We start from the raw sequence: 144,179 nt of genomic DNA, 5'->3' as shown, positions 1-144,179 counted from the left end.
TTTTAACTTGGATATTATAAAGGCTAATCAGCTGACCTACCTCTGTAAACTGCAGGAATAGCGAAAGAATGTCCAGAACTCAATAAAGATTTTGATTAGTTGAGAAGAGAGGTAAAAAGTGTAGGTTTATAAATATACTCATATGGGTAAAAACACAAACTATTAATAACAAAATAGGAAGAAAATATTTTTTAAACTATGCCATAAAACTATTCATTATACATTGGAATTTAGTATAAAATGGAGCAACTAGAAACTTCTATCTGAAGGGATTCATTTACTGAAGTACTAATGCAAACTAAGAAGAAGCCATCTCATCTCTAAGAGTACCTCTCAGCATGAGTCCTCAGGGGAAGCGTTAGATCAAGATTCCAATTTGTTATCTACAATTCATTTCCATGCCCATCTCATTGTACCCCAGGATCATCTGTATAGCACATGTAAAAGGCATTTTATCCTTCATCTGCTAGCACCACATAAAACGGGGCATTTCTAAACCAACAAGATGCCCTGTGATCTTATACATGTATGCTAAAAGTGGATGTTTTCTTGCTGTGATGTTTTTAATTTGGTTTACAGACAATTTATAAAGCTTTTTGTTAGTGGACATGGCCACAAAAGCAGATTTTTTCAGGCCTCTGGAGTCAATTGGTTTTAAAAAAATGCAGACACATATTTTGTATTATTTGGAGCTATAGTTCGGCAGGATGCAAGGTATATAAGTTTGTATCCCCCTAGACTTGAGAAAAAGTTCTTAGAGAAACCACTCTCAGCTGGTATATGGAGAGATACAGGGAAGATCAGGTACCTTTTTAATGTTTTTTTTTTTTCCCACTAAAGGCCTGATGTTAGAGGACGTTGACTAGTGACAAACAGTGCAATTTTCTTTGTATGTGAACTAGAGCATTTCAGCTAAAAGTTTAAAGGAGCTTACAGGTAAGATGTCTTGGCAAGGGTTTCTCCCCTGAAAGAATACAACTTAATAAATGTGCAGTGGCTCTGCTTGGACCCCCTACCTGTCTACAAATACAAAATCATTGTCTGCTGCCTTAAACTCATGCCTCTTGCACGCATGAACTGTCCCCCTCTGAGGTTTACTGGAGTGTATTTCATTAGAACCTCTCATGGCATTGTGAACCTGATTGTAATGAATGGGTTGAACTCTGAAAGCACTGGGCACTGACCTGCCATCTGCTGATATCCTAAATCAGGCCATTAGAGGATTCCACAAGAAAGAGCATGCTGTTTATAGGTTAATTTATCTCTCATTTGGTTGAACTAGATGTGTGTTTATAAAGGTCCTCTAATTGAATCTTATAGGTGCCACAGAGATCTTTGCATTTTAAGGAAGTCTTTGGGAATAAATGCAGTCAGTTCTCAATTATCTATGGTAATGGGGACCTGGCCAGCATGGATGAGCATAAGACAGAGGCAGTTCTCTATCCTCATTTATGTGATTTTTTTTTTTTTTAAACATCTTTATTGGAGCATAATTGCTTTACAATGGTATGTTAGTTTCAGCTTCACAACAAAATGAATCAGTTATATATATACATATGTTCCCATATCTCTTCCCGCTTGCGTCACCCTCCCTCCCACCCTCCCTATCCCACCCCTCCAGGCGGTCACACAGCACCGAGCTGATCTCCCTGTGCTATGCGGCTGCTTCCCACTAGCTATCTACCTTACGTTTGGTAGTGTATACATGTCCATGCCTCTTTATTGCTTTGTCACCGTTTACCCTTCCCCCTCCCCATAGCCTCAAGTCCATTCTCTAGTAAGTCTGTGTCTTTATTCCTGTTTCACCCCTAGGTTTTTCATGACATTTTTTTTTTCTTAAATTCCATATATATGTGTTAGCATACGGGTCTCTTGTAGACAGCAAATATATGGGTCTTGTTTTTGTATCCATTCAGCCAATCTGTGTCTTTTGGTGGGAGCATTTAGTCCATTTACATTTAAGGTAATTATCGATATGTGTGTTCCCATTCCCATTTTCTTAATTGTTTTGGGTTTGTTATTGTAGGTCTTTTCCTTCTTTTGTGTTTCTTGCCTAGAGAAGTTCCTTTAGCATTTGTTGTAAAGGTGGTTTGGTGGTGCTGAACTCTCTCAGCTTTTGCTTGTCTCTAAAGGTTTTAATTTCTCCATCAAATCTGAATGAGATCCTTGCTGGGTAGAGTAATCTTGGTTGCAGGTTTTTCTCCTTCAACACTTTCAATATGTCCTGCCACTCCCTTCTGGCTTGCAGAGTTTCTGCTGAAAGATCAGCTGTTAACCTTATGGGGATTCCCTTGTGTGTTATTTGTTGTTTTTCCCTTGCTGCTTTTAATATGTTTTCTTTGTATTTAATTTTTGACAGTTTGATTAATATGTGTCTTGGCGTATTTCTCCTTGGATTTATCCTGTATGGGACTCTCTGTGCTTCCTGGACTTGATTAACTATTTCCTTTCCCATATTAGGGAAGTTTTCAACTATAATCTCTTCAAATATTTTCTCAGTCCCTTTCTTTTTCTCTTCTTCTTCTGGAACCCCTATAATTCGAATGTTGGTACGTTTAATGTTGTCCCAGAGGTCTCTGAGACTGTCCTCAGTTCTTTTCATTCTTTTTTCTTTATTCTGCTCTGCAGTAGTTATTTCCACTATTTTATCTTCCAGGTCACTTATCCGTTCTTCTGCCTCAGTTATTCTGCTATTGATCCCATCTAGAGTACTTTTAATTTCATTTATTGTGTTGTTCATCGTTGCTTGTTTCATCTTTAGTTCTTCTAGGTCCTTGTTAACTGATTCTTGCATTTTGTCCATTCTATTGTCCATTCTATCTCCAAGATTTCGGATCAACCTTACTATCATTATTTTGAATTCTTTTTCAGGTAGACTGCCTATTTCCTCTTCATTTGTTAGGTCTGATGGGTTTTTATCTTGCTCCTTCATCTGCGGTGTGTTTTTCTGTCTTTTCATTTTGCTTATCTTACTGTGTTTGGGGTCTCCTTTTTTGCAGGCTGAAGGTTCGTAGTTCCTGTTGTTTTTTGTGTCTGTCCCCAGTGGCTAAGGTTGGTTCAGTGGGTTGTGTAGGCTTCCTGGTGGAGGGTACTAGTGCCTGTGTTCTGGTGGATGAGGCTAGATCTTGTCTTTCTGGTGGGCAGGTCCACGTCTGGTGGTGTGTTTTGGGGTGTCTGTAGACTTATTATGATTTTGGGCCACCTCTCTGCTAATGGGTGGGGTTGTGTTCCTGTCTTGCTAGTTGTTTGGCATAGGATGTCCAGCACTGTAGCTTGCTGGTCGTTGAGTGAAGCTGGGTGCTGGCATTGAGATGGAGATCTCTCGGAAATTTTTGCTGTTTGATATTATGTGCAGCTGGGAGGTCTCTTGTGGATCAGTGTCCTGAAGTTGGCTCTCCCACCTCAGAGGCACAGCACTGACTCCTGGCTGCAGCACCAAGAGCCTTTCATCCACAGGGCTCCTTAATTTGGGATGATTGGTTGTCTATTCAGGTATTCCACAGATGCAGGGTACATCAAGTTGATTGTGGAGCTTTAATCCGCTGCTTCTGATGCTGCTGGGAGAGATTTCCCTTTCTCTTCTTTGTTCTCACAGCTCCCAGGGGCTGAGCTTTGGATTTAGCCCCGCCTGTGCGTGTAGGTCGCCGGAGGGCGTCTGTTCTTTGCTCAGACAGGACGGGGTTAAAGGAGCCGCTGATTCGGAGGCTCTGGGTCACTCAGGCCCGGGGGTAGGGAGGGGCACGGAGTGTGGGGCGGGCCTGCGGCGGCAGAGTCCGGCGAGAAGTTGCAGCCTGAGGCGCGCCTGTGCGTTCTCCCGGGGGAGTTGTCCCTGGATCCCGGGACCCTGGCAGTGGCGGGCTGCACAGGCTCCCCGGAAGGGCGTGTGGCTAGTGACCTGTGTTCGCACACAGGCCTCCCGGTGGCGGCAGCAGCGGCCCTAGCGTCTCATGTCTGTCTCTGGGCTCCGCACTTTTAGCCGCGGCTCGCGCCCGTCCCTGGAGCTCTCTCAAGCAGCGTTCTTAATCCCCTCTCCTCGTGCACCAGGAAACAAAGAGGGACGTAAAAGTCTCTTGCCTCTTCGGCAGTTCCAGACTTCTCCCCGGACTCTCTCCCGGCCAGCCGCGGTGCACTAACGCCCTGCAGGCTGTGTTCACGCCGCCAACCTCAGTCCTCTCCCAGCGCTCCGACAAAAGCCGGAGCCTCAGCTCCCAGTCCCGCCCGCCCCGGCGGGCGAGCAGACAAGCCTCTCGGCTGGCGAGTTCCGGTCGGCCCGATCCTCTGCGCTGGAATCTGTCCGCTTTGTCCTCCGCACCCCTGTTGCTGTGCTCTCCTCCGCGGCTCCCAAGCTCCCCCACTCCGCCTCCCGAAGCCTCCACCCGCGAAGGGGCTTCCTAGTGTGTGGACACTTTTCCTCCTTCACAGCTCTCTCCCGCTGGTGCAGGACCCGTCCCTATCCTTTTGTCTCTGTTTAGTTTTTTCTTTTGCCCTACCCAGGTACGTGGGGGGTTTCTTGCCTTTTGGGAGGTCTGAGGTCTTCTGCCAGCGTTCAGTAGATGCTCTGTAGGAGTTGTTCCATGCGTAGATGTATTTCTGGTGTATCTGTGGGGAGGAACGTGATCTCCGCGTCTTACTCTTCCGCCATCTTCCCGGAAGTCTCCTATGTGATTATTTTTAATACTTCATCCCTATCAAATATTGAGTATAACTGCTGCAATGGCTGATCTTGGTCACTTTCCTATTTATTTTGGCTGATAACCCTCCCATCAAAATGCTATAAACAACAACAGAAAAAGAACAGCCCACCGATGACCATGTGTATCCCTTTGAAACACGAAGGAGTGTAGAGATACTGATGGAGACAGATGTAGGAACTCACTTGATAAATGACACAGTGCCATGAGAAGAGTAAGGCTTTCCTAGTCATCTACAACATACATATGTCCTGGTGGCCTGAGACAGAACAATAATAACGATAGTGATGGTGACAGTGTCTATTCATTGAGCTCTTAACTCCATGCCAAGGCCTGGACTAAACATTCACATTTATTTGCTTAATCTTCACAACAAATCAATGAAGTTATTGTTACCCCTATGTTTTATTTATTTATTTTTGGTTGCGTTGGGTCTTCGTTGCTGCGTGTGGGCTTTCTCTAGTTGCGGCGAGCAGGGGCTACTCTTTGTTGCGGTGCGCGGGCTTCTCATTGCGGTGGCTTCTCTTGTTGAGGAGCTCGGGCTCTAGGCACGTGAGCTCAGTAGTTGTGGCTCGTGGGCTCTAGAGTGGAGGCTCAGTAGTTGTGGCGCACAGGCCCAGTTGCTCCACGACATGTGGGATCTTCCTGGACCAGGGCTCGAACCCGTGTCCGCTGCATTAGCAGGCGGACTCTTAACCACTGCACCACCAGGGAAGCCCATCCCTCTGTTTTAAATGAGGAAACTGAAGCTTAACAGGAATTAAATACTCACCTTGCATGCAGTGCTAGTGAGGACCATGTGGGGACGGCAAGTAAGGTATGTCTGACCCCTGAGCTCTCCTCTGCTTCCAGAATTGGCACTCCCACCATGCCTCGCCTCATGTGAGGCTCCCAAGAATCCACCACGATGCCCGGGGCACCTGCTTGTTTACCATCCTCTTGGCAAGCACCCATCCTTGATTCAACAACTTTTAGAGGTTGGTTACCTCTCGTGTACAGGTTTCTGGTACTGAAATATCATGAAATGCTTTTGGTGCGTGAGATGACCCCTTTTTACAAACAGTGATCACCTATACTCTACAGTCTGGGAAACCTTCTCTGCTTTAATTGGATGCTTTTTAAATTCTCTACTTGATTTTGCCCCCTTTTGCCAGAGCAAACATATAAATGCTTCAGTTTTTCCTTTTTACGTTTCAACTACATGGAACACCCATGTCAATATATTACTAAATTATTGTTATGAATAAAGAGCATACTAATCGCCTGGAATGCCTACTCCTTGATATGTTGTTGTCCTTGTACACTTTGCAGCAGTCAATTTCTAAATATTTGAAGGTTTGTGCTTCCAGTACTTAGTTAATTCATTTATCACCTACCTTTGAGGGGTAATTGTGGATGCATAATTTTAGCAACATCATCATGCCTGTTGATATAATCCAGAGCCACTACAGTGGTGCAGCCTCTGATTATATGTTCAGTTAACTGCCACATGTTGTCAGTACCTCTCATCCACCAGGTTTTCTTCTGTTGGATACTTATAATAATTTATAACAAAAATAGTCCTGCCAGGAATTGTCACGGCAACCCCACGGCCTCATAAAATCACACATACAAGTGACACGTAGCTTTATTTTCTAGTCTGCATTTTTGTCAATGAAAGCTTGGGGTCAGGCTGCCTGATTTCTGGTCTGAGCTCCACGTGACTCTGGGCAAGTCACTAATGTTTCCCAGGAACTACTTCATTTAGGTATGAAATGAATATGAAAGTGTTTGGCTTGCCTAACTTCACAAGATTATCGTGAGGTTCAGTGGGAATCATATTTGAATGCACTCGGAAACAGGTAAAGCAGGGGCAAAATGGGACACGCGATTACTCTTAGTCTTGATACTTATTTTCCTGATGTTATATTCATACACACTAAGAAATAGTTTTATTTTCTATGTTATATTTGTGCTATTGAACCATTTTTATCTGTATGTTCATAGTAGAAAAAACAGTTATTTTCACATTTTTTACTATGTGTAAACTATCTAAAGGCACAAAATTTCATTCTTCTTTCTTTCCTCTTTGAAACCTGCACCTGGGAAGTGTTGTAGCTTCAAGTGCCTCCGTTCGGTGGCTTGGTGGTTGTTTGGTTTGAGGAATGTACATTGTTGGCATTAACTCTGCACTTTCTATGGTCTTTATGTATTAGGCTTGGGAAATTAGAGCTTTCCAGTGCTGTGTGGTACTTTGTCATTGGAGGCAATGGTGTTACAATAATGCCTTTGAGTCTACACAGGGACATTGGAGAAGAACAAATTATAACCATGCACCTAGGACTACAAAGGCCTCCATTTTGATAATATCACCCGCATCCCCAGAATAGCCCTGCTCCACTTTTCCATTTTGCTGATGTAGTCATTTGGTTTCGATCAGTTTTTTTGTTTTTTTATTTTTAGTGAAGACATTAGTGCCAAATATGAAACTAATATCCATGTATCCAACCATCCAAGAGGAAGAGGAATACAAAGGAACAGGGATGCAGCTGGATTATAAGATGACTTGTGGGAGTTTAAAAACAGCATCATCTGCAGGTGAACAAATTAGGGAAAGGTGCTATCTCTGTGAGGGAACAGACGATACCAGGGCCTTCAACTTGGAAAGAGTCTGGGCTTGTTTCAGCTGCCACTCGCTGCCTTTGTGCAGGGTGCAAACTGCATAGTGACACATTCATTGTAAACCTGTACCTAAGGGGCTAGGAGCTCATTTGCCATTGAATGGAGCATACACAGACCTCATCCCACCACGTGGACCAGTAGAGTGATGACTCTGGGTCCTGGCTTTTGGAGAAGGGGAGAAGCAAAACAGGTGACGTCCTTTATTGCTGAAAAATCAGACATCACTGAGAGAGGAAGGTGGCATTTCTCTTAGTGGGAAGACAAAACCCCCAAGCTCCGATAAACATATACAGTAAGTCCCCTACATACGAATGAGTTCCATCCTGAGAGCACGTTCATAAGTCCAATTTGCTCGTAAGTCCAACAAAGTTAGCCTAGGTACCCAACTAACACAACTAGCTATTTAGTACTATACTGTAATAGGTTTATGATACTTTTCACACAAATAATACATACAAACAAACACCAAAAATAAAGACAACATTTTTAATCTTATAGTACAGTACCTTGAAAAGTACAGTAGTACAGTACAATAGCTGGCATATAGGGGCTGGCATCGAGTGAACAGTCAAGAAGAGTTACTGACTGGAGGAGGGAGAGGAGGTGGGAGACGGTAGAGCTGAAGGATCGTCAGCAATAGGGGACGGAGGGCGAGCTGCAATTTCACTCGCCTGACGTTGTGCCTGACGCTGATGGCACAGGTTCTGGTTCCTTGCTGGATTCAATTCTATCTACCCTATTGAAAAAATGATCCAGTGATGTTTGGGTAGTAGCTCTTTTTATCTCATCATAGATAACACAGTAGCACTGGATTGCATTCTGAACGCTGCTGCAACCTTCACGTACCAGCTACATCATCGCTGCTTTTGCACTTGCTTCTGGACATCCTGGGCTTGAAATAAAGATATGTACTACTGTACTCTATACAGGACTGTACAGTAAAGTACACAAAAGCACAACCACTTGTAGAGGATGCACGCATGTGACAGTGTACACCAGACATGTGAACTAACTTACGTGATTGGACGTTCGAACGCAAGTTAGCATCTTTGAAAGTTCGCGATTTGAGGGTTTGTGTGTAGGGGACTTGCTGTACCAGGCTGCCAAACGCCAGTGTCAAGTGGGCCTATAGAGTGGCTACTCTCAACACCAAGTTCTTTCCTCTCCACCTGTCTCCTACCTCACACGGATTCTCTGTTGCTCTTTTATGACATCTCTCTTTTTCTTTACCCTCGATCTGGCATTTTCATCTTAGTCAGGTTTTATCTGTGCAGGATTATGGGCAGGGAAAGGAGGTAGCTGAGTGGGTTTTGTCCTGGGGGGCCCATCAATCTCTAGGGCATGGCTCTGAGTATATGAAGCCAAGTATCTCTGGAAATTTAATGGTTGACATTAATCTATTCCATAAATATTAATCAGGTATCTACAATGTGCCAGGTCCCAGAAACACAGCAGTGATCAATTCAAGCTATTTTCTCTGCCTGAATATTTCCCCATGACCTGTCCAGCTCCTCTTCCTTTTCTGTCAGGTCTCAATTGAAATGCCCTTTCTTCACCCTCCCAACCCAAACTCCTGTAAGTTTTAGGGGTCTTTAATACTGTCTTTCATATCATTCTCCACTTTTGCAATTACTATTGCAATGGCGTTCTTGCTTGCTAGACTCTAAGTTGCATGAGGTTAGGGCCATGGATGCTACAGCTCTGGGGCCCAGCTGAGGGTCTGGTATGTAGTAGTCCCTCAAGCTGGTTGATGAATGAATGAATAAATGAATGAATGAAGGAATGGCTACCAGGCATAAGGCCCAGTTAATGCATCTTTTGATAGACCTTTATGAAAACACTGTTATGCGTTTGAATGGGAGGTATCTATCTACTCTTAAAACCTAATGAGCTTTTAAAAAATTCCTGAAGTTCCCTGCTTAGGTTTTCTCCATAATCTCTGCCCAAGAGATCGTTTAAACAAGAGTATTTTAAATCAATATCAGAAAAAAATGTCTTTTTGTCAGCTTTAACAATACTAGCCATCTTATATGACAAAAGGGAATCTCATAACTTAGCTCATCAGGGTGATTTATAGGGGTGTCTCCGGGCCTTGGACTGGGACTGGTCTGTGGCCTGTTAGGAACCAGGCCGCACAGCCAGAGGGGAGCCGTGAGTGAACAAGCGAGCTTCGTCTGCGCTTCCCATCGCTCCCATTACTGCCTGAACCATCCCTCTCACTGCTGCCCCCACCCCCCATGGAAAAATTGTCTTCCACGAAACCAGTCCTTGGTGCCAAAAAGGTTGGGGACCGCTGATTTAATATGACTAATTGTGGCCTGCTGCTGCAATAAGGCAATAGCGATAAATAACAATGCGTTGGGATATTTTAATTGTAAAACGGCCATTTCTATGGCCTTTGATTGATCATGGTGACTGTAATCATGACTGAAACCTTCCACTAACCTTTTTATATTTAATTTCTTGTTTTGAGTTAACATCAATATAAATCCTATTTCCATGAACAATACAACAGGCGCCCTTTCGAGGAGCACCTAAACTTCCTGGCACGGTGGCTGCTGGACAAGAAGTAGAAACTAACCTTTTCCCCAAGCAAATCAGAAAAAGAAAGGGCTTCAAAAGCCTCCTCTGTCTGTCTTCCCTCCTAGCGAGTTCTCATCATGATTTGGGGACCCCCAGTGAGTAAAAATATTCTAAAGACCCATAAAACATTATTTGACATGAAAATTTTGCCTCGCCTATGAGCTGCTGCTAATGAATGACATATGATGCAAGAAGCAGCATGGCTGAAATATTTTTATTAATACTAATAATATTTTTGCTTGTACAGCAACTTTTATTAGAGAAAACTGAGTTGGAAAGGAAGCTTTAAAGCCATAGTTGAGGTAAAATTACTGGCTCACAACTTTTTAGTCTTGCTACTGCTTCTCTCCCATGCTGGGGGCCGGGGGCTGAGTCAAAGCTAATGTCACTCACCTTAGAGAATTTCAGTCCAAAGATTCCTGGACCTACATAGAAGAAAAGTAAAGTTTTTGTTCCCTTGTCTGTTTTTTAAAGAGCAAGAAATAAGTCTTCCTTTCCTTACAGTGTGAAGTTAAGTCCCACTTGAGAGAAAGTAGTAACGAGAGTTGCTGTTGTTGGCTGCCAATGGCAGAGCACTTACTGTGTGCCTAGCTCTGTCTTAAGTGCTTACATGCACACATATAATTTCGACAACATCCTTGTGAAACTGGTGTGATTATACTTATTCTTTAGATGGGTGACTGAGACACAGAGAGGTTAAGCAACTATCCCTGCTTGCCCAGATGCCTGCTAGGAAATGTTCCCACCTGTGACCCCTCTGGGTTCCAGCCTGAAGAGAATAGAATAAGCTGGGCAACTGTTGGCACATGCTCATAAGAGAATCCTCTACATGTGGCAGTTAATGCAAATTCCCTTGCCTTCTATTCCTTTGGTACATGTACTTTCCTCAGTTCCCCACTAGACTGTAATCTCCGTGAGGATGAGGATTTGAGCTTGGGTTTATAAAACTTAGGTTTTTATAACTAAAAACCAGGACATATATTTTAATCAGGGCATAAGGTGTTTTCTCATGGGAACAATGATAAATGATTTTGAAATCAGGACCATTCTGGTAAACTGGGAACATATGTCACCGTAATTACCGTTGTCTCCCTTACCCATGAATTCACTTCTTGCTGTTTCAGTTACCTGTGGTCAACTGTGGTCTGAAAATATTAAATGGAAAGCTCCAGAAATACACAATTCATACATTATAAATTGTGTGGCTGTTCTGAATAGCGTAATGAAATGTCCTGCAGCCAGCTCTGTTCCACTTGGGATGTGAATCATCCCTTTGTCCAGGGTATCCTTCCCATTAGTCTCTTAGTAGCCCTTGGTTATTAGATTGACTGGATATCAGAGTGCTTGTGTTCAAGTAACCCTTATTTCACTTAATAATGACCCCAAAGTGCAAGAGTAGTGATGCTGGCAATTTGGATATTCTCATACTGTGCCTAATTTATAAATTAGAATTTATCGTCAGCATGTATGTACAGGAAAAAACACAGTGTATATAGTGTTTAGTACTACTTACAATTTCAGGTATCCACTGTGGGTCATGGAATACATCCTTCATGGATAAGGGGGGACTACAGTATTGCACTTTCTTTTATTGGAAGGGCCAAGAGGAGAGTAATCTGCTCTGTCATTTTTAGGCTAAATTTATAGGGTGTGTGCATTTTGGGTAGAGAATTGGGGCCTAGTACTCTGTGTTACATATTCAAAATGTCAGTATCATCACTCTTTATGGGATATTCATGCTCCAGGGAATTAGTTTCAATTAATACACAATACAGAATGTAGAATTACTTATTTTCATTCAAAAATATGCCTTTTAAGTTATACCTCTATGAAATGTTATTTATATCTGAGTCATGGCATCTAGGAAACCAAATAAACAATCTGAGAAGCTTGGAGACCATAGAATGAGGTCTCCAAGGCTATTGTTGACCCACAGAATTATTCCTGGTCCTTTAATCTATAGAAAATATCTGCCTGGTGGCTTGAATTCTTGGGCCCGATATACAGACTCTAATTCTCCACTGGACAGCCCTGAAGAGGTATTAAACTCTTTATTATTTAACCTTCCACTTTTTTATATTGTTATCAGAAACTTCCAAAGAAACCTTGGTCATTTCACCAACAAACCATCTCTTAATTTCTGTTTCTTATGTTATAGAATAGTGTTTCTCTGACCGTATTTTAAGTAGTCGCCAGTCGCTTCATATGGCCTAATAACATTTGGAATGCATATTAACATCAGAGACACATTGCAAATCACCTTTTAGGTGGAGTAATTCCTGGACAGGGAGCCACAGATGGCAAGTCACTTCCATTTACATTGATTCTGTTACCTTCAACTTCAAAAGGTAACATTCTAGGTGGATCAGTGCAGTGTGGTACCAAAGGGGAAAGAATTGGGGTCTGAAATTCAGACAAAACCTAAGTTTAGCAACTCAGCTCTGTCAGTTTCTTAGCTTGACCTTGGTCAGCTCACTTAACGTCTTTGAACCCCAGCTTCCTTATAATAATAATAACTACCTGATAAAATAAGAGATAATGAACGTGAAAGTGCCTGAGAACTCTACTATGGTTTATACAATGTAGTTCGATATTTTGATTTACACTTAGTTTGGGAACAGTAATATGTAGGACACTTTAAAGTGCAAGTCACAAATAATCCAACACAACTGACTAAGGTATGATAACTTACTGGATTAAGTACAGTCAGTTCTGCTATAACATGACATATGCCTTTCTAAAACCCATACAGTAAAAGTTATGGATACAATAGCTGTCTAATCCAGCACTTCCAAACAGAAATATAATGCTAACCACAAATGTGAACTGCATATGTAATTTAAATTTTTCTATAGAGATGTTAAAAAAACAGGTGAACTTAATTTGATAGTACATTTTATTCAATCATATATCCTAAATATTATTATTTTAACATATAGTCAATATAAAATTTATTAATATCTATTTTACATTCTTTTTTTCTTTTTACCAAAAAGAGAATGTAAAAGATTGTATTTTATACTTATAGAACAGCTCAATTTAAATCAGCCATGTTTCAAGTAACCACATGTGGCTAGTGGCAACTGTATTGAAATGACAGCCTAAGACCTGGGTCATATGCTGTCCCTTCGAACAGGAGCTGGGGTTCAGTGCCCAGAATACATGGATGGAGAGCAGCAGGGACCAATGAATGGAAACTGGGGTTTATTTCTTAGAAAAGAGAGAATGGACCCTGAAGAAGCACAATCATCTTTACCGTCATGATCATCATCGTCACCCTCACAAAATCTAACTTTCAAGGAATTAAAATTCCAAATCTCCAGGCCATTTTAAGCTATATTCCATTTAAATTAATTCTTTTGTTCAGTGAAAAGGTAGCAGTTGCACAGAGAGGGTGCTTGGCTGGGATTTAGGAGGTGGGATTTTTGGTTGACTTCTACTAGCTCTATCAGCTGTCTGACTCAGCTGGACAAAGTTCCTTGGTCTTCACTCTTCACCTATTATATTAAAAGGTTACAACAGGTGTTTTCTAAAGAGTTTTTCAATTCCAATTTAAAATCAACTTTATTGAGGTATAATTTATATATAATAAAATTACCGATTTAAATGTATATTTCAATAGTTTTTGACAAATTTAACACACCCAAGATACAGAAAATTTCCATCTTTGAGAACATTACTCTGTGCTCCTTCCCAGGCAATATTCTGTTGATAGATACTTAGATTTTTTTCTAGTTTCTGGGTCAAATAACTTAAGCATGGCTGAAGTCAGGGGTGAAATGGATTTGGGTAGATTTACTGGGTCATATGGTAAGTGTGTTTTTAATGTAAGAAGCTGTCAAGGACTTCCCTGGTGGCACAGTGGTTAAGAATCCGCCTTCCAATGCAGGGGACACAAGTTCAAGCCCTGGTCCGGGAAGATCCCACAGGCCACGGAGCAACTAAACCCATGCACCACAACTACTGAGCCTGCGCTCTAGAGCCCGTGAGTCACAACTACTAAAGCCCATATGCCTAGAGCCCATGCTCCGCAACAAGCCACTGCAATGAGAAGCCGGCACACCACAATGAAGAGTAGCCCCTGCTCGCTGCAGCTAGAGAAAGCCTGCGCACAGCAACGGAGACCCAACGCAGCCAAAATAAATAAATAAATAACTTTATATTAAAAAAAAAAAGCTGTCAAACTGTTCTATTTGTATCTCTTTATAGCAGCAATATATGAAAATGCCAGCTACTTCACACCCTTGCCAAGACTTGGTTTTGTCAGTCTCTTTAATTTTAACCATTCTAGTGTGTGTATAGTGGTATTTCATTGTGGTTTTAATTTGCATATTTCCCTGATGACTTAATGATGATAAACTTCTTTCCATGTGCTTATTAGCCATTTGTACAATCAACTTTTGTGACGTGCTTATTCAAATCTTTTGCCCATTTTTATAACTAAGTTGTTTTTCTTATTTGTCAGCTATAGATAAAGCAAAAAATTTTTTGTCTGTACCTTATATTTTATTTTCTTAATATGTTTAGAAGAGCAAAGACTTTTATTTTGAAGACCAGTTTATCAATATTTTCTTCTATGACTCAAAGGTTTGGTGTCTTGATCTAAGAAATCTTTACCTACCCCAGGGAAGATTTTTTGTCCTACACTAATCTGAAAATTTTATTTAATAAAATTTTAGTTTTATTTTTTACATTTAGGTCTATTATCCATTTTGAGTTACTTTTGTGTATGGTGTAAGGTAAGGATGGAGACTGATTTTATTTCAAATGAATGTTCAACTATTCTATTGTTTTTTTATCTTTTCCCCATTAAATTATATGTAGCATATATATATATAATTACTGTATGTAACAAGTAATTATATATATATATAATATAATAAAATAAGAAGAGTGTATATATATATATAATCTATATATCTTCTGTGAAATGTTTACACCATAGATTATTATTTTTAACTTTGTGTCTCTTGTTTGAAGCACTTTGGGAATGAGAGAGCTGAGCATGAGTCTCTTTTCTGGATGCAGTAGTGAGGAATTAGGAGGAGAGCTATACGTCTGGAGCCTGGACTACTGATACCATCTCACATCTATGCTCGGGATAGAATGCTCTGAGGGTCTTATGTAGAAGCAACTACTAGTCAGACTCCACAGGTTTAGATTTCTGGTTATTCTTTCTCTCCTCCCCTCTGCATCCTCCCATCTACCCTGTTCACATGGCCACTGTGCCTGTTTCAAAACACTTTACCCCTCTGCTTCCATGGATCTGTCCCCAAATGTATAGTGCTTTATACACAAGTAAACTAGATCTGTAAGACTAGGATACTCTAAAACTATTCATACTAGACTTGTAAGGAAGACAGTGTTTCTATCTTTAGTAGCCTTGAAAATAGTTTATATGTAACTCTGGGTAATGCATACTCCATGAGCTAGGATGTCACTTGTTTTGAAATGTCCTTGGCAGAAAGAATGTTAAACCGACCCCCTCTGTAACAACTTCATCAGTTTGTGTTTATTTTGCACTGGTTTGACCTGGTGCATTGCTCAGTTTGATTTCTTGTGGTGCTTGCTTCATTTTTGTTATCCTTCCATTACTTTTTAGCACCCCGTCCTTGACTTCATAATACTGGGAGAACCTGCCTGCAAATCTGCTTTTGGCCAAATACGGTATCTTCATCTCTGAGGTCACATTTCAGGCTTTTGTTCAGTCACAAGTTCTATTTGGATTTATCCTCGGTGTGTCTACTTGAATATTCAAAAAGTCATCAGCTAGTCTAATTTGTTTTTTTTTAGCCATGTAAAAGACTGATTTGCTTTGACAGGTGGATCAAAAACAGAATTGGAGCTATTTTATCTGGACCTAATTAAACAACCTTCATTACCGGCAGATATATGTTTGTGACTTAAAATTAGCATGATTGGAATTAAAACTCAAAATATAAGGCATTGAATTCAGATATGGCTCATTTAAAAATAAATTCCATACATTTTAAATGCAGCAAGTCTGGCTTTTAAATATCCTATAGTGACAAATTCCATTTAGGGTTGTATGTGTGACTGTGTGTGTGTGTGTGTGTATCTGTGTGTACACATGCACGCATGGCTGTGGCTGTAGATAATAGTAAAGATATGGCCCATATTTTTTGAACGGTTCCAGAGCAACATTCTGAATTATGAATCTTTAGTAAAATATTTTAAAAATCTCATTTCTTTTCCTCCCCTCCAACCCACAGGTGTTGAGTTCAGCTTTGAGGATTTTATGTAACTTTCTTTAGCCTCAAATGTTACCTTCTCTAATCAAATTATTTCCCTTCATCATTGTCGAGTTTCTGAGATTTTGTGATTGCTTTTTATTATACGTATCCTAATTGTGTACAGACGTATATATATCTATACACAGTGGAACCAGCTTAAAATGTTCTTCTACATATAACATTTAAAATAATATTAGATTTTTCTTATAGTATTTTATTTCCTTAACCTTTTGAGAAATGTTTTAAAAGATTTGTGTGTTTATACACACACACTATATACACACACACGTACAGACACACATATGTACATAAAATATTTTTGTAGTTGTAGTCGTGCATTCTGAATAATGATAGGAGCTTAGTAATTATCAAAGTATAAATTTTTGTCTTTCTTTAGACTTTTTGAGGGTTATTATACACTGAGATATAGGGGCCAGATTTTACCTTATGAAGAAAAATAAAAGGTTGAATAAAACATATTGACATTTCTGTTCAACATTAAGGCTGCAGGAATTATGGTGGATTCCTTTTCCTAACAAACATTAATATGAGATTCCTGGTGTGATGAAAACTGGATATCAAGAATCTAATCCCTCCCCTTGCCTTCGTGCATCAGAAGCCCTCTCCAAATTATTAAAATTCCAGGTCTTTTGTGATGCATTGTTGCAATTTTAACTGCTTTAAAATGCAAGCAAGAACACATCCTTAGTATGTATAGCCTCCTTTTGTACCTAAATTTTTTTTATAAAATATAAAATAAAGCATTTGTGCTTATCCATGTCCTTTTAGAGATTAGAATTTCCTGATGGTCCCTTCTTTTTTATGCTTTTCCGAATCAAAACAACTGTTCCTGTGTGTTTGTCACCTTTGGATTTGCTCAGCCCGTCGTTGCTTCTGATGAGCAGAGTCTAGTTCAACCATTGCTCCTGCTTCTGATATTTGTTCAGTCATTTCCCTTCAAGTAAAAGAGGTCCTGACTCAACATGTGCTCAGTGGTAGGAACTGCTTTCATTTGTGTTCCAAGTGGAGTTATTCATTTTTCCCTGCACATTGTCACCATCTTTGAGTCCTTCTTGAGTCCCAGCTAGTGTATATCTGAACTTAGGTGGTTGGAATTTAATTTGGGAGCATCAGAATGAGCTACTTGGCCAAATTTGAAATGTTAAGTCCTTAGACTTATTTTCTCCTTTCTTATAGACAGCTGTATCACCTTGTACAAAGATGGTACCATTGTGTCCTTCTTTTTCCTTAATGGAGTGAAGATGATAACAATATCTTTACCCAGGCTTATTGGGGGTTGTCTGACAACTCCCTGAATTCTGGAGGAACCTCCAGAGAACTGGCCACATTCAGTGAGATGTTAGAAAAGTGATTTCTAGATGTTTGCCTTACCCATCACTGTGTGAACGGTTGCATGATTGTAAAATTTTATCAGTCTTCCTTTGTCAAAGCCCATCACATCTCATAGCATTCAAAAATATGATTAATATTTTCAATTTTTGAGATAAGCTAACAGTTTTGAATCTGAGCCTCCTAATATCCAGGCTTTGTGACCTTGAGCAAGTTACTTAATGTCTATAAGCTTCACTTTCCTTACCTGTAAAACCAGATAATTATAGTCCCTCATTCAGGAGAACAGAGGATAAATAAGGGGAGGAGAACATGGTGGTTGTGGGCACAGACACTGGGGCTAAATGGCCTACATTCAAGTGCATTCCTCCACTACTTGTCATGTGATTTGGGGCAAATCATTTAATCTTTCAATAGTTCAGTTTCATTTGAGAATGTTGATTGTAATAGCAGCCACTCACAAGGTTGTGAGGGTTAAAGCACTTTTATACCTTTAAAGCACTAATAACCACCCCTGGAATATGGGAAGGGGTCTCATAGAGTCATTCATTCAACAAGTATTTGTGAGGTACCTACCACGTGGCACAAATTATTTTAGGTGCTGGAGACACAGAAGTGAACAGAAGTCCCTACCCCCTTTAGCTTTCATTCTAGTGGGTAGAAACAGACACACCATACAAAAAACAAATAAATAGATAACAAGAGGTATAGAGAAAAAAGAAGTAGAGAAAAAGGATAAGGAGGGTGACAGGTAGGGGTGCATTTTGAAATAGAATAGTCAAGGTAGGCTTACTTGGAAGATGTTATTTGAGCAAACACGTGAAGATGGGAGGCTCACGTCGTGTGGTCTAGGAAAGGCCACATGTGGCTCAAAACCCTTGGGCAGGAGACTCAGAGTAAGCAGAGGGTGACGATAGTGTGAGATGAGGCCAGAGAGAAGATAAGAGCCAGCTTGACAGTCTCACAGGCTACCATCAGGAGTTTGGCTTTTACTGTGAGTGAAAAGGAGAGTTGTGGAAGGGTTTCAAGCTGAAGAACGACATCATCTGACACATTCTATAAGGAACACCCTGACTGCTAAGTTTCGAGGGACCATAGGAAGCAAAGGTAAAAACACGGAGGACAGTTAAGGGCTACACCTATGAAACCAGATCAGGGATGAAGGTGTCTGGGATCACAGTGGTACTGGAGGAGCTGAGGAGATGTGAGCAGAATGTAGATACATTCTGAAAGTGTTGATGTTGGAATTTGCCGTTAACATTATTAAGTAAGATAATCCATAATGCCTTTGAAACATTGACTGCTGCAGAGTAAACATTTATTAACAGGTAAACTGGTATCAGTCTGAAATTTCCTTTGCAAATTTGTGAGGAAACTGAGGCTTCTTAAATGTCTCAGGAGGATTTAAATATGATGTCAGGAAGGACTTCACTCACATGTACAGAAAGCCTTGTGAAGCCCTGGGTTAATTAACTAAAGAAATTTGAATTCTACTTTTCTAAATCCTTTCATTTAGGAAACTACTTATGCAAAGGTTTCTTAGTTGAATGATCGATCCATTAGATCAGGAGTAGGCAAACTACAGCCTGGGGGCCAAGTCTAGCCGACCTCCAGTATTTGTAAGTAAAGTTTTATTGGAACACACCAGGCTCATTTGTTAAGTATTGTCTATAGCTGTTTTTTTGTTTGATTTTTGTTTTTTTGTGGTACGCGGACCTCTCACTGCTGTGGCCTCTCCCGTTGCGGAGCACAGGCTCCGGACGCGCAGGCTCAGCGGCCATGGCTCACGGGCCTAGCCACTCCTCGGCATGTGGGATCTTCCCGGACTGGGGCACGAACCCGTGTCCCCTGCATCGGCAGGCGGTTTCTCAACCACTGCACCACCAGGGAAGCCCTATAGCTGTTTTTACACAACAACAGACTTACGTAGTTGCAAAGCCTAAAATACTTATTCTCTAGCCCTTTACAGAAAGTGCCTTAGATGAACACTTATGTGTGACTCAGCATCATAAACACAGAATTATTATCGTTCAGGGCATAATTACAAAAGTATATAGTACTTAGCAGTGAATGAAGATACCCAAAGGTACTCATGAATATGTTTGTTTTGGAGGAGAAGTCCAAGTGTTAGAACAGTTTCTTAGGAAAGTTCTGTCAACATAATAGTACCATTTATCTATGCTTTCCTATGCTTCAGGTGACTGTCATAACCACTTCATATTCACTAGCTCATTTAAGCCTCACAACAATCATTAGGAAAGATAATAGTGTTAATCTTATTTTACAGATGAGAAAATTGAGGTACAGAGGTATAAATGACTCGCTTAGAGTTGCACTCTTGTGAAGTAGCAGAGCCAGGGATGCAAACATAGGCAGTTTGGCTTCAGAGACCATACTTTTCACCTCTGTGTTTTACATCTATTCAGGCAACTTTTTAATGGTTTCTTTGCTAGATGCTGTGTGTGTGTGTGTGTGTGTGTGTGTGTGTGTGTGTGTGTTGCTTCTCCCAGCAACAGATTCCTAAACTTGGCTATTGAACCTGATCTTGTGAGATTGCCCAATGCATGGATCATCTCTGTTTGTTATTTAAGTTGCTGCTGCACAATGATGCCATTCAGCTGCTGAGGGACAGAAAAAGGAGTGGAAAAGTTGCCACATCCCTAATTGTCCTCTTTCCTTTTCAGTCGATGGAATAACTGAACGACTGCCAATTTTGCTGCTTGTCTTGCTAAGTGTAAAGCTTCAAGGGATAATACAAAATTAATTTTCATATGTTTATGAGTTTGTTCAAGCTGAGGGGGTTCTTAACTCTTGAAATTTCAATGTTGGGCTGCTAAAAATGGATATAACTTTCTTTTAAATAACAAGCCATTTTAGAATAAGGTTATACCTGTCAGAAATGAAAATACCGTATTTATGCTTCATTGTAATCCATTCATTGCTTTAAGGGCTCTGGGTTCCCCAGGGAGCATTAAAAAGCCAAATGATGTCCCTGAGTGCTGGGTTTTGCATTTGGACCTCTGATTTAGCTTACATATAAAAGCACAAGCTGTCTGACAATCACCTATTGACAACACGTTTGAAACGAAGCAGCTCAACTTCTGGCTACAGTCTACAGTAATTTTGGATCACACTGTTCCTTCCTTCCCACCATCCCGTGGCCTATTTTAGATTATAACATGAAAATAACTGTGTTTTCCTGCTAATTTCACCCATTTTTGGTTTACTGCCACTCTGAAGATGCAGCTGCCACAGATCAGAAGTTGCAAGCAAAGAGGGTGTTGTGGCTGTTCAAAAAGCCTTCTTATTCCTGGACCAGATGCCAGACCTCCCAGAGCTCATCCAATGGCAGAGTCTGATCCAGAGCCCATAGATGTGGCTTCTTGTCGTTTTTCTTTTGTTGAAACTTGTCGTTCTTTTTTAAACAGATTGAAATAAAAGAACTCACTAGTTTCTAGTGTTCTTGTAGATTAAGGGAAAATGAAATGGAAATAATGCCCCCCCACCCAGTTTTTTTTTTTTTTTTACAGAAGGGTAGCCATTGTGCAGAATGGTGATAGGTGACAGAAGTGCTAATCTTTCTTTCTTTCTTCTTCCCTTTATTTCCTTCTTTCCTTCCTCCCTCCCTCCCTTCCTTCCTTCCTTCTTCTTTATGTCTTTGTTCTAACAAATAGTTATTGAATGCCTGCTATAACAGACTCTGTGGTAGACCCTGAAGACACAATTATAAACAAGACAAATGGAATTCATAGTCTTTATAAAATTTACTGGAAGAGACAGAAATACAACACATAATTAACAATAAATTATGCACATAATTATGTGATTACACTAGGTAAATTCTGTATAGAAAAAGCATAGAACATGATGGGGGAATGATGGGAGCTTTAGGCTGATGAGCAAGGGAGACTCACAGGGAGAGTGCCATGTAAACTGGCACTGGAGAGATGAATAGGAGAAGGCAAGAGAGGAGGTGCGGGCAAAGACATCCCTGGAAGATGAAGAAAGGCCTCTGCAAGGAAGGACTGAATGAAGGCAGAGTGGACTCAGAGCTCCTCGTGGGGAGCAGAGGGATATGAGATGAACCTGGAGAGGTAGTCCAGGGCCATAACATGCGGTGCCTAGTAGACATTATTTACAATTCTGGACTCCATCCTAAGAGCAAGGGGAAGCAACAGAAGGACATAAGAAGGTAGTATCTGTGTACGTGTATTTGTGTAAATGGTTAGAGTGCAGTATTTGATGGCACTGTCCTATGTGTTTAAGAAGGTCGCAGAAAATTCCATTGTAATGCACAGTCATTCTCATGAGAAGCTTTATCCTTAAATACCTAATCCCATTTCAGTATGGCAAAACTAAACATTTTCTGTGTCTTTCAAATCTTCAAAAGTCTCATGAATCATCATGAGTAATTTTAGAGATTGAGTTAGTGGGAACTGGATTCAGAAGACCCAATGAGTGGACAGGGTTTGGCTTACTGATTTTTGGTACACCTGAACTGGGGGAAACTTTGGGGAATTAGAAAAGAGTAGAGCAGAGTTCAAGAGTTCTTGGAAACTAGTCCTCTTTCTTTATTTGTTGTTTTGTTTTTCCAGTATGTCTGAGAACTGCAAATATTACAATGGATGACATTTAAATAATATTTGCCCTAGATCTGGACTTTCCTTACACAATGCACCAGACTGTCTGCTGGCAGCTCAATACCATTTCCCATCTTCTATGCACCATCAGTGTTGCAGGGGCTTTGAAGCATAAGAACTAAATTTCTTAGAATCTCTGCCAGCAGAAATCTGCTTTCGTTCCAACAGTGAAAGACACTTGCACAGGAGATGGAAGGCAAAAGAGAATCAGAAACCATCGCTGCTTCTGGGTAGCACTGGGTAGGTGTCAGAGTAGGGCAGATGGCAAAGCTAAAGTTTTGCCAGAGGTTTCTGGGTATTCTCTTGCAATTCCTCAGCACCGCTTAGGTGCTGGAGACAGCTGAGATCATCGGTGCCAGTTTCCTTAAATCTGTGCGTTTCCTGATATCCTAAATTTTTCTGGGTCTGTGCTCATACGATTGTCTCTGCTTAGATATATACTTCATCTTGTTCTCCTATTAAACCCATACATATCTTCCAAGATCCAGCTCAAAGATATCTTCTCCTTCTCCACTTTTTTTTTCCCTCATGACTTTCTCCCCAACACCCCAGCTGAAATAAACCTCAATAGCAACTTATATGTACACCTAATACAAAATTACTCTACTGTTTCCTGTTTGTTTTGTTTTCTATCTTCACTAGATAGTAAGCTTTTTGAGGAATAAAACTCATTCTTTTTCTTTTAACCTCAAGAACTTAGAACTCAATAAATAATCATGGACTTGAAATGTTGACTTGAAAGCGACTATCACCTATGTGCCATGGGTGCAAAAGAATAGTTAGCAGAACCTCTAGAATATTTTTCATTAAAGACAAAAACTTTTTGAATTGATCTAATGCTTTATAAAGTAGCCTAGGGAAAACTTTGACTTTAGTCTTGTCCTGCAAAAAGAAGAAAACTACTAAAGGAATTTTCTTGCTTTTCAAACACTGATGTTTTGAACATGTATTTTTTTCAAGATATAAAAATGTAACTCCTGCTAAAGCCTTTGGGCATATGTACAGTTACAAATATAACATTAAAATACAAGTGTACATCATAAATTAATTGTATCATACAACACAAGGAAGGGAAGAGTGAGGACTGGCGTACAGCTTGCAGTAGAAGCTTCTCATGGGTAGCCAGGGATATGGGGTTAGAGATGATAAAACAGAGCATGAGCAAGCAGTGAGGAACTTTATAGCAAACTAGGAATACACTGAGGAATAGCAATGTGAGGGCTTTGGCATGTCATCTGGCAAAACAATCATACACAAACCTCCCAATCACAGCCATTGATAAATCCAAGTAGCAGTTTTAGATCTTGAGTCCTGATGAGGTCGGCATAAACACAAAGGGTGGGCTAAATGACAAAATCTTTGTGCTAATACTCAACACCAAGGGACTAAATTCTTAATTTTCGTGAGTCTCTGGCTCGGTGTGGAATTTTGAGCAAGTTATTCAATACCTTTTGACCTCAGGTACCTCATCCATTTATGGGGATAACAATGTATTACTTTTACTTACTTCACAAGATTGTTTTGTTCTTTTCTTCTGGACATCTACATGTTCAGTTCCAGAGCTGACTCCAGGAAAGATTCTGAAGTAGAGAAGGTTTTTTCTTGGTAGCTTCCCATGGCCAAAGTCAGAACTTCATCCTCCCCTCTGATTCCTCATTCTACCATGGTTCCTCTTCCTAATGGATCCTGCTAGATAGCACAGTAATCGTTCTTTGAGTTATACGTAACACTTGCATAACAATTTATAATATATGTGAGGATTTATTTTACCCTTAAGACAGCTTTGGGAGATAGTAATTATTATAATCCACATTTTTATATACTAGAAAACAGAGATACAGGTAGATGTTAAAAATCTTGCTCAGAAACATAGACTGAATAAGTGGTATATCTGTATTTGGAACCCAAGAATTTTACTTAAAAAAAAAAACCCTAATACTTTTGAGGGATACATGAAATCCTTGAAGATTTTAAGGTTTTGGAACACAAATGAATGACCTTATATAAGAGCTCCCTGGGGGTCCCTATTCATCTTGTCCATAGTTGAATTCCCAGCTCATAGCAAAGTGCCTCACATGTGGCAGTTACTATTTCAAAATAGCAATGAGTGAATAATAGTGAGTGAATGAATAGTACGATAAATGAATGAATGATAGTAGAATGGCATGATGGTATTGATCTATGTATCTATGTATTTATCACCTATCTATATATGTGTGTGTCTATATCTTATATATATATATTTATGTATGTATATATATTTGTTTTGTTTTGTTCTGTTTTGTACAAAGGGATTGTCATCCTTTCATGGTATTCTTTACATTTTTATTGCTTTTCTATTCTATTTCTTTTCTTTACACAATGGAGAAAATTCTAGCTGGTCATCATTAGAGGATATTTTTAGATTTTTTTAAATAAACTTTTTACTTTGGAATAATTTTAGACATACAGAAAAGTTGCAAAGAGAATGAAGAGAGTTCCCATATACCCCTCACCCAGCTTCCCCTAATGTTCACATTCTACATACCAGGGTTCATTTGTTAAAGTTAAGAAAGTAACATTGATATATTACCATCAATTAAACTTCAGACTTTATTTAGATTTCACTAGTTTTTCTACAAATGTCCTTTTTCCATTCCAAGATCAAATTCAGGATACTACATTTCATTTACATGTCACATCTTAGTCTCCTCTGGTCTGTGACAGTTTCTCAGTCTTTCTTTGTTTTCACGACCTTGATACTTTTGGAGATTACTGGTCAGTTATCTTGTAGAATGTCCCTTAATTTGGGTTTGTCTGATGTTTTTCTTCTGAGTAGACTGGGGTTATAACTTTTAGGGAAGAATACCACAAAGGTGAAGTGCTCTTCTTGTCACATCCTATCTGGGACACATGTTATCAACATAACTGATCACTGGTGACATTGATCTTGATCATCTGGCCCAGGTAATGTTTGGCAAATTTGTCCACTGTAAACTTACTCCCCACTCCTCCCCTGTACACTCTATTCTTGTGAAGAAAGTCACTAAATCCAGTCCAATTCAAGGGCAGGGAAGGTGGGGGATAGTGGGGAGAGGGCATTAAGAACCACCTTCTGGAGGGAAGAGTATCTATGTAAATTATAAAAATTCTTCTGTGAGGAAGGTTTCTCTCTTCTCATTTATTTATTCCTTCATTTATTTATAGCAATACTGGCTCATATATATTTATTTTATACTTCGAGTTATAATCTAATATGGCTACTTATTTTGTTGCTCAAATTGTTCCAACTTTGATGGCCTTTTTTAAGATTTGCATTTTTAGGGTCTCTTACTAATGAAAAAGGCTCCTCCATACCAGTCCAATACCAAAAAATTGCTCGGCCCAGGTCTTAATCTCATGACCTTGAAGGCTCCTATTATATCCTTGTGTTGCAATTGGTTATAGATTTCTTCTCTGTGTGGTCAACAATTCACTGAAGTCAGTCACATCTCCCTTCTTCAAGACCACTGCTAATGGTCTCAAACCATGATGTGGGGTTCCTAAGGCTACTTTTGGAAAGCAAAAGTTGTAAAGGGCCAAGATCCTGACATTTCAGCACTTCAAAATGATCTTTGGGAATTTGGAGAGGAATGGGGGAGATAAAGTCACATGAGATTCCATTAACTATTCCCTTGGTGTCTTTGATTTCAGTAGCAATTGGAAGCTTAAGAGAGGTGATGAATTTGGTCCAGAGTGAGCTTAGTTGAGAAGGAAATGAAAACAGAGGTTTAACAGGAAGATTAGTGGACTTTCTACCTCTGGGCAATAAACGTCTGCTTTGGTCCTCGCTAATCAGTTTTCCACATGCCTCATGCCATTTGCTTTACTTAGGATGAGTTCTTAGAGCTCCATTAGGAGGTGTTCAAATCACTGTTTTGAACAGGCTTTTTTTTTTTTTTTTTTCCTTTCCCAATGCCCTCCTTTTAACCCACTTCCTTTTTTCTAAATGTGCACACAGAAAGGTCTGGTCAAGGGGGAAATTATGCTGATTAGGAAGCATGGTCCAATTAAAGCAGACATGATGGGGAAATTGCCTTAAAGTCCAAATATGTAACTCTAGGATAGAGAGGCCCCTTTAATACCTGCAATAAGCGTGTACAAATTTCATAGCTCATAGTTCAGGGCAAAGAGAATTGGCGTCTGATAAATTTGCATGTAAAAAACAATCAGAGCCAGCTAAATAATAATACATCTCTGGACAGGAAAGGAAAACTATGTGGTTTCCTTTAGCCCTGTGACATTTAGAAAACGTTTACTATTTTTTAAAAGGCAGAAATAGGAAGATCAGACAAATGTAGGGGACAAATTGTCCTTAATTGTTTCCCTTCACACCTGTAACCTCTTTCTTCCTTTCTTTCCCCTCTGCTCCCACTCAAACCTTAGCAGTTTTCTCATCCTCTTTTCCCTCACTTTTTTTTTTTTTTTTTTTTGTGGTACGCGGGCCTCTCACTGTTGTGGCTTCTCCCGTTGTGGAGCACAGGCTCCGGACGCGCAGGCTCAGCGGCCATGGCTCACCAGCCCAGCTGCTCCGCTGCATGTGGGATCGTCCCAGACCGGGGCACGAACCCGTGTCCTCTGCATCGGCAGGCGGACTCTCAACCACTGCGCTACCAGGGAATCCCTCCCTCACTTTTTAATGAGCTTTTACACCATAAGGTCAGGACTCAAGCAATGTTGTGAATCTAAAATTATTTCAGCTTTAGGAGATAGGAAAACAGCAGCTTAGGGGACATAAAGGAGATTGCTCATTGTGAAATGGCCTTTGAAATGTTCCTCATACCCTCCGTTTAGTTTTGAGAAAGTTTCAGTTGTTGACAGATTATGTAATCTGTTCGCTCACCGATAATATTTTGGCACGGGGAGATTGTACAGGTACTTCAATTTTAGCCAGTCTCTAGTTAATAATCAATAGTCCTGTTGTCTAATGAAGTGATGGCCTTGACACCCTGGTATTTGTGCAGTGTTAAAACAACATTGATCGCTATCATTATCATACGCCCTTGATATACTGAATAAGGACGTAGATATCAATCTTGGAGCAAAGTAACATTTCATAAATCTTGTAGAAATAACCAGTATTGTCCAAACAGGCATATGCTTCTTGAGAGAAATGTGACAGAGGAGTGTAAGACACAGATAATTGATAATTTATCTCTAAACTCAGATTGAAGAAAGACTCAAAAGTAGCAGTTAGTATAACAATTGTTTCTATAGGTGCCAAAGGAGACAAGGGAGGCTTTTGATTTTCTTTTTTATAGAAGATGGCAGTGGGAGGAGGACTCCTGTGGCATTCTGGGTGTGGACGGTTGGAGGAAGAACTGAATAATTTCTCTTTGTTATCCTTTCTGAACTTTAGTTTAAATTTGGTGTTATTATTATTATTTTTTTTTTTGCGGTACGCGGGCCTCTCACTGCTGTCTCCTCTCCCGTTGCGGAGCACAGGCTCCGGACGCGCAGGCTCAGCGGCCATGGCTCACGGGCCCAGCCGCTCCGCGGCATGTGGGATCTTCCCGGACAGGGGCACGAACCCGTGTGCCCTGAATCGGCAGGCAGACTCTTAACCACTGCGCCACCAGGGAAGCCCCCTGGTGTTAATTTTAAATCATGGAATTATACGGCAACAATTTTACAATGGAACTGGCTCTCTTCCAGTCAGGTTGAGGAACTGCATGAAAATGGATTTGTTTTTCCAACAGACTCTCTTTGTCAGAATCACAGATTTCAAAACTTTTCACTCAAATTTAATATTTAGTCTCTTTATAACTAGTCTCTTAATGGGGAAAAAACAATATTATTGTGATCATTCTGATTATCCTAGTATTAAGGGATTGAAATATTCCTTATTGCTAGATAACAAATGATACAAAATCAGAAATAATGGATCAAAATTTCAAGATAAAATTTTTTCTTACATTGGTAACATTGCTCTTTTGAAACAATAGTCATGGTTCAGAGTGTCTGGTAAGCACCATCGTCACAAATATAGAGACATTTGTTTACAAAAGTAAGCCTACACCCAATAATTCTGAGAATCAGGGTGTGAATAATCCATAGCAATTACTTTTCTGTTACAGAATTATCTCTGCACAGTCCATAGAATTCCAAAACGGGTGAACAAGAAGAAAAAATGCAACAATTTCTTGAAATTTGCTGAATTCTCAAAAGGTGAAATCCATTTAAAAGTGGCCAAAGAGAGCAGAAGCCTTAACCAGGATGCAGGCAGATGAAACACCAGGATGTTTTATAGTCATTAATTTAAGAATGCAAAGATGGTCTCCTGTTTTTATTTTATCATTCTTATTTCATTTAAATGTATATTTATTTTTTATTTTTACTTTATCTAAATGTATTTTTGTCATTAATTGATGAATGTAAAGATGGCCTCCTACTTAAAAATAAACACCAGTTTTGTTTTTTAAGGTACAAAGAGGTCTTGTTCATGAAAAACCAGATGACTGTATATAACATTTGTGTCGTATGTTATGTGCGTGTCATGTGTGTGGGTGTGTGGCTTTGTGTATTTCCACTCTATGCATATGCGTAGTTCTTGCCAGCGCTACTGTGGATATGCCCACCAAACAGAAAAATGTACCTCTTTGTAGGTTGAATGTGAAATAGATGTTTTATGAAACTAAGGGATTGAATTAATAATTCAATCCCTTATTTGATTTAATTAATTTAATTAATTTTATTTAACTATTAAATACTAAAATCTACTTAGATATGTACAATATCTACAGATATTTAGTCTGGAGGGTAGTAATTTAAATTGACCTAAAAATATCCAAGCCTACAGCAATTTTCCATTCTTTGGCTTCTTCTTCAAAGATTATTATTTTACAATTTTATTTACAAGATATTTTTGGACGTTAGACTTCAAAAATTGAGTAGAAGGAGTAAAAGGAGCACCAGCTCTTTCTGATAGCTTGTTCTCAGAAACACTGAGGCAGAGAATGAGAGGGATGTGTGTATCTCTATGCCCATGTATAGATATTCAGCTATTCGTAGCCTGTTTGGGCCCTCATGCTTACTCAAAAACACTCATAAAGAAAACTGCTGATATTTGGACCTAAATAAGAGGGAGGGTGTGTGTGTAGGGGGGTCATCCACATGACTAAACCCTGAAGCCTTTTTCAATAAATGATTCCCTTCCCTTAAACAAAAGAGGAGAGTTTCCAGCTGTGTCAAACCTTTATTCACTAATCTGTCAAAATGTAAATATTTTCACAAATATATTATTTACTAGGTAGGAAGCTTTTGGGGAGGTGGTGGGATAGTAGATGAACACAGATAAATGTGCCAGCAGTAAGAGCTTTATGACCACTCCAGACCCAACTGTCATTCTTTCGGTACTTCCTGTCAGTCCGACTAAATTCTGTCATCCCTCAACCTGGTTTAAATTAACAGGTAATTTGTAAATGTCACTTCAGGTTAGGGCGCTCATTTTGTTTCTACTCTACCAATGCAAAGTCTAGGACTAATTTTTCTTGTCTTCTTTTAATAGGATTTTCATTTATAAATAGAATTATGTTCTGAAAATAAATTACAGTAAGTGATGCACAGAACGGGTAGCAGCAGCGCTTTCATAGAATTTCAAGCACCTACATCAGAAGAGATTAATAAAAACACTTCAAAGGCTAAATTCTATTTAAGCAGAAGACAGCTTTTGGTTAATATTTAATCTGAGTAACTGAGATCTTGGTGGAAAATATAATTTTTTAATATCTAAATTAATTTTCAAAACAAAACCATTAATTTTGTTTGGAGAGTTTGTGCAGTGAGAAAGTTTTAGTAATATATTTGTAGAGGGAAAAGTTAATCAATTAATTTTGTGGTGAAAAAAATTAGCTTTTAATATTGTATTTGTTCTAAATGAATTTTTCTTATTTGATCAGGTGTGGTGCTTTAGGATTCTTCTTCCTAAGCCTTTTCCAACTCAGTAGGCAAAGGAGAAGGCTCTAGGGGAAGAATATTTTTTCTAATTACTCTTCCATGGCTGCCATGCACTTCACCTTGTTCTTTATGTAAAAAGTCTCGAGCTCAAACCCTGCACCCTGAAAGACTGCAAAGGTGGCTAATGGGGTTTATTGTGTGGAAGGCTTTTGGCATTGTCACTGAGCAGATCTGTTCCAATCATGGAATTTTTTGCAGAGAGGAAAGTGTGGTTGGAAGATGCAGTGGGGAATCTTGTTAGGTTGAAAGGGAAAATGAGAGATACTGTGAAGTCACATGACAAATATTCACCAAATGTTAATTGATTGTTTGAGTCAAACAATGCGTATGTGTACGTAGATGGCTTGAATAAAGAAGTTCGTGCAACAGTCAGGTCAATCATTTGTGCCATATTCCCCGTTCTGTTGTTTACTAGCGTTGTGGCTTTAGACATGTCCTTTCTCCTTTCTGAGTTTGAAAATGCATTGTAAATTTAACATCTATGGCTTGTCCGATTCAGCAGGGATTTATGCAGTTGGAATATGCTGTCTGTGCTATAATCCTATTTTGTGATAGCTATCGGTGTAACCAAAACCACAGTCTTTACTACTCTCCTAACCAGAATTGGGTATAGCTGAACTGGGAAAGCTTTTGTCTTTCTTCTGTCTTGCAGCAGGCGCAGCACCATTTTAACAGGAAGAGAAAGGAAATCTTCAGTACTTTGGATCTAAAGTTAGTTTAACAGAAGCTCCAGGTTCAAACCAGCTACCACTCTGATACTGTGTTCTCCTACCTTCCTCTCTTCATTCTATTTTGCCAACACTCTTCTTGGATTATTCTACGTTGAGTGGGAGATGTGGAACCAAAAACCAATTGTTTTCCGTCTCAGCTTTCACCCAGTTTCTTCTCCACTTCTTTGCTACTGTGGTTCAATGAACAAGTGCATTGCAGACTTTTTAATTCCCTAAGGTGATTATCTCCTTATTTGACATAGATATTTAATAATTAAAGTCATACAATCACATTATAGAAATTGGGAAATGGGAAAATCATTACTTATAACCCCACCATTCTAATGCACTGTTGCCATATTTCCTTCAAGTATTTTTTCCTATATATCAGTTTTTAAATTCTAATGTAATTTTAATCAGTATACATATCATTCATAGTGTTTTTCTCTTAATGTATCATTTCCTTTTCCCATATTTACACATAGGTTTTATAATTATCAAATTTTCAAAAGAAAAGATCATTAATTAAAGGAAGCACAATCAAAACTCTGTAACAAATATCCGTATTCCACTCATCTTGTAATAGTGATTTAGAAGAGTTTATGTCTATTGCTTTTTGTTATTATAAATGAATTTTCCCCAAAGACAAAGGACTAGCATTTTATCTGAGCAAAAGTGCCACAAGGGGCATGTCTCCATTAGTTAAGTGCTGGGCCTCGGCAGGTTCCCACCTGGTAGAGGTGGAGCTCTGCTTTCCCTACCAAACACATCTCCCCCTTCTGTTTAAGCTTGTTTAGGTACATAAGGACTTCTCTTTCGTAGATGATATATGTCATAAAATATTTGTCTATGACATAGTTCAGAAAAAACAGGAAGAGAAAGTGAGAGACAAACAGATAATGCTTTTTTCTTCTTGCCTTAAATAATTAGAGAAAAGAGTACCCTTTATAATGGACTATGTTAAAAGCATAAAAAAGTGCCACTTCTGCCCAGTTTTTTTTTTATTACTTTAATGAAATATTTAAACATTTTTACTTAAGGTCTTTCCCCTTGAGCCTTGTTTTTTGGGAAAATGATGTAGACTGTTAGGCTGCAGGGGCAGGAAGGTGTATTTTAAGTCTCTGAGTCATTATGTTAGCTTTTAACAAATTGCTATTAAGGAGCAGTGGATGAATTTTCTCTGGTATTTAAGAATGGAGAACTGCTTCCTCCCTCTTACATATATGCACGCATGTGCGTGTGCATGCGTGCATTCAATTCTTAAATGCATTCTTTTTAAGAAGAATTGAATTGAATGCGTGCATTCAATTCTTAAATGCATGCGTGCATTCATTCTAAATTCTTATTACAATTAGAAGCGTTATTGGAGGTGCTAGGTGACCCCCCCACACCTTTAAATAATTTGTCATCCTTTTTAAAATAATAACTGTTCTTCAGGTTTTCATTGAAACCATAGTTAAAACTAAAGCCCCAAAGGAAAAATTTAGCAAATTTAGCCAGTCCCAATGTTGCCATTACTTTATGTTAGCTTGTGGCAAATCATGTCCTTTTTTTCCCAACAGTATTCTCACTTGAAGCTAGAGGAAATAATTGGTAAGGTAGAGACATATCGTTACCAGTCAACTTCACGAAATTGACTTTAAAAGTCTTTGCAAAATATAAAGGGTATGTTTAAGAATAATATTAATTAGGTCTCAGTCAGTTTGCATGTGCTTTTTAAAAAACATGCAATAAAGAAAAAAAAAGAAGACCTGCTTCTTATTTACACAGCCTGGTACTTTGAAATTTCTCATGGCGGAAAGCAGTCCTTCATGTACATAACCTATGAATTATCCTTGAAATAAAATGTTTAATTACAGTTGACATTTCTGAACCCATTGCAGGTGGTGCCCATCTGAAGAGTGACATTGTTTACTACACTACAAGGCTCCAGGCCTAGTGTCAGAGATTATAAACCAATTTCCATCCCAGCTTTAATGTGGGTTTAATATCAGAAGAAGAACTTTACTGTGTAAATATTAAACATTTTGTTTAAATATTAAGTACCAAAGGTCTTTTCCTTTTGATTATTAAAACAGGAAGAGCCCCAACTTTGAAAGAGGTGCCTTGTTGTATTAAGAAAATGACTGGTTCTTTACCTTCAGGTTAATTATCACTGGCCAGAGAGGCGTGTTCAGGCAAAATGTCAGTTGTCTACACTGTGATTTTTGGTCATTAACTGGCAATAGCTGACTGGGAGTCTGCATTACTAATAATGAGCTTATTAAGAACTGCACATTTTCTCTTGCTCTTTATCTAAGAAATAGTCTGATAATACGTGACCAAAAATGTTGTCTCCTTGCTGGATGCAAGTAGAGCAGGATGGGGAATCTTAAGGAAGCGACCAATGAGTGACCCAACTGTAGCATTCATTGGGTTTGATCACCAAACTGCAAAGGAGGATCTTCTGAAGAGTTGACAAGAAGAGATGCATTGTGAAACATATGCTTGTTTGCCCACCTAAGATTGAAATTAAACCAGGGAAGTGGAAATTTATGAATACCTGTCCTACAGACAAATACTCAAGACAGTTGCAAACTCTCCTCTGAGAGATTACATCTTCCAAGTAATTGCAGTGGAAGCTACTATGAGAATATTTGCAATTCCTCTCCATTGTGGAAAAATGAGCTATACTTTTTATTCTGTGGTACATAAGGTTTGCTAGCTTTGTATCCTTTTTCTTGTGTATTTTCTTAGAATCCTTGAGTGGAACACTCTGCATCTGTTGGGCAACTATGAGACATACAGATGTTGCTCTTAAATTGATAGCTGTTGGATCTCTCTTATTGAAGTGTTTTATAAGAAGGCAAATAAACTCTGGTATAGGCTTTTGGTATTCAAATACATTCAACACTTCTAAATATGGAAGTGCCTTTAGAATTCTGTCTGAGAAAGACGATGAAACCAGACGAATCTTGTTAGGGGAATGTTTTAGAGCACAGTTCTTTTGATGAGAAAAGGGGCCTCTGTTGACTTTCTTCCTAGAGCGGTTGAACCTATAAATATTTACATACAGAGGGTTAAATGGTGACATTACAAAGCAGCTTATAGAACATGCATCAATTTACCAGTACCTCACAAGCACTTAAAAAAAAAAACCTTTTCAATTATTTAATCAATTAACCTATGTATATATTAAACATCTATTTTGTGCCTGGCATTGTGGTGAGCCTTCAGACGTTTAAGATACATCTGAAAAGTCAAGACTGTTTTACTTTGATTCAATTAGAAAAGTATTTTACATACTCAACTGTTCAATGGTAGGAAAACAATGGTTGGCTAGTTAGGTGTGATTAGACTTTACAAGACCTTAGTACCTAGAGAAAGTAGGCTAGCAGCAGTACTATCCTTGAACTGCATGTTTTAGGGAGACTTACATGACAGTAGTAAGAGGGACATTTGGGGAGGGAAGAGACTGGCATTGGAGAGTCCTGCTGGAGGCTATGGCAATAATCTAATGGTAAATTTAAAAGAATTTAGGGTAGTGCAGTGACAATGAGAAAGGACAGGAAAGGTGGTTTGTAGAAAATTTTAAATTTGGTGGTTACTAGTAGCTCTTAAAAAATATGTTTCTCGGGTTTCCCTGGTGGCGCAGTGGTTAAGAGTCTGCCTGCCGATGCAGGGGACACGGGTTCGTGCCCCGGTCCGGAAGATCCCACATGCCGCGGAGCGGCTGGGGCCATGGCCGCTGAGCCTGCGCGTCCGGAGCCTGTGCTCCACAACGGGAAAGGCCACAACAGTGAGAGGCCCGCGTACCACAAAAAAAATAAAAAATAAAAAATAAAAAGTTTCTCTTGGCCAGATTACTGACACTCTGTGTGATTTCAGACTTTCTATACCTTCTGGCTTCGCTGCCCCTGGATTCAACATGACTAGAGCAGATGATCTAACTATCAGATAAGACTTTTAACAGGTTTTAAGCTTCCTAGGTGAAGGACTCTTCGGAATTAAAGGAAATTCTTTTTAAAATCCATAACTTAATTTTTTCTTCATTCCAACACCCCACAGGGTAGAGGGCAACTTTGAATCAAAACTCATACATTGTTAACCTTTTAGATATTAGTTGCCTTTTTCTCATTTATGTGTGTCATTTGTTAGTATACTTCAAAGATTTCCTTTTTGAAAGATTTAGAGTGCTGCTTATTGAATTTAGTAGTTTAATCTGATTCCATTTTCAAAGTCTACTTTAGTGAAATGTTTGAGATCACTCCTTAGTTGAGCTTTCTTTAGTCTTACAGTGCTGTTTTCCAAGTGTGAATATACTTTATTTATTTATTTATTTTTATACATCTTTATTGGAGTATAATTGCTTCACAATGCTGTGGTAGTTTCTGTTGTACAACAAAGTGAATCAGCCGTATACATACATATATCCCCATATCCCCTCCCTCTTGCATCTCCTTCCCACCCTCCCTATCCCACCCCTCTAGGTGGTCACAAAGCCCCGAGCTGATCTCCCTGTGCTATGCAGCTGCTTCCCACTAGCTATCTATTTTACATTTGGTACTGTATATATGTCCATGCTTCTCTCACTTAGCCCCAGCTTCGCCTTTCCCCGCACCATGTCCTCAAGTCCATTCTCTCTGTCTGCATCTTTTTTCCTGTCCTGCCACTAGTTCATCAGTACCATTTTTTTAAGTTTCCATATATATGCGTTAGCATTCGGTATTTGTTTTTCTCTTTCTGGCTTATTTCACTCTGTATGAAAGACTCTAGGTCCATCCACCTCACTACAAATAACTCAATTTCGTTTCTTCAAGTGTGAATATACTTTAAAATGTGAGTAACTTTTTATGGTTAAGAGTCTTCATACTTTCTGCTAATATTACCTCTTGCTTGTTTGCACTCAAAAAACAATCATTGTCTTCTTATTATATGAAAAGATCTCTGCCATACACACTGAAGATGCACCAAAGTGAAAGATATCTTCATTCTTCTGGGAACTTACACTAAACCTGAATTTTAAACATAGTGACATCTATAAGTGGCATGTGAGTGGTAAAATAACCAGTGATATGCATTCAGAACATTCATTCAGAAATACATCCATCACAAAGCAAGCACATGCCCAGTGAATAATATGTCAGGAGACAAAACATGAACCCCAACGGACGAGGTCTTTGAATTGGGGCCTGGAAGAAGGTAGGACTGTGATAGGGAAAGGGACAATTCTAGTCCAGGCACTCCTTTTGCAAAAGTATCAAGGCACCAAAGTTCAAGGTGTGGCCAGTGGTGACCAAGTAGGCCGGGGTGGGGGGCACTCTGCGGTCTGTGCTTAGTCCGTGCTTGCTACACACAGCACACAGATAGAAATGTTGAAAATGGAAAAAAAAATATGGGAATACTAGTAAATCTCAGGAAGGAAGAAGTAGCTGATCAAGCTAAATGGGCCTGTTGCCTTTTGAAAAAATGTAACAATTTAGAATTGTTCAATGGGGTTTCCTTTCTATTCCTATCTCAAGAGAAGATTGTGTTTAGCACTGTGTTTTGGGGTCCCTCATTCATGAAAAACAAATGGAGCAATTTTCCCCACTCCTGATTTCTGTTTCAAGGAACCCGGGAAACTGATTCCATTCTCAAAAGTATAATTGATAGGAGTGCTTCCGCTTCCCTCCTGGGCTCTTTACAGATCATGTTATCCTTGGACATGTTGACATATTAAAACCCATTCAGTGTGACGGTTCAGGGATAAGTTCTCTGGAGATTCTTGAAACAAGAGTTAGTCTACAAGAAGTAGAGCATCCTAATCTTTTTAGGTAATATTACTCTGTAAATGCAAGTCACCACAATTATAAATGGACACTTCTTTTACAGAATGAAAGTGATTGTTTCTCAGAGCTCTTAGAAGAAAAAAGACCTTCATGAATTCACTTGCACGTTCAGGAAAAAAACACTCCAAAACATAATGTTGATATGAGAATAGAACAGTTTTTCCAAACAAGGACAAGCACATTAAAGAAGAAACTATGCTTCACCCCAAATTGGATTTTTATAAACTATGTTCCTTTCCACATACCTCTTGGTGATAGGTATCACTTTTGAATTTCTCAGGAAACATGTGAAATGTGCAATTTTCAAGAGATTTTGACCTGGCTTCTGGTTACAAGTTCGCATGAATAAAATCACTTTTAGTTTTTGAATAGAAGACATACGTGTGTTCACAGTAGATGAACCTTGCTTAAAGGTTTGGGGATTGGGGTTTGGATGGTTGTGTGTTTCACAATGGAACTGTTGCCTAGACATCTTACACAGGAATTTTTTTAAATTATGGCAGTTATAAAATAATAAACGTAACTCCCCATCATATCAGTAGAGCAGCACGTTATAATTTATTTATGTATTTTGTTGCAATTCACCTACTTCGGGTTTTATTGGAAACAAACTTTCAGAGAATATTCTATCTTCTAACTGAACATATTGATATTATTTTAGGATATCAACTTTTAAGAGTCTAGGACTGAACTGCCAAAAGGACTGTATACTATCAAAATATTTTCTTGGCTATTTCATTGTTTTTTATGCACTATTGACAAAAATCAAATTCTGTTTCAGAAACGATTTCGTGTAGATCCATTTCTGTTCTCCTGACATTTTAAACTTGCTTATGTAAAATTATTTCATCTTCTTTTATTGAAAGGTCCTGAGCATTTCACAAGTCACGATATATCCTCTGGTGTGGAATGAATGTTGAATCAAGTTTAAAAACACAGAAGATGCTAATGTAGAGCAGTGGAATAGTTGGGGCAGGTTCCTTTGTGGCATCATTACAGAAGGTGCCAGACTATATACAGAGGATATACACACAGAAGGGGCTGCCAGTTTCCTGCCTAAACAGGCAAAATCAAAGCCTAGATTACCTTTCCTTAGACTTTACTCATGTTTTAAAATACGTATCAGCAGTTGTTTATCAGCAGACTTAAAAAAATGTCTTCCAAGTTACATAACAATTATCAGGTGAAAAGGAAAGAAGGCCAATTTCTTTCTTTTGCAACACCAGTAAAACCTAGCATGAGACATGCTGATAAAATTTGTGTGGGCTGGTAATTTTTACAACCTACTTACAAAGCAATAATATATTTTTAAGATATTCAAATAATATGTTATAGAAATTTGAAGGCAAGGGAGATGGTTCTAACAGAAAGAAATACATCCAGAGGTACCCTTCATTTGAAGAAATGCATAGAAATTATCCACTATTAAGAATTCTTCATAGAAATGATTGCTTGTCCTGTGTATCAATCCAATCCTATGAATTATAGCAAATGAATTCTTGAATTTTGAAGAAATATGATTACTTATTACATATTTCTAATTCCAAGCAGCACAAACTAGGGAGTTTTCTTTCTATTATCTCAAAACTAAACTCCCATATCTGTTTTGCCTTTTTGAAAGGTCTGTGAACTGGAAATTACATTTCAACACGTTCAAATTATTACTGAGGCTTGATCCTAAGGGGTAAATTTTCAGTGCATGGCAGTGGGATTTGGCTGTGTAATTCCTATTAATACTAATAACAGTCAATTACTAGACTCTGGAATGTATCTGAATAATTTCTCCTAAAGCCTAAATACATGAAAACAATTTATCTTTGTCAACCTCAGTATTACACAGAGTATAAACCTTCATGGAACCAAAAAGAGAAAAGGTATGAATATTTAAAAAAAAAAGAAGAAAGAATCACATTTTTTAAAAAAAGATTACTTGAGCTTGTGGAACAAATACCTATTGCTTTTTCATCTTATCAAACAGAGACAGGGTTGGTGGGAGAATACTGCATGAGCCAAAATAGATGACACATCAACCTTCATGCAGCACTTGCAAAACAGCCACACCAGTCCCACATGCATTCACTGGGAACGTGATGCTTTGCTGCCCCTGATTAGTGGGCTTTTCCCAGATCTGTAATAAGTTTGGGGGTCTGGACTAAATTTAATATATAGGCCTTCATTGAGTTTAGTCTGGCTCTCATTCTGCTTCATTTGACTCTCCTATTCCCTGAGTTTAATGAGATTGGTAGCCAATACAAATTTAATTTCTCAAAAATGATTCACCCTACAAATCAGCCTTGGAGAAAACATTGCCTAGTGAGGGGTTGACTTTGGACAATATCGTACCTTGTCAGGAGCTTGCCATGAGCTTGTGCTCTTGGGATTGGCTATGACCCCTTCAGCATTACCCTCTTTACTCACGATGTTCCAGTCCTCGCTTCCCAGCCCTACAAAGCCCACTTCAATACATTGAACATTGATTCATTTCCCTAACCAGACACCCATCTCCTCTGTTGGCTGAGTACAGACTCCTAAGTCAGACTTGAAGCTTTGTGACTCCAGGCAAATTAGTTATCCTCTCTGGGCTTCATTGCCCTCTTCTGTAAAGTGGGGATAAGAACAGTACCTATCTCACAAGGTGGTTGAGAGAATGAAAGGAGTAAAGAAATGTAAAGTTCTTGAGGCAATGCCTAGCATATGATAGGCACCAATAAATATTAACTATTATAATCCCGCATATCTTTGCATGTCATCCTCTTATATTTACATCTGATATTTATAGTCTTTCTTATGCCCTCACCTTATAAGACAGATCTTGGTTTGTCTCCCCAGTCCTTAGGCCCTTATTTTTCTGTTCAAGTTAATGGGAAAGTGAAAAATGGGAGAGAACTAAGTAAGACCAAACTGATCTGGATTAGAAGGGACACACAGAGAACAGAATTTGTTTAGAAAATGGGAAGAAGTAGTGAGAAGAGGAATCAGGAGGCCAGACTTAGGTAGAGAATCTATGTGGGAGGTTGGGATGGTGAAAAGGAGGGGAGGGGAGGGGAGGGGAGGGGAGGAGAGGATGCACCAACCTGGAGAGGAGGTTTAGCACGTGTGACCCGATAGGTCACTGCTGCTCACATCAGTCTAGAGACTTGGTAGAGGTTTAACTTCTTTCTCTCCCTCCTTTCATCCCTTCCTCCCTTCCTCCCTCCCACCTTCCCTCTCTTTAACCCATTTTTTCTTTTCCTCTTCTCCTTTTACTTTAACATGGGATTTATCTACTTACAGGGAAGGGTTATATGTAGGACCATTTTTCCTCCTGATTAGGAACACTCAACAGACGCAGATACCACCAAAGTTATTCCCTCAGTGTCTTGGGGTGCTCTCCATAGAGGCATATGCCACATACCCCCAAACAATATTAGTATGCTGTTTGAAAACTGTCTTTTTAATGAACATATCTTGGGAAGGCTTAATTTCACTTCAATTCAGGAACCCAATCATACGTAACAGTTTCCGTAGCACTTCAATTCTTTGTAGTGTTTAAAATACTTTCATACTCGTGATCTCATTTGTTTCCATCACAATAATTTTGTACATTTATAGGTCAGGAACTGTCATTCCTATATTACACAGGAGGAAAACCATGGCTCAAAAGATGTGCTGGTCCTAGAACTAATGATGTCCTGTGACCCTTGCTATGTGTTCACTCTACTCCATCACAATATTCTTGAACGTTTCCATAGGCCTAATGGGCTTATGTGATTTCCTCATTCTCTAGGCTTCTAGAATTCCCTCTACATTTTTGTCAGCATTCATAGTTTTCCTTTTCTTGTGTATTAATTGATTAGGTTTATTTAACGTTTATAGTTCAATTATAAAAATCTCCTTTTGGCAAGGGGCTGAGTTTCTTCAGGATGCATGAACCTGTATCTGAGGCTACAGGTCTCCAACCAGTTTCCTTGCCCTGATACAGAAGCCAGAGATTTGGAGCGCTTGTTTTTACTTTTCTGTTCTAGGAAGTCACCCTTAGGTCAGACTATTGACGTGGGGATTAGAACCCACAACCTCTCACCAGCCTCTCTGTGGTTTAGACCTTTGAACCATGAAGCATTTAAGTTTAGTAATTAGCACTTAGAAAGCCATTGAGGTCGATCCCCACTGTGCCTGTGTAAAATTTGGACCTGTTTAATTGTCAAAGCCTCTTAGAGAACATTTCTGTATAATTCTGTGTATTTAAAATAAACTAATGCCATTATCCATATTCCCTTAGAATGGGATTCAGCAATAGTATATGAACAGAACAAAAATCTATTAATAGGCATATGTGTGGTAAGGTGACATTCAGATGCATCTGTTTCCTCTCTAAAAGTCACCTGCTGGAAGCCTATAGAGTAAATGTTAATGAATTTGAGTCTACCTAGCTGCAAATGGATCAGATCTTCCTAATGTAACATTACAGCAACCTAGGTTCACTTGGATTATTCTGCTGATATAAATTAAATTGTACACCAAAACCAGCAAAATGCATTAGAGAGGAATTAGATGTGCTACAGAAACGTTTAAAAGATGTTGTTCTGAGAACCCAAAGAAGAGGAAGAGGAGGAAGGTTAAGACTATCTCTTTGTATTCCTCCAGCTTGGAGTTGGCTCACATTTGAAGAGATGGACATGATGATTCTATTGTGCGAGTGGAGTTTGCCACGTGACCTCCATTAATGTTTAAAGATTGCTCCATAGTTTAATCTTTAAAACATCATGCTGAAAGCATGCCATCAAGTGCCTGCCAAATTCGGTTTTAAAATTCAGCTGGTTTTTAGCTAGAGGTGAGGAAAAAAAACACTAAAGGTTTTGCTGTTGTTTTTACTGTTTCAAAAAAAGTTAAACTTGGATTTTTTTAATTTGATCAATTATTTCAGAAATAGCATGTAATTGCCTCTCAGGTCAAATTGAATCTTATAAGTGGAGGTTTGACACATCTCCCCCTATATCTACCTAACTCAGTCTTTTTCATGACCTAACGCATGTGCTGCACTTAAGTCCAATGTATTCCATTAATTCTCACACATGTTCATTAAAGCATACAACCCTTTATTCCATGGCTTTTCATATGCGTTGTTTCCTCATCAGGGGGGTGTAAAAACTCAAGTGTATAATTCCTGGACTCTGCTTACGATGGAGCTTCTCACAGGATTTTTTAAAAGTTTTCTTTCCAGTGCATGTGCCTCATGACCCTTGCTGACATTAATTTCATTTGGAAGACAAATTTGGTCAGTCAGCAACAAATACTTCCAAAAAACTTAATTTTGACATTTTTTTTTCTCATAGGGAAAATTCTGTGTGAAAAGTGACCTAAATGTGTTTTGGTTAATAATGTTGGTTATCAGATATTTGTACATCTGTGAAAGAAATGAGCTATTTTCTCAGATACTGTGAGGGATTTCTTTTTCTCCCTCCCTGAACAGATATAACTTCACTGGTGCTGTTGGACTGGAGTCTCTGTCTACCCCTCTCCTATTTTCCTAAGACCCTTGTGCTAGGCTCTTTGACAAAATAATGAATAATATACGAGGCCTACTCTTAAAGACTTCAACATAGCGAGGCAATTGCACATGATAGATGCTGATGTTTGGCTAACACCTAGCCAGGAATTCCCAACATTTGAAAGATTCCAGTATGGGTTGTTGGTACAAATCAGAAGAGTTCCATGACAAACAGTGAAGCAGATCACTTTGGTTTATAGTCACTGTTGATGGACAAGTGTTCTAAATTCCACACCAGGTTGTGCCCATGAAGCACGCCAGGAGATTGCCACCACTGGGAGCACTGTGGTTATTTTTTCAATTGAAGGAAAGGCTCCCCACCTTTTCCCCCCACCTTGTGGTGAGTCTTCGTACAAATGAAATATCCTTATAGTAGAAAATATGGAAAACAAATAAAGTTGAAGCCATTTGGGTGAAGAATCTGAATTAATCAATAAAAATATATATGTATAATATATACAAAAATATTCTAGGGCTTCCCTGGTGGCGCAGTGATTGAGAGTCCGCCTGCCGATGCAGGGGACACGGGTTCATGCCCCGGTCCGGGAAGATCCCACATGCTGTGGAGTGGCTGGGCCCGTGAGCCATGGCTGCTGAGCCTGCACGTCCGGAGCCTGTGCTCCGCGGTGGGAGAGGCCACAACAGTGAGAGGCCCGTGTACCGCAAAAAAAAAAAAAAAAAAAAAAAAAAATTCTAGTAGGTACATTCAAAAGCAAAAAGGAACAGGTGAAATGAGTTTTAATAATATATTTTATTTAACTGCAAATATTTAAAACATGTACTCAATATAACAAAACTGCTAATAAGATATTTTATATGATTTTTTTTCCATATTGAGTCTTCAAATCTGGTATATTGTACTCTGGTAGCACATTTGAATTCACACTAGACACATTTCAACTGCTCAATAGCTACATGTGACTAGTGGTTGCCTTATTGAACTGTGCAGGTTTAGATGTACCATTCACAGAGGTTAAGAACACTAAGACTCTCTGAGTTTGAATCTTGCCTCTATCTTGGTCTCTCCATGAACCTAGGCAAGTTAATTCAACTTTCTGAGACTCAGTTTTCTAATATGTGAAACAGAGATAAAAATTGTGCATCTCACTGAGTTGTCACGAGGGATAAATGAATTCAAAATACCTGGAAATATACTGCACTAGACAATGCAAAGGGAATGATATTGCCGGAAAAGTTACTTGAGCTTATAAGGGCATTTTGAAAATATGAATGATATCAAAGTTGTATTTCCATGTTCGTCACATTATCATTATCCTAGCCATCCAATCATGAGATACCAATGCTCAATTATTATTGCTGTTTTGAGCTCATTCTGTGTGTCCGGTGTGACCTCGCCATCTTTTGCAGCAGCCTTCTCTCACTTCAGGTATTCAGATAAAAAGCTTTCCAACACTTGATTTTCCAAGAAGCCAATAGTTTGAAAGTAAGAAGTAAAGACTTAGCCTGGTTTGTGCTACTTTTACTTTGTAATAAATAACTTAGATGGATAGAATACAGTGATTTTCCACAATGCTCATTGACTGAAAATATACAAACGAGTGGAAATTGTTTCTTCTCCTAATTGTACAAATTTTCTGCTAGCCCCAGTGGAAGATAAAAACACATTTTGTCAGCACACACCATGACTGCAAAAAGTGGACTGGCAACTCTTATATCCTTCAGATACCTGTCAGAATTCATGAACACCACGGCAATGTTGTGGAAAGCCCATCATAAGTTACAATATTCACATAGCTGCCAACCACCTATAACAAGTGCCAGACATCAATAACTGTCCACAATGTCAAAGGAAAGCAGTAAGGAGAAGCACCAATGATACTGCAACCAACATTGTAATAGCTAACCAAGAGGACAATATTAATTCATGACCACAGCATCCTTTGAAGCTGGCCAGAGATGAAAAAACATAAACAAAACAAAACACCCCACAACAATAGAAAGAATTCAATCAGATTATCCAGGCTGGCTAAGGCCCATAGAGAAATTAGAGGCCAGCCAAAGCCCCAAATTACCCATTCATGTCCTTAGGAGAAGGGTAGCTGCAGAGGATACTGTTCAGAGGTGGTGCTTATTGTCTGCCACAGAGTTTCATGGCTCTTTTTCACCCACAGCAGGTGTGAAGAAAAAAGACCATTGGCATCCTTTCTCCTGGTAAGAGACAATTAGAAGATCCTGCTAGAGATTTGAGGAACTTGAGAGTTCCCTATCCCCAAACCCCTCACTACATCTGAAAAGAATGAGACCCAGAGAAGTTAACTAATTGCTCAAAGTCACACTGCCAGTTCCTGGGAACTTCCAAGACCAGAAGACAGATTTGCTATACTGGATTCTGTACATTAGTCTTTCCAGGCTTCCTGGCTACTCTCCTCTGATTTTGTCAGAGCAAGAATCATTTTCTCCTTCTTTTTATTTAGCTGGCATCCTAAGAATGGGAGAAGAACTGAAAACAGGAATGGCAAAATCATAGAAATCCCCAGACTGAAAAATTTATTCAGTCATTCTCCCAGGACTTATTTTTATACTGGGTGGTCTTGTGATTCAGTAAACCTAGACTTGGTGGCTTCACAAAAGTCTAGTTCATATTTTCTACACTGTTTCCAAAGTCCAGAGACTGGATTGTTCTGTGTTAGCATACTTAATTCCGTGCAAACACTAAAAAAGTTCCTATGAGTGCCTAAATTACAGCCAGAAAGTATCCTGGGATCTAGGAAAATGTAAGTCATTTAAAATACTTGTTTATATTTAGATGGTGCTGAAATATAGAATTTTCCTCTTTTGTGTTTCTACCAAATCTCAGTAGCATTTTTTTCTCAGAGAGGTTAAGTTGCCAGAATGCTCACTTACTGTTAAAACTGAACTTCTTTTATAAGTAAGAGTTTATTCTTACAAATACTAATTTTGTGGGCAGCTGTGGAATTGTGCTACCAAGCTCTGGATTTTGAGTTACAAGAACTGAGATTTCAAGACTCTGATAGGCCACTTATTAGCAAATACTGTGCCCCTAAAATGGCTATGATTAGGATTAAATAGAATAACATATGTACACGCATTGTATAAACTATAGAGCATTGTGCAAATGTAAGACCTTATTATTTTGCTCAAAATCTAATAGGTATTTGCATTTATATATTGAAAGCATTTATATTTATCTAAAATATTTTCTATATGATAGATAGAGATTATGTCCAGATTGGAGATGTTTATTGATAAGCTTCCTATCTAATTTTTGTGACCCATTTATTTTAACAAGACAGTTTATTTTACAGGTGACTTGAAATTTGCCTCAAATATTCAATTGACAGTGACTACAGCTATCAGGCCCACTGTTTACGGTGCAAAAATCAAACTAAACATTTATAAAAATTTCCACAGAAGATTCCAGCTAATGAAAGCACCATTTGTGGTGTGCTAAAACATGTGCACACATAGGTATTGCCCCATTTATCAGACATGAGAGCTAATTACCTCATACACCACTATATCTCTTCCACTCTCTGCATTTCAATTCCCAATATTAACACATAGGTGGTCAAGCTGACCATCGAATAGCCTGCATGAGCATGAATGCATTAAATAATTTAATGTTGGAAGAGTTTATTAAACTGCCACATTCTAATCAGCATGCGTACCTGCCTTCATTAATTTTGCACTGGTCCATGGTGTGTCTCCACAGCCAACGCAGAGAGAGCTAATGTTAATAGGGGCTCTTAACAAACAGGACCAGTTAATCAAGGAAAATTTACTATTAACCACATGACCATGCATACTGCAATCTAATTACAATCAGATTTAACCCTCACCCTGCCACACCCATTTAAACATCTTTCTTATTATTTGTCAATGAAACTGCAGGAATAAGGCATCGTTATTTCATTAGATTAAGAGAGACATTTGCATCTGCACATAATTGTGAACATGAGAGGTTTTCTGCTTTGCCATAATCCCATGGTGGAGCCATTCAATTTTGTTAGTTTTAAAGATCACTGTGAAGAGAGTCCTGGTTCTGTCTGCTAAATCTTTTTAATTCTCTGAAAATAATTGATTACAAGGAGAGAGTTTCTCTGAAGGAACATCCACTCTCTGAACTGGTTCAGGTGAAATACAGCATTTGGCAAGTTGCGGTTATTGCTATGTAAATGGTGTGGATATAATGTAGGTTATTTTGTTTGACTGTTTAACAAAGTAATATGAGATATTAACATTAAGTCTGATAAGAGTAGAGACCCATAATTTAACCAGATTTGCCTACTTCATTACCAGTGAACTGGAGAAATACCTACCATGACTGTCTGGTTTGTATACTTAGAAGGAGTATAGAAAAGGGAAAAGAAATTGTGACCAGGTGTTTTGTTTTTTTTATTTCTTCCAGTTGTCGTGGTTTCTGTTTTATTCCTTTGGGTCACACAAGTTTGTGTGTATTTACAGTCGATTTCCGGTTTACTGATTATGCAGTTTTCAGTGAAGAGGTGCGACTTCTGAATCAGGGTAAGAAGGAGAGCTTTGGAAATGTCAATGCTGGTATTTATGAAATATCAAGGAGAGAAGTTACATCACTTTTATCAGTATTTCGTCTTATGACCCTCTTGCTCCTTGAAATATTCACCCACACTGAAGGGACTAAGGAAATATCCCAGCAGTTTGCCAAAAATTTCAGTTTGATAACTGAAAGGACTTTTTAAAATACTTTCTTGAAAGATTCTAATTATCCTGTTTTAGACATTTATTCCTATTAGACCTGATAAAGGCTATCTCCCTATAGTATATTTTATTTTATTTTAGGTCAAGTTATCTTGTTTTAATGATACAGGCAATTCCATGTGGGTCAGCTATGGGATCAGATGAACTATATTTTTATATGGAGTGGGTTTGGGCAGAAGGTACCATTTTATTCTGAACCATAGGACAGCAGTTCCATATCTGTATTACATTTTTTCTTGTGACTCATGAATTTGTAAGTGATTTTTGAAAGTTTTCCTTTTTAGAAAGCAGCAATAGTATCTAGGTTTTATTGCTACATTATATAGTGGTCTTACCTGTTGGAATATCAAAACTATCAAATGCAGAATTGATTGGATAGCATTCTATTTACAAAAGAATGGTCCACAAGGAGCCTCCAACTAAAATGTAGCCTTGGAAGAACATTTAAAACGTGGTGTGATATACAAAATTCAATGCACGCGATTTACCATTGACCTGTTCATTCCTAGAGATGATGTAAATTCTCCAATGCCAATCCCAGTATCAAGTAGACCAGGCAGGGTTACAGCTGGCAGACATGGCTGTATATGCCGCAGACCGCTGGAAGGAAATATGAAGAACCCATGTCACTCTTTTCTGAGGGCTCTGATTTTAAAAAGGGAGAGGAACAATATCTGTCTTCTCTGTTAAGTTTCCTAAGAAATTATAAAGTAATATCATATTTAAAGCAAGAAAATATTTTGAATTTAACCAAGAAAAAAATATTTTCTCACTTGAATGGTACAATGTTTTCCTAAATGGCTGACAAACTGTATAAATAACTTTTGGGGAAAACTAGTATTTCATATGTAGAATACTTTTGCTTCATTTATGTGTTGTCATCTTGATGTTTTGATGAAGTCTTGTCTGTGTATTTGGTTGTCTAGGGAAGCTGTGAGGTTTGGTGGAGAAATGTTCAAGGTGTTGGGAGCTTTGAATTGTGTTTCTGGCTCTGCTCAGTTCCCTCATCTGTAAAGAGGGAGTGTTAGATTAGCTAATTTCTAAGGATGTTTGAACACACTGATTTTAAGTATATGAAGTAATAGGATCTAAGAGACAATGTAGGACATAAGATTCCCTTCAAAATTTCAGGAACCTTACCTGAGCAGTTGGGGGAATATTAAATGACGGCTTTCCTTCCTTTCTTTCTTCTTTTAAAATTTTAAGTTCAAAAATAAGGGTATCCAATTCCAGGTCCTTTACTTTCTTCCACTCCTTGTAAAATGTACAAATTCCACACTGAGGGATGATCATGCAATAGTACTCTATATGACTCATAAATATAATGTAGTTTGGAAATGTCATATGATAATCCCATATAAAGCCCTATTTATCAAAGGCCTGAGCTGTCAGGTTGTGATGGTGCTTTGATTATTTTACACATTATGTACATAGGGAAGAGCCAAAAGGCACATTCCACATACAATTTAAGAAAGGAAAAGGGCTCATTGAAGGATTTATCCTTTTCACGAATGTGGTTAATTCTGAAAACATGAAAGGATAGAAATGTAAAATTGGCTAGGCAATTTAACACACACACACAAACTATATATACACACACATACACATATACACATACTTTACCATTGAACATGAGAGAAAGATTCTGTTGTCATAGAAGTACAAGAAATATGAGCAAAATAAAATAAATAGCATTCACTCTGAGTAGTAATTTTGTCTAGATTCACAGAAAGTGTTCAGCAGCTAAGATGGCACAACTACAATGTGCTGGACATTTGCTTTAGTAACCCCAGAACGCTGGAGTCAGGAGCCAGGAAAGGAGAGGGTTGGGATGGGAAGGTCAGGGGGTGAGCTTCATGCAGGGTTTACAGCCTCACCTGCCATCTAGGAAGGGTGAATTCCAACAGGAAAACACTGGAAGTGCCCACTTGTGAATGTGCATATGTACCCGCTCAGTGCACATACAGACATGCACAGGCACACAAGTCAACTAAGTCAGTAATAGGAGTTTTCCTGGGGGAAGGCAAACTGGAAGAGTGAAGGAAGACAACAGTAGAGATCTCTCATCTGCTGCATCTATGTGTGTTTGCTGTATTAGCCCAATATCCATTGGCAATTCTTTTGAGACGTAGATAAGAAAAAGGAGATTGTGTGAGAAAGAAATTAAAATAGAAAGGAAAATCTTGAAATCCAGAAATGAAAACTGAAAAAAAAACACTTTCCATTTCTTTAGCTATTTTCCCTACATCTTTTTCTTCCTCAGTGACTTCAACTTATTATGATCTTTCTCTGCGGAACAGATAAGTAGTTTCAGGTGGAGCTGAGGCTCATACTTGTCCTTGGTTTATACTTTCCTAGGGTAGTAGAACATCCAGTACCAGGTAACTAGTCCAACAGTTGTCCATGTGTTCAGGCATTTCTGGTCCACAATAGGAGGTGAGCTGTAATATGAGATTCACTTTGCAAAGGACAAACTTTAACAATTTCTACTGCAAAACGCCCATAAAGATACAACAAACTATATTTTTAATTATACTCACGTTACTATCACTGAAAGAACCAAGGTCAGAGCACATATTCATCCTAGATGTGAGACAAAATTGAGCATTTTGCTCAAAAAAATTGGCTCCAAAATACCACAAAAAAATTGCCAAATGGATTTTAATAAATATTGTATTAAATACCAACATTATGTGATATTATGCCAACTTAATTAATTGTTAAAGTTAGTATTCATTAACACTCCACTGCATTTGAAAACAATTTGTAGGTTTAGATTTTCTCACTCTGTGAAATTTTCAACTGCGCATGGCGATTGCTGAGAGCTCAGAACAAGTTGTGAATCAAGTCAGTTACTCGTAGCCAAATAATTTCAAAAGCAAATTTACAAATATTTTTTGAAAACATTGTACCAATATTAGGTTTAATGGGGGTCCTGGGTATATTTTTAGTGAGTGTTGATATATGGGGAGTGGGGCAAGACCTCCAAATGTAAGAGGGCTTAAGGCCAGTGAAGTCTGAAAAAGAACCTGTTTAGAGTCAACTGTTTTAAAGCGACTTTATAGAAGGCACTGGTGTTTTAAGGGATTATTTCTAGATCTGTCTGCAGGTGACGAAGCTGCATCCTTTATTCTTAAGCACTGTCAATTGAAGGGCATCAAGCGCGTCTTGACTATCTGCGGGGATGGCAGAAGATTATATGAAGCCCTTTGCAGCAGGACGGCTCTCCCTGCTGGACTGATACAGCTCGTGGACACCCAGCACTGCCTGGAACAGGTTGTTAACTATAATGATACCCTAGATGTAGGCTCTCTTTGACTTTCTAGGCTCTTCACATGAGCTCTTGTAACCTTGCTCTATTTCCCATAAAGCCATACAGCCGAATTTGTCTCGTACACGGCTCAGCGTGTCTTGAAGGAAATGTTTTTCTCTCAGGATGTCCCTGGGCTTGGCATGTCTGCCGCATTAAGAAGACATTCCCCAGATCAACATTAGGCAGTTTCCCAGAAGAACTCCTCTCCTGGCAGGAGTTTTTTCCTTTTATTTGGGGTTCTATCTTCACCCTAATAAACTAGGATAAATGAAAGTGTTGGCTAATGTTTATTTACATCAGACTAACAAAGAAAAAGAAAACGATTGTTCTGAGCCACAAGAATACTCTTCACCTTGATCCTGCCACAGAAGATTAAGTAAGGCTGGTATTTTTTTCTAATGCTTGCTCTGAGCAAGCACACAGTTGGCTATGTCAAAACTGGCCTTCACTGACTTGTGTTATATGCTGGGCTGGAACTTTTTTTCTGAATTGTACCGAGTAAATCATTGTAATTCACAGAACTGCATTTTAAAAGGACACAACACTTATCTCTCCTCTCTCCTCTCTCCATCCTTCCTTCTACTTTGACTGGCTTTTGGGCAAACTTCTAATCGAAATCTTTGCATCTCTCTCTCTCTCTCTCTCTCTCTCTCTCTCTCTCGGGTCTACTTTCCTCTAGAAAAGACTCATTCTTATAAAAATCATGATAGTTTGACAAGCTGAGGGCAATTACCTGATCAATATCAGTCAGAATGAGAAGCCCATGATGGATGCCCCTTTGGATTGAAAGAAAAGCAGCAGAGACATATTAAATTAAGCTCATCTCATTTGGCCCATCACCAGAAGATCCTGAAGCAAGGTAATTTGACCTTTAAAAAATTGAGAGACCGTCTGCATCACCCCAGTATGAAGAAAGGTCTCAGACAGGGTAATTAGAGAATTTCAATAATTGCTGGCTTCGCAAGAAAGAATTTTTTTTCCAAGTCTTTTTGGTGCTCAAACTAGCAATTAAGGAAAATTAGTGAGCCCATTTCCTCACTTCCTATAGACTAGGTGGGGATATTCCATGAGACAAGGTAGGCATAGGACAGAATGGAAACAAGTCATTGCTACCCTTCAGACACCATAATTCTTAACCTATACTTTTCAACTTGTCAGGTTAATAAATGTTTTAATTATACTTTTAGCTTGATACTTCTTCCAAAGCCAAACAGTAAATCTCTTTAGATTGTGTTGTCATTGGCCATTAACATCGCTAACAAGGTAATAGATCTCAGGTATTTAGCCATCATTACGTCTCTTTGGCTCAGATCATCAGAATCAACAACTCTGTACTCAGAGGAATTAATATACACTCGAATATAAACATCACAATGAAAAGATGACCTCCACCCAACGACTATGCACATTTTTAATGATTGTACAGTTACAGAAATGAACCATGGTTTAAACATTTATTTAAACCATCTCCTTTCCCTGTGACACATCTTACAGTCTTTTTCTCAACTCTTTCCTCTTCATCTGATTCAAAGATCAGTGGCCCTGAAAACCACAGACAAAAGACACTAGGATTAAACATTTTGGGAACCTGGCATGGGAAGCTCTGTCCATAGAAATCCAGAGTCAGAAAGACCCTTAGGAAATTGTCTTTTTATTCAGTGTTCTCAAACTTTAGATGCATAAAAGTAACCTGGAGAGCATAATCCAATATAACTGGGAAGGCTCAAGTGATCTGCATTTTCATAGGTATCCCCAGGTGATACTATGCTGGCGGTCTATGGACCACATATTAAGAAACAGTACATCTCATTCTCCTTTCTATTAGCCTTCTGGCATTGTGGAAAGTACACCAGGTTAAGGTGATGAAAATCAATCATTCTTTGCACAGGCTACCATGGAATTGGACTGAGACTCATTCAGTCAAATAACAGTCCAAGGCTTTGAGGTTCTGTCACTTGCCTGTGAAGAACTGCCACTTCTCTTCCTCCAGCTAGCATCCCTTTGTTTTTCAGGCCATTCCGTTGAAATGTATTCTACTTGCACAAGTGTTCCTATGGAAAATGACGAGTTTTTTATTTCATTTTTTTACCAACAAATATATGCTCCCCCCTTTTTACATATGACGATAGGTTTTCAGTTCCCTCCTAAGTATAGGGGACTTTTGTTTCCAGGAAGAAGAGAAATTTGCAAATTAATTCATTTCATTCAGAGTTACAGCTAAGGCCTTTGACGTCATCACCTCTGTTCTGCCTCTTGCTCAAGCCCTCCCCCTTATTCCTCAAATACAATAGGCCCACCCCCTCTTTAGGGCCTTTATCCTAGCTGTTTTCTCTGTTTCGGACACTCTCCTCCCAGATGTCCACTTCAAGTCTTTGCTGAAATCCCACCTTCTCCCTGAGGTCTCTCCTCACTACCTTATTTAACACTGAAATCCAACCTCTGCTTCTCTGTTTTTGATCCACCATACGTGATCTCTCTATAGCTTTTTTTGTCTTTTTTCCCATAGCACTTATTTCCTTATAACGTATTATTTAATTTACTTAAAAATATTGTTGTTATTTTCTGTTACCCACAGATTATAAACTCCACAAAGGTTGGAATTTTATTTTTTAGGTTGATGCTTAACAGGTAATCAGAACAGTGTCTGGTACACAGTAAGTGCTTGATCTTTGTTGGATGAAAGAATAGATGTCTCATTACTTATGATGGTTTCCTCTTCACAAGCATTTGCATCAAAATCTAAGAAAGGCTAGAGGAGGCAACAGCCAAGAAGTGTGTAAATCACATATTATTTAGATTCACCTAAATTCATATATGATTCAGAAAATGCATTTGAATAGTACATATTCTAAGGGGGTCTTAAATGACACTACAAAGATTATTAACTTCTCAGCCTACTCCTCCAGCTAGCTATTTCAAACTCTTTAACATGAATATTGATTACTGCTATAACTGAGGCAGAGTGCTCAGAGAAAGTAGCAAACTATAGGGGAAACATTGAATGTGTGAGAGCCATAATTAGCATTATCCAAACTGTATTGAAAATATTGTTAGGGACTTGATGTTACCTTGGCATTTTGTACTCGTATCTATTGGAAGTTATATTGCCAGATTGATAGGAATAGCAACCATGATGGAGAGTTATGATACAGCATGCTATACTTCACAAACATTATCTACCTATTTCTTCAAAAGAGTCCTATTAAGTGTGGTGTTAGGATTCATTGGCTTGCAAGCGGTGGGGAATCCAACTCAAACTGTTAAACAAAAAAGAGTTTATATACTTTTTTATATTTATTCATGTGTCTAGAAAGTCAAGAGAAAAAATGTATTGATATCAGTTACTCAAACATTTAAAGTAATATGAGCAAAATAAAAATAGAATTTTAATCATCTGAACATTTATCTAAATTTATATTTAGATACTTCAATCATTTTCTTAGCCGTAAGTATCTTAACACCATGTTACAGCTGTGGGATGGTTAATTTTATGTGTCTGCTTGAGTGGGACCCAGGTTGACTTGATTAAACCTCATTCTGGATGTGTCTATAAGGGTGTTCTGGATGAGCTTAACATTTGAATTGGTAGACTGTGTAAAGAGATTGTCCTCCCCAGTGTGAGTGGACCTCATCCAATCTCTTGGAGGCCTGAGATACCGTCTCTCTGCTTGACTATTTTTAAGCTGGGACATCAATCTTCTTCTGCCCTTGGACTGGAACTACATCATTGGTGGGACTTCCCAGCCTTCATAATCACATGAGTCTCTCTCTCTCTCTCTCTCTCTCTCTCTATATATATATATATATATATATATATATATACACACACACATACATATATATATATACACACACACACACATACATATATATATATATATATATATATATATATATATACACCATTGTGTTGGTTCTGTTTCTGTGGAGAATCCTAATACAAGATGTTTTTTTCAGAAGAATGTATTTTTTTTCAACATGAGCTCTTTATTTTTATTTGTTATCATAAATTCCCTGCAATATTCTTCCAAGTTGCATTTTAAGGTTAATAAATGTAAAATCTTTGACATCCTCAATAATTTTTCTGTCTATATAACAATATTTTGAAATAAGAAAAATGTTTTCTCTATAAATGTTAAGGTATCAGGTAACCTCAGAGCATATTCTGCAAAATGAAGAATATTCTCAAATTTATCTTTTTCATATTGAAATATATAAATAGTTCAGGACAAATATTTTCAGTTACTATCTTTTTACCTCCGTTCTTTGACAAATATTTTTGTAAGACAAAACTTCAAATAAGCTGTCTTTACTTACGATTTTTAAATGTTTTGCCAGCTATAGATGCTGTAAAAATCATAAACCTTCTCAATTTCATCCAATTCCAGTATATAACACAGATTTATCCAACTAACAATAGGAATTTTATTGTAAGATTCTTCCCACAAACTGAGCTATTCCCAAGCACAATTATAAGATTTTTATCTTATAAAATCTCACAATTATCTCACAATTATAAAAGTTTTATCATCTTGCTTGCATTTTATTTTCATAGCTGTAATTTGTTAAAAATTCAAAAGCTGAAGGCTCTTGGCACTTGAATAGTGTAGTAATTTGATTAAATATTTTCAACTGCTTTTGCACAAAATACAACCAAAATCTGGGATCATTCATAAAAATGTACAATATCTTTATGAGACAAGAAGTTTGATTTAAAAAGCAGCTCTTCAAAAGTGCAAACATTTCTAAAGCACATTTGATGACAGATAGCAAAGAGACAAAGCTTGTATTGCCATATTGAAGGTTTTTTTTTGTATTCAACATCAGTGTCATGACATTTTGTTGTTTAGCTACTCTGTGTGTGTGTGTGTGTGTGTGTGTGTGCATGTGTGTGTGTGTGTGTGTGTGTGTGTGTACAACTACAGCTTTTATTTTCCTTGGTGGGATATCCCAATTTATTTGAACATGATTACAAATTATGTGTATATCAAAATTAATCCCTAGTATATATCTGCTCCATAGGCTTTTTTAAAATTGAAGTATAGTTGATTTACAATGTTATGCTAACCTCCACTGTACAAGCAAAGTGACTCAGTTTTACACATATATACATTCTTTTTTTTTTAGTATTCTTTTCCAAGATGGTTTATCCCAGGAGATTGGATATAGTTCCCTGTGCTATACAGTAAGACCTTGTTGTTTATCCATTCTAAATGTAATAGTTTGCATCTACCAACCCCGAATTCCCAGACCATCCCTCTCCCTCCTCCCTCCCCCTTGGCAACCACAAGTCTGTTCTCTATGTCTGTAAGTCTGTTTCTGTTTCATAGATAGGTTCATTTGTGCCATATTTTAGATTCCACATATAAGTGGTATCATATGGTATTTGTATTTCTCTGTCTAACTTACTTCACTTAGTATGATAATCTCTAGTTGCATCCATGTTGCTGCAAATGGCATTATTTTGTTCTTTTTTATGACTGAATAGTATTTCATTGTATATATATACCACATCTTCTTTATCCATTCACCTGTTGATGTACATTTAGGTTGTCTCCATGTTTGGGCTATTGTGAACAGTGCTGCTATGAACATAGGGGTGCATGTACCTTTTTGAATTATAGTTTTGTCTGGGTATATGCCCAGGAGTGGTATACCTGGATCATATAGTAATTCAGTTTTTCCATAGGCTTCTTAATTTAGTGAGAACTATGTTTTTACCACAATAATGTGTTTTACAAAATTTATATTTTTGTTATCAAACAAAACAATTGTGACTTCAAGTTTTACTTTTAAATTGATTTTACAGTAGCATTCAACAATTGGAAATATTTTATCTTTACCAGAATGAACTTCCAAAGCTTTACTTTGATTTCAGGTATTGTATGAAAACTTTTTACCTTTATTAAAATTAACTGATTTTCTTTCTGAAGCATCTGATGACACTGCTAGGAAACTGGTATTACTTCTTCTGCTAATGAACTCAACATGTTAACAGCTATTGCTTCACTTTTTATTCATTCAAAATAAAACATCAATTTAAAATAAAGAAAATTAATTTAAAACTACAGTCCTTTGATCTAGATGAAAAGTCATGGCTCTTAGAGTGGTTTGTAGAACATACATTCTGCAACTGCATCAGATAAATTATCTTTTTTCAGCCCACGTTTTAAAATAACCACTAACTTTTGAAATAGATACTGATGCTTCATCAGCAGATTTATATCTGCTGGTTTTCACATGTTGGTGATATAATTTATGACCTCCAAAGTAAGCAGTAAACACTGGTAAGCATTATGAGAAAATTAAGCATTAAAGTCAACAAGAGAAATAAAAAATCAGCACTTTCACTTTATTTAACATTAATTTTTGAGCTCATTGCTATTGAAATACTCTATTTCAAAAACTGAAAAACTTTATCAAAAATTAAATAGTTGTATGTCAATACCAAGCAATAACCAAATCTCTCTACTATGGATATTCAGCTTATACATTATATGCTCTATAGAAGAACTGCTTACTTAGTCTTATTTTCTGCATATATTTCATGTATATCTAAACCATATTTGCCTCATTTCTCACTGATCCCTGACAGGCAACTTGGTGCCTTTATGCATCTCACAGGCTGGGGCTGGGGCTCCTGTACACCAGTGGCTGGCAGAGAAGGTGGCGTCATATATTTCCTTCAGCATCACCTGAGAACAGAAGTGAGCTGTCCCCAGCTATGTGCTTGCAAGACCCCTGCATGCTCCTTTGAAATGGAAGCCTTAATTATACCGCATTTGGAAATAAGAGTGACGGAATGTTCTTGGTCATCTTTCATATTTCACCACATGTTAAAGTGAAAACTTGGTCCACTGCACACATGACTCACACACTACAGACAAGACCATGCCAAGAACTGGCATTTAGTACAAAGTGGAAGCTTACCAAACCTATTCCAGCTAATTTGAAGCAACTGCAGTCAGGGACTCATTATATCAAACTAAATGAAACATCATATCAGCTGACATTAATTGCAACCCCAGGCAAACCAGAATGTCTGGTCACCCTAGACACAGGGAACAGCAAGTACAAATTTAGGAAACGCCTAGGTAGGTTTCAGTAGGCATGAGGAGGAAAGCCAGTGAGAGAATAACAGAAAGCTAGTTAGAACAAGTTCACAGCCATGTAGGCCGTGGAAAATATTTCAGGTTTTATTTTACATAACCCAAGAAGGCTTTGAAAGCCGTTGGTCTGATTAATGTTTAAAAAGTCAGTGAACGGGTTTCCCTGGTGGCGCAGTGGTTGAGGTCGCCTGCCGATGCAGGGGACACGGGTTCGTGCCCCGGTCCGGGAAGATCCCACATGCCCCAGAGCGGCTGTGCCCGTGAGCCATGGCCGCTGAGCCTGCGTGTCCGGAGCCCGTGCTCCGCAACGGGAGAGGCCACAACAGTGAGAGGCCCGCGTACTGCAAAAAAAAAAAAAAAAAAAAAAAAAAAATCAGTGAACTGCTGCGTGGAGAAGAAACTGTATAGGATCTGAATGGAGGCAGGAAAGCTTGTTAGGACACCATTGCTAGTGTCAGGTAAAAGGCGATGGTGTTTAGGACTGGGAATTAACGTATAGAGGTAGTGAGAAATTGTCTAATTTGGGAAATATTTTAAGTATATATCTGACGGGATATGTTGATGCCTTGAATGTGTGCAGTAAGAGAAAGATAAGGGTCATGGAGTCATGGTTTTACTATCAGCCTTTTGCATGACTGCTGGTGCCCTGCACAGAGATGAGGACCATTGTGAGAAGAGCAGCTAGAGAGGGGAACTAGGAGGTCTGTCTGTTTGTAAAGGTTAAGTTTGACATGACTATTAAGCATCCACGTGTAAAGTTGGGTGGCTATTTGGACATATGCATGGTGGACTGGTTGGGATAAGAAGTATAAATAGGGGTTTAGGAGTATACAGGTGGTATTTACAACCACAGGACTAGATAGGATCACTTAGGGAGTGGGTATAGATAAAGAAGAGAATTGCCGACTGAATCCCAGAGCACTCTTATAATTATTTGTTCATTAGATATACAGCATCCAAAAGTAATATTTTATGCAATTAATACGTTGTCGTGTTTCAAAATTAGCACATGCTTCTTGCAAAAAGCACACACACGCATGCACAACAAACCTCTCTTTGTTCTCTTCTTATTTTAAAAAGTTACATTGCATAAAATTAAACAATGATAAGGGGGATTAGGGTACTTCAGTTCTCCTTTACTTACCTTCTAAAATAACTCACGTTCTTCGGTGCTCTCTACAGTGCTTGGTGCGGTGTTGCCACCTAATAAAAGTAATAGACTATTACCTCTCGTTTTACTTCATTTAGCTACTAGAGAAATACATAGATAATTAAATATTATAAAATGCATAGTTCTGAATGGCTAATGAGATGAGAAAATGACTGGAGATGCATTCTTCATTTGACTTGGAAATGTGACTATCAGAAAAGGTATATTTTCTATCTGTAGCCATAAGTCCAATTTAATCAAAATATGACTTTCCCTGTAAAGACCAATCAGTAATTGCTTTGTGTGAAAGGTATTCTGGTAATTTATTAAGCATCTAATGACAGATTGATTACTGATGATGCAAGAGAACAGGTAAGAGACAAAAGGCCAAAGGGACCAGTAAATCAAAGAGAGAGATTTTCAAGCCATTGACTGTAGAGAGAGACATGTCCAGAAATAATACAAGATGAAGGACTTGGAAATGAAGGGTGGAAAAAGGAACTACCAAATGTGAGGTTGGCTTAAGTAGCCAACCGCTAAGATTCCGAATTGGAACCCTTATGTTATGCTTTAACAAGGAAACTTAAATTCCATCTCACTGGCGTGGTCGATTTGAGGAGCCTCTTTGATCTGGAAGCAGGAAAACAAATGAGCTGGCATAACCTTCTGAAATCTTATATCATCAATATACTCAGTGCTAGACAAAAGCAAAAGAGGGAAGAACAGGCCAAAGAGAAGAGTTTTCTTAAAATCTATCCCACAATGGTGTAGACGATAATAAGAGTAGTAATAAGCAGGGCAAATTAAAATTTACAAAGAACTTTTAACAGATGATCTCATTTAATTACTATAACAGATCAATGAGGAAGGCAGGTTTTGTCTGATTATCTTCAATATGTCCAATTTACAGATGAGTAAAATGAGATTTGGAGAGGGTTTATAACTGCCAAAGGTAACACAGTTCGTGAGGGACACATAATCTGTCCTCTGGTCTGTCTGGCTTCACACTACTGCACATTGATGCCACATATGGTAGCAACAAAGATCACAGCCTTAAGTGTTTGCAACTGCTGGTGATATGTGCCTAATACACTATGCCCTGAGCATCTGGACACAGTCTCTTTTGAAGCCTTTCTTTGCCAAATATTCTTAAGAGGGAGGGCCTCAACAGCAGACTTGGATTTTCTTTAAAGTGTCATTTGAATTGTCCATTGCATTTGATTGAGGAATATCATTGTCTCAAATGAAATCTTTTCTCAAAATCAGTTAAGTGTATTTGGATTAAAAAAGTGGCCTAACTAGCAAAACTCAAGTTCCAAAGCATGAGAAGCATGCCTGAACTTTGAAAAACCCTAACAAGATCCTTTCTTCTGTGTCATATTCGGAACATATTACCAAGAATCAAAACTTTGGATACACGGTCTTCATAGTGCTTTTTGTACTCCCAGAGGAGTTGATTTTCCTTTGAAAATTCCTATACTCACCAGTTGTTTCTTATTCTTAAGACAGGTCTCCTTTTGTCCTCATTGCATCAGAACTGGGCATTCTATCAGTTTCTGCTTCACATGGGAATTAAAATCAGGCAACAGCGCAAAAACTATGGGCAATCTTCTCCTCCTGGAGATATGACACAAAATTGAATCACAGTTATGAGCCCTTTTATTACTTATTACTGAGATCTATTGTCCTGAGTCCTCTGCTGAAAAGAAAAATATAACAAGGTTGTAATGATAGTCAAGGTTCATCCACCATGAATTACTATGTAAGTTCTAAATAATATACTTATATATCTATTTCTTGATTTATCAACTTTAGATTGTATCTATTTATGTCAAACTATAAAATGTTAGTATTTTGATGCACTTTTTTCTCTCAGTTTTATTAGTTATGTTATTTGTACTTCTAGCAGTTACATTTATAACTAAATGATATATCTAGGCCTTTATTTATTCTTTATCCACCAATTTAGAGAGTATCTATTGACTCCACATTAGATAAGCAAGGTAATTAGTGAACCTATCTTTTTCCATCTATTTTCCTCCTCCTCTTCCTCCACATTTCAACTCCTATTAACCATACTATTACGTTTACACAATTGGTAATTATAATTGTCTGCAGTGCTTTAAGTTGATTGCATAAGTTAAAAATAAATAAACACATATATAATATCATTGTAATGCACATATCATTCTCCACAGATCTAAGTGAAGTGATTGGATCCACAGAGAAGATTATGTTAATCTATGTCACTTAATTTCTACCACTTGATGGAGAATGTCTATTCTAAGCAACAGTAGCAAGTGGATTCTTATTTCTTAGCCGTGCACCTCAGAGTGTGTTTGTTATTAGGACTATGGCTTTCACTGCATCTGTTTTATACTATAACTGCTAAATGCATATATTTTCCTCACCGAGAAAGGGAAAAAACACAGGATTTAATTTTATCAATTTTTGTATAGTGTGGCTTGTAATAGAATTGGCTTGCTTATTAAAGACCTTCTTCACATAGCATTCTCACTAATTTTATTCATTGCTTATTAGGCTTGCTACACAGCTATCTTCTCTTTTTGCTGCCCTGTATTGGTACTAGTGTGCTTCAATTCCATTTTTTTTTTTTATACTTTTCAGGATTTCCGTTTTGTTTTGCTGGAATACATCCTCAAGTTTGGGTGAGATTTCCAATAGGTTTGATAGTTACCTGCTAGCTTTCATTCCTAATGAAAAAGTGTGATGTCAATCTTATTTTTGATCATTTGTAAATAATTGATTCTTTTCCCTCTGGGACATCTTAGAATTTCTCATTGCTCTTAAGTTCTGAAATTTCATGAAAATGCATCTAAGTCTTTGTTTCAAATTGCCTAATCAATTATGCCTTTAGCCCAGATAAATCTTCTATAATTTATTTGATTATATCTCCCAACTGTGGAAAAGAACATAATATTTTTTTCTGGAATTCTAATTAGTTATTTTGGTCTATTCTGGATTGAACTTTCGTGTCTTTTATATTGTTTCATGGTTTCTATTCTCTTATTACTTAGTTCTGGGAGATTTTTCTCAATTTTGTCTTCCAAATCACCCAAATTCATTTTCAACCATGTTCATTCATTATTGGATTCTTCAACTGATTTTTTTAAGTTTTAGAAGTTTTATTTAATTTTTGAATAATCTGTTCAACTTCCTTATTACTTCTCTTTTAGAGTGGTCTAAACGTACTCAGGGATGTAATATCTTCTTGACTATCTCCCAAGATATGAATTAGATTTTCTTTTAGGCTCTCTTCTGTAGCTTATGTTAGTTCTATTTCCCTAGGATTATTGGTTCTATTTGATTACTTTGGGTAACCCTCTTTAATGCTATTGATTAGGTGGCTATTAACATGAGTAAATGAGGACCGTGTAATTAGCATAAATTGATGGCAAGGTTTTTGTTGTCACTCCTCTATTTGATTTACCAAAGGACTCTTCCTCTTCCTGGTAAGGCTGAAAGGGGGCTGTGCTTGTAACAATCAGACTTCCCTGTGGAGTGTGGGTGGAGATAGGCAGGCAGGTCCCGTACTCCCAACCATACAATTGAACGGGAGAATTTACTCTGGGGCCACAGTAAAGTGCTTTCTCTATTTCATTCTTGTGCCAGCCTGGAGCACTCTTTCCTCCCATCCCCCAGCTCCACCCCTGCTTTGGACTGTTCTGTGGGTTGAGAGTTATCTCCAGCTCAGGTCCCTTTCTTTAATCCCAGTCTCCCAGTAAAGACCCTCTGAGGTAAATCTAACACTTTGTTTAGAAATCAGTTCCTAAGTACTCAATTAAGACGGAGGCAAATGCTACTCTGTACCCTGGTGGAGGCTTCAGCAGCCCCAGCTGCTTTATAGACATTCCTTTACTTAATTGTCCTGAACTATGCACCAAAGTGCATTTCTGATCTTCATGCCTGCCAGCTCCAGAACTGAATCTTTCTGAGGTTCCTTGGGAAGAATGTCTCCCATCTCATTAGACAGTAATCAGCATGAGATCAAAGATCAACTCTTATTCCCATTATGTACCCAAAGTCTATAAAAGCATCTAGTATATGATTGGCACTCAATAAATATTTGTTGAATTAACGAACAAATATATTAATTGATTTTGAAATATTCCTTTTGATATATTTTTTTATTTCAATGAATCTTCTGAAATGTGGATAGGTGCTCAGATCATCATTTTCAAATTGATGGAATTTTTAATGTCATTAAAATTATAACTGTGAACATTATATACAAAGTTTATGATATAATATTAACATAAAAGAATCAAAACCCTTAACTGTTTATATACTATGATTACCACTTATAAGGTACTACTCAGTTTGTGTATTTGTATGTGTGTGTGTGTGTGTGTGTGTGTGTGTGTGTGAAGACAGGCACTAGGAAAAACATAACATAAATGGGAATTTAATTTAATTTGTTCAGTTTCTAGGGATTTCGGTTCATGTTTTCTTCTTATTTCAATTTACTGTAATATTATTTATTCTATAATAAAAATATCAAACTAAATTAAATGCCACAGGAAAGAGATGCCACAATCTTCTTGGGTGATGTAACATGAAAAAGATATTTTACCCTGACAATAAGAAAAGCCTTCTAGTGTCCAATCTAAAGCCATTCTTTGTCATTTTTGTTTAAGTTGCCTTCCCATTCATGACCTTTACAACTGGCCTTGCCATATTGACCCTACCACCCTTTCTGATAATTAAATATTATCTGCTTAGGTAATCATTACACCTATTCACTAAAGAAATTTTAAATCAATATTCCTAGGTATTGTGCTAAAATCTGGGGATACAAAGATAAATGAGAGTCTGTATGATTTTAAGATTATAGCCTAGTGATTCTTCAATGGAAATTCAGAAGGGTCCTATGGTCTTTCTCTGTGTATTTGCTGCCTTTTAGAAACACTCCCCAACCTTCACTATGTCTATTCTCGTAGATCTAATTATAATTAATGAAAGTCTAATTTTGTAATTTCCAAGGAAAAAGTGCACAGCAAAGGTAAGACGAGCAGGGAAAGGGAGGGGGGAACTAAAAGAACAAAAAAAATGGAGAAATAAAAGCAATAATAGAAATTATTTTAATGAGTCAAGGCATAGAGGGAAAATTGAGAGAATGAGTATCTTTCTTGGTCAAAAATGATCAAAACAATGAAAACTCCCCATATATGCCTTTTCACATTGCAAATTATACACTCTCATTTTATTTCCACATTCTTATGAATGTTTCTACTTACTTTGTGGAGTCATTCACTTGTTTCTGTATATTGCTTTGTGTCATTATTTCTATGGCCACCTATGTGCTATATGAGAAGGTTCAATACATTATGTTTAAAGGAAGAGTAAAAGGTGGTTTTGACTGAGAGGTTAAGGGGCTTTTCTATATTAAGGTTCACAATTTTATCTCATAAATTTTATGATATCTATTTTGGCTCCCACAGAAGTGTTATCTCTAACTTAACTAAGTTCTCCATCAATGAGGCTTCCAGAAAATTAAGCTATTGCAATAGACAAGGGATTGATGTACTTTTAATGGAATTTCCTTGTGGATTTATGCCTCTACCATAAGCTCAGTTGGTTAAAGAGCATCTCTATCCATTCAGTTCCTCATGCCAGAAACCTGGGAGTCCTTCTTGACAACGGCCTCTCTCTCCATCCCTCTATCCTATACATCACAGGTCTTATTGATCCTACTTTCAAAATGGATCTTGATTCCTTCCAGTGCTCTTTGTTTCCACTGTCAGCATTCTAATACTGACTTAGACCTTGATCATCTCACACATGGATCACTGAAATCACTTCCTAATTACACTTCAAGCTGTCTCTCTTGATCCCTTCAATCCATTTTCCATGCAGCCATAATGGCAGTGTCTTTAAAAGCTCGAATTTAACCACACGGCTTCTCTGCTTAAATCTCTTCAATGACCTCCTGAAACAAAACCCTAAATCTTTACAATCCTCTCCATGAAATGGTCTCTGTTAATCCTATTGCTCTTCTTTTGGTGAGTAAAAGAGCTCTTTTCTGCTTCAGCATTTTGTATATATCCTTTTCTTCCATTTTATTACTTGACTAAATGAATGTATGAGTCAGACTTCCGATTAACTGTCATACCTCAGAGAAGTATTATTGGACTCTCTCCCACTTCCAAAGGTCCCACATGGTAAGTATGTTATAGTTAGCTATTTTTGTTGTTATTGGTTTAATGGCTATCTCTCCCACAAAACCTTAAGCCGCACGAGGGCACAGATCAGATACATTTTGTTTGTTACCATATTTTCAGTAACTAGAATGGTGCCCCACTTAACGTAGTTGCTCAGAAAAAAATATTTTGGTGAGTAAATGAATGATGACCATCCTTGGCCTGGCAGAAGTAGCAATAGCAAATTAGGCCTGGTCTCTAAGCCATCGGTCAGTTCAGTCTAACAGAAACTGTCCTGGATGTCTCTTTCTCAAGCTGTTTTGAATATTTATCTAGTCAGAACCATGGTCATTCTGGTCACAAAAAGGTTTTTCTGAAATTAGAAGAAAGTTCCTCAAACAAGTAAACTTAGCATTTCAGCATCAAAATAAGGAAAGTGACCCAATCCAATAAAGTAGCAGATGCCTGTTCTTGTCTTTTAATTCAAAAGACAGCATGCATGGGTAATATATAATAAGCATTCATCAGTGTGCTAATAGTGTTTGAAATTCTATTAGGTGACATGATGAGAAAGCTCAAGATAGATGGAGTTGTTATATATATGGTGTCTTGACTGTGCCTGCCAGAGCCTTTAAAGTCAGTTTAGTGGTCTATTAATGTGTCCATTATAAACCCAATTTCTTACCTTAGTCATTTTAAATCTCATCTGTCTAATAACTTAGTATATGTTATTAGCCCAAATTCAAACATTTTATATCAACTATAATTCTTAGTTGTTAAACCGGTTTTGACTTATTGGTGCCACATTAAAACCTTAATAGGTAGAATAGTTGGCTATCATAACAATTTGGAGTAAGAGAAGTCAGGAGTGGGCGCTGTTTCCAGATACCTGAAAAGCTATGAATGAGTCCCCTTTGCTTTCTACTGCATCTTCCCACCCCTGCTGATTTTGTATTCTCCAAGTTTCCCAAGCCAGTCCTAATTGGATCCAGACAGGAGCCATTAAACCTGGCATGGCTCTAGGGAAACACCTTCCAGAGTTTCATAGGGGAATTTTTCCCCAGGAGCAACCAGTCAATGGTACAAAATGTTCTTGCTTCAGAGGGATAGGCCTGAGGCCATCCTCAGGGAGAAAATTGATTCGCCAAGACTTCTGAGTACTCTGCGGCCCTGTGGCATTTCAAACTCTTCTTTACGTTTTAACCTTATGCATGAAAATCCACCCTCCACCAATTTGTATATCTTTTCTATTTCTTAGCAGCACCCTAAGCATCACACCCTGGATTGCAAAGTCAGCTCCCCTGCCCCTTAAAATGGACTCCTAGGAACAGGTCTTGAATTGTAATCCTGCAGCCAAAAGTCAGCCAGGCCAACATGTGTCGAAAGTGCTACACGATCAGATATCTACGTTCCTGGACTCTTGAAACTGTTTATCCACCTTGCCTACCTGCAAAGTCTCTGGTGCATCCTGTGTGTCTTTGAGTGCTTCTCCCCTCTCTAATTGAGAGAAGCAAAGCCTTCTGGGGTCCAATAAAGCTGCTTTAGGAAGGCAAGAAACAGATGGAAAGTAAATGGGTTCAAGTGCTCCAGGGACCCAAGGGCTGCAGCAGAAGGCAGAAACAGAGCATCTAAACAGCAAAAGAGTATTTGATTTTTGTCTTTTAAATTTTGCATTGGGGCAGAGAAAGTATCATGGTGAAGAATCAGAAGTTCTCTCCTTTGTGCAAATGACACATAGACTGGATTCTGGTTAAAGCCAATTGCTCACTAGATTCTAAAGAAAATTTACTGACGGCTCTGTGTGCAGGGTGAAATGTAGGTCCTAAATTTGATTCCTGACAAAGCAATTTTTCTCCTACTTTGAGAACTATTTCATTGGGGGAAGAGTATCTTTGAAAGACTAATGAGTTTGAAGTCAGACTTGGATTCTGATCCTGAATTCAACACGTGCTATCTGTCTGATCCTGGCTAAGTCACTTAACATCCCAGAGTCTCAGTTTTCTCAATTCTAAAATAGGGATAATAAAACCTGTAGTGGAGAGCTTTTGGAAGTAAATAGATATGAAAGTAAATAGATATACGTGGCAAACTGTTACTGTAACGAGGGCAAAGCACACTTAATGTCTGTAGTTCCCTGCCCCATGCTCTCAGTTAAATGATCGATATTCTCTGTGATATCAACCCCCTTCACCACCCCCTTTTCATAATTCTCACCAATTGCTAAGTAAAAGTTTCTTTAGATACCACTCCCAGGCCCTGATCCCTTGTTCTCCTTTATGTCCTTGCAGCTTTAATCCATGAGGCCAATGTAATTTAAAGTACAGGGAAAATCCAACCAGCAATATGGCATAAGGTGAGCTCATAAATTTGGGAGAATGAATTTTGCCAAGAAGTCAAGAGCCTTAGTAAATGGTGTTCTTGCCAAAATATGCTGCTTTCCAGGAAGCAATTAATGATAGATAGTGATTATTGAGTTCTCACTTCGGGCTAGGTACTTTTTTAAGTGCTTCTCTTGAATGTAATAATTTAATCTCCTCTCCTCCCCAAATGTATGAGGAAGATCCTATTTTTACTCTCATTTTGCAGATGAAGAAAGTACAACAGAGAGAGATTGAGTGACTTGTCCACAATCACACTGATAAAGAAGAGAGACCTGGCAAGTTGACCAAGGTTAACTGTCTCCAGAGCTCAGGTACTTGACCACTAGGAAGTGCTGTCACTTGAAACAAAGAGAGCAGACTTGTCCTGTTCACCTGGACATTCTAGCTAAGTATAAATCTAGCCTCATGCAGAGCAACAGGTCCAGTATAGTTTTACTGATATACTCTCTGCACTATAACTTGTATACAATGGCTTGGGGCGACCAGGAACATATCTGCTGAGGTTTATTGCCTGGTAGTCTAAGATTTATAAACTACATATGGTGGTGGTACATTTTTAACATGCCCCTCATGTATATTTTCTCAGTGAGATAGCTAGTTTCTCAAAGGTTTGTGTACAGCCTTTAATTTCTCTTGCATATCCCTTATGCATAAAACTTTGGGGATCAGTAAGTGGTTTTGTTTGATTTTCAGCAGCTCTGCATGGTGGTCACAATGATCATATTTGCAAAATGTAAAAAGGCTAGTTCCATGGTTCAGCTGCGTAAGGATTTTATTCCAGGTTCTGGGACTTTACCCTTAGTCTGGTTTTATGGGGCAGCAAACCAATAGACATTCAATGTACGTTTATTTATGTATGTATGCATTTATGTATTTATTTTTATTGACGTATAATTGATCTACAATCAGTGCACATTTCTTGAGTGTTCACCATCAGAAAAGGCCAGCTCTAGGTACTGTAGTGTACAAAGGCAAATAAGACACTGATCTTCAGGAACTCACAGTATAGTGGAAATTAAGTTAAACAATATGTCACTAGGGGGGTGGAAAATCACGTGGAAGAATCTGGAATGGCTCCTTGGAGAAAATAGGATTTAACTGAACTTTGCAAAAAGCAATAGAATTGAGAACAATATAGAGAGCAAAGAAATTCCAAGAATTTTCACCCTTGCAGGTAAACAGGGGTAGAAATTTCCACCTAAGTTGATGCACCCATTATAAGAGAAAGTTTTTTCCTATTTCTGTCCTAGAACTTTAACCAGGATAATTTGTTCTTCCAAAAAAAATTCTGTAGTATTTAAGAAAAGAAGAACGGGCCATCTCACGATTTATCAATACTTGGAATGAAGATAGGGAGGACTAAATTATTAAATCCTTTGTATGTGTGAAACAGAATGCTAAATGCTTTAAAAGTTGTATTATTTAATCCTCACATAAGTTACAAATGAGGAAACTGAGTCTTAGAAGAAAAAAAGTAACTTTCTCATCATCATACAGATAGTAAGTGGCAGAGCAGAAATTCAAACCCAGGTCTGTTTGACTCCAAAGTCCACACACTAATAAAAAATATACCTCATTCTGTCAAATTATCTGAGCCTCATCTTGCTATGGGTTCTTGTTTATTCTTCTCTGTGAACACTGCATTTATAGAAAAATAAAAAATGCCTAAGTTCACTTTTATTCAATGTGCATCAAAGTTTCACATTAACTGCCTAGTTTTCTTTTCTTTTTCACCCAGAAGTTTTTCTTTAGTTAAAACTTTTCAACCTTCTGTGATCTCTTTATAATTCCCTTTAGGATGCATAATTGTGCTCGATCCATTTGTTAGAGGCTTTTGAAGTGTTAAAAAAACTACATTAAAATTATTTTTTTTCAGGTTTTATGTTAATGAACATAGGTGCTATTCAGAGCAAAGTCAGGGTGTCAAGGAAACTTTAGTTAAAGTTATTCATACATAAACTAAAAAAGGAAACATCTTTAGTGGAGGAAAAATACATTTAATGAGTAAGTACGGCACACAATTCCTCCTTTCAAAACTGTCAGCTCGTATTGAACCTCCATTCTAGATATCTTACAATTACTTTGTCAACAGAAGGTAGAGTAGTGATGGATGACGCACTGGTTCTTGAAACCAAACTTTCTGCGAGTTACTTAGGCTGAAACTAAGTGCTTTTACATTCCAGTCTTATTGATGATAGTGGTTTTATATTTATCACCCTGTCATTTCAGTTGACTGTATCAGGCTCTTCCCTGTAAGAATATGGACACTAATGGAGGTGTGTCCTTAGTGCTGGGAAGGGTCACAGATTCATTCTGCTAACACAGTCAGGGCACAGACTTCCCATGGAAGCTCGGAGGCAGCTTTTCCCATTTCAAAAAGAGATCAGCAAAAAGTGCCTTAAAAGGCATTTGGCAATTGTCTTCTTACTAGCTCTCTTTTGACCATGACCCATTCTTGTGGCACTGCACACAGAGACGTTTGGCTCTCACTAATGGCGCGTTATTATTTTGCAGCCTCCCCTACAATAGGAAGAATTCTACCAGGACCTTGGCAAGTCCAGGACCTGATTGCAGCACTTTATTTATAAGAAATTCTGTCAAGAATCAATAATAGTCTTGGGTCTCAAGTTCTTTCTTTAATAATACTTTGATATGATTTGTCACAAGCTAGCCCAGAGTACCCACCAGATTTTATTACTTACCTTGCAGCACAGTGTCTTATCTTTGAGTCATGAGATCAGCCATGGGGAGACCTTTAAAAGGCTGTATTCTTTACTGTTTGGTTATTACAGGAAGTCTGTATGGCTCAATAATACCTTTTATAGGGTGTGTTGTCACATCTTCTCACAGATGTTTAACCCCAATGTAGATATACTGGAGGCCCGGAGGCCATTTTAGTGATATGGACATTGTTTTTCATGATTGGATGCCTGACGTATCAATAGCAGGGAAAACAGAACTGTACAAAAAAGCACAATGAAAACAAAACCAAAAACACTAGCACCGTAACGAAAAATGTTGACTGATTTCCCCAGACTGACTTTTCTGACTAGAGCTCAAACAAACTGTCCATTTTGACAGAGATTTTGTTTAGAGTCCAGAGTGTTAGGTTTTTATTACCTGAAAGCAGCAGAAATTTAGAGGTCAACTTAGATTCCTTTCCTGTGTGTGATCAGCTCCTCGGGTTTCACTGTACATCTCAATGAATGCGATCCTCCTACAGCAGTAGCTCTCTGTACAGCAATAGCTGCAAATATATTTTGTACGGCTCAGCCACGGAATTCAAACTGTTGCAGCTAATGTCTGTTTGTAAATGCTTGTATCATGTTGTATTTACAAAACTGTATATTGTCAGCCTAGGGTTTCGTCTCTCCAATCTGTTTTTTCTTCCTTGAAGGAAAATAGCAGAAAATGTACTAATACTCACTGTAGACAAAACACACACATACACACATACTCAAACACACTCACAAGCAGACACACACACAAACCAGGATTTCAAAATGGTAATCATTTTGAATTTTGAAATTAGAGGAAATGAGGGAGAAACACTCCTTGGAAAGTTATTATTTTAAATCTTTCATCTGTCTCCAAATTGGTACTAATTTTCAATGTAGATTTAAGAAAATTGTTGGTATGTGAGCAAACATTTTATTCAAAAGTTTTCTGTTTTGTTCCCGCGGCTGCTGCAGTTGTTGCCCAAGGGGAGTATCCTTACCAGGCCAGCTGGTTTCTCTAGTAGTTCGGATCCTGGCTGACCATGTACAGGGCCTGAGCAGTGACGCTCTGCCTGGGTTCAGCCTGGAGCACACTGTCACTGCCCAGAGGACATCCTGGCTTTATTTCCTTGAATAGTCCAGATAAGAAGAGGCAGCAGACCCAGGCAGCCACCCAGCAGTGGCTCCAGCTGCTGGCTATGGCTGTGATGCGCTGCCCTGCAAACTTTGTCTCTCTCCTCTCTCTAGATCGGCATGCTTTTCAGTGCAGATTCAGGACACTTCCCGACTCCTGTTCACCTGCCTTCCTCAAACTGGGCTTATGCTGAAGCTAAGGCCAGCTGATGGGTGACACGTCTCTGCTCCCGGCACTGCCCTCCTCCTCAGCTTCCCCAATACTGAGAAGTGGTAAGAATGTGCAGTAAATTGCCTTGGACTTGACCCAAGAACCCTTGGTTACCTGTAGGACTGTGTCCAAGGGCAAGGAAAAGGAATCTATATTTGCTAAATACCTACCGTGTGCCAAAATCTGAGCTAGGCTCTCCATATACATTATAGCTCCTTTAATGCTCATATCATGCCCTCTGTGACAACAGATGAGCAGCCCTACATTCAGAGAGTAGGGAGTTTGCTGCCATGCAAATGAGAGTGTGGGAACTGGCCTACGGAGTGAAGGGTGTCAGATTCTAAAATTCATACTTTCTCTACTCAAAACCATGTCACCAAATTGCCAAACTATGCAACTAGGCTCTTCCATGTTACCATCTGTGTACCACTGTCCCTTGGGGATTCTCATAAGCCTACTTTCCAGCCCATTCCCCACATCATCCATGCCCTCTCTTCCTATCCAAATCCCAGCTCAGTCCTACGTCTCTATGAACGCTTCTTCAATGAGCTTCTTCAGGCCTTTGCTATTTTTCCACACTTTTTATTTTGCAATAATTATAGATTCACATGTGATTGTAAGACCTAATGCAGAGAGATCCTCTATACTCTTCACCCAGTTTCTGTCAGTTGTTTAACTGTAATACAGTATCACAAACGGGATACTGACGCTGTTACATTTCACCAGCCTTATTTAGATTTCACCAGTTTTACATGCACTCATTTGTGCGTGAGTGTATGTATTTAGTTCTAGGCAATTTTATCACATGGGGTAGATTCATGGGATTATCACCACAATTAAGATACAGAACAGTTCCATCACAGGATCCCTTGTGCTGCTGTCATATAATCCCAGCCACCTCCCTACCTACCCTTACCAGCTCCTGGCAATCACTAGTCTGTTCTCCACTTCTACTTTGTTGTCATTTCAAGAATGTTATGTAAATGAAATTGTACAGTATATAACCTTTTGAGAGTAAACCTATTCAGTTTTGAAATTTCTACTTTTGACTGGAGTATATTTTGTGTGGAATCATTTATTTATTCAAAAATAATTGCAGGGGGCTTCCCTGGTGGCACAGTGGTTAACAGTCCGCCTGCCGATGCAGGGGACACGGGTTCGTGCCCCAGTCCGGGAAGATCCCACGTGCCGCAGAGCGGCTGGGCCTGTGAGCCATGGCCGCTGAGCCTACGCGTCTGGAGCCTGTGCTCCACAACTGGAGAGGCCACAACAGTGAGAGGCCCACGTACCGAAAAAAAAAATAAATAAATAATTGCAGGTCCCCTACAACATGCCAGGCACTTTGCGATACTAGACATACAACAATGAACCACACCGACAAACAGCTCTGTACCATATATTTGGTTCCTTATTTGTAGTGAAGTATACTGTTCGTAAGGTATATTTCTGCTCTAAACTTTTATCTTATCAATAGATCTTATGCTCCCTGACAGCAGAGAGCTCACCACACAATTCTTCTGATTTTACATGAAAGGCCTAGAGCTGCAAACCTTTACTGAGCACGTAGAACTTAGACTTATGGTGCAGGGAGGAATCTGTGGAGATCATCTGGTCTGTTCTATGAAAAGAGCTTTAAGGGAAGTGACATTATTACTCTCTTAACACATGGGAAGGGCCTTGCACTAAACAATGACATGTAAAATAATTTAAACATATCAGTTCCTTTCACAATCCCTTCAGCCCTCAACACCTCTCACTCAGAGAGCTCACGCTGTCACACTCCCAACAGTGTAAGCTCGGCATCTTCAATTTGCTATTGGCCTGTGCAACAGATGCACACCATCTTCTGAGTAAGATCTGCACGTCACAAGAGAACAAGGCTCATCATTGTGCAAATGGCAGGCTTGTTTTACTCATGCATCATCCTTAGCTGTATCAACACCAGGCTCCCTTTGTGACCACTGTTCAGTTCTTCTCGGTGCAGAGGGTAAAAGAACAAGTTCTTCCCTTCCTCTTAACCATGGAGATTCTGTGAGGACCTTCAGCAGGTCTTGTGATGATTCCTTCAATCTGGTGGAGAGGTGAGAAAAATGAACTCAGTAAGTTTTGTAAAGGTTGATTGGCTTCCAGAATTGGTCACCAGCAAGTTCAAGTGTACAGAAAACAAATTTCTAACGTGGAATGTGACTGTTATTATAGTTCTGTAGATTCCTGTTGAGCAATAAACCAAGAAGAGTGAGTTCTATTGTGAGCTGTTGTGTCAAAAATTTTGTGATTACAGAATTGAATTTCCCAGAAGTACATAATTGTTTAAATTGAGTTATTTTCCTCCTCCCCAATTACAAGTCTACTGTTTCTTTATTATATAACAATTGTTGACAAAGAATGTAAAGTTAAAAACCTCTTTGAAGGATGTTGTATTCAGTTTTCTGTGTAAGAGAACTTCTGAAACCCCCAGGATACATAGTAAATTGATTCCAAAATATGACCTTTGTCCTGATAGGATGCTCAGGAGGAGAATGCAGTTTTTATCTCAGCATCTTCAGAACACTGACTTGGCACAATAATCCATTTGCTGACCCTAAAATGATAGAATGAATCCTTATAGCAAATGATACATTGGAAAGATGAGAACTGAAGTACTCCGTGAATTTGAAAAATGCCTTTATTCAATATGTCATCTGTTCAGAGGATTGAGTTGTTGGCACCAGATGAAGCAGATAAGCTTGCTGGCAACGTGAAACATGTGGACTTTTTTATCTGGCTCTTGATGAATTAGCTGACCTTGCTGGTGCTGCCCAATGTGCATCTTTCTTAGGTTTTGTGTTTTAGGAATCACAATTTCATTGGAGGTGAAGTGATCTAGATTTGGCAATAAAACATTTTCATGACCACTAGTGCAAAGAGGAAATTTTAGTACAACAAAATGGACTTATCCCATGATTCATTTGGGCATAGTTTCAGAAGACAACCAATCCTGAACTAGCCATCATCTTCCACACCTAACACTTTCACCAACTGTCCATCATTTGGGGAATCGAGTACAGAACCTATCAGAAAGTAGACTGCTCTATGGTGAAAGTCTACTTAGACTCCACAAGTTGCTTCAATCTGTTGTCTTTGGTTGTGATTGGGAAGGAATAAGCCACCTCTGTCATGACTGTGGGGGGATATTCCATTTTGTTAATTGACACAATTCATGAGTCAGATGAAAATATATTACTTTTTTTGCAATTTACATGAAGTACAATGAAGAAATGGTGCTCATTAATGAATTATTTAGCTCCCATAGGTTCTGGAAAGATTTGGGGAAGTAAGAATTTCCAGAACAATAAGCAAAACTAAAAAAGTAGTCTGAGATATTTTTTAACAAATTCTTTCAGTTGCTATTTAGAAGACAATAATTATAGCATTCCAGATAATTATCAGAGAAGATTTAATGGGAAAGGTAAAACATTTTTATTCATTAAGTTATCGTAATTTTGTCTTAGAAGGAATTTTAATATTTCTGCCAGGCCCTAGAAGGAAGATACTGAAAGAACAATAAAATGCTTACAAAAGTTATATCTGGAATTTACTGGGTTATTACTAATTCAAAAAGAAACTAAATGTCTTTTAAGAATGAGGCAGAAGCCATGTTAACTGACGTTAATGTAGATATGATGAATGAAATTGTCTGAACAGATGACCTTGTATGGAGTTTGTGGAGTGATGATGATGATGCCATCTCTATGCAGTTGATAGATTGAGAACATGTGACATGATGTGCCATGAGGGGGGAAATAAGCCTAGCAGAGTGGTGTTGAATGCCCTGAAATGGAATAGCAGGGGATTTGCTACTAGAAGTACAGTTTGGATTGCCAAGTTGCTTATTTTCACTCTAAACAATTGTAGGTGAGTCAGAATTTACCATCAGACTTCTGGTGGGTGCACTCTTCATGCCTTGTGATAAACATCCTATATTTCCAGATTGCTTATCAAGTAATTGGTTATGACTAACCTGAATGAATTTTTCTATCTTTTTTTTTAACTGTACTTTTTGGTATATAAATACTGTGCTAAATACTTCCTATATATTTCTTCCTTCTAGGATCCAAATGATGGCAATATTATTATCACCCTCATTTTTTAAGTGTTGGAACAGAAAGCTAGAAAGAGCTTAAATTCCTGTCATAAATAGGACTGGCCACCTACATCTCCTGTAAAACACAGTTGTGTTAGATTTTTCTTCATATATAGCTAAACTTAATCCTAACTGATATACTGATCCATTAAAATTCCATGGAAAAGGGGAATTGGGGCAATTTTATGTGCTAAGCAATTTATATGTAATAACTCATGTAATTCTGACACCTAAGAAAGGTATTATATTCCCATGTCACAGTTGACAAAGAGTCTCAAAGAAGTTATCTTACTTTAATGATGAGAACTTTGGAATCTGGAAAGGTTGTCTAACTTCACACAGGTAGTAAATATAGGTAAACCACAGGTCTTTCTGGTTCCAAATTCCATGCTTTTAATTGTACTATATTGCCTTAGAATATAAAAACCAAATTTAAAAGTTCCCTATCTTTACTATCACATGACTACTCCTGGTTGAGAAAGGAAGAGAGAGTAAACAGATAAACCTGTAGCTGCCCATGGAAAGAGAGCTGGCACTATTTGTTAAGTGAAGAATGAATAAATGATAACCTTCTTTTCACTAGTTCTGCTGCAAGCACCTATACCTGACCTAAAACAACTACAACAATAACAGAACGTTTTAAAATACTCAAAACCAAAAATACCCATTGAGAAGATTCAGGATCCCAGGCATAGAAGTAAACTGATGTGATGGGAACTGCAAATTTGGGGATGAAGTGAAAATCTCATACTGAATAGTGAGACCACTCCAATATCAGCTCTACTACTATGCCCAAGTCCAGAATGCTAGCAGCAAGAGGGGGAATTGGATGGTGCTTCTCTAGTGAAATTAAACTATTACAGACCTACAAATGACAATAGTTGGTTGGCCCAGTGAAAAAGCCAGCTGGTCACTCGTGCTACAGAGACACTCATTAGTTCACAGCTGCACTAATGTATGGTTTCCCGTCAACTCTTTAATGCCTAACTATGAACAGAGAACTAAGAATGATCAGATACTTTAATAAAGAGAAACAAATAAACAAAAGAACAGAATTGATAAGAAATCTGGACAGTGGAAAGAATGAATATCTTTCACTAATGAATCAACAACTGAATGCTATGAAAAATGGAACAATCTGAGAAAAATAAAGTGTTTTTAAAATTAATGTATGAGAGCCAAATTTTAATAAAAGTGTTAGAAGATGCAGTCAAAAATTATCCTAGAAAGAACAAAAATAGAAAGAGATGAACAGATGAAATGTTTTGGAACATCTTATGAACCAAAAGTGAGGTCTAACATATACTTAATAGGCATTCTAGAAAGAGAGAACAGAGAAAATAATGGCAAGGAAGTTATTTTTAAAAGAAGACAGGAAATTAAAAAAAAAAAAAAAAACAGACTAAAAATATAAAGTGAAAAGTCCATCTGTGCTCCCAGAAGAATGATCGAACAAAAGACCACACAAAAGTGAACAGTAATGAAATTTTGGAGTACTACCAATAAAGAGATGGCATTAAACTTCTAGACTACAGTATTGAAAGAGAGAAGAACAGAAGAATAGCTTTAAGGTTTGGAGGGAAGAAAGATTTCTAAATTCACCTTTTCTCTGGAAGCTACTAGAGGATGGTGCTCCAACAAAACATGGTCATAAAAACCATATCCAACATTGCAGAAAGGATAAGGTATTTCTTAGGATGACTCAAAAGTAAATACAGGAGACAATTACTATGTAGCAGGACCAGAAATTGCCAGTCCATATTGAAACCAGAAAAATAGAACTCCAGAGAGCTAGATGAGAAAACATAATTAGATCTTGTTAGATCTGACTGGTGGGATATTGTATGAAGAGGCACACTTTGGGGTGTGAGTCAGTAATTCAATAGAGAAGAAAAAAACCAAGCAAAAGAAGAAATTATGCAATTATTACTTTTAAAAAATGAGAAGTTATACAATAAATATATGTAAGCAGAGTCAACTACTTGGCTCACCAAGGAAATATATGTGCATAGTAACAGCAATAAAGACTGTGGATATGAGTTTAACTCCAAGTTGACAAAACTCGATGGCAAGGATCAGGGAAAGAGAGAAAGAAGTTATGTCTCTGTGTGTATGTGTGTGTGTGTGTTTAAAAGAGCTAAAATCTTCATTTACCATTATAATAGATCAATGGATAATGTTTAAAATTGATAAATTAAAATATAGCTGTGTAGATGTAGACATAATTAGAAACATTGAAAAAGTTGTTGCCCTTGATGGTATGTGAACTGGGTAGCAAGCAGAGGGAATAATCTTAAATATATATATATATATATATATATATATATATATATATATATATATATAGTGCTTTTAGTAATGGTTAAATTCTTCAACTGTATACTCATATTGCTTCAATTTTTTAAAAGTTTGTAAAAATTTCCCATCATTTTTACTTGACCACCCCTGAATCTATCAGTTCCTCTAAAATCGGTATTATGCACACTCAGAGTTCTTAGAAAGGTAAGAATTTATTCCCCCTGTGGTGTTTCCTTTTCAGTTCTGAGCACAGCAAAGACGTTACATAACTCCAAATTTCAACAAACACCTGGAAACCAGGCTGTTTGTATTGCTCAGATGAGACCAGACATGAAGAGATTGGTAGTGACAAGTGTTGTCACTTCTCTCTCTGACAGCAGGCAAGTGGCACACTGTATATACAAGGTCTGATACCATGCTCTCGAGATGAAAAAAAAAGAAAGGCAAGTGAAAAATAACATTTCAGAAAGAGCTAGCTGGGAAAATAATGACAAATTACACAGGATTTTGCTTTGCTCTTAGTATTTTTTTGGCGGTATGCGGGCCTCTCACTGTTGTGGCCTCTCCCGTTGCGAAGCACAGGTTCCGGACGCGCAGACTCAGCAGTCATGGCTCCCCCGGGCCCAGCTGCTCCGTGGCATGTGGGATCTTCCCGGACTGGGGCACGAACCCGCATGCATTGCATCGGCAAGCGGACCCGCAACCCCTGCGCCACCAGGGAAGTCCCCTGCTTGGAGCTTTTATAAAGACTCAAGAACTACGAAAGGAGTGTTTAAGCCCTAATTAAGTCTCCTCTTGATCATCTGCGCTGCACACCCAATTCTCAGGCTACATTTTAAAAAGGCATCATATCGTCTTCTAATTCATCTGCTCTTTTTACTGCCTTGCATTTTGTTTAATTTCCCCTTTGTTTTCCTTGAGTAAAAGGCAGTTAAAGTGAGTCATTAAGAATTAAAAAAATAATTACAAAATGAAAAAATAGCTCAGATGAATTTTAATTAGAGTCTAATTTAATGGGATTTGAACCCAGCACACTGGAAATCTATGGCAGTAACTTTAGCCATTAAATTACATGGCCTTTGCTTAAACTCAGTGGGAATTTAGAGAGATTATTTTGCCTGCTTGAAGACACCATGTTTTTTCCATTAATGCCAGGGAAATATATTGAGTGACTGAAATATTACTAATAAGAATAAATGTGAAAGTTGTAAATTTCAAACAATGTAAGACCCATAGTTCATACCTGAATTTCCCAATGTGTATGTGACATGTCATTAAGCTTAAAGCTGAAGACACACTGTATTATGTTTGACCTCTTTAAAAAAGGAACCTAAATATTTCCACAATTTGTCATCCTTTGGAATCTAACAATAATAAGGCAGAGAATGTGACAGGATCTGTTCTAAGTTGAGAGAAAGCCCTCATGGAACTGCTGTGGTCCTGAGCTCAGATGTGAGGCATCGCCATGCCCTCCTAGAATTCCCAGTCCTTTCCACTGTCTTCCAATGGGTTGTTTTTCATCCATAAAATGGGAACGGTGAAATATACAAATTTGGATGGGAGATTATAAGGTAGATTAATTAAAATCAACACCTCAAACCCTTCCAGGGAGAGTAACGCATGTTAAGTGTGAGGCAGAATTCCCAAAGGGATTTGAGCTTATCTCAGAAGTAAGTGATTCCACACTGAACCACTAGGCTGTACAGCCTTGAGAAATACCCCTGTGGTTTCATTAGAGCTAAGTCAGCCACTGGAGGGACCCAATATGACTCTCACAGTGTAGTTGAATATGCTGAACTGGTAGGGAAAGAAATTTTAAAATGGCATGTAAGGATGACAGAATTTGAACAAAATCCCTTTTATTTATTTATGCCAAAATCTGTGTGAATGTAAAATGCCATCTCAATCATGCTTTATTTATGGTGTGGCTTTTTCTTTGGGGGGAAAAAAAAAGAAAAGAAGGAGCATGTTGGCTTGACGTTCTCCTCTGATTGAATCTCCTTCCCACTGGCAAGTGAGTGATGTGGAGAGCTCAGACAACGGAGCAAGCCTCAGCACACGCCGAACCGGGTGTGGGTGTGGGCACGCTCCCTGACTCTGCTTGCCTGCTCTGATCTGGGCAGGTTTGAAAAGGCATTGCTTGTCATTTCATGCAGCTAGAAATCATTCCTGTGCCTCTCCTTGAATAGAGGGATGTGCAATATGTAAAATTCCTAAAGACAATTTTATTTATAGCTGTTGCAAACAATGTTTATACAAAGTTTATTAAATATGTCACCCACATTGATTTATCCCAACCAATCTCTTCAATCACTAATATTTATGTGATAGGTTCAGTTGCAACAATTATTTTATATGCTGTAGAGTATGTTATAACTAGGGATTCACCCTGGCAATTATATGAAAGATAAAATGCTTCCTGAAGACCTCAGGGCAGACCAGGAAGTATATTATTGGACACAAGGTGGTTTTAGCTGAATGCCACAGCACTAAATTTAGAGCAAGAAATGTAGAGCATCTTATGCTTAAAAATGAAAGCTAGTTTTATGTCCTTTCTGAATTTTTCTTATTACTGGGATGGTAGTAAGATCCTCTGTACATTTCCTTTCCCACATCCAAAACCTTGGGCCTGGAACCACTTTCCTTGTCATCTCTTTGAATTTCTGTCATCTCTTGCTCCTCGGCAGCATTTATCCAGTGCCCAAAGTGGGCAGGAGAGTCTACTTGGCATTTACAAATACGTTTGAAAGAAACTAGACACACGTTAGTTGCCTGAAAGGAATTGGCATCTGATGTGAGGGGCTGAAGCACAGCTAACAAAGAAACCAGAATTTTCTAAAGAGCCCAAGGTAACTATTGAAACTATGAGATGATAAACTCAACAAAACAATACAAAAAAAAGTTATTTAAAACCACAATTGAATGCAACTTCTTCTGTTTCCTAAGAAAGACTAAAAAGTCCTTTGTTTGGCAAAATTGTCTTGACAGACCCACTTTGGTTTGGAGAGTAGGGCCTTGGGGCATAGTATGAAAGTAGACAGTAAAACAAAGAGGTAGCTCAACTGTTCTGCAAAGGAACTTAGCAGGCTTTGGGGGCTGAAGTTCACTGTAGAAAGGAGAGGGAAGAAGTTTGGGATCTAGGAGGGTGAACAACAGGAAAACAACAATCACTGAGAAATTCTGTGTTCTCCTGAGGCTGGGAAATGACCTCTGAGTGCAGATGTGTCATGTTCAGGTTGGAAAATTTTGCTCTGTTGTAGTGTATGCCTGTGCCTGTTCCCAAGTCAATGTTTTGGGAAGTGGGGAGTCCAAACTGAAGTAAATTGTTTCATAAGAGCACATCATGATAATCGATAGACTGAAATAATTTGGTCTTTGGTTGAGGCAGAAATGCAAAACCAGGGGTAACTAGTTTCATCAAGATTCACCCTAACTTCCAGAATCTCTAGGGAGACTGGGAGGAATCCTCACCGAGAGGTGAAAGCTCCTTTTAAAATAATTTAATCTCAGGTGACAGAGTGAACCCTGACCTAAGGATCATGCAACATTTCCCCAGGCAATGAATGGGTTCTTCCAGTTCTGCAGTGGCAGTCTGCTTCTACTCATTTTTACCCCCACTATTATTAAAAAACAAAACAAAAACCAAAAAAAAACATTAATTTCTCTGCCAAGAGAGATTTTTTTCCACTAACCAAATCTTCCTCTTCAGTTGCTATTGAATTTGATTTTCAGGCTGCTTCATTTCATAGCCTTTTCTAAAGATTAGCAGTATAGGCAATAGAGATCTTTGGGACCATGGGTTGGAAATAATTGTGTAAAACCTATCACTCTCAAGTGGAACCTATTGAACTTACAGAAACTTTGTGGTCACCTCTTTTTAGGAAAGCAATTATCCATGAGCTACATGAATGAATCTATTGATTAACCATTCATTGAGTGATCCTGGAACCAGGCTACAAGCTAGACAAAAGACTTGAGAAAGACCTCCATCTACAGTGAGTTTGCATCTTCATGAGGAGGGAAATGAATTCCTCTAAGGAGAACTGTCAAAACAGTATGGACTGATTCTCATCTTTTTTTGGTCTAATTTATCATTTAATGAAAAGAGGAAAGGTTTGACTTCATCTTGATAGTAGGAATTTGGGCTTTGTCTCATATGTCCATAAAACAGGATTATCTGTTAGGAAAAGTTCACAGAACCTAAGAAATTAGACTCTCACTGCGGTTGCTAAAGGATAGGTTGTAATCAGTATTAAGTTGGTATCCAGAAAAAAATATATAGCCAACTTAAGGGCTTCATAGTTTTACATGGTATGATGTTATACTATTCTTTTATACTCTTCCTATGGGAATCTTGGTTTACAACTCTTGACAAAGAAAGCTCATTCACTAGAGTTCCACAAAAATATAGGATAATGTTGCTGACAGTAAGATTCCCCAAATTTTTGTGTCCTATGAGACCATGACGCAGAGTGTCTGGGGCCTGCTTTATATATTCCCTCCAAATCCCAAGTTCCATTGAATTGCCAACCGCATTGCTATCTGATTGCCACGATTCCTTGATATATGAAATCATGGTGGAATTTCCTTGGAATGATATATCTTAAGCAGGGATATAGCATTCAATGATTTCCAGATGCCTTAACAATGATGGTCCACTGCGTAAGGAGTTACCACAGATTATCTCCCCTTTGATTTGTCACAGTTCTGTATGGAGTTTATTACTAAGAGAAATATTAATCTAGCCTTCTACAGCAGCTTATTTCTGAAATCTTTAGACAATATTACAAAAAAAGAAGGCTGTTATTCCTTTTACTGACATGGGAATGGTCAGTGACTTTTGCCAAGCTCCCAGGAAAAATCAAGTAAAAAACCACAGGCCTTCTGAAGTGCCTTGTGTCCTAAGCATGGAACAACTATCCAGTGTTCTAGAGACTACTCCTCCTTCCCGTGAACACAGTGGGCAGGTACTGTCAACAGTACACTGGGCAGGGCAGAGCAGAGCTCCTTCTGTCTGCCATCTACCTTGGCCTTCACGCTGCTGCCACACTTGCGATCTTGGATTCTGCACAGACCTATACACAGACCTATACAAAACTAATTGTTCATGTGATTTTCTTTCTGAGCCACTGCAGATGTCCCTTTCTGTAACAATTTAATTAACACTTTAAAATAATGATGCATTAATTAATGCCAAATTACAATGAAAATCCTAGAGAATTACACTTTATATCAACATTAATGCAAAATGAGTTCCTCCTGGATAATTTTTCTTACAATGAATACAAAAAGAGATAATACTAATTAGGCCATCAATTTAAATTTACCATAATTTCAATCCACGTCATTTATCTGTTTCCCAGCACAAAACAATTCCGGTCTACCACACGTTTGTACTGCGATAGGGATGTCTGTGTAGCAACCAGACCAGGGTCAACTTTAGGGTATTGTGAGATACCTGAATGTTGTACCTCAGTTATTGAAAACAGGGTATGTGTGTGTGTGTGTGTGTGTGTGTGAGAGAGAGAGAGAGAGGGAGACAGAGACAGAGACAGAGACAGAGACAGAGAGAAAGAGAGAAATCCAACTCTTTAGTAATATAAAATGCCCTGACTTGAATAAAGTTACATGCTCAATCTTATCATATGCATGGCATAAGTCATCAGACTGTCTATGGAGCTGCATATAATTCAGTCTATGTTTCACTTTCAGGGTCATGACCCAGAAGTTAGAAGAACTGTACTATAGCAGGGCCATTTGTTCCTGAGCAGACCTAAATCATCTCTTCCCATGTACAAAAGTGATACCATCAACACCTGTTACATTTTGTTTTCTTTGCTTCTAATAATCAGAGGCTCCTTTCAGCATGAGGAAGAGAGCAGACTCCAAAGGTTAACTTTACAACAATCACTAAAGGAAAACATGGCAGTGGCTCCTCCGTTTCATCTCTTTTCTTTCTTCAGTGACCCTTCACACTTGCCTTTCATGATGAGACTCACTTCCTATCTAGAATTTGAGGATCTGTAGACCACTGTGCTTCTAAGTCAAAACACCCCAACTAAATATTTTCATAAAAATCTTAAATATTTTATTCTTATGGAAGTCTTTCAACAGTAAGAGGGCTCATTGGGGCACATTCCTTCAGGGCTTAATCTTAAATTATACTCTCTTTTTGACAAGGAACCTCTAAGATGATAGAATTCCCACCTCTCATATTTGGGAATTCTAGCATATACTTTGCTAAAGTGCAGTGAAAACATATTTAATAAAATGGCCAATTATAATGTAGAAGTAGGTATGGAAATTTGCCAACAAAACCAATAATCTTCCAATAATAAGAATCTCTACCTTCAGAAGGGATAACTTCTGAATGCGGTTGCAGTCGTTGTACCTTTGGGGCACTTTCCTGGATGTGTACTTACTCCTTTTAGCAATTTGAGTTATCACCATGCCCCCGTTGAAGATCACTTTTCCCTTTTATTAAATGACAAAAAAATTTGGCTCTTTATAGTTTGGTTTTCCCATGTTCTAAATCAGCAATGGAAATTTCTGCTTGCCCAGGTGTTCTCAAAGAAAGTAGGCAATGGGCCTAAATGAAGTCTGGCAGAAAGAAATTAATTTTAAAAAATCAATAAGCTCTGCCTTTGTTTTTATTCAGCTTTAGGGGAATACATATCAGTAACATTTACCTTGGACTACGTCTCCATGGCTGAAATAACAAGAGCATGTCAGAGCAGATCGGGGGCATGGGTGATCCATTCCACCTCCTCCGCCTGGTTGACGGCCAGGCGGTAGAAGATGAAGACAGTTGAAAACTCGACCTTGTAGGACTACTTGGTATCATACAGTCCTCTTTCAACCATATGTATCTACCGGAGGCATCAAAATGATGTAATTCAACATGTGTTCCTTGTCTGCATCTATAGAGTTTTTCATGAAGATGGTAAAATCCACTGAGCTAGTTCATCATATATGTCATTAATTATACGTTTGAAATTTCTTAAGGTAATTCCAGAAATTAAATAGCACATTTTCATAGCTTAGCTCAGTATCTCAATGTTTGTTTGTTTGTTTGCCTCTTACGTGACTTATATCCTCTCCTTACTCCATTCCCCTATCAGGAAATACTAGTAAAATCTATGGAAATTTAGGAGCATTCTGAAATGGAACTGTTTTACAAAGATTGTGTCACGTTGCTGGCAGAAGAATGTTTTCAAGTCTGTTCTTTTAACAGTCTCTTAGCAAGGTTATTATACAAGGAAATTATTTAGGCTATTTCTCAGTTGACATAATTTAATCTTCATTTTAGGTTTATTTTGAAATAACTGAATAGTGAAGGTGACACCTCTCAAATGCTAGATTACATTAGGTTAGAAATAGTGACTTGACAAAGAAAAAAATGAGCCTCCTTATTAAATAATCTTCCTGATTTTCTTCACCCACATTTATCAAAACAGAATGAGCAGGAACCATAAGATCCTAGTGGTTAACCCTCAAGTTAACCTCATGGGTAGGAACCTGTTTGCCCCAAGTCTTTTTTCCCTCTGGGATTTTTGCTTTGATTCTTAACTCTGGAATTAGATAGGATTTCAAATCCCAGCCCTTCCCTCTGCAAGCTACCTACCCTCTCTAAGCTTCAGCTTTCTCATCTACAAGGTGGAGATGATAATACGAGTGGTTTTGAAGACTGAACGAAAGTGCCTAAACAGTGTTTTGCACCTTTAGTTCAGGTTCTGTTGGTTGAAAATTCATTCATTGGTTCTGCAAACATTGATCACCTTTTGTTGCCAGTCATAAGCCTCTGGCACTAATAAGATAATTAAGATAAATTCTCTATCCAAAAGAACTTCACAGTCTAGGTGCCCATCCAGGTACAAAAGTAAATAATTAAAATATACTGTGTTATAATGGAGGTATGAACAAAATACTCTACAGTAACATAGAAAAGGAGAGATTAACTTTTGGGAATTTGGGGAGGGATCCACATAATAGGTAATATTTGAGTTAGAGCCCAACAAAGAATAAAGGCAACACCGTTCTAGAAACAAAGACAGATGTAGGAAAGAAGTGGGTTCATCATGTGACAAGCTATCTCCTGTGATTAGATATGGATATGGACATACATGGGTTCATAACAGCCTGTTTGTGAGGACAGAAAGTTGTTTAAGCAAGTTTGGATGTAAATTATCAAAAATATGTATTTTCCTACTTATAACTCTGGACAGTTTGGTAAACATAACCAAAGTCTTAAATTTTTAGGTACACTATGCCACAGCATTCCTATTTCTAAGAATTTATTCTAAGGGAATTGGCATGAAATAAGAATAAAATGTTGACATGAGCTTCTGGTTCTCACCAAGAAGGCAAACTAGAAGGGCTGTTGGACCCACCTGCCTCAAATCAATCCTAGAGACATTAAGAAAAAATGAGAAACAGACTCTAGGACAAACAGTACCACAAAACTGAGAAAACAATGGGACCACAAAGGATGGTTGACTTTTGAATGTGTGGTAGTGGCTGGACGCATGAAGGGATGACAACTGGAGACACAGGGTGTAACTGGATATGGCAATGAACACATGAATTGGACAAGAAAGGTTTAATTTTTGTTATCTTTCCCCCCATTGTCTTAGGACCACTAATTCCTGCTATTTTGCTAGTGACCCACACTCTGGGTGTTTGGGTCTGTGGGATAGGATCAAAGTAGCATAGCAAAAATCCCTGAAGGCATGAATAATTGGGGTGAATAATTGGGGTTCCTACCCATCAGCTGTCTTCTGGTACCCACTGGTTCACCCCTCCCCTCTGAACTCCACAGCTGGTGGGCTACCATGCAGGGAGTCTGCCTCCTGACACTGTTGCTTGGCAGCAAGACTTTCCCAGAGGAGTTGTCTAGTGGAATTGCAGAAATAGGGTGTGGTCAAGAATTATTACATGTTGGCTTAGGTCTCTGCTCTGGCTCATACTTCCTTCTCCTTATACTTGCTGGTCTGACCAAACTAGGACTTTGGTCCTTGGGCTTTTCCACTGCACAGTCTACCAGACAGAGAGCAGCTGGCACTCATAAGAAAATATGGACTCATGGACTGAGATAGTGAGCCTACTATGGCATTTAACTTCCTAACAGAACACACACCAAACTGGGCAACGTACATCTTCTGAGCGTAAACTTTTAGAATAGATGGATGAATAATCTAAAATAAGTATGATTAAAATACTTACATAATTGGGAAATAGAACCAGGAATGAGTTAAAAGATCAGAATGAGAAACTCTCCTAAAAAGCAGGAGGTAGGATGAGGAGGTAGAACATAGAAAAGCTAAGAGTTACACAGAGTCTAGAAATAGAAGTGCAGTTATCTAGATACAAGAACTCTCAGGGGAAAAGAAGAAAAATAGAATGAAATAGTTAAAGAAATAATGAAGAAAAGTGTCCCACTATTTTTGAAAACTGAAAGACCTTAGAATGAGATAGGCTTATAGAGCACCAAACAAGAAAAATAAGGAAAGCCTCACATAGGGAATATCAAAGACAAGGAGTAAACTCCACTACCTTCCAGAAAGAAAGAGCAGTTCACCTACAAGGAAGGAAGAATGAGATCGATATCAGATTTCTCCAAAGCAACATTGGATGGAAGAAAAATTAATGTGTTTAAGTATTAAAAGAAAATATTTAATTACAAAGATGTTTACTGTGGCATTGCTTGTAATAGTGAAATATTGGAAGTGTCCTGAATGTCCATACAATGGCACACCATGCAGCCACTTAAAATTATGTTGCAGAAAAATGCTTTAAAACTTAAGAAGGTATTTGCAATGAATATATTGCTCTGTGAATAAAAGAGGTTACACACATGTATAGGATGATTCCAGAAAGAATATATGTAGGAATTTTAGTTTTTATCTCTGAGGGTTAGATAAGACTACAGATACTATTCCCTTTTTGCTTTTTTTATCATCCACATTTTCTCAGATGAGATTTTACTACTTTTTTAAAGGGAAAAAATGATACTTAACTATTAATTTAACTCTGATAGAACTCCACAACTAGATACTAATTGGGAGTGATTTTAGAAACTTGGAAACTGTTACAACAGTTCTGGTGAGATGTGACAGGCTTGAATTAAGACAGTGGCAAAGGGGATGGATCCAGGGGGCTCTATTTGATTGACACTCAGGAAAAATGAACAGGAACTTGTTAGCAATTGGATAGCGAACATGTCAAGGATGACTCTGAAGTTTCTAGCTCCTCTCATATTTTACTTATCAACCCCTAAATTTAGGTTTGAAAGAACTATTATACATGCCCTTCTAGAGAAATGTTGTGATAGAAAAGGCAGATATTTATACTAGTTTCCAGCAGCTCCTTCTATGAAAGCAGTTGTGAAGCTGATTTGTATGTACACCTACCTTGTGGGCCACAGATATTTTATTTTCAAGAAAAACATGTTCTACAAACTTTTTCCCAACCTGTGTAATTAAGCAAAAGCAACTGCTTTATTCACCACTAACCTCTGCCTGAGATCTTTTGAATGCAGCTTCAAAGGCACATTCCATGAATATATCTTTTTCCCATGGGTGTTGAAACCTGCTGGCAAAATATGTGTTATTTCATACCTCTAAGGAAAAAAGGGCCACGTACATGAATAGACAATTTACAGCAGAACCAAAACAAATGATGGATACTATAAGAAAACATGTTAAATTACCCTAGTAATGAACATTAAACCTAGTTTTAAATGACATAATAATCTCTTAAAAAGATAGTGGACAATGCTGGCAGGTTATCAGTGAGACAAACATTTTCTTACCTGGTTAGCACACTTTCTGGAAAAATTCATCACTATATGAAAACATTAAAACCAACCTTTCCTTCCAACCCAGGGATCCCATTTTTAGAAATTTATATTAAGGAAATAATTAGAGATATAGTTAAGGATTGATTAATAAATGTTTAAGATAGGATAATGGCCAAATAAGTTGTATATCTACTAAAAGAAATTTTCCAAAAAAATTTTAATGATATGAAATAATATTCATGCTACCTAAGTGAAAAACCCTGTATGCCATAGAATGTTGATTTTAAAGAGTTTATTTGTACATTTAAAAAAAGGGGGCGATGGAAAAGAAAGAACCTGAAATATCAGCATCAATTATCTCTGAATAGTGGGATTATTGGTAATTTTTACTATCATTATTGGTTTTTTTTTAAGCATCTATAAAGTGAAGCATGAAGATTTTAAAATCAGAGGTAATTATTAAAAGTAATTTATTTCTAATATACTCAAAATCACCATATATATATATGTTATTTTTGTATATGTATATAAATAGATAGGCACAGATATAACAATCAGTTCAGTAATTTAGGAAAGTTCACACGGCCATAGACATGTGCTTATTTAACTAGGATGTTATCTAGGAATTGCTCATCATTTAGTCAACATTTACTGAAAGGCATAAATCCATAATATATCTAAGGTAGAAGGGACAGAGAAATAATATAGTTGTGAGGCTCTGGGAAGCCATTGAAAGCTTTCAAATGCAGAAGTGAGATAATTAGATAACTTTGGTAATAATGTGGATGGTTGACCGGCGAGGTAATAGTTGAGGGGCAGGACACCCAGATAGAAGGCTATTTTCATAATCCAGGGAGGAAGTAATAAAACCCTGAATTGGGAAAGTGGTAGTGGGGCTGGAGAGCAGATGAGGTTTTGAAATGTATTTAAGAAGTAGAATTGACATGTTAGAGTCAGATTAATTATGGTGAAAGGAAGAGAGCAGAGTTAGGTATAACTGAATTTTCTAGGTTAGGTAACTGTAGAAGGTGGTACCATTACCTGAAATAAGCTGTCAAATACTTGTCCACAATCTCACCACACTGTGGGCTTTTAATAAATATCAACTCATTAACTAATTAGGCTGCATTTATATCTTCTTTAGAGGAAACTGAGTTTGGATTAAAAGGTATTTACTCTTAGCTTTATATAGTTTTGAGAAATGTAACAGGAGACCTATGACTCAAGGTACATAGGACACAGGCACTGGACTTTAAAGATGCATTAATACAACTTAGCTAGGTTATACCACATGTTCCGGGCCATTTTTGTCCAGGCCATCATTTTCATAGCAACAACACGGAAAGCAACTCCTAGAGAAATAGGACTATTTAAGTTTCTACTTTATATCAATTAGAAACTAATCTGAAATGTTTTAGTGTAAAGGTGGAAGGTATTTCTGGTCCAGTCGCCAGCTTTAATTAGTTGTTTTAAAACTATTATATTTTCTTCCTTTCTTTGGGCTCCGTATGTTCTTTTCCACTGAGATACGGATTTATACCCTTACTGAGACACAGTAAACAGGCATATTCAGAGAGTATGCTTTCTTGCAGGCATGTCTTGTTGACATCACCATGCATATAAGAATGATCTTAGGAAAAAAGAAATTAAATGGTAGGGGGTGTGAGAGTGCATTCTTCTGTTTCACTGAAGTTGCTACGGATTCAACTAACTTAGCATTAGGAACAATCTCAGAATTATTAGATTCCAGTCATCCAGCCTGTTCTTCAAGTGGTCAAGTCCTTGTTTGAATATCCCACAAAGGGGCTATTTGCTCTGTAAATATATTGTAAAAGCTTATCTTTTATCAAGTTGAAATTTGTCTCCTTGTAGCCTATATTTATTGATCCTAGTAAAGAAGCCAAGTTCCTGTTATGTATATCAGTCTTTTAACTGCTAAGGTCTTTTGTAGTGTTTTCTTCTTCATTCCCTTCACTTGCTTTTAATATGCTTTAATCCATTCATTATCCTGATTGCTCTGTTCTGAATGTGCACTAGTTTTGTACACATTTTTAAAATAAATTTACTTTTTAAACTATGAAAATAAAAGCTTTCTTAACAATTTCTAAATTTGGCGAACAGCTATTTGAAACACGTTTTAAAGGAAGATTTTTATATTCTTCTGCCTGCTTCCAGATGTGTTTCTGTTCAATTCAGTTTCCAGTCAACCATTGGAGTAATCTATCTAAACTGCACTTCCTACTGTGTGGGTTAATGCCCTTAGATAAGCAACAGCAAACCGAATTATCAGTGCAAGGGAATTATTAGGGCTATTTCCTGTGTGCTTATAAAGATAAAGTGGAAGGAGCTGGAGAAGGCAGTGAGAGTCTGAGACTGAGAAATGAGAAACTGAGAAGAAGATCTGACACTTGTGAAAGGAGAGGAGAAACAGAAGGGGAGTGAACAGAAAAAGTCAGGATGCATGCTGCAAAAAAGCAAACAAAATGCACTGAATATATTACAGTGTAATAAAGTCATACTAATTTTTTTAATAGATCTTTATTGGAGTATAACTGCTTCACAACACAGTGTTTGTTTCTGTTGCACAAAAAGCAAATCAGCCATATGCATACACATGTCCCCATATACTCTCCCTCTTGAGCCTCCCTCCCACCCTCCCTATCCCACCCCTCTAGGTCATCACAAAGCACCAAGCCGATCTCCCTGTGCTATGCTGCTGCTTCCCACTAGCCAACTATTTTACATTCAGTAGTGTATATATGTTGATGCTACTCTCACTTCGTCCCAACTTCACCCTTCCACCTTATGTCATCCACTCCATTCTCTATGTCTACATCTTTATTCCTGCTCTGCAACTAGGTTCATCAGTACCATTTTGTTTTTTTGTTTTGTTAGATTCCATATATATGCATTAGCATATGGTATTTGTTTTTCTCTTTCTGTATTTGTTTTTCTCTTTCACTCTGTATGACAGTCTCTAGGTCCATCCACCTCACTACAAATAACTCAATTACGTTTCTTTTTATGGCTGAGTAATATTCCATTGTATATATGTGCCACATCTTCTTTATCCATTCATCTGTCGACGGACACTTAGATTGCTTCCATGTCCAGGCTATTGTAAATAGTGCTGCAATGAACATTGTGGTGTATGTCTCTTTTTGAATTATGGTTTTCTCAGCATATATGCCCAGTAGTGGGATTGCTGGGTCATATGGTAGTTCTATTTTTAGTTTTTTAAGGAACATCCATACTGTGTTCTATAGTGGTTGTATCAATTTACATTCCCACCAACGGTGTAAGAGGGTTCCCTTTTCACCACACCCTTTCCAGCATTTACTGTTTCTAGCTTTTTTGATAATGGCCATTATGACTGGCATGAGGTGATACCGCACTGTAGTTTTGATTTGCATTTCTCTAATAATTAGTGATGTTGAGCATCTTTTCATGTGCCTCTTGGCCAACTGTATGTCTTCCTTGGTGAAATGTCTATTTAGGTCTTCTGCCCATTTTTTAACTGGATTGTTTGGTTTTTTGTTATTGAGCTCCATGGGCTTTTTGTGTATTTTGGAGATTAATCCTTTTTCTGTTGTCTCATTTGCAAATATTTTCTCCCATTCTGAGGGCTGTCTTTTTGTCTTGTTTATGGTTTCCTTTGCTGTGCAAAAGCTATTTTTAAGTCCCATTTGTTTATTTTTGTTTTTATTTCTGTTACTCTAGGAGGTGGGTCAAAAAAGATCTTGCTGTGGTTTATGTCAAAGAGTGGTTTTACTAAAAGTTTTTGAGTTTATTTTTGTGTATGGTGTTAAGCAGTGTTCTAATTTCATTCTTTTGCCTGTAGCTGTCCAGTTTTCCAGCACCACTTATTGAAGAGGCTGTCTTTTCTCCATTGTATATTCTTGCCTCCTTTTTCATAGATTAGCTGCCCATATGTGTATGGGTTTATCTCTGGGCATTACATCCTGTACCATTGATCTATATTTCTGTTTTTGTGCCAGTACCATACTGTCTTGATTACTGTAGCTTTGTGGTATAGTTTGAAGTCAGGGAACCTGATTCCTCCAGCTCCATTTTTCTTTCTCAAGATTGCTTTGGCTATTCAGGGTCTTTTGTGTTTCCATACGAATTGTAAGATTTTTTGTTCTAATTCTGTGCAGAATGCCATTGGTTGTTTGATAAGGATTGCACTGAATCTGTAGATTGCTTTGGGTAGTATAGTCATTTTCACAATATTGATTCTTCTAGTCCACGAACATGGTATATTTCTCCACCTGTTTTTGTCATCTTTGATTTCTTTCACCAGTGTTTTATAGTTTTCTAACTACAAGTCTTTTGTCTCCTTAGGCAGGTTTATTCCTAGGTATTTTGTCCTTTTTGTTGCAGTGGTAAATGGGAGTGTTTCCTTAATTTTTCTTTCGATTTTTCATTGTTGGTGTATAGGAATACCAGAGATTTCTGTGCATTAATTTTGTATTCTGCAACCTTACCAAATTCATTGATTAGTTCTAGTAGTTTTCTGGTGGCATCTTTAGGATTTTCTATGTATAGTATCATGTCATCGGCAAACAGTGACAGTTTTACTTCTTCTTTTCCAATTTGGATTCCTTTTATTTCTTTTTCTTCTCTGATTGCTGTGGCTAGGACTTCCAAAACTATGTTGAATAAGAGTGGCAAGTATGGACATCCTTGTCTTGTTCCTGATCTTAGTGGAAATGCTTTCAGTTTTTCACCATTGAGAATGATGTTTGTGGTGGGTTTGTCATATATAGCCTTTATTATGTTGAGGTGGGTTCCCTCTATGCCCATTTTCTGGAGAGTTTTTATCATAATTGGGTGCTGAATTTCGTCAAAAGCTCTTACTGCATCTATTGAAATAATCATATGGTTTTTATTCCTTAATTTGTTAATGTGCTGTATCACATTAATTGATTTGTGTATATTGAAGAATCCTTGCATCCCTGAGATAAATCCCACTTGATCATGGTGTATGATCCTTTTAATGTGCTATTGGATTCTGTTTGCTAGTATTTTGTTGAGGATTTTTGCATGTAAATTCATCAGTGATATTGGTGTCTTATTTTCTTTTTTGTGTGTGATATCTTTTTCTGGCTTTGCTTTCAGGGTGATGGTGGCTTTGCAGAATGAATTTGGGACTGTTTCTGACTCTGAAATTTTTTGGAAGAGTTTGAGAAGGATCAGTGTTAGCTCTTCTCTAAATGTTTGATAGAATTCACCCGTGAAGCCATCTGTTCCTGGACTTTTGTTTGTTGGAAAGTTTTTAATTATGGTTTTAATTTCATTACTTGTGATAGGTCTGTTTATATTTTCTAATTCTTCCTGGTTCAGTCTTGGAGAATTGTACCTTTCCAAGAATTTGTCCATATCTTCGTGGTTGTCATTTTTATTGGCATATAGTTGTTTGTAGTAATCTCTTATAATTCTTTGTATTTCTGCAGTGTCAGTTGTGATTTCTCCTTTTTCATTTCTAATTTTATTGAACTGCATCTCTCTTGCTTTTTTTCTTGATAAATCTGGCTAAGGTTTTATCAATTTTGTTTATCTTCTCAAAGAACCAGCTTTTAGTTTTATTGATCTTTGCTATTGTTTTCTCATTTCTATTTCATTTATTTCTGCTCTGATCTTTTCTTCTACTGACTTTGAATTTTCTGATTTCTTTTCTTCTACTGACTTTGAATTTTCTTTGTTCTTCTTTCTCTAGTTGTTTAAGTGTAGGGTTAGATTTTTTATTTGAGATTTTTCTTGTTTCTTGAGGTGAGATTGAATTGCTATAAACTTCCCTATTAGAACTGCTTTTGCTGCATCCCACAGGTTGCGGGTCACCATGTTTTTGTTGTCACTTGTTTCTATGTATTTTTTTTATTTCTTCTTTGATTTCTTCACTGATTATTTAGTAGTGCACTGTTTAGCTTCCATGTATTTGTGCTTTTTACAGTTCTTTTCCTATAATTGATTTCCAATCTTATAGTGTTGTGGTCAGAAAAGATGCTTGATATGATATCAATTTTCATAAATTTTCCAAGGCTTGATTTGTGACCCAAAACGTGATCTATCCTGAAGAATGTTCCATGTACACTTGAGAAGAAAGTGTATTCTGCCACTTTTGGGTTGAATGTTCTATAAATATCAATTAGATCTATCTGGTCTATTGTGTCATTTAAAGCTTGTGTTTCCTTATTTATTTTCTGTTTGGATGATCTGTTCATTGGTGAACGTGGGGTGTTAAAGTTCCCTACTATTATTGTGTTATTGTCAATTTCTCCTTTCATCGTTGTTAGCATTTGCCTTATGTATTGAGGTGCTCCTATGTTGGGTGCATAAATATTTATAGTTGTTATATCTTTTCTTGGATTGATCCTTTGATCATTATGTGGTGTCCTGCCTTATCTCTTGTAACAGTCTTTATTTTAAAGTCTATTTTATCTGTTAAGAGTATTGCTACTCCAGCTTTCTTTTTTCTTTTTTTTTGTGGTATGTGGGCCTCTCACTGTTGTGGCCTCTCCCGCTGCGGAGCACAGGCTCCAGACAGGCAGGCTCAGCGGCCATGGCTCACGGGCCCAGCTGCTCCACAGCATGTGGGATCTTCCCAGACCGGGGCACGAACCCATGTCCCCTGCATCAGCAGGCGGACTCTCAACCACTGTGGAACAAGGGAAGCCCCTCCAGCTTTCTTTTGATTTCCACTTGCATGGAATATCTTTTTCCATCCCTTCACTGTCAGCCTGTATGAGTCCCTAGGTCTGAAGTGGGTCTCTTGTAGACAGTATATATATGGGTCTTGTTTTTGTATCCATTCAGCATGTCTCTGTCTTTTGGTTGGAGCATTTAATCCATTTACATTCAAGGTTATTATCGATATGTATGTTCCTATTACCATTTTCTTGATTGTTTTGGGTTTTTTTGTAGGTCTTTTCTTTCTCTTATGTTTCCTGCCTAGAGAAGTTCCTTTAGCATTTGTTGTAAAGCTGGTTTGGTGGTGCTGAATTCTCTTAGCTTTTGCTTGTCTGAAAAGCTTTTGACTTCTCCATCAAATCTGAATGAGATCCTTGCTGGGTAGAGTAATCTTGGTTGTAGGTTTTTCTCTTTCATCATTTTAAGTGTATCCTGCCACTCCATTCTGCCCTGCAGAGTTTCCACCGAAAAATCTGCTGATAATCTTATGGGGATTCCTTTGTATATTATGTTTGCTTTTCTCTTGCTGCTTTTAATATTTTTTCTTTGAATTTAATTTTTGTTAGTTTGATTAATATGTGTCTTGGTGTGTTTTTCCTAGGGTTTATCTTGTATGGGACTCTGTGCTTCCTGGACTTGGGTGACTATTTCCTTTCCCATGTTAGGGAAATTTTCCACTATAATCTCTTCAAATATTTTCTCAGACCCTTTCTTTTTCTCTTCTTCTTCTGGGACCTCTATAATTCGAATGTTGGTGCATTTAGTATTGTCCCAGAAGTCTCTGAGATTGTCTTCAAATTTTTTCATTATTTTTTCTTTATTCTGCTCCTTGGTAGTTATTTCCACCATTTTGTCTTCCAGCTCACTTATTCGTTCTCCTGCCTCACTTATTCTGTTAGGTGATTCCTTCTAGTGAATTTTTCATTTCAGTTATTGTGTTGTTCATCGCCGTTTGTTTGTTCTTTAGTTCTTCTGGAGCTTTGTTAAACATTTCTTGTATTTTCTCAATCCATGTTTCCATTCTACTTCTGAGATTCTGGATCATCTTTACTATCATTATTCTGAATTCTTTTTCAGGTAGATTGCCTATTTCCTCTTCACTTATTTGGTCTTGTACATTTTTACCTTGCTCCTTCATCTGTGACATATTTTTTTGCCATCTGAATTTTTTTTTTTTTAATGATTGGGATTGTGTTCCTGTTTTACTGGTTGTTTGGCCTGAGGCTTCCAACACTGGAGTTTGTAGGCAGTTGGGTAGAGCTGGGTCTTTGTGCTGAGATGACCACCTCTGTGAGACCTCACTCTGATGAATATTCCCTGGGGTCTGAGGTTCTCTGTTAGTCCAGTGGTTTGGACTCAGAGCTCCCACCGCAGGAGCTTCCACCTGACCCCGGGCTCGCAAACCAAGATCCCACAAGCCATGAGGGGTGGCAAAAAATAAAAAAGAGAACAATAAGTAAAAAATAAAATTATACTAGGAAACTAACAGATATGTTAGAAAGAATGTAAAAATGAAAATATAGATGAATCAACAACCAGAAGGTACATCAGTACCACAATAATAAAAAAGAGGAGTAGGGAAAGGGAAAAAAAAGGTGGGGGGAAGGCCTTGGATGTGGAGAGTGGGACCTAAGCAAGGGCAAGGTTTGGGCAGTGTGCGGTGCCAATGCTCAGGACCCACAGGGCTGGAAAAGGCCCTGGGGGCTGTGAGGGGGGGTGGGCTTAGGCTCAAGGAACAGAAGGGGCCCAGGTGTGCCCCCCCAACCCCTGGTCTCAGAGGGCAGGGGACCTCACCTGGGAGCCCAGCAGGCTTTCTGGGCTCGAGCGGCTGAGACAAAAACCCTCCTCTCCTCTCTTGCTCCTCTGGTCTGGATTCTGGGAGGCCCCCTCCCACCTGCCTCTCCTGATCTCTGCGGTCTCCCTCCTTTGCCCCCAAGGATCCACGTGGCCTGGAGGGGAGTTTGGAGAGCAGGGGATCGGCCTGGGAGCTCAGCAGTCTCCCCATGCCCGAGTGGGTGGGGCAATTGCCCTCTGCTTTTCACCCGCTCCTCCCAGAGACCCCCTCCCACCTGCCTCTCCTGTTCTCCCCTCGGCCTCCTTCTTATGCCCCCAAGGACCCACATGACCTGGGGGGAGTCTTTGGATTTCAGGGGACCAGCCTGGGAGCTCAGCAGGCTCCCCAGACCCCAGTGGGCCAGGCGATCACCCTCCACTCCTCTCCCACTCTTCCCAGAGGGTCCCTCCCACCTGCCTCTCCTGATCTTCCTGGCCTCAGGGGCACTGATCTTGTCTGGCCTCCACTTCTCCTCCCCTCTCTGTCCCCCTACATCCTACTGGTTCACTCTGGGGTTCCTCCTGTCTCCTTGGACGTCAGAGTCCCCCACCAGTGGCCGGCAGGCACCCTAGTTGTGGGGAGACGCTAAATCTGTGTTTTTCCACACTGCTATCTTGACATCTCCCCTATCAAGTCATGCTAATTTGAATTAAGAATTAGTCAAAAAATGTATTATTATTATTCAGGATCCATTTGGGGAAACAAAATTCACCATAGAGACATCCAGCTTTCCATTATGGTTTATTACAGGATATTGAATATAGTTTTTGTGCTATACAGTAAGACCTTGTAGTTTATCCATTCTATATATAATAGTTTTCATCTGCTAGTCCCAAACTCCCAATCCATCCCGCCCCACCCTCTCTCCCCCTTGGCAACCATAAGTCTGTTCTGCATGTCGTGAGTCTGTTTCTGATTTGTTGATAAGTTCATTTGTGTCATATTTTAGGTTCCACATATAAATGATATCATATGGTATTTGTCTTTCTCTTTCTGACTTACTTCGTTTAGTATGATAATCTCTAGGTCCATCCATGTAGCTGCAAATAGGATTATTTCCTTCTTTTTCATTGCTGAGTAATTTTCCATTGGATATATATACATCTTTATCTAGTCATGTGTCAATGGGCATTTAGGTTGTTTCCGTGTCTTGGCTATTGTAAATAGTGATGCTATGAATATAGGGGTGCATGAATCTTTTTGAATTATAGTTTTGTCTGGATTTATGCCCAGGATGGGATTGCAGGACCATATGGCAACTCTAGTTTTAGTTTTTTGAAGAACTTCTGTACTGTTCTCCATAGTGGTTGCACCAATTACATTCCCACCAACAGTGTGGGAGGGTTCCCTTTTCTCAACACCCTCTCCTGTGCTACTTGTAGATTTTTAATGATGGCCATTCTCAACAGAGAGAATTTTAAATGAAGAATTGTTGATGAATATTGGAAGGGCTAGGATAGCAAACAGGAAAAGGAAAGAGGGTTGGAGGGACAAATCTGACACCAAGGAAAAGTGGCCACCTATGCCCAGTCTTCTCTGGTCTAGAATCAATCAACCCATTCCTGCTACTACTACAGAAACTGACAGCAATTGCCAGCCACTACTACAATATTGGAGTCAGAGGAGGAACCTTTGCTCTTCCTGCTCTCTTCTTATCTCCCAATAGTACATTCTATTAGCAGAACTCATCAGCAAGAGAGCCAGCAAGGAAAACAGAGAAACAAAGCTTGCAGACTTCTAACCTTCTTTAATATACAGAAAAAACACAGAAGAGTGGGAACAGGGGTTGAGGGCAAATAGGCAAATGTCTGGCATAGTAGGTATGCCAGTCAGCGATGAACTCAAGAATATGAAAGTTATAGTTTAAAACAGAAGTGAGAATTTAAACTACATAAAGAATTTCTAGTTTTATTGCATTGTGGTATGGTGTTTCTTTCCTATAGTTTCTATTTTTTTTTTTAATAATGAGAATTTTTTGAGTATATGAATTCTTGTACATATATTTTAAAAGAACTAGTATCCTTTGCATCTGGTGTACAAAAGATGAAAATTATACACACATTTATTTATTCTTAATATTCTTATTGCCTTCACCAATAATATTTTTACTTTGTTTAAACTGCTCTTCCATGTAAGCAGAAACATAAATCCCTATTTCCAAAGGAAGCTCTGGTCAATTGGGCAAGGTAGGAGGATGGGAGGAAATTAATCATGAATTGCATAGATGATAGATCTTGGAAGATCTATCAAAGAAACATCAGACTCCTCTTTAAGGCCTGAGTAAACTCCTCTTTGTCTCACCTCTGATTTCAGCCATGGTTAGAATAGACAATTTCTTGAGCCTTCCACTGGTCTCATGCTGACAGTGTCTTGTTCAAATTAAGACCTAGTGTCCCTCTGTCTTTCACTCTCTGCCTGGGCTTCTCTCATTTCACAGAAGCTGGTAGGAGCAACCAGCCTGTGAAACCAGGAGATGCCAAGGTGTTAATGCTCCCAAGGGCATCTCCTAATCAATGGGAGACAGGGCTGATATATAAATAATTCTCCTGGTCTAGCTTCTGTAATGCTAGATTATTTTATTTTTATTTTTATTTTTTTTTTTGCAGTACGTGGACCTCTCACTGTTGTGGCCTCTCCCATTGCAGAGCACAGGCTCCGGATGCACAGGCTCAGCGGCCATGGCTCATGGGCCCAGCCGCTCCGCGGCATGTTGGGATCTTCCCGGACCAGGGCATGGGTCCCCTGCATCAGCAGGCGGACTCTCAACCACTGCGCCACCAGGGAAGCCCTGTGAGTTATTTTTTATGCTCCTCAGAAAGTTCTGGTTTGGCTTGAGCCCCATTTATATTTAATATTTTATTTTGTGGATTTCAATACACCATGTAGAGTTTTTAGCTTCAACTCTTTTTTTGCCATGGTGGTTGTCCTCTTGTTCTCATAATTCTGTGAATGTGGTTGACTTCAAAATTAGCAGGAAGTTTTTATTTATTTATTTATTTATAACTGAAGTATATTTGATTTACAGTGTTGTGTTAGCTTCTGGTGTACAGCAAAGTGATTCAGTTATATATATACATATATATTTTCAGTTTCTTTTCCATTATAGATAGATTATTAAAAGATATTGAATATAGTTCCCTGTGCTATACAGTATCACCTTGTTGTTTGTCTGCTTTACATAAAGTATCATGTATCTGTTAATCCCAAGCTCCTAGTTTATCCCTTTGGTAGGGATAAACCAAAGGTTTCCCCTTTGGTAACCATAAGTTTGTTTTCTATGTCTGTGAGTCTGTTTCTGTTTTATAAATAAGTTCTTTTGTATCATTTTTTTAGATTCTACATATAAATGGTATCATATGATATTTGTCTTTCTCTTTCTGACTTACTTCACTTAGTTTGATAATCTCTAGGTCCATCCATGTTGCTGCAAATGGTATTATTTCATTCATTTTTATGGCTGAGTAATATTCTATTATATATATATATAATACATTCTATATATTATGTATATTTGTCATATATATACATATATATATATATAGAGAGAGAGAGAGAGAGAGAAAGAGGGAGAGAGAGACAACATCTCCTTCAGTCATCTAATTGATGGACACAGGTTTCTTTCATGTCTTGGCTATGAACATTGGTGTGCATGTATCTTTTCGAATTAGAGTTTTCTCTGAAAATTACTGGTAATTTTTTTAACTGCCTTTTTTCCCCCTGAGCTCTAATCTTGATAAAATTTTTAAGTTTTTCAAAGCATTTCTTTAAGCAATTTTTATGAACTCTTAATTTCTTAGACTTTGCAAAACTTGAGATTTGTCCTGTTATCTTTGTGCACAAAAGGCAGCTTATTATTAGTGTAATTTTAAGGTCATAAAAAGTTTTTAAAGTTATATTGCTTTTTGAAAAAGAAAACAGAGTTTTGTTACAGAGGAAAAGCTGAGACCAACTTGCTTTTAATTGCTGTATTCAATATATACTTGACTCCCTACTGATCTACACACCACCACCATCCCTCATTCCTTGCCTGGATTCTTTTTAATTAATTAAAATTAGGTAATTAACTCAATATATATTTACTGCATATTTACTATCTATTAGAAAATACTTTTGGTGGTGGTGCACATAGCAGTGGATCAAAAGTAAAAAATTTCCAGCTTTCCTGGAGCTTAACTTCTAATAGAGGAACAAAAAGACAATTTATAAGATATGTAATATTTTGGATGGTGATAAGTGCTAAGAATACACTTATTAAATTTAAGTATGTTACCAGGATATTTCTAAGTTTAAGTCTCCTTTCATCACTCTATCTTTAAATGCCACTTTTCATTTTAACCCTAAGGTCTTATAAAATCTGGAAACTCAAATCCATTATATTCTCTCCCTAATTTTAAATTTCTGTTCTCTTTTTCTTTATTTCACAAGTATTTTTCAAGAACATCCTTTGAATTATTTATTTTGTTGTCTGCAGTATCAATTAGCGACTTCCAAATTCCAACCATGGTTTAATTTGATTATATTCATTCTCGTGTCTTAAAGTCAACTTTTTTAATAAGAGAAACTCATTCATTCATTCATCCATTCAAAGGATATTTAAAATTTTTGTGCCAGGTGCTAGAGAATGCTAAGATGAAAATACTCAGAGTAATATTCTCTTATATTAACAACAGATAGCAAAATATTTTTAAAGCAATTTTCCTTTTTTATGGTGGTCTAAATCTAATCAAGGGAAGAATATGCATTTTGCAGGTTATATTTCTTTTTTATAGGTTACTTGTTGACATTTTAGGTTTACTTAACCTTGAACAAAAAGATTTCTATTTAGTCTTTGGGTTTGAGGACAGCTAGAATGTAAGGATTAGACTCAGTTCTTCATAACACACTAAGACCGTGGCAGGCTACCCAACTATTCCTTGAAACTGGAGGGCAGTTGAGTCCTTAGTGGGCAGAGTTTCTGGCTTTGGTTAAATTATATGTATTCATTTATTTGTTCATTTATTTTATTTGTCTGTTTACTTGTTCATCCAACCAGGTTTTTTAGCGGAATCCAATTTGAATAAAAAGAGAAAGAGCTGCTAAAGGCTTATGAAGCTGCGTATGGGCATTTGAAGTACATGGAACGTGGGAACTAGTGGAAACTTAGGCTGTACATTTTGCTTGCGTTTCTATCTTTACAAATGGACATTCGCTTAGAGGAAGTTTGTGATGCTGGCACATAAGGAGGAACAACCTGAATCTTAAATAGTCTAAATGATGAAACAATTAAGTGAGAAAAATGGAGAAGGCTCTGAATAAAAACCAGTTCTTAGTCCTGACCCATTAGAAAAGAGTTTTGAAAATATTTCTTTCTGAACCAGAATACTGGTTTCTTATATCACAGTGGGATTGCATTGAGTATGAATTCTTTTTCAGGTAGTTTCCTAGCTATATTAAGATTCTATAGCTTATTGGTCCTTCATATTTCTAAATGAGAAATTTCCCATAGTCTAAGTTATGGAACTTCAAACCATTTTCCATCATTTCAGTATGAAAAATGTCAAATATAAAGATTGAAAGACTCTTCACACACAACTACTAATGCCTGTGAGCCTAGAGCCCATGCTCCTCAACAAAGAGAGACCACCACAATGAGGGGCCCGCACACCACATGGAAGAGTGGCCTCTACTCGCTGCAAATAGAGAAAGGCTGCTCGCAGCAACGAAGACCCAACACAGCCAAAAATAAATAAATAAATTTATTTTAAAATAAATAAATAAATAAATAAAAGATTGAAAGCCTCATAGTAAATAGTAAACTTTGCTATATGTTTGAAATTACTTGTTTTATCACATTTATAATCATTTGTCATCCCTTTAGCTACTCATTTTACTTTTTAAGAATTGCAGATGTTTTTCTTCCTAAATACTTTAGCATCCATATCGTTAACTAGAGTTCAACATTTTTGCAGTTTTTCATGTAAAATTTATATAAAAAGAAATACACAAATCTTGTATGTTTGGTGGGTTTTGACAAATGCTATGTAACAAATCTCTATCAAGATATAGAATGTTACTATCACAAAGTTCTTTCATGGACTTCTCAAATTCTCCCCTAAGTTCTCAGAATCAAAAACTGTTCTTATTTTATTCCATCATAGATTAGTTTTGCTTGTTTTAGAACTCCAAATAAATAGAACCACACAGTACATATTCTTTTTTGTAAGACTTTTCCTACTCAGCATAATATTTTGATCTTCATCCATGTCATTCATTTCAATAGTTTGTTTGTTTTTATTGGTGAGTTATAGTCCATTGTATAAATATATCACAGTTGATTTATGTTTCCATTCATTTATGGACATCTGATTGTTTCCAAGTTTTGGCTATTTTGAATAAAACTGTAATTTTATTTAATAATATTTTATTAAGTATTTTGGGGAATTTAAGTGTAACATTTTTGTATCTATGTCCATGAGGGATATTTGTCTGTAATTCTTTTTTGGTAATATTTTTTGTGAGATATCAATATTAGGATTATGCTGGCTTCATAAAATGAGTTAGCAAATATTCCCTCTTCCTCTTATTTCTGTAAGCCTTTGTGTAAATTTGGTGCTATTTTTCCTTATATTTCGATAGAATTCACAAATGAAATCACTTGGGCCTGGTGTTTTCCCTGTGGAAAGTCTTTTGGTGATGGATTTGACTTATCTGTTAATTGTAAAACATTTCAGATTTTCAATTTAATTTAATGTCAGTTTTGGTAAGCTGTTCCTCTTTGCCCCCAGGATTTATCTATTCCATCTAGGTTGTCAATAAATTTGGGGCATAAAGTTGATCATAATATTGTTTTATTATCCTTTTAATAGCTTTAGGATAAGCAGTGATAGCAGTACTTTTGTTCCTCTTATTGGTGATTCGTGTTATTTATTTATTTTTATCAGTCTAACTAGGGACTTATTATTTTGTTGATCTTCTAAAAAATGCAAGTTTTGTCCTTACTAATTTCTCTATTGCTTATCTGTTTTTTTATTTCATTAATATCTGCTGTTAACTTGATCATTTCCTTCATTTTACTTACTTTGCCTTTAATTTCCTCTGTTTCTGTCCTCTTTTGGATTTTTGAATATTTTCAGAATTGCAATTTAATTTATCTGTTGGCTTTTTAATTATACCACTTTGCATATTTTTTAGTAGTTGCTGTAGGTATTAAAATATACATCTTTAAATTTTCACAGTGAACTTAGAGTTAATATTGTGTCATTTCACATAAAATGCAGAACTTTACAATTGTCTGTAGGTTTATATAATATCCCTCACTTTAATGCTCTCATGGATATAACATTTTATTTCTATATACATTATAAACTCATGAGACAATGTAGTAATTTTTGCTTTAAACCATCATATGAATTTTAAAGTAATTTAGAGAAAAAGAGAATAGTCATTTATCTTTATATTTGCCATTTTCAGTATTCTTTATTCTTCCTGAGGATATGAGCTTCCAGTGAGGTATCTCTTCAGCCTCAGAACTGCCTTTGGCAATTCTTTTAATTTATGTCTGCTGGCAACAAATTCTCTTATATTCTTTTTAGCTGAAGATATATTTCCCTACATTCTAGAGGGACATTATTGCTAGATATAGAATTCCTGGTTGATAGTTTTTGTTTCTTTGATATTTTCTTTCATCACCTTAATGATCGCCTTAATGATATTTTCCCACTGTCTTCTGGGTTCCAAGTGTTCTGATAAGTAAATGGTATAATGATTTATTTTTTCTCTCAGTATGTAATGTTTCATTTTTCTTTGACTACTTTCAATTTTTTCTCTTTTTCTTTGGTTTTGTGCAGTTTTATTTTAATATATCTAAGTATAATTCTCTTCATATTTTTCCTGCTTGGGAATTGCTGAGGTTCTTAAATTTTTTGGTTTTTGTCTTTACCAAATTTTGAAAAAAAATCACTGTTATTTCTTTAAAATATATTATGTTCCATTCTATATTCTTCTGAGACTTCAATTACATGTATAAACAAATATTTTGATATTATTCCATAATATCAAAAAAAGTTCTGTTAATTTATTTTTAAATGTTTATTTTTTCTATTCTGTAGATTGGATAATTCCTATTGATCTACCTTCAAGTTCACTCAGTATTTCTTCTGTCGTCTCCATTCTCCTGCTAAACTTACTCAGTACATTTTATATATCAGATATTTATAAATAAATTATTTTCAGCTCTAGAATTTCCCTTTTTTTTGCATGGCTTATATTTCTCTGCTGAGATTTCCTATATTTTCATTCATTGCAACCATATTTATACGTGATCAGAAGCATACTAACTGCTTTAAAATCTCTATCTGCTAATTTCATACCTAAATTATGTCAAGGTTGGTCAATGTTGGTTGTCGTTTGTCTACAGAATTTGTCAAGTATTTCTGTTTCTTTTTATGTCGACTAAATTTGATTGCATTCTGACATTAATTGCCATGTTGCAGAAACTCTGGATTCTCTTTTATTCCACCCAAGAGTGTTGATATTTTGATTTTAGCAGGAATTAAATTGGTTGTAGTGGAAATATAAATGTTTTTTCTTGGGCAACAGTTTAAATATCTGTTAAGTTTTAGCTGTTTTCTTTTTTTTTTTCCTTGTCTGTGCTATTTTGGGTTTGCTTTATGCATGCATGGTTCAAGACTCAGGCTGAAAATGTGAGCCAAGTTTACCACAGAACCTGGGCCCTTTCTACCACACTATCTTTCTTTTTTCTAACATGCCCACCTCACTCTCCAGCAGCTATGGGTTCCCTTAATTCTATCCTCTGGACCTTCAGGACAAATAAAGTATGAGTTTTCTATTCAACTTCAGCTTGTTTTTAGGCCAAAATTCATAAAACAGAAAATTTAATCCATGTGAGTCCCTTTTTCTAAGTGTATGGCCCACTCTACAATCTGTATACATTTTTCACATTTTTTCAAGTTGTCGGGTTTTGTATTTGTGTAGAGTTGAAGTTGACATATTTCAGGATGTCAGTCTGATGAGAGTATGCTTAGCCTTTCAGGAACGCTAATTCACTTCAAACTATTTTGATCTTACATGTGATCAACTAAACAATGATGAGCTTGAACATTTTTTGTAACATCTTTATTAAGATGTAATTTATATATCACAAAGTTCACCCTTTTAAAGTGTAAACTTCAAGGTTTTTAGTATATTCACAGAGTTATGTAAGAATCACCACTATCCAATTTTAGAACATTTTCATCACTTGAAAAAGAAACCCTGCACCCAATAGCAGCCATTCTCCATTCATCTTCCCTCTAGCCCTTAGAAACCACTAAACTACTACCTAACTGTATAAGATTTACCTATCCTGCACATGGCCTATAAATGGAATCATAGAATATGAGTTCTTTTGTGACTGGTTTCTTTCACTTGGCATAATATTTTTGAAGTCATCCATGTTGTACATGGATCAGAACTTCATGCCTTTTTAATGCCAAATAACATTTCGTTTTATAAATATGCCATATTTTGTCTACCTATCCATCAATTGATGAGCATTTGGGTTGTTTCCAATTTTTGGCTATTATGAATAATGCTTCTATAACATCCTGTACAAGTTTTTGTGTGGACATGTATTATTTCTCTTGACGTGTATCTAGGAGTGGGATGACTGATCATATAGTAACTCTATGTTCAATTTTTTGAGGAACTGGCAAACTTTTTCAAAGATGCTACATTGACTTACATTACCACCAGCAATGTACTAGGGTTGATGAAGAAGGTTTTAGGTTTGTCATTTTGCTATTTGTGTTCCATATGTCTTTTTTCCCTCTATTTTTCATTACTGTCTTCTTTTGTATTAACTAAGCATTTTCTAGTGTACAATTTTAATTTTTTGCTGTTTATTTTATGAATATTATGAGTTTTTAGAGTTATTTTCTTAGTAACTTCCCTAGGGAGTACAATTAACATCTTGTTTATAACAATCTAGTTCTGATTAGTACCAGCTTAACTTGAATAGTATACAAAACAATTTGTTCTAATATAGCCCCATTGATTTTCCACTCTTTTTGACATATTATTGACATACAAATTATACATTTTGAGTCCATCAACACAGTTTTATAAATATTGCTTTATGTAGTTGTTTTTCAAATGATATAGAAGAAATTATTTACAAAGAAAAATATATTTGTATTCTCATCTATATTTACTTATGTAGTTATCTCTACTGGTACTTTTTATGTACCCATGTGGATTAAAATTACTGTCTAGTGTCCTTTTATTTCAACCTGAAAGATTCCCTTTAGTATTTCTTATAAGGTAGGTCCCCTAGCAATTAATTTTCTCAGATTTTTTTATCTTATGTTGTATTAATTTTGCCTTCATTTTTGAATGGTAGTTTTCTTGGTTTCTAGTCTTCTTTCAGTCCTTTGAGTTTATCATCTTACAGCATCCTGGCTTTCTTGGTTTCTGGTAAGTCAGTTGTTACTCTCATTGAAGATACCTTGTACATGATGAGTTTGTTTATCGTTTTCTCTCTCTGTTGCTCCTTTCAAGATTTTCTCTTTGTCTTCTGACAGGTTGACTATGATGTGCTTAGGTGTGGATCTCTTTTTGTTTATCCTACTAGGAGTGTTTCAAGATTCTTGGATGTGTAAGTTAATGTTGTTTATCAAATTTGGGAAATTTTTAGCCATTTTTTATTCAAATATTCTTTCTGCCCTTTCTGTCTCTCTCCTTTTCTTCTGGGACTGTCACATGATGTGTGTTGACATACTTGACCTTGATGGTATCCCTCAGGTTTCTGAGTTTCTGGTGATTTTCCTTTATTTTTTTTTTTTCTCTGCCTCAGACTGGATAATTTCATTTACCCTATCTTCAAGTATACTTATTTTTCTTCTGTCAGCTGTTATCTGCTGTTATTCCTCTCTAGTGAATGTTTCATTTTAATGATCATACTTTCAAACTCCAGTATTTTTATTTGGTTTCATTTTATAATTTTAATTTCTTTGTTCATATTTTCTGTTTGAAAAACACAGTGTCTGTGTGACACTGTTATCATATTTTCCTTTAGTTTTTAAAATGTATCAATAATTTTATTTCATTAGTTGAGCATATTTATGATATCTGATTTAAAGTTTTTGTCTTGTAAGTCCAATATTTGGACTCCACAGGAACAATTCCTATTTCATGTTTTCTTTCTCATGTATTGGACATACTTTCCTGTTTCTTCATATAAAATCTTGTAATTTTTTTTGTTGAAACTTGGACATTTTAAGTAACATAGCATTGTAGCTCTGGGAATAGATCTCTACCTTCTCCCCCAGACTTTGTTCTTGTTTTTGTTTATTTGTTTAGTGAATTGTCTGGAAAATTCTGTAATACCTTATTCTTTGTTATGTGCAGGTATTAAAGTCTCACCTCTGCTTAGTTATCTTCGTAGCCAGATAGTGATTGGACAGAGATTTTCTTAAATGTCCTGAACCAGTAAGTTTCCCACCTTTGTTGAAGGACCCAGTGTGTGTTGGACTAGGCTTTCAATGCTGGAGTAGTTTAAAGTTGTGCCTTATCCTTCAGTTCTTGCTTGCACAGAGCCTTAAGGTCAGCCATGGACACAGATTAGAGTTTTTCAAGTCTTTCTGTGCATGTGCCACTACACATGCAGATGGCCTTCTAGATTCCTAGAAACGTGTTAGATATTTTCAAAAACCCCTATGGAGATCTCATTTCCCTTTTTTTACCTTTAATTTTTTGGTTGTTCAATTACCCCAACTGGTATTGCTGTCCTAGGCAACTATGATGTTAAACACTTGTCTCTGACTATTTTAGACAAATGCCCCATGGATACAGCTTTCCTCATCCAGTGAGATCTGAGTGAGTTCGAATAAAGATGAGCCCTGAGAATTGTTTTTTTCCAGGGAGCTCCAAGATAGGTCAGATAGTGGCATTTCTTTGGAGATGGACATTTGGGCATTCCAAACCAGTTTGATCTACCCCCATGGCTGCTAGGCGGCTGTTTTTTAGTTATTTTGGTTCCAAAGTGGATAGTTCTTAAGGCTATTATAAAGCTGGGAGTAAGGGGATGGGAACAAGATAAGTTAAGATGACACAAAGATCAGTATTCTTACTGAGATTCAACCAGTTTTCTTGAATAAACTCTCCTTGGATTGTTGCAAGTCTTTGGTTAATTCCAGGAGCTCTTAAAAAGATGATTTGACAGTTGTTTATCAGTGTTCTCATTGCTTTTATGGAAGGGTGGATTTTTGGAGACCCTATTTGCCAGTGTTGCTTTCCAATAAACAGAGTAATTCATTTAATTCGTAAATATTTCCATGTACTAAAATACTAATTCTTTAAGCACATCATAAAGTATTTGAAAATAGAAATTTAAAACAAATGTTAAAAAAAGTAAATATAAATAAAAGTTGTAATATTCCCTATTGTACAGCAATAGATCATCTTCCTGGGATATGAGTTTCCTAGATGAAAGCTTTTTGGGGGAGACTCTTTTCAAATTTCACTTCTGGCATAATTGAGAGTGCAAAAACTTTGTCAGGGCTTGTAAGTTCTATTGATAATAAGTGATATAATAAGTGTAATTATCAGTATATTTTAAAAGCTTTTAAGTTTTACAGTGTTAAAACTGTAATGGGTCAAAGCCAGCCTGCTGGGGCAAATTCCAGCCAAGCCCATTTGCTTAAGCTGCTTTCATGCTACAAAGGTGGACTTGAGTAGCTACAACAGAGACTGTATGGTCCAAAGAGCCTAAAATGTTTACTGTCAAGCCCTTTGCATAAAAATTTTCTGATCTTTGCAGTAGAGCAAGACTAACAGTTTGCACTGGACTCTAGTGGTTCTCAAACTTTGGGATGTATCCAAACCATTACCATATTTGTAAACAAATACAGATTTCTGGGTTCTACCCCAGGAATCATAACATCAGTGTGTTACTTGCTCTCTGATTTTCAGTTGAGCTTGGTGGATGAAGAGCCCTAGGAGATGGGAAGAAGGGAGAAAAGTGAGGTCAAAATATTTATTCCCCTTGTTTCTTTCCTCCAAGCTCCTCTTACTTAGATGGCTGCTCTCTCCATCCATCCTTCTGTGTATCGTACACTTCTGTGTATCAGTGTTCTAATAATCAGCTCCTCTTCTCACACCTTCAATTGTAGAGGGAGTAGTTGAGCTTATTATTCTTTGGGGTATTTAACAATCCTTTGTAGTTTCCTTAATCCCTATCCATACTTCCCTTAATAATTCCTTTGTTTAATTCTCCCAAATACATTAATTTTAGGGTACTTTTAAAAAATATTTTCTGATCCTTTCAGTTTTGTGCTATCTTGAATTTAAAAATTCTACCTTCTATTTTTTTCATCAAGCTGCTAATAAAATTGTGAACAGTTTAGGGCTAAGAATAATACCTGTAGATGGTTACTAAAAAACTCCTTCCTGGTTGATTTGATCCATTTATAGCAGTCTTCGGCGTTATTACACCAGTTACTAATCTATTTATTACAAAGCCTCTGGTATTCATGCCTGCATTTTGGCCATTATTTGCTGTCCATGACCTCTGATTCCCCCAAAGTCTCATATTCATAGGAATTACAAGATTTCAGGGGTTACACATATATAGCCTGTCTCTATTCTCTGATCCTCTGGTTCTGCCAGATGGCAGACTAAAATTCAGACATACTTGACAAATGGCAATCTAATTATTTCAGTTTTTTCAAACTTGACTTCCCTTTGATGGATCCTGTAGAAAGTCTTTGCTTTATGACACTGTTGATGTCCTTGCGACACTTGACAGTTTACACTTGATCACCCCCGTTAACACTGAGGTTCATCAGCATCTTAACAATAAACATTTCTTGAATTTCCCTTTTTGGCCAGGCTGCGTCACACTGAGCACCCTAAGCTAGAGAATTAAGATCAACATGAAGTACCTGGTAAAACAGGTCCATTTGACATGACAGCATACTACATTTATTTACACTACATAATACATGTATATCTTCTGTTTGGAAAGTTCTCTATATCGTTACTGAGTGTGAGCATAAGCAAAGACAGGTTCTTCAAAATTGCCCCATATATAATTTGCTCATAATTGCTTTTATGGAATTGCTCATCAGAAATCTGTCATTAACTCTTCTCCAGAGAGCATAACATAGGTGATCAAAAATAAATTGCTTTTAGTATTGTGCATATATGAAGATATTGTTTTTATTTGTATAATTATTTTCAGTTCCTTAGTATAATATTTTCATGAATCAAAGTCAACTTGAAGACCATATCTCTTTATGAGGAGGAAATTGAGGTTAGGAAATAGAGAAAAAAATATGTAGACAGATTTCAAATTTCAATTTTGATTCTATGGGAGAAGGACCAGGAAACATGTGCAGACATATTTCACTGTTTGTATTTTCTTAAAGAATTGAGGCATGTTGGTAAGCTAAAGAAGGACGAGGTCAATAGGGGACCACAACTGAATAGGACAGAATCATTAGTACTAGCTAGTGATTCCTCTGTCTTTATTTGCTAGTGCCAAAATGTGATTATATCAAAAATGAAAACAAAGTGAATTATGGAACATCTTTGTTCTTTCCTTAAATAGTAAATACTACTAATAAATATTTAATAAGTAATATAGATGGCTAAAAAGCATGAAAACATAAGCAAATATACATAATAAATAGTTATTTATGTTACAGTATATGATTTTGTTCAATGATCTTATCTGATATATTCATTGCATTGCCCCTCATCATGATGGTCAGGATCATTTTCAGAGAAGCTTTGTAGAACTTACATCTTGTATGGTTGAAAGGCATGCATTTGGGGACTCTCTTGAACAATTCTGCAAGGTACCTCCAATTCCTTGAATCTTTGGCAAGTTGACCTCTTTGGACTAGCTATTTTCTTTTCATTCACCTTGTTGGAAATGGATGATAGTTCACAAAAGAGTTTGGCTGACACGCTGTCTGGATCTTTGAATTTTTGAACCAGCTTTCCAACTGTGCTATGGGAAATGGCAGCTCTTTCAAAATGATATGCATTAAAGGGCTCTGCTATTCATTGTTATTATCAGCCTTTTCATCCACTGGGCAGTATCAGCTCAATCAATTCATTTTTCATCACTCTGGAAAAAACATGAAATTATAATATATGTGTTTCCAAATTTTATGGACACCCTGTATATATTGGGGAATCTTCTGAGAATTTTTTATTTAATCCTAATGACAAGTCTATGAGTTGGCTTCTCCTATTCCATTTTGCAGAGGTACAAATGGAGGCAGAGGGAGATTAAGTAACTTTTCCAGCATCACAGAGCTCACAAATGGACAATTATGGGTCTTGGGTTTGGGGAAGGAGAATAAATTAAAGAGAGTAAAATGAGTGAAGAAATATTATGTTAACTAATAGAACACAAATATTTTGTAGTATGTTTATATAATATGATTACCGATTAATATAACCTGCTCTGTGGCTTGCATATTAGATGTCAGACTTTTAAGGAATGCCAGAATGATTTCCAGAGAGTTGTTCTAATAAGCATATTTCACCATGAAAGTGCTATGTGACCTTTGACAAATTTTTAGCATCTCTTTGCCTTCAAAAAATGGATATGATTATTTTAGCCATCTACCAGGTGAGTAGCTATTTGGGAATTTGAATATAAATTGTTTTTTGATTTCCTTGGAAGGAAGTCATACTATAAAAACAAATTTGGGCTATTATAATGACAAGTGTGTGAGTGTACATTAATTTCCCCCTTATGTTCTTATTGCCAGCAGATGGAGGCCGAAATTGAATTGCTGCTGACTGTTGTCCCTTGTTATGGCCTGTGGAGATATGACAATTGAGGAAGAACTTAGAGGAATGCCAAGTAGCAGAGCATGAGGAGTGGGTGTGATCCACTGCCTTGGACATTTTATGGCTGATAGCATTTGGCAAGAAAAAACTGCAGCCTTGCAAGTAGATCTCAACATCAACCATGCCCCCACCCCCGCCCCTATTTGATTTGCCCTGTAATGTACGTATTTGCCAAAATCCACTCCTCTAATTTTCAGTTACTTCACTGGACCCCTCGCAAAATACCTAAATAATGAAATAAATTACATTTGAAAAAACTTCTTTGTATCATTGAAAATTTGAGCACAGAAAACAGAGGCAAGGCACGTGAAATGTCTTGTCCATCCTACTTTTGATTCCTTCTGGGCTTGTCCTGTTTTTCAGCCTGTTTGACGAGAAATTTTTACCTAGAGAGTCTTTTGGATGATCTTCCAAGTGTGCCTGACCCACAGGAATTAGAAGTACAATCTCTGTTCATGCTGCAGCATTCGGGTTTTTTCCCACCAGGAGAAAGTCTGTAACTTTCACAAGATTCTCGAAGGGGCTTAAGACTTCAAAAAGCTTATGAGTCCCTGCATTGGATCTTTGGTTTATGGGGCGGTGAAACTTTGTGTGTTTGCTTTGACGATTGAGACACAGCATTTTATGTAAATGAGAACGAGGGAGTGGTGGAGAAAAACAGCTTGGAGGGCATTATTACCTTGCCCCATCTTCATCTCTGGTCATGAATTACTAATCATGAGGTAACACTTCATCTGATGCTTTGAAACTCTCCCCCTGGTAAAAACAGCCTAATTGAATTGGAGGAAGTGGGGCAGGAAGAACTAAACATGGATGTCGATGGTTTCACCAAAGGCAATTATACACACTACAGCCTTCTCCACCTGTTTGAAAACCCAAGGTCCACTAATCCTCATGCCACAAGGGAACAAATGGGAAGGTAGAGGAAAAATGAAAACTGTTGAGCTTCAAGCTTGTCTTCCCTGAGAGCACTTCATTTTGGCCAAGGGGTGTATACGGGGGTAAAAGAGGATAAGGGGTGTGGCAGGGGTCCGATCAAAGGGAGATGAGAGTGGAAGCCAGTTCAGACTCTCTGGAATGCATTTTGACAATGTAACAACAACTTTAACACAGGCATATTAACTAGTAATTCCGATTTTAGGAGGTTTATTTCAGCAACATGTATATCTAAAAATTTGAAAAAACTCATATACATAATAGAATATGGAGTCATTAGAAATCATGATTAAATATATTTTTGATATGAAACTATGTTTTTGAAATTTTGTGTAAAATGTAAAAAAAAAGCAATAAAATAATACACATGTATGCAAAGTATAGTACAATCCACATTGATGAGAAATGTAATACTGTGGGATTGAGGAATATGTGCCTTGAGGCACATTTTTATATGATATAAGCATAGAAAGAATCTGATAGGATATACACTAAATGATAAAAATGGTCCCAGTGGGTGATATGATTGCAGTTAATTTATGTCTGCTTATCTTTATTTTCATTTTGTTTTTTTTCAATTAAGCATGTACCCTTTTTTGTCATTAAATATACTAATATAAGTTTAGATTGTCTTCTTTTGAAAGTATAGACTCCAGGTTAAAAATAGATTGCCCTATCAGCAAAGGACCAACTCTTGCCAGCTCCCAAATGTTGAGTTCCACCTGCAACTGAAGCAGACAGAGGTGACTCGGAGGGTGCCTGTGCTCCCTCCAGAGGAGGAGAAGAGGTCAGTCCAGGTTATCGCCCAGGTTCTGCACCACCTCCTTCTATCCACAACCAGGTCAAACCAAGAGAGTTTCAGCCATGTTAAACAGTACGTAAAAAAGCTTTTAAAGACCTTTGAAAACAAAGGAGAAAACAAAATCAGCTCAGACCCTAGCAGAATTTCCTACTTCAAGCTGCTTACATGCTGACTTCCCTTAGCTCCCTGTGCTTGCTCTGATCGTAGCATTTCCCAAATCATGCTAGACTCACCCTGCCTGTCTTTCTTACAGAATGCAGACTCTCTCCATCTTGGTTTCCACTGTATCCCCAATGCCCAGCACAACACTCCATTCTGAAGTGCTGAGTGAATAAATGATTAAACAAATTCATGAATGAAGAGCATCAAGGAACTAGCATCTTAGCTATCTTGGATTCCCCAAAAGCAAAAGCAATGAAATCCAAGACTGGAAAACAGACATTTTTCCCAGGACAATGAGAGTAGAACAGGCATCCCCAAGGGGTAAGAAATGATAACTCAGAATCGTGCACATGGGGATTTGGAAGGGGTAACAAGGAGAGGAGTGCTGAATAAACAAGCTGAAATGAAAAGGCAGAGATGGGCTGCGGTAGTTATATTCTACCATCACAAGCGACGTTACTGTAGGGATGGAGGAACAAAGGTTGTTTAGTTTGCAGAGAAGTGGATTCTTGAATGGGTGAAAATTAAATCTGTGGGACGATTTGAAATGGAGACAGCACACAGGACGATTTTAGCCACCTAAACAAGAATGACCGCGTGCAATGATTTCTATTCAACACCCTCTGGCTTCCTGGCCTAAGCTGATTATTATTAAGCATTTATGTGGCATTTCATATGTACAAGTGCTTTACAATCATTTATTATTTATTCCTCACAACGTGAGAAAGCGGCAAATCAAGGGCAGGGATAAAGTTAATACAATTTTATTAAACAAGAGGGGTGTGCCTAGCAGCAGGCTCAGCTACAACCAGAGAGTGTGACCTCACAGGAGAGAAGAAACATGACAATTACTTTTTTCTTTTTGTGTTGCAATTTACACTTTTAATCAGTATTAAGTCAGGTGACCCTGCACACCTGGGAGAACTCCTGGGAGCCTGGCAAAGTTGTGTGCCAGCTCAAGGGAGAGCCTGCCTCAGAATCTGTCTCTTTTATCACAAATGTCCTCCCCCACCCTCCTGCATCTCCCCTTTCTTCCTTCTGATTTCCAGATTTAATTTCATATATCTTTTCTTTATCTTTCTTTTCTTTCCTTCATGCCCTGTCTCCTCTTTCTTTCCTTCCTCTTTCTTTCTCTCATCCTTGTCTTTTTTCCTTCCTCCTCCTTCTCATCCCTTTTTCTCTCTGACTCTCCTTTTTCTTCTCTGCATTTTTCTCTGCGTCCCTCTCTCTCCCTCCTCACCCCAGATGCACATAAACACACATGGACACTATACACAGAGAGAGAAGCAGAATCTAATTGTATGAGGTGCAGAAGGTCATTTTCCTCTCTAAGAGCACTCCTTCACTGCCTTCTTCTGAGACCTGACACATGGAAAATTTTAACTTGATTTGTACAGGGAGAATAATGCCAGTGTTAATCCAAGTTGCTTAGAAGGTCATTTAAAAACCATTCTAGGTTGTTTTACTCCCACTGCTCGTGTTCTTCAGGCACTTCTCATAAATGCTAATGAATAATTCACTTTGGTAATATAGACAAACACAGGCTGGTGTGTTATTTGGAAATCATTCAAATTGACTAATTAGTCATTTCCTTTTGATTTTATTTAACAAAGAAAAAGGATTTTGAGATATTTGGTGAATCATACATCACTATATTACAAAAATCTTAATCATTCATATTAATTTGGGGAAGGATTGGTCACATTTAGTGAAAAAGCCTGGATGGTTGCAAATTTTTAAATTACATATAAATTTATTACATTATAGGCAGAATTTTATTAGACAGTGAACAAAACTACCTTAGCTAGAGGTCTCACTGGTCCAATATTGAAGAATAGATAAGAATCATTTGCAATTAACACATGTATTGGAAACTAAGAACAGTAGATGAATACTTTTCCTAAAATCTCTTTAAATACTCTTATCCATTCATGATAAATGAATCCCTACTATGTGTAGGATACACTGTTCTACATGCTAAGGATAGAGTAGAGATCTGAGGGAAAATGTCCTTGCTTTCATGGGATTTAGATCCTAGTGGAGATGTTTTACAAAGCTAGAGAAAAATAGTTAGATACATGATAGATAGATAGATTGATAAAGATGGATAGATGTCACATAATGTGTCACATAATGACAAGTGCTAGGCAGAAAATAAAAAGTGGCTGGGTATGTTTTGGGGTATGTTGGGTGCTATTTTAAGAAGGGTCAGGAAAAACCTTTAGGGAAGGTGACAAAAGAGCAGAAACTAAATATTGAGGAGCCAACTATGTTAAGATTCGAGCGTTCCAAGTGGATAAGCAAGGTGTAAGAGCCCTGAGTTGGGAACAAGCTCAATGTGTTGAAATCCCATGTTTGTAGCTTAGTGATGAAAGAAAAAGTGGTGGGAGAAAAGGGCAAAGTCTGGCCAGGGACCAAATCACATTGTTTCTTTTGCCTTATCAAACTCTCCCTAGTGCATAAAAGAGAGTGTCATCCCAGTGACTGAATCATCACAATTGTCAGTTTCTGGTAGGAGCAGGATGATTTGTTCAGTTATGACCAGTGCATTTCCCCTTTGCACACATCTCCTTTTAAACCTGTAACCATTCCCTATTCAGGCCAATAGATGTGAGTCTCTGATGTACCAATAAAGAGAAACCCCAGAGAACAAAGAAGTGACTTTCTTGGTTTTTCAATTCAGTGAAAAGCAGAACATAATTGAGGGCTTCCCTGGTGGTGTAGTGGTTGAGAGTCCGCCTGCCGACGCAGGGAACACGGGTTCGTGCCCCAGCCCGGGAAGATCCCACATGCTGCGGAGCAGCTGGGCCCGTGAGCCATGGCCGCTGAGCCTGCACGTCCGGAGCCTGTGCTCTGCAACGGGAGAGGCCACAACAGTGAGAGGCCCGCGTACCACAAAAAAAAAAAAGAAAGAAAAAAAAAAGCAGAACATAATTGAAATAATATATACCAAAGCACATTCTTATATTTTCTCTTCAAGGTTATACTAAGATCTTCCTAGGTGGGTAGATGGAAGATGTGTGGACTCTATTTGCCCCCTTTCCAACCCAGTCCAAATCCAGGAAAAGGAAGATAGATGCCTAACCTGACCAGCTGCCAGGTCAGGTTAGGCATCTACCTGGAGCTGCAGGCACCTTGCCAATATTCTTCTCCATGCTTTACCTCTTCATAGGAAGTCAGGCCTCAGCCACGTCAAATTGGGTTCCATCTTTACTAGTGCCAGTGGTCATCAGCCAGTGGCCTGAGTCTTAACACAAAAACTTAGTGGGAGATGTGGCTTAAAAGACATTTTGGAGCCAGCTAGGGATGGATATTATAACGTTGTGTGATGAATTGAGCCTTTGGTTTTACAGAAGTTACGAAAGTATCAGAGACTAAGTCAATGGTAGCATTTGGAACATAGTTCTTTACATTATTTTCCTTTATCTTTTCTTTAACCTCCACCTATCTCTTTTTCCTCCCCTTCCTCCTTCTCTTCTTCTTTTTTATTGCATTCTAAGTGTAGGTTTCAGTGAACAATCTGATACAATGTGAAATGTAATGCATGGGTCAAAGGTTTGAATGTCTGCAAGTCCCCAGTTTTGCTAGGATCACCTTGTCATTGTCCTACTGGTGATGGAACACTTAGTCTCTCTCTTTCCTCACACCTCTGAATAACCTTGGGCTCATCTTCTCCCTAGACATTGCTGCTTCTGCTAAATTCTCAATCACTGCTCTACATGTTATCACCTGCATACACTGCTTAGTTTCCATGTCACATCACACTTCTTGACATTGATGTAATCTCTTAAACTTCTGAAATACCACTTTCTGAAGGCTATGTATGTAGTAGATTTTATTGAGGATTTGGAGTCAATGGATGAGAAATGGGATCATGGAAATATTGAAAGGTGGATAGATCACAATGTGGTACAGCCAAGTTCCAAAAAAATTTAGATGCCTTTTTTTTTTCCTTAAAAGCCTTACTCATAATGAACTCTGGAAAATTTCCATTTGTTTTCTCCATCCAGTTTTACTCCCTTTCTTTGTTGAAGATACTCTTCGTTTCTACTTTCATACTCTTCCCCTAACATGTTTCTCTCTCCCTGCAAAGACAGAATAGTTTATCTATCTACTTGACTCATTCCCAATTAAAACAGGACAAACTCTAAGAATTATATGTATTGGTCATGGTTCTCCAGAGAAACAGAACCACTAGGACGTGTATAACTATAGAAAGAGATTGTTTTAAAGGAATTGGTACATGTGATTGTGGAGACTTGGTGAGTCCAAAATCTGATGGAGTTTGTGTGTGTGGGGGTGTGGACAGTAGACTGAAGACTCAGAAAGAGTTGCAGTTCAAGTTCAAAGGCAGTCTGCTGGAGAATAAGGACAAGCCAGTATATCAGATGAAGTCTAAATGCAGCCTACTGAAGAATTCCTTCTTGCTCAGGGGTGTTCAGCCTTTTGTTCCATTCAACTAATTGGTTGACGCTCACCCACGTTATTGAGGAAAAATTTCTTTACTCAAAGTCTACTGATTTAAATGTAAATATTATCCAAAAACACCTTCATGTAAGCATCCAGAATAATGTCTTATCAAATATCTTGGCACTGTGACTCAGACAATTTGACACATAAAATTAATCATTACATTGTCCAAAACATAAAGACGTATGAGAGTGTTTTGCCAAACAAAGTTCTCGACTCTATGGGTTTCTACAACCAGCTCTTAAACTTATTTCTCTTCTCCTCAGTACAGAAAATTTCTTATTTGTCCCTACTTATTAGTTTTCTCTCTCATCCTTCAAGACAAACCAGGTGCTTGGAAAGCGTAGAAGGGTGTGTGTGTGTGTGTGTGTGCGCGCATGTGTGTGTGTTTCTGTGGATATAGTGAAATGTAACATATTTGGGAAGGTTTAGTCTGTCATAAACTAGGGAAGCACTTTTCTGTCAATCTGAACAAACAACTTTTAAATATTTTGATTATACTCAATTCACGGACCACCTCTATATTTTGATGTGAAAATCTTGCAGTCAAGGAGTAAAGGAAACTTGCTCTTTCCTTCCCCTCTTGTCTCACTCCCCTAGACAGAACTTATATGTGAAACTGTATTTTTTTTCTTTTTACTGTTTTCCACTCTCCGTGATTTTGTTGTGAGCATGCTATTCTTTTTTTTAAAATTTATTTTATCAAAGTGTAGTTGGTTTACAATGGCGTGTTAATTTCTACTGTACAGCAAATTGATTCAGTTATACATATATATGTGTGTATATATATATATATATATATATACATTGTTTTTCATATTCTCTTCCATTATGGTTTATCACAGAATATTGAATATAATTCCCTGTGCTATACAATAGGAGTTTGTTGTTTATCCATTCTATATGTAATAGTTTGCTTCTCCTAATCTCAAACTCCCTATCCATCCCTCCCCCACTCCCCCTACCTTTGGCAAGCACAAGTTTGTTCTCTATGTCTGTGAGTCTGTTTCACAGATAAGTTCATTTGTGTCATATTTTAGATTCCACATACAAGTCATATCATATGGTATTTGTCTTTCTTTGTCTGACTTACTTCACTTAGTATGATAATCTCTAGTTACATCCATGTCGCTGCAAATGACATTATTTTGTTCTTTTTTATGGCTGATTAGTATTCCATTGTATATATGTACTACAACTTCTTTATTTTGTTTGTTTGTTTTTGCAGTACGCGGGCCTCTCACTGCTGTGGCCTCTCCCGTTGTGGAGCACAGGCTCCGGACGCGCAGGCTCAGCGGCCATGGCTCACGGGCCCAGCCGCTCCGCGGCATGTGGGATCTTCCCGGACCAGGGCACGAACCCGTGTTCCCTGCATCGGCAGGCGGACTCTCAACCACTGCGCCACCAGGGAAACTCTGTACTACAACTTCTTTATCCGTTCATCTGTTGATGGATATTTAGGCTGCTTCCATGTCTTGACTTGTAAATAGTGCTGCAATGAACATGGGGGTGCATGTACCTTTTCAAATTATAGTTTTCCCTGGATATATGCCTAGGAGTGGGATCACAGGATCATATGGCAACTCTATTTTTAGTTTTTTGAAGAACCTCCATACTGTTTTCTGTAGTGGCTGTACCAATTTACATTCCCACCAACAGTGTAGAAGGGTTCCCTTTTCTTATGTGAAACTGTTTTACCCTTCTACTTTATGCTAAGAAAAGGATTTTCATGACAATTGAAAATTAGTGAACACTGGTAAATTTCAAAGTTTAAAAAAGTATTCTAAAGGCTAGTATGGATTTAGGAACTTTTTTTTTTGGAGTAAAATTGCTTTACAATGGTGTGTTAGTTTCTGCTTTATAACAAAGTGAATCAACTACGCATATACATATATCCCCATATCTCTTTCCTCTTACATCTCTCCCTCCCTCCCACCCTCCCTATCCCACCCCTCTAGGTGGTCACAAAGCAGCGAGCTGATCTCCCTCTGCTATGCAGCTGCTTCCCACTATCGGTGTTTTAAAAATAATGTGCTAGGCTGAAGAATTTATGAAAAAATAAAAATAAAGTAAAATGTAGATAAATCCAAGTCAGAAATTTCATAGAATAACTTCCGATGCAGTCTTAGCAAGTCACTCTCTTAGGAAGTGTGAAAGACAATGTGTGCTCCGCTTCTACTTGAACTTGTTGCTTTCATTCTATGCAAATTTTCTGATGGAAGTTGGCTTGATAGTAAAAAAGTGTTCTTTGGAGTTTCTTTTATTTTTATTTTTAAGGCCTAAGCTTTTATTTTTTTGTATGTATGTCTATATGAGTATCTACTATTACAAGTGGACTTAATATTTAAAATATACATATATATACACACAAAAGTCTGAATTTACAAAATATAAATTGAGAAAGTGATTTCTTTTTGCAGCACAATCATGTAAATATAATATAGCTAAAAGGAGAGGTTTTCTTGCCAAAGAGGGAACAGGTGTTGAGGGGAAGGTAGAAGAAGAAAGTAGAAACTTTCTTGTCCTGCCTTTGCCCCTTGTGACCACCTCCTGTAAATACAGCTTGCAAATTATTATAGTAGGAGGAAACTGTAGATTTATCTATCCAGGGAAAACAATCCTCAAAGTGGATTTTAATAGCTGGATATTGAGTTCATTTAAAATATATCTCAATATCTGCTCATTCTAATTGTTACTCATTCTAATAAACCATCACCCCTGTGAAACCTCCGCAGTGTTCCACTTGGAGGGAAGGAATCATTGCTACCTATAATGTTCCACCAGCATGTTATTCATACATCGGTTAGTGCCAGCCACTTTGTATTTTATTATATTATGAGCTTCCTCAGCCAGAGTCCTTTTCAACATTTTATCTAACAACCTAAGACAGTGCCTGGATCACAGTTATGTGTGACCAATGAGTACATCTATCTCATAGTTTGTAGAATTTGTTCATGTTTTGAATGAAAATGTTAGGTTCATCCCTACAGCATAGAGTAGGCAACCTTGATTTTAGGTTTCCAACAGTATACTATTTCTCCCCTTCAAATTCAGTTTGAATCGACTGATTTGTTATCAAATTAAATATAATGTTCTTCATTTACAGAATAAATTAGAATTAATTTTTTCTTAATGTTTAAAATTAAATGTGCTTCATTCAAATCAGTAAGATGTTTGAGAGATTAGGATCTTAGACCTGTCAAATAATTAGTGTTAGAATTATTGAAATATTTTTTTTATTATTTTAATATGTTTTGAATTAGAAATTAAAGAGAAAAAGTGGATGGATATGAAGAAGTAATGAGATTAAAACAATCTTGTAATCAAAATTGCAGCTTCTTATTCTGCTATCTATGTAAAGTAATGGAGAAAATGTGAACATAATTATACGAACAAGAGGTTTATAATAGATTCTAAAATCATGGGGTTGTAAATTACTTCCCAAGATCCCTCTGCCATGAGCACTTTGAATGAAATACGGCTTTGATTTGCTTTTGGATCACGAAAGTACAAAACAATTATATTTCTGAGTGATTGGTGGAAGGGGCATAGAAAATAGGATTGACCCATACTCCTCTCTCGGGGCTACCATCAGATAACCAGTTTTGAAAATCTTCATTGAATTAATTAATTATTATTATTATTTTCTAATAGCATGGAAGTTTTGGCATGAGAAGATCTGTGTGTAAGGGTAGGGATCATTGCTAGGATGTTGCTAAAGGAAATGATGTTCTGAGATGTGTTGTTTTACTTTGCTAGGAGCTTCCATTCGGTGGATGGAAATGTGCTTTACTGACTACAACATGCCATGCTATTCCCATTTCCTGTTATTCTAAAAGAAAAACTATGGAAGAGAAATGATTCATTCTAGTTCATTAATTAAACAGAAAAGAACTTCTTTTGGATTCTTTTGAATTGATCACAAGGAGTTTTTGAAATCTCAGCAAAGGGAATACCCCATGTGTTTCTTTTCCTTCTTTTTCTGATTCTATGTCATGGAAAGGATGAAAGAAACTCCTTAAGAAGAAGATTGCTGAAACTTATCACATTTTTTAAAGCAAATATGAAAGCTGAGTAGTCACAGGATTAGTTCCTTAAGAATGCATAGTTACAATTTAAAAAGCTAGAGAAGCTTTTGAGGGGAACTGACCTGAAGCACTAGAAGCATATAAAATTCTAGAAAAGGGCTAAACTGAAAATTTGAATGATTAAGGAAGAAATACCAGATCAAATTCTGTAGGTAACATTAAGACTGGAATGGATAAAAAATAGTTAAGATTTACTGAGGAAGATACCAAATCATTTTTGTATGTCATATTCTTTAAAAATCTTTCTTTAAAAGTTATGTGTTTGGGTTTCCCTGGTGGCGCTGTGGTTGAGAGTCCGCCAGCCGATGCAGGGGACACGGGTTCGTGCCCTTGTCCAGGAAGATCCCACATGCCGCGGAGCGGCTGGGCTCCTGAGCCATGGCAGCTGAGCCTGCGCGTCCGGAGCCTATGCTCCACAACGGGAGAGGCCACAACAGTGAAAGGCCCGCATACCGCAGAAAAAAAAAAAAAAAGTTATGTGTTTTACTGCTTATCATTTTCTTTATTTAAATATTTTAATGGATTTATAACATTTATTAAAATATAATATATATTTCTATCAGCTATAATGAACCATCGCATGCATATTACACACACATACACAGAGTCTTTGGCTTGTGTTTTCTGGCTATGAATGAGCATGATTGCTAGCATGAATAGCCAAATATGATCACAAGAAAATATGTAAGAGGGTAAAAATGTTAATGAATGCCAAAGCTGAAAACCCAAATCCCAGTGCAGGCATTTGGGCAGAAGGAAAAAGTATGACATACTGAATGCTTCTGGCTGGCATTTGCCCTGGTTCCTTTGTACATCCTTCCTGATTGGTCAATGCCTATGCCATTTTGATTTTTGACATTTTTAATGTCATTTATGGTAATATATACAATTATAAAGTGACAGACAACACTTCAGAAGTTTTCACAAGCTTACGTCTACATATGATAGCCTAGAAAAAGATCTACTAGCATATTTACAAGAATATTCACTGCAGCATTGTTTGTAATAGGGAAAATAATGGGAACAACCTAAATGTCCATCAATAGGGGAATTAATAAATTCTAATATACCCTCACTTTCGTATACTGTGCAGCAATAAAAATGAATGAAGTAGATCTATTTGTATTCTCAAGTAAAACCTATCAGATAGTCTTTATTGAAAAAAGTTTCAAAAATATATATACATATTATTTGTGTAAAAAAGAAACCAAAACCAGAGAAATTAGTACCCTATATGTATGTGTAAATTCAGAGAAAACGGTCCTGGAAGAAACACATCAAATCAATGACAATGATTACCTCTATTGATGGTACATGATACAGGGCTGGTTGTCAAAGATTTTAATCTTATTTCCAATATCTTCCTTTTTACGAGGAGAATGCATTCTGGTATTAATTAACTAAACTTTTTTTTTTTTTTAACTTGCTAGGGGTATTGGAAAAGACTCAAAGGGAGTTGCATAGCAATGTACTACATGGGTTTTCTTCTTCATGCCCAGGTAACGCCCTTCAGATATGGTGAAATCTCTAGGGGCTTGACAAGGTAACTGACCTTATGCAAAACCCTCCACTTGTTCCTGGAGCAGAGTGTGTTGGGTAAAGAATGCTGGGTCTCCTCCCCAAATATAAACCTGTTTGAAAGCGTTTCACTCCCGATATATAACAGCCCATCTGGGTGTGTCTATTTTTTTTTTTCTGCCGATGCAGTTACATGTGGCTCTTATTAGTGAATGCAAAACATGTTTTTCAGAAGAAGGTTTAATAAAGAAGGTTTAATAAAACAAGGTATAAACTGATATATTAGAGAGCTAATTTGGGAGATTGGAACAAAGGATCTGTGGAATTTGAATGTACTTATTCTGGTGAATCATAATTCTGGATGTTAGAAAGATAAATTGAACTGTAGACATGGCAGAGAGATATGTTAATAATAACCCTTGGCTGTAACAGTTCTGTGAAAACCCTGGCCTACCTGACCCATCAAAAAGGGACAGACTTCTTGGTCACAAGCTTCTGTGCTCTCAAGGAACTGTATTTCATTCTGTAGGTGGGATACTAAATTTATTGTTGTCTCCTAATAGACAATAAGCTTTATGCGGGCAGGGACCATGCATGTTTTTACTCAACTTTGTATAGGCACAATGCCTGGTAAAGAATTGATGAATGAATCAAGGAATGAAATAAAGAAATATAATAGCTAACTTTATATGTTGAGGGAGAGCAAAGACGTTTAATAAAATTTGGTTTAACTTTTCTATTATCTTAGAAAATAGAGACAAAGTCACCTTGTAAACTGCAGAGCAATTTAAATGTCATTATAGCTGTTTTAGTGAAAATAATGAAAGTAAATATCCACTCTGTGCCATTCATTAGTCTACAAGTAACGGATATGGTGATGACGAATGAGCCACACCACAAATAGCTGAAATCGCAAGGAATTTCACCATTGGGGCCTTACACGAATGTGACCAACTGCACCCTAAAGCTAAGGAGGCTGCATGATTATGATGATTGTATTGTGATGTCCTGGCTTTGGTTTATTACTTAGATGGCATAACCATAGTAATGACTGATGCTATGAACCAATACTTTAGAGCTTACTCTGTGCCAGGCACTCTTCTGAGGTCTTACCATGTATTAATCTACTCCATTTTCCCCCTAATTAAGGAAGTAATAACTACTTGTAGAAAACTTGAAATTATAAAAGACTGAATTTCTGATTATCCTTAATAAATATTTCATTTTAAGACTTATAAAGTTATTTTGTTCTTAGAGAATTATTTTGAATTTTTAAAATATCAGTCTGAGAGGCCTTGTTTTTTTAATAGGTTGCACAATATATTTATATATTTTTATAACTAATGGATTTAGCCTTGCTTTTGCCATGTTTTATGAATCTTGTTTTTTATTTGTTTGTTTGGTTTCATTTTTTCTGCACTGCTGTTTCCTTAGTTTTCTATGTTTCACTGAATAGGCTATATTTTGATTTTTTTAACTTATATACTTATTTGGAAGTAGACATTCTATTTTTAATTCTACTAATGGTTGCCCTTTACTTTATGACATACATAATTCAATCTGGATTTTTTTAATTCTCAAAGATAAACACAAAGCGATAACGTTCGTTGTCCTTGGTGCCTAACAGAGAATTTAGCAGCTTGGCCAATGTCATACCACATTCTAACCTTCATTAATTGTCTGGGGTTGTCGATTCAACACATTATTGTACAATTTTTATCTTTATCCCATAAAACTTTTCCATTAGTTGTTTTTGGATTTACCACTGAAACTCATAACCAGTGCTACAAATGCAATCCATAGCCAGATCGGTAAACATATTTTATCATTTAGTCATAATATTGTTTAGTAAAATAACAAAAATTATTTATATACATTTAATACTGTTATGTATCAGATACAGTGCTATATGAACTATGTAATTGTATTGTATATTCACTATCGCTGAGGAGGTATCTATTTTTATCTCCATTTTCTTAAAGAAGGATCTGAAATTCAAATAGATTAGGCAATTTATCCAGGGTCAGTAAATTAATCTCGTGGTGTCCAAGCTGAGATTTGAATGCAATACTCAGTGGAAGGAAGGCTTAACTCTTTTTTTCGGCCACGCTGCATGGCATGCAGGATCTTAGTTTCCCGACCAGGGTTGAACCTGTGCCCCCTGCAATGGAAGTGCAGAGTCTTAGGCTGAACTCTCATAAACCACACCATACCACCACTAGAGTGTTTTCTCTATCTACCTCTTCTAACGTTGCATTTCATTCTTTAAACACATAGTTATGAAGTACATAATATTTAACAGACAATCTGTTGAATAAAATGGTGAGTCCTTGCCCTCATTTGCCTCAAATCTGATGTTGAAGAAATTTAATCAAAGGAAAGTGTAATTGGAAACATAGCCATTGTTTTGTAATAATTTTAATATAATCTATAAAAAAATATTGAATCACCATGTTGTACACCTGAAGCTAATATAATATTGTAAATCATGTATGCTTCAATTAAAAAGTTTAACAAGTGTTCTGATAGAGAAATTAAAAAGTGCTAGAAAATCTCTTGACAAGGGCTGTGCCTACTCTGGGCATCAGGGCAGGCACTGCAGACAGAGGGACTCTTGGGTGTCAACCTGAAAGGTGAGGAGGGGCTAGCTTGCTGAGTAAGAAACTGAAAGAAGGTGAATATGGCTGGAAAGTCAGATTATCATTTTGATAGCAAAAAATAAAAATGAGATATTTAAAGAAGAAGGTGAGAAAGAAGGCCAAAAAGGTGCCCATAGATTAGTTAATAGAACTTGTCTCTGCCCTGGGCTCTTACTTTTAGCTCATAGACTTTCCCTTCTTCTTTCATAGAGCTGTTGCTGGTTTATGTCTTTCTGTATCTGTCCATGGGTATTAACATGTGATGTTTAAAGCAGGCATATCTAGCCCTGGACATCTTCTGTCATGTTACTGTGAAATTTAAAATGAAAGTTTAGCTTCTAAAATTATTTGCCATGTTGAAAAGGAAATTCTAAGAGGGCAGCTCTGAATCTGTTGTTGAGCTATTGGAAATGATGAGAAGCTCAGTGGAGCTCAAGTTATTAACATGCTCCTACTGGTTTTTGAGGGACAGGTTCTGAAAAAGTCATTGGAATATTAATGAAAGTTTTCTTATGAGATAAAAATCCTACAACTAGAACAAAAAACATGCATTAACCAAAAATAATAGTGGGATACAATTTCCATGGCTACTAAAATATTATTCTGGTTTTTGTTAAGCTGAGAAGTGAAATGGATATCTTGCAAAGAGGTAAATGGAGTTTAGCCCAGTTACACTGGTTGAGAAGAAGCATAAATCTCACTTTTTCAATTTCTGCCATCAAAAATGGTGAACTATCTGAATCTCAAATCTATGAGATGAAAATACTCTAGTAGGAGTATTTGCCCTATGATCAGTAAAGTCTAGATAGAACACAATATGCATAAATATTCTATAAATACAATGATTTAACAGTGGTAGAAATGATAGACTCTAACATCTTTAGAGATTGAAAGCTAGCAAATGTAACAGATAGAAATCAACCTCTCTCTTTCATATATTTGCAAAATGAATATATTTTAGCTTAAAACCAAGTCCATAGGAAAAAGTAATTGAAAGCCTGACTTCAGAGAAGTGATATAAACGAGGTGATGTATGTTAACTTGTGTAGTGAAAACCATACATATGCTTATCTCACATCCCCGACCTCTGCCTAAATAACAACAACAACAGCAACAAAAACAGAAAAACAACACAACAACCTCCTACCTACCTTAAGGAGAGAAATTCTTGGGAGTGGGAGTGATGGTGGAAATGGAGGTGGAGCCATGTAAAGTATGCTAACATCTGAAGAGGGAGTTTTAAAATTTCGGAATTTGACAAAATGCTGTTTGGAAAGATGGATGGGACAAGGGTTTGTGAAAGATTTACAAACACTTTCCCTCAGAATTTTGGTAAGTTCCTGGTACTTATTTTTCTTTATATGAGCTAAATTTATTTTACTGAGAGTAAACCAAACACATGATAGTCACTAAATCAGAAACAGAAGAATGATTAAAAGCATGGACCCTGGATTTAAACACCCTGAGGTCCTAGCTCTGTCATTTACAAACACCCATTTTACCCACCTGTCTCAGTTTTCTCATGTGTTAAAATAAAAACAAAACCATTCAACTCTCAGATTGTTGTCAGAGTTAACACTAAGTGAATGCAAAGATCTTAGTTCAGGGGCACGTGTAGACCCTACAGAAATGATTAGATAATGAAGAAGCCAGCAATGACTGTATAATAACGATGATGATGTAGGAAGAAGCCTTAATTGAGTGAAAATATATAATCATCACTTCTTTTTATATGGTTGCTTGGTATTCTTCTTGAGTTGGAAATAATTAGAAACTAGAAGGTGTCAACCTTGAGGCAGCAGCAAGAGCTGCCACATTCTGTGAGAGAAAGCTGGGGATGTGCCCCCAACATCAAGTCACTTTCAGTCGAAGCCCTGTTAGGCAGTCAAACCCCAGAGCAAGTCATCGGATCATGGGTTGCAAATTTGGGAAGTTGCCTCTTCATGCTGGCTCTTGGAACCACAGCTGCTATTTGCCTGCTCTGAATCCTCCTTCCTCCTAGAAATAATGTATCGACTTGCCCTCCAGGACACTTTCTGTCTTGGTTTTCCTCCTATCTTGCTGACTGCAATTTCTCAGTCTCCTTTGCACAACGATGTTTTATACACCCAACTTCTAGGTAATGGAATGCCTTAGAGCTCCTTTCTTGGAATTTTTCTTTCTTTATTCTGCATGCACTCTGTAGGTGCCAGGTGCTTCTAATATATACCACACCCTGACAACTCTCATATTTACATCTCAGCCCTGACTTGTCCCCTGAACTCCAGATTCCTGTATCCAGCCATCCACTTCTCATCTCCACTTGTATATCTAATCAGCATCTCAGACTTAACATAACAAGACAGAGTTCTGCCCCAAACATTACCCACCCATCCCCCTGCCTTCTTCAGCTCATTAAACTATTTTTCAATTACTCAGGTCCCAAAACCTGGGCTCACCCTTGATTTGTATTTTTCCCTCATACCCTAAATCCAATCCACCAAAAAATTGTTAGCTCTAAGGTCAAATATATCCATTAAATAACCTCTTTCGCCACTTGTATCCCACTCTTATTTGCTTTTCCCTGGGTCAAGCCATCATCTTTTCTCTCCTGGATTATGTCACAGCCTAAGTGGTTTCTCTGCTACAACCCTTGCCCTTCCACCATCTAGTCTCAAATAGCAGCTAGAACTATCTTTAAAAAATAAGTTCGATAAAATCACTTCTCTGTTCAAAACACTCAAGATTTTCAACATCATCCAGAGTAAAACTGACCTACATTGACCTGATGGCCCATTTTCTATGATTCACTTCTTGCCTTTTTCTCCTTGGTTACTCTTTGCCAGCCACATTGCCTTCCTTGTTCTTCCAACACTCCGAGTATGTTCCTCCCTCAGGCCATCTGAATATATTGTAGCTCTGCCTAAGATGTCTTTCCCCCAAATATCCAGAGGACTTGCCTGTTTACTTCATTCAGGCCACTTCTGCTCAAATTTCACATTGTCATAGAGCATTTCCCTGTCCAGTCCATTCTAAGTAGCACCTCTCCCATGCCTTTACCCCCTTATTTTGAGTTATTTTGCATCTCAGAATGTAACATATTCTAGATTGTTTATTATTAGGCTGGCCAAAAAGTTTGTTTGGGTGTTTCATAAGATGTTACCGAAAAACCTGAAAAAACATTTTGGCCAACCCAATAGCTTGCCTTTTTTGGATCACTGCTGTGTTACTGATACCTAGAAAAGTGTCTGGCTCGTGGTTGGAGAGAAATAAATATTTATTAAATGAGTAGATGCCTGGAATAGAATAGAAGAGGACAGTTTTATCTTACCAGTGGCAAAGGGTTTCTTCCAATTCTTAGCTGGGATCTTTGGAACCAAAGCTGAGTTGGGCAGTAAGTACTTAGGATAGTACCTGTGCCTAGTAAGTATCCATTTTAAATGGGCTACCTTATGGCTTAAAAATATCAGTACCTACCTCATGAGACATTTCTTCCTAAAGCTATGCTCTTCTCAGTCAAGGGGAGTTTTTAGGATCATTTTTGTGTAAAGAAAAGGTACCCCCATACACTTCCCCCAAAAGGCTGGTAAAGTTTTTCTGAAAAATGTATTTATGTCATTTCTGGGACAAAAGGCAATTTGACCACACATTAAAATAAGATTTTTGGAGCCATGGAACTCTCTTCTTCCCTTCTCCCTGAGGTGTCTACTCTCTCTTCCAATAAGATCTCTTGGTATCAGCCCAGCTAAACAAAGTAAACTGTACATATATTAATAGGAAAACAGCTGTTGAGCTGTTGCAAGAGCAATATCACCAACTAATATTAGGGCAATATATTTCAGCCTCTGAAGACAAAGAGCTTTTCAGTTCACCTTTGCATTATAACATTTGCACATTCATAAAAAGTGGGGAGGGGAAGGTATTTTAAACCAAGAACTGGAGCCCTTCAGAGGAGACTTTAAATTAGGATTCAGATCATTCACCCTAGAAGAAAAAATAATGGAGCCAAGACGTCATTAATCTGTATTTGAAAAACTTTTGGCGTATTTGCTTGTTTGTTTTAACCAACATTATTGACCAGACAGTGATCCATGGGACTTGTATGTATGGGACCAACTCTAACTATTATCAGCTTCCCTGGCTAAGCTCTTCTGTTCTCCCACCTTGGAAGGTCTCTGTCTTGTCTCCTCTCCCTGCCTCCATGTCTCTCTCAACCCACTCATTCTAGTCCTCCTGATTCCAAGAAGCTTCCCCTTCCATCTCTAACATACATTCATTTTGGCCTTCTGTGAAATACAAACTGTTGGCACCTTTTCCATCACTTCAGCTTAAACGCTCCTTTTATGTGTGTGTAGTGAGTGTGTGCATGTGAGTATGTATGTGAATATATAAGTACATTATCTCCTCCAGCTAATCTGTAAAGTTGTTGAGAGCAGAGAGTAGGTGTTTACCGAGCCATCTCTCAAAGAATTTCACAGTGCTATGTACTGAGTTGGTCTCCATGAAGTCTTACTGGGGAAGTATGTATAGGTGCACGTGGATCTGCATGGTGTTAATGTGAGGAGTCTAAGTTTTGCAATCTGGATCAGCTGCCCACTCACTGTGTGACTATTGCCAAGTTTACTCACAGTGGAAAATAAAAATGTCTTCCTCAAGAGCAGTGGTTTGAAGGGATTGAGCGATCATACATACTAATTGGACTAATTCAGAGGCCAACAAATAGTAACTTCTTACTAAATGTTGACTTGAAAGTGAATGAGAATACAGTTGGTGATAGATTATATATGGTTATTGCAGAGCAAGATGGAGCAGCTAGTCTTTGAGGGCTGACTCTACCCATTGTGGTATAAAATAAAATAAAAAAAGCAGTCTTCTGTGAAATTAGATAGACCTGAGTTTAACTCCCCCATTTGCTGGCTATCTGACTTAAAGATACTTTTAAAGACTTTCAGACCTGTATGTTCCTTTTGGAAACATTAATACTTATCTTGCAGAGATGTTATGATGATCAAATGGGAATGTTGGGAGAGATCCCCTGAGGAGTTAATAGATGTGAGTTTGTTGATTTATTTCTGCAGCTGATCATTCCTCGAGCTACAGTGAATGGATTCCACTTGGCTCAGTCAGTACCTTGATTCCTCAGAGACTGTTAATTGACTGCCCAACCCTGCTTTTCTTGGAACACACAGCTAGACTACATTTCCTAAGCACCCTTATGCTCACTGTGGTCAAATGACTGCAATTTCTCCAATGGAATGTGAACAGAAATGCTGCATGCCTCTTTCTGGAGTGCCTATAAAGACCTTTCATTCATTCTTCAGCTGTAGTTTCCTTTCCACTGGATTCAGAAGATGACAGTGAACATGGAAACGGTGGAGCAAGGAGATGGCAGGGAGCCAACGTTTTGGATGACCAGAGCAAAGCTGCTTCACCAACCTGAACACCTGCCCAGGACTCTTATATGATAAAAGGAAACTTCCTTTTCATAAGCCACTAAAAGCTTAGATCTCTTTTTTATTGCAGACTAGCCTACTCTACTATTCAAATATGCTCCTCTTATCCTACCCTCCAAATTCTCATGCCTAAAAGTTACTTTGTGAATTAAGCACTCTGTGAGTGTTAGCTTTTAATACTATTTCTACTAGCAGTGAAAGTGTTTTATTTCTAGACCTGTTGATTCTCAAGGTCAAAAATGTTATATCTTTTTCTTAGTTATTTTTAGTAATAAGGATTAAAATGCCCATATTATTATTGATGATTTATTTTTTATCTTATAAGTATTCTTTGTCATACAATTTGTTAATTTTCTATTGGGTTATTTATCTTATTCTTTGGGGATCTGGAAAACTTTTTACATATAATTATTATTATCCCTTTGTTATATTTTGTTGTTTTTGACAATAAATACTTAATGGTATATAGTCATTAAGGTGACCAATATCTTCTTTATGGATTCTTCTTTTGATTTCATGTTTTAGAAGTCATTCCTAACTCTAAGATTAGATCTACATTTTCCCTATTAAAAAAAATTGTGAAGCTACATGCACATTAGATACAATACTTGCTTTCTGGGCTCTCATGTCACCTTGTATTTCAGTGTAAGCACTGATCTCTAGCATCTTTTTAAAATCAGACAATTTTATCTTACTTAGTCTCTTTCTTTTTATTTCTAATTAAAGCATTTGGGATCTAAGTGATCTGAGGAATATTTCCCTCTCTGATATTCTAACGTTTATTCTGTCGGTATATCTCTCATATCTCTTTAAGTTCTTTGTTTAATTTATTAATGCTCTTACCAATGCTTTGAAGATTTCATTAACATGCTGTTTACCCCTTCAGATGCTATTAGTGATGATGGTCCAATAAAGCAGAGTTAAACGGATCCCCCATTATCTGATCAGCCAGTCTGCACATTCTAACCTGATACCTTCCTATATTATATTCATCCCATGTTTGCTGTATTCAGATATTTAAGATCTACATATTCAGCCAATTTAAATTAATTTAGCTATCAAGATTTCACGAGATGCTGTATCCAGCACTTTACTATGTGCACTATCAAGATACAAGATCAAATAATCATCTACCACATTCCCTTTAGCTAATATAATATAATCTTTGTGATTTCAGCCTAAAAGTTTCTAGTTAGTCTAATCTGTTTTATTCTGTGTGAATCTAGGCTATTTATTGCTAGTGGCCCTGTTCTCTCAGAGTTGGATTATCTCTTAGGAGTCTTATAATTTTCTTCACTATAGGGCTCAGAAGGAAATATTGAGAAGGCCAGGAGTTTAGCAGGAACCAACTGAGCAAAGAGTAATCTAATTCCAATATCAATCGACGAATCAACCATTCAACAAGTTTTTATCAAATCAACCATGTGCACAGTCCTGAGTGCTATAGGGACTATAGACATATAAAACATAGACTGTTTTGGTCAGGGTTCTTTGGGTTGCAAGTCACAGAAACACAACTCAAGCTAGTTAAAGCACTAAAGGAAATTTATTGGAAGATTCTGGTTAACTCATAGAATTGAAGGAAACAGTACTATAGCCATGAACCAGAAACATCAGAAATGAAATAAAAACCCAGCACTTGATGGCTTGAAGTCACGTCTCTCTTTCTCTGCCTCTTGTCTCTGGATGTCCGTTTCATTCTCTGTCTCCACATAGTAGGAAATATGTAGTAGACAGGGTTCTCCAGAGAAACAGAAACAGAAACAATAGGATGGAAATATATGTGTGTGTGTGTGTGTGTGTGTGTGTGTGTATACATATGGAGATTTATTATAAGGACTTGGCTTACATGATTATGGAGGCTGGCAAGTCCCAAGATCTGCTGGGTTAGTCAGCAAAATGGAGGCCCAGGAGAGCCAATGATTTAGTTCCACTCTAAATGCCTCAAAATGCCTGAGAATCAGGAGGACAAATGGTGTAGTTCCAGTCCAAAGGCCAATAGTTTCAAAATCGGGAAGAACTAAGGCTTCAGTTCAAGTCTGAAGGCAGGAAAAAAAGCCAATGCCCAGGTTTGAAGGCAGTCAGGCAGGAAGAATTCTCTCTTACTCAGAGAAGGGTCAGCCTTTTTGTTATATCCAGGCCTTCAACTAATTGGATAAGACCCACCCACATTAGGAAGGGCAATCTGCTTTGTTCATTCTATCAACTTAAGTATTAATCTCATCCAAAAACGCACTCACAGAAGACTCAGAATAATGTTTGACTAAATATCTGGGTGTCTTGTGGCCCAGTCAAGTTGACATGTAAAATTAACCATAACAGAACATACCTGCCATCCTCTAGGAATTCCTTTCCAATGGCTTGAATACCAAAGAGACAGAAAATCTTTTTTTTTCCTTCTAGCTGCCATTGGGAAAATCCTAAAGAAGAATTCTTATTAGTTACCCTATAGATGAACCACTATAACTACTAGGATGTAGTATTATAAATGGTCCAACCTTGCTCACCTGGCTATTTCTGTGACTGGAGAGATGGGGTAGAGCATTTTAGCTAGCAATTTTGATCCCCAATGGAAGCACACAGTTAAAATTGGCAAGAGGCATTTTCTCAAAAAATATAAGGATAGGGTGCTAGAGTGAAGACAACCCAATAACCAGCCACTGTGCAAATCATGCACTCAAAGAACTTGTAAGTTACTTGAGGAACCAAGCCAACACAGCGATCCATAAGCAGCATGTGCTGTCCTCCTTCAGTACCCATGAGTTTGGAATTTGCAGATTCAACCAACTAGGCTACTGTTGTTTGAATCCACTGATACAGAAACTGTGGATACAGAGCGTCATCTGTATTAGGCCATTTTATATAAGGGACTTGAGAATCCTCAGATTTTGTATCTGTGAGGGTCCTTGAGTCAATCTCCCACGTATATAGAAGGACAACTGTAATGATATACTTCACATTGACATATCCATAAAGTGCATAGTCTTTCATAGAATAGTCTAGAAAAGCTACTGTAATCTGAGAAGATTTCAGAAGAGAAGTCAGGTTCAAACTGGGCCTTTAAAGATTGAAATGTAGGTAAAGAGATTAGTCAAGGCTTTTGAGGTGAGGAGAGTGAAAAGGTAATACCTTAACAAGGTACTGAGAATTTCTAGAGCAGAAAAAAGAAGAGCAGCATTTTATGGTCAGTTACGGAGGGACTCAAACTACTTGTGCAAACATATCCTCATTAATCTTCTCCCCAACATCCTGTACCTAGGCACAAAATATTTTCCCTACTTCCTTTGTTAGGAGATCTGGGTGTTCCTTAAAGATACATTTCCCCATTAGCTAGAGTGACTGTGTCATTGGACGGGTATACTTCTGGCTTAAACTGAGAATGACCTCAGCATTCTCCACATTTCTCCTGTGACTTCCTTTATTCTCCAGTAAAATTCCCTAGTCTTTTGAGATTCATGATGTTAGACCATTTTTACTGACTCACTGCTTTTTACCAGCTCACTTTTCCTTAGCTTTGGGTCACTAGAGACTCTGAAACAGTCCCTGCAGTCCTTTCCATACTAAGTTCAGTAACATAAAGAGCTCACGTGTAGTATCCATGCAAAAAATTCTAAACTCCTGGCTTCCTGTCTCATTCAGCTCTAAAGACATTTGTCCACCTTTTGTTTCACCCTCCTTTTAAGATGGCCGCTCTCTAAACTTGTGACCACTCAGAATGGACTATGCCATTTCTAAGGTTTTAAATGCAAGAAGGTTGTACCATGAGCCTTAGCAATGGATTTTTCTTTCCACAACTTGATCCTTCTCCTTTTTTCCAGTTGCATAGTTGGCTTCTGTTCTAAGCCTTTCTCCTCTGATTTCACCTTTCTCCTTGACACTCTGACTCCTCACTTCCCCTTTGAGGCTTTAGTCCATCTCTCCTCACCTTTACCTAAAGTATCTTCTACCTTTTCTTATTCAGGGTTCCTTCCTTATAGCTTATAAACATGTTTAAAATTTTCTCCCATTACATACCTCTCTTGTCATCATACTTCTAAGAAATAAATATATGATTTTCTATTCTTGATTCGTAATTCCCTCCTAAATCCTACTGTAATCTTCCTTATTGTCAAATCCAGTGAAAATATTCCAGATCATAACTTAATAAACCTCTGCATTTGACACTTTTATTATTATCACTTTGTTCCCATACTCTTTTTTGTTTTCCTTGATCATCCCTGTTCCTTTTATAGCTAATCTGTGGATTCGTTTCTGATTTTTGGTTTCCTCCTAGGCTATGACTCTTCCAAAACTTCCTGAGTGTTCTCACCCACTTCCATGCTTTCAACTGCCACTTATAGGCTGATGATTCTGAAATCTACAAATCTATATTTTCAGTCTAGACTTTGTCCTGAGTTTTAATCCTAGCTATTCATTTTTTTTTCACAGATATATTTGGATACACCCTTAATGCCTTACCATCAATAAATACAAAATTGAATTATTAATTATCTAAACCTTCTCCTCCAATAATATCATCCTCAGCTTCAGGGATCTTACCCACTCAATCATCCAAGTTAGAAACCTGAGAATTGTTCTTAAATTCTCCCCTTTTTCCACTACCATAATCAATTGTTCAGCAAGTGCTATTGATTGAGTATCCAGAATATTTCCAGAATCCAGACATTTTCCCCTAATCTGATGTCGTCTTCTACTTCTCTAGTTTAGGCCTTCTTACCTTTCTCCAGGACTACCAAAATAACCTTCTAAATGGCTTCCTAGTCTTTATTTTATCCATTAACTCATCCCCCAAATTTAACTTTCATGTAGCAGATGGAGGGGTTTATATAAAATTCATGTGTGACCACCTCTACTCTTTCCCTTTTAATAACCTTCATGGTTTTCTCCATTGCCATCATGTAATGTAACTTCATGGGTCTTAATATTAGACACAATATCCTCCCTCTCTAATCACCTTAACAGAGTACAAACTGTTTTATTTATCTCCCAACTTCATTTTCTATAATATCAGCAGAGGAAATTGAATATAGATCTCCATCATGTTGTTCCTTGTGCCTTTGTTCATGCTATAAATTCTGTCTGGAATGCCCTTTTCCTTACCGTCACTTATTCTCTTCATTCTTTCAGACACACTTTAGGCAGGACTTTGTGCAAGAAGTTTCTCCCATCATCTCCTGGTTGGATTAAGTACCTGTATTAGTCAGATTAGTACAGGAAACAAAAGCCACCCTAGGTATTTCAAGAGGAATTTAATACCAGAACTATGATGATTATAATATCACTACAAATTTCAGTGCTAGTCAGGAAGACCAACGTTATGTTACGTTGAAGAAACAAATTAACCTCAAACACACAGCTGAGTATAGCCAAAGTATTGTCATTTTTCCCTCACTACAATGTCTAGCTTGGGTCAAGAGCAGGGAATTTACTATGCTTTACATAGTCACTTAGAGATTCAAGCTGACAGAGACTCTTACATCTGTGCTGTTGGAACTTCTGGCCTTCTCAATTGCTACAACAGAGAAGAGGCAGTCTGGAGAATTTCACATGGCTTATCCCTGTTTTATCCTGGAAGTAACACTTATCATTTCTGCTCATTGCATTGGCCAGGACTGGTCACATGGTCCCATTCAACTAAAAGAGTGTCGGGATGCACAGTTTTCCACGTGTCCAGAAAAAGGGGACTAGATATTGGTGAGCACTACTTAAAAATGTAGAAACTGAAGCTCAGATATGTCAAGTAACTTCCCGACATTTGCACAATTTATATTTGGCGGAACTGGAGTTCAAATTGTACTATTTTTCAAAAGTATCTACCACCCCTATTAGGCTCCACCCTGGAGGAGGATTTTATTTCCAGCCCTTCTGATGTTAAGCTTCCCTGGACCAAGTGAGGATGAGTGGAAATAACACACGCCACTCCTAGCAGAAGGTTTAGCAGGCATCCTGTGGTTTCCTCACTGTGCTTTTCCGTCTGCTACCAGAGCGGCAATTTCCCAAACAGAAGCTATATACCTTCAACCTGGAGTGAAGGGTATTCAGAGCACAGCTTCAGGCAAACTGCAGGCAACATTTAACATGAGTAAGATATAAATTTGTGTTGTTGTAAACACTTGAGATTTGGGGGTTGTTCATTATCTTAGCGTAAACTAGTGAAATATAGCTATACAAATACTGAAGAACTCACAAAATCCAACCCCAAACTGAGCAACCAAGCTTCAGAACAAACTGGAATCTAAGTGACTATAAAGAATTTCATTTAGGCCCATGGACAAACTCTACGTGGCCTTGAAATTAGAATGATGGTTATCAAACTCCTTCTTAGTATGTGTCTCTCTGATTAAGATCCTAATTCCTAAGGGAAAGAGAGCAAGATTCTTACTGGTCCAGAATGGTCACATGCCCATCTGCCCCTTTGCCAGGGAGAGTGGGGGCTGGTAGCAGGCAGACCAAAGTAGCTGGCAGTCTCACTGGGACTACATAGACTGGGGAAATGGTAATTCCCCAAAGTGAATAGGATGCTGACATCCAAAAAGAAGGGAAGAAATGGCATTCCTAATAGCAGTGCACTGAAATAACAGTAATTATTCATCATCGGCACAGCCCCTTTATCCCTCTCTTTCTCTCTCCTTCACAACCACTTGAAATCAGCTTGCCACTCTCCGCTTTCCAAACCAAGCATCCTTAATAACCTTGTAGAAGTCTTTTATTTGGCAGTGCCCAGCTTCCCTTCCCCTCTGCTCAAATCAATAGGAAGAAATACAGATAATCTACGTTAGTTTGGTTGCAGTTGTTTTAACATCCCCTGAAACCTTGAAGTTCAGCAGTACTGGGCCAGTTTGAAGAAAACCTTTCTGACAGGAAAGCAAGTTTCAAAAGAAAAGAACGTTCCCCAGTTTGCTAGGCTTATAAGGCTAGGGCAAGTTTAATTAAACTCAATGGAGCATTTTAAAGTGAAGAAAAAATTAGGACAGCAAGAAAAACGTGTTGATTGTTTCCTAATTATGCTGTGGACTTTCTCTCTAATGCATCCCCCTGCCTTTCTCTCCCTAAATAAAACAACTGACACATTAAGTTTGCATATAGAAAATTACATCTCAACCATGCATCCTGCATCAGCCAGGCACTGTGCTTCCCTTTCCACGACTGGACCTGCTTTTTGGAGACATTCATGCTTTTGTTATTTCATAGAGATACTTAATCAAACGCCAAAAAAAAAAAAAAAAAAAAAGAGAGAGAGAGGAAATTTTAGGGACTACATTAGACTCCAGCAATTTCCTACTTTTTGGCCAGGGAAGATTCCTTTGATAAGCCCCTCCCCCCAACATGGACTCCTTATTTAAAAAGATTTAGTCTCCTCAACGATATGTATTTTTAAAGACATGATTAATTTACTTCCTCATTTTTATTCACAAGAGACATGCATTTACACAAACTGATCTTCTTTTCAGAGGAGGATAACCATACCTGTTATAATTACCATCTAAAAGCAAACAAACAAGACCAGAAGTTATAGTCTATTCCTTTCATTAACAACGATCTACTATGTTCCAGGCACTGTACATGTAGCTTTGTTATGAGTAAGTTGATGATCTACATGAGGATTTGAGAAATAATAAAGAAACTCCTGTATCTTGAGAACTACAGAGTCCCTGGCTAGGAACATATGTACTGGCACTGTAGTGACAATTACAGCTGTTCAGGACTTCTAGAGGGACGGCAAGGAGAAGACTGCAGATGTGGATAGGAAGGGGAAAGCTGGGGGCTTCAAGGAAAAACCCTTGAGCCAGAGACTAGTAGCACATAAAGAAAAATCAACGTGTCTCAAGGAGTGCCACAAAATTCTGCTAAGTGAAATAAAAATAGTTAACATTTAAATAGCACTTACTGTGAGCCAGCTACTCCTGGAGGCAGTTTAGATATATTCATTAACTTCATCATCTTGGCATTCCTGTAAGGCACAGAGAAGTTGCGTGGTGGATACAAGATCACACAGCTAATTAGTGCTAGAACCAGGATTGGAAGTGATATAGTCTGCTCTTAACCTAGTGATTGTTTGCACACAAAAGATTGTTAGATAAACATGACCTAATAGAAAAAAACATGGGACACACACTTAACTCAGCCATTCCCAACTTTTTCAGCACTGAGAACCCCTTTGTGTCTTCTTTTGCTTCCACGGATTCCTGTGCTTTGAAAGATATTGACTTCTGTCTCACTAAAGGAAAGGGGAGGAGGGCTCAAAATAAAATTAATTTCATTCAATTTAAAAAATATATATATATATATATATATATATATATCAAGTAGAATTTTGAAAGACTCTGGAAGAACATGTCAGGAAATTACATTAACAATAATACAGAATTAAAACTGTCCCGAAATTCAGGAATCCAGGTAAGTCAAACTATAAGGTCACTTTAGAGTTGGATATATTAGACTAGGCTCCCTATTAAAACCTATAATACAGTCTCTCAACCTTTCCTCCCACTCGACAATGATTTTCTAAAGCAATGATTCTCGGAAGTTCCAAGGTAGACAATTTAGAATCCCCCCAGGTGGTATGTTAGACTCTCTAAGGGAATAAATTGAATTTGAAAAAAACCTTCTAGTGACTCTGAAATACCTACCCCTAGGCACGGGAGGAGGTTGCTCCCTACCTTCTCCTCCACAGTATTCAGAGCCCAGTGGAGAATCACCGTACGCCGTTCACCAGACCGTTGTCAGCTATCCTCCGTCTCCATCCAGATCACATGGGATCCTGTATGTGAGCACTGATTGCAACCAGGCAGCCCAACTCAAATTACAGCCTTAAAAAAATGCATATGGTGGGCTTCCCTGATGGTGCAGTGGTTAAGAACCCACCTGTCAATGCAGGGGATACGGGTTCGAGCCCTGGTCCGGGAAGATCCCACATGCCGCGGAGCAAATAAGCCCGTGCGCAACAACTACTGAGCCTGAGCTCTAGAGTCCACGAGCCACAATTACTGAAGCCTGCGCTCCTAGAGCCCGTGCTCCGCAACAAGAGAAGCTACCGCAATGAGAAGCCCGCGCACAGCAAGATTAGCCCCCTCTCACTGCAACTAGAGAAAGCCCGCGTGCAGCAACAAAGACCCGACGCAGCCAAAAATAAAATTTAAAAATTTATTAAAAAAGATAAAAGAAGACAACAACAAAAAATGCATATGGTGGCACCTCCTGGAGTCAGCGCAGAGTAAGGGAAAGAGAATTAGGCTGAGAGCAAATGGTAACCCAGCTCTGGCACAGCTGGCTGCAGGTGTGCTCGCCTCACACGGCCTCCCTGCGCTTCAGCTTCCTTACCCATCAAATGTGGACATCTGACCAAAACATGTCTACAATCCACTTTCAACTCTAAATTTATTTGACTCAAATAACAGAACAACATGCACAACAGGGTCTAATATAGAATATAACATTTGCCAGGTCGGATGCTTCAAACGGCCTGATGTTTGAGGACTTGAGTTGTTGCTACCTTTTCCTTCTGGCCTTTCCATGCTACTTTTCAAATGATTCTAGCTGTTCTATACAATTAGAGCTCCCTTTAGATCTTAACGCATTTTTAAAACATACTTTTTCTTCTCTTTGCTGGAAATCTATTCTTCATCTCCTGTAAGTCCATAATCGCCATCTTTCAAATCTTATCCGAATGTCATGGCACAGACAAATGCTACTCTCCTCTTCAGACTTTCTGGGATTAGACTTCTGGGCAGAAGTTACTCTCCCTCTTTCACAGTCTCCTCCTTTGATCTTTCATGTTGAGTTAGGTTGTAATGTCTTCCAGTAGAGTTCAGGTTTCTAAACCTGAGCACTATGGTGTTTGAGGCTGGAAAATCCTTCATTACAGGGACTATCCTCTGCATGGTAGGATGTTTAGCAACATCTCTGGCCTCTACTCCCCAGATGCCAGTACCACGAGCCCTCTAGTTGTAACCATCAAAATTGTCTCCAGACTTTGCCAAGTCTCCCCTCAGGGCAAAATTGCACCAGTGTAAGAACCACAGGTCTAGGTATTTGTGTACATATCTTAGCTTCTCTTCCCCACAAGACTTAGTTCAGTACCTGCTAACATAAATATTTGTAGGAGAATAAATCAATAGGTTATTTTTGAATAATTTTTATAATGAAGGGATTATTATTCATTATACAAATAACTATTTGTATAATGAATGGATTTCTGTCAAACGATTATAGTTCAGCTATCTGTTCTATTAAGTCCTGCAATAAAAGAAGAGGCAAACATTGTTGGTGGTCAGCTGAAAAGAGTGCTTGGCAGGACTGAAATTTACCTAATGCTTCTCTTGAACTTTCACCCTGCTTGACTCCAGGTTAAGGAATAAACAGCTTGAACGTGCCCTATTGTTTCCCATCGTGATCCTCACCTAACACTTGCCTCTTTTCTACCTGCCCATGTCATAGAGGGAAATTGGCCCCTTCTTCAAGAGACAGTGCCTTTGTGTTTATGGTGTTAGCCAGGGCTGAGAACAACATCGGAATAACAGCAGTGGGGTGGGCGTGGGGAGAAAGACGGGAAAAAGCTAGAGCTTGGAAATCAGAGATTCCGAAGCAAATTCATCTGTCTTCATGTAGGCTATGCCATTAGGATATGATGAGGTATTTCAAAGTAGGGCTTATTCTTGGATAAGTAGACCTTCTGGCATTAAGAAAATAAGTTCAGGGAGCTGGAATGGAGAGGAGGTTTGGTGTAGGGAGTGGTTGATGATGCATGTAGGGTGGAGTCCCAGTGAAGCTCTTCCACAGTCAGGGCCCTTGGGGCCCTGTGAGGATGGCAGGTACCAGGTCACCAACAAGGTAAAGTCCTCTCTCAGAGATGCAGTTGAGTATCAGGCACCTGCCAGCAACGGGGACCAAGAATAGAGCCAGGACATAAAGCATCAGCTGACAGGTTGTATCTCTGATGAGATTTCAATTTAAAAAAATGCTAGCTTGTGGAGTCAGTTGTTGTTTTGGAATATTTTTCTCCTCTCTATTAGCAAAGATAATTGAGAGTTGACTTAGAGCCTGTGTAGCAAGATTGATTCCTGTTCGAAACTCACTGCCTCTTTTCCTTTCAGCTTAAAGCTTATAGAAACTCATTATAAGTTTCTTCCACTGCTTTTGTCAACTATGAATTTTATGGATTGGTCCTGGGAATCATTTAATATTCTTCTATATTAATAGTATAACAACAACGCAATAAAAGTAAGAGTAATCATCTCACCACAACAACAGGTAAAAATTCCAGAATATTTGCATTGTGACAAGTATCATGCAAAACCATGCATATATTATTAACAATCCTCCTCAGGATAATGCTATGAGCTGTTACTCTCATACTGAGGTTAAGGGAGCTAAGGCTTAAATACATGATTTAATCAATGTCCAAGGTAACATAGGTGATAATTGGGTAGATCTAGGATTTGAATCCAA

At 37.7% G+C, this 144,179-nt stretch overlaps 1 long non-coding RNA gene across 2 annotated transcripts; it reads left to right on the top strand.

Annotated features, from left to right (window-relative positions):
• The first annotated feature begins 44,787 nt into the window (after window positions 1-44,787).
• LOC137210904 (uncharacterized) lies at window positions 44,788-112,896 on the top strand. 2 transcript variants are annotated; one of them, XR_010936786.1, is made up of 5 exons: window positions 44,788-44,935; window positions 46,591-46,706; window positions 67,239-67,344; window positions 70,999-71,157; window positions 112,603-112,896. It is a non-coding gene; the product is annotated as an uncharacterized lncRNA (long non-coding RNA). The 2 variants fall into 2 exon arrangements; XR_010936785.1 differs by lacking the exon at window positions 112,603-112,896 and adding an exon at window positions 81,398-81,511.
• The last annotated feature ends 31,283 nt before the right edge of the window (window positions 112,897-144,179 follow it).

Source organism: Pseudorca crassidens, chromosome 2 (assembly GCF_039906515.1).
Source record: "Pseudorca crassidens isolate mPseCra1 chromosome 2, mPseCra1.hap1, whole genome shotgun sequence".
NCBI lineage: Eukaryota > Metazoa > Chordata > Mammalia > Artiodactyla > Delphinidae > Pseudorca > Pseudorca crassidens.
Note: the sequence above shows the minus strand (reverse complement) of the source record. Positions and strands in the feature narration are given on the sequence as shown.